The 141,908-nt window shown below is 48.7% G+C and overlaps 4 protein-coding genes and 1 pseudogene across 13 annotated transcripts; 2 read left to right on the top strand and 3 right to left on the bottom strand.

Annotated features, from left to right (window-relative positions):
- Positions 1-63,091: 63,091 nt before the first annotated feature.
- Fam53a (family with sequence similarity 53 member A) lies at positions 63,092-98,625 on the bottom strand. Of its 3 annotated transcripts, none has more exons than XM_060365508.1 (6): positions 98,187-98,625; positions 97,706-97,835; positions 80,075-80,307; positions 74,795-74,849; positions 71,739-72,484; positions 63,092-63,612 (listed from the first exon to the last, which is right to left on the bottom strand). In XM_060365508.1, exons 3-6 carry the CDS (start codon positions 80,150-80,152, stop codon positions 63,301-63,303), a joined length of 1,191 nt encoding a protein of 396 aa, XP_060221491.1. In that variant the 5' UTR covers positions 80,153-80,307; positions 97,706-97,835; positions 98,187-98,625; the 3' UTR covers positions 63,092-63,300. The 3 variants fall into 3 exon arrangements, with proteins under 3 accessions (XP_060221491.1, XP_021507355.1, XP_021507381.1); XM_021651680.2 differs by having other exon boundaries at positions 97,710-97,835; XM_021651706.2 differs by having other exon boundaries at positions 97,612-98,625.
- Positions 91,853-92,653, top strand: LOC110557372 (large ribosomal subunit protein eL8-like; annotated as a pseudogene).
- Positions 98,626-104,631: 6,006 nt separating the features above from the next.
- Positions 104,632-119,389, bottom strand: Slbp (stem-loop histone mRNA binding protein). Of its 3 annotated transcripts, none has more exons than XM_021651660.2 (8): positions 118,993-119,389; positions 118,787-118,903; positions 115,815-115,919; positions 111,218-111,277; positions 110,702-110,839; positions 108,765-108,914; positions 106,996-107,077; positions 104,632-105,514 (listed from the first exon to the last, which is right to left on the bottom strand). In XM_021651660.2, the coding sequence occupies exons 1-8, from the start codon at positions 119,049-119,051 to the stop codon at positions 105,398-105,400; spliced, it is 828 nt and encodes a 275-aa protein (XP_021507335.1). In that variant the 5' UTR covers positions 119,052-119,389; the 3' UTR covers positions 104,632-105,397. The 3 variants fall into 3 exon arrangements, with proteins under 3 accessions (XP_021507335.1, XP_060221490.1, XP_021507341.1); XM_021651666.2 differs by lacking the exon at positions 104,632-105,514 and adding an exon at positions 105,532-105,690 and having other exon boundaries at positions 118,993-119,187; XM_060365507.1 differs by lacking the exon at positions 115,815-115,919 and having other exon boundaries at positions 118,993-119,187.
- An 899-nt stretch (positions 119,390-120,288) lies between these two features.
- Tmem129 (transmembrane protein 129, E3 ubiquitin ligase) lies at positions 120,289-124,925 on the bottom strand. 5 transcript variants are annotated; one of them, XM_021651640.2, is made up of 4 exons: positions 124,596-124,917; positions 122,298-122,772; positions 121,713-121,872; positions 120,289-121,608 (listed from the first exon to the last, which is right to left on the bottom strand). In XM_021651640.2, the coding sequence occupies exons 1-4, from the start codon at positions 124,798-124,800 to the stop codon at positions 121,360-121,362; spliced, it is 1,089 nt and encodes a 362-aa protein (XP_021507315.1). In that variant the 5' UTR covers positions 124,801-124,917; the 3' UTR covers positions 120,289-121,359. The 5 variants fall into 5 exon arrangements, with proteins under 5 accessions (XP_021507315.1, XP_021507323.1, XP_060221486.1 ...); XM_021651648.2 differs by having other exon boundaries at positions 124,535-124,673; XM_060365503.1 differs by lacking the exon at positions 124,596-124,917 and adding an exon at positions 124,457-124,568.
- Positions 124,926-125,051: 126 nt separating this feature from the next.
- Tacc3 (transforming acidic coiled-coil containing protein 3) lies at positions 125,052-138,780 on the top strand. Of its 2 annotated transcripts, none has more exons than XM_060365502.1 (15): positions 125,052-125,657; positions 127,653-127,815; positions 127,938-128,080; positions 131,425-131,503; positions 132,406-132,532; positions 133,600-133,652; positions 133,951-134,054; positions 134,847-134,934; positions 135,014-135,115; positions 135,532-135,608; positions 135,685-135,728; positions 136,529-136,689; positions 138,087-138,193; positions 138,286-138,406; positions 138,577-138,780. In XM_060365502.1, the coding sequence occupies exons 2-15, from the start codon at positions 127,654-127,656 to the stop codon at positions 138,640-138,642; spliced, it is 1,434 nt and encodes a 477-aa protein (XP_060221485.1). In that variant the 5' UTR covers positions 125,052-125,657; position 127,653; the 3' UTR covers positions 138,643-138,780. The 2 variants fall into 2 exon arrangements, with proteins under 2 accessions (XP_060221485.1, XP_021508131.1); XM_021652456.2 differs by having other exon boundaries at positions 131,728-132,532.
- Positions 138,781-141,908: the final 3,128 nt, after the last annotated feature.

Raw genomic sequence — 141,908 nt, 5'->3', positions numbered from 1 at the left:
AGATCCCATTTAATCTCGCGCCTATCTATCACACGGCCGCCTTCATCCTCTTTGTGCCTGGGTAATATGTGCTCATTACGAAAGCAAAACAGATCTGGCATGAATAAACGCGGGATGAAGTGCTCACTCGGAACGTGACAGCATGATCAGTGGCGGCAGTAATCGCAGAGAATCGAGGGCTAAATTATTCCATAACCGTGATTTGAGGGGACAGCCCAGAGCACCCCCAGAGCTGCCTGGCGGCACCACGACGCGTCCTGATAAAACATCCTTCCCAATTTACGGGGCCGCGCTTGACTAATCTGCCGCGGCGCGCACACTGTCTAATCATGCCATCAGCACTCGAAGGGGCTCAATTGGGACTCAAGTGGAAGGAGGTTGGAGAGCCGCCCTCAATTGAAATTACATTTGTAAATGAGGCAGAGTTTTCTGCTCAGAGTGTGAATGTTACGGTAAATCTGTGGCTGAGGCCTTAGGCTGCTAGGGGACTGCGGGGGTGGGGAGACGCGGCAGAGGTGGGGGTTGCCGCTACTGGGTACCCAGGGCGCGGGCGCAGAGGAGGGCTAGGGAGGGACCGTGCTCCTGAGAGACGATGCCACGGTGGTAGCAGGGATGGAGGCCAGGTCTGGTGTGCTAAAACAGAACCAGCCCCGTCAGGACTCCAGAGTTGGCAGTAGGGTAGGATGAGCGAGTGCCATGCTTTCCCTGCCTTCCAAGGGAGGCCCAGCCAGCCTCTTTCTGAGTCTCGGTCCTGGCGATCCTCTTCAAACGCTCTGTTGGCCACACGCCTCTTGGTCCCTGTGACTAAGGTAGGGGCCCATCTGCTCTTACCGTCTGGGCAGCGGTAAGAGCTGCTGGAATTGGAGTCAGGACAGCCCAAGGACATGGTTCAGATCAGCACAGTGGGCCACGTGCTCCAGGACCTTGGCATCTACCTAGGTCCAGGCAAACTCCCTCGATACTCAATGAGAAGGTAAAAGGGAGGAAAAGGAGCCAGGCTCGGTGCAGGCCTGTAACCCCAGGGAGGCAGAAGTGGTCGGTTCTCTGTGAGTTCAAGTCCAGCCTAATCTACAAAGTGAGTCCAGGACAGCCAAGGCTACACAGAGAAACCCTGTCTCAAAAAAATAAAAATAATAAAAAAAAGAGGAGGGGCAGCCTCAGCCCTCCAAGAAGCCAAGCCCAGAGTGTGAAGGCCCCAGGGGCATAGCCTCCTACTCACAGGATAGTGGCGAAACTTATACGGTAGATGGGAGACCCCGTTCGCCAGACAAGGTGTTGTGTGACAAAACTTTTCCCAAGAAGACGCAAACACAGGTCTGCTCTCCCCAGACAGGGAACCCATGACAGGCCAAAGTGTGAATGCCACCAGGCTTCTATTTGGTGAACCAATGAGTTTTATTGGGGTTATTTACAGGAATATGGGTGAAAGGTTACAGGAGCAGAAATGACACAAAGATAACTAGGTCACCAAAGCCAACTTCCCACAAAGCTGGGAATCTGGAGCATGCTGCACAGCCCACAGGCAGCTCAACAGGTTGGAGAGTGCCCTTTCCAGGTGCCTCAGTTGGTCTAAACCTCTTTCGGGTAGCTTGGCTGCTTCTTCCTGGCAGCCGGTCTTCTTTACAGTTTTCTTTACAGCTCAGCTTTCTTCCCTCTGAGGGGACAAGGCTTAGCTTTTATTGTTTACTCTGACAGGGATGGGCCTAGTGAATTTGGTCAGCTTCAGGGACTTCCTGGAGCTGTTTAAAGCTGTTTAGCTTCCTGTTTAAAGAGCTTCTGGCAGGATGGACTGGAGGAGACGTTACACAGCACACGGTCCGGGCTCAGGAGCAGATACTGGGCTCATGAGTTTGCTCTGGTGTGTAGTCATATGTCCTTCTAGCTGATGGTGGCCTGGAGGTCTACCATGCCAACTCTGGCTATGCCACCACATGGCCTGTAGGGGGCTCCCACTGCCTTGCCTGGTTGCCTTCAAGGCTGACCAGAGAGGCAACCACAGCCAGCCAGGTAAGGTGGCTCAGGCCTCCTCACAGGCCTTTATGTAAATCAAGGCCTAATTAGCCCATCCGGCATTGGTGCAGAATATCATTTTTTAATTACCGGCCCTGGGCAGGTTTGGCTGCTGCCTGTTGTGGGTCCAATTACCATAAATCCCCCGGTAACAATTAACAATGCTGGAGCCGGGGCGCGTAGCCAGTGTTATAATTGTGCTCGCTCTTGTTAATTGGCCTATCTGACTCTTTACTTTTTATGCCGCTCATCTGCTCATTACCGCAGCCATTTAATTCAATTAGCACCTTAATTAGAGGAACAGCCTTGTCCAATGTCGGGGCCTTGTCAGGGAGCCGGCCTGATGAGCAGACACAAACACACCAGGCAGCACAGGGAGGCAGCACAGGGGACTGGGGGGCTGAAGGCTGCCCAAGGGGGTACAGCTAGCCCCCCCTTAGTCATTCTGCAGTACTAGAGGGCACCTAGGCATTCCTACTCCTACCCCCATGAACATGGCTCCATCCCCCAGCAGGCCCCACCCACCCAGGACACTCTACCTCACCGTGACCTTCAGGCACCCACAGATCTGCCCTTCCCCTCCAACATCCCTAAAGCCACCAAGCCCCTGGATGCCGCCCCCAACGGGAAGGGTCCCAGTGGTTTTGTTTTGTGCCAGTCTGTTGAAGCCGCCATCGCCTGCCTATTAATTCTCCTAATTAGAATTAAATGAAGCATGCTAAATTGCTAGATTAACCAATAATTAAGCAGCCAACACACTAAAACTGCACACCCATGTGGCCGGCACCCCTATGTCTCCCATGCCAGGGCCAGGGGTGGAGGATGGGGGTCAGGTGGTCTTCTGAGGAGGGCCGCTCCTGTGAGTGTGTGTGCACCGGTGTGATGGAGTGTGTGTGGACCTGTGTAGAAGGGAGCCCAGTGTAGAAGTCCCACAGAAGCATGCGGGGCAGGAGGCAGGGTCCCGAGGCAATGTCTGGAGACCTGTTTGGGGGCACATAGGCTCTAGAGACACATAGACAGGGGCTCTAGGAGGAGGGGTGGTGGTTTGGGGCAGACCAGGGCCATCCTGTTGCCAGGTGGCACTGCCACAGACCTGCCAGGCCCTGGTTGCAGTGCCTTCAAAGCTCAGACACAGCAGAGAACATGCCAGGTCCCCAGCGTAGCTCCAGGAAAGGAAGGACAAGAGAAAAAGAGAGGGGGGCAACTGTGAGACACAGGGTGTCCCTCAAGGAAATGCTAGCCCTAGCCCAGGAGCTTCTGTCCTCATGAGCGTTCTACCTCACCCAGCCCCAGCTGCTTTGCCTGCCTCTGCCCCGCCGCCCTGCCCTGTGCCGCCCTGCCTTGCGTGCCCACCAAGATTCCTCATCGCCGTCTGCAGCCCTGAGAGCTGCTCACGCAGCGCCACGACTGTAGGGCGCCCCCTGGTGGCCAACCTGGGCCCTGCTCAGCACCACACGTGCCCTTGAGGAGGGCACCCAAAGACCGCTGTGTGACCTTCCAGGAGCCAAGCACCACTCCCCAAGCACATTCAGGGCAAGAGATCTGAGCTCCATACAGCGCCTCAGCCAGCACAGAGGAGCACAGTTCACACCCTTCGGCCTGCACAGCGCGGTGCTCTCCACACTGCTCAGCCGGTATCGAGGAAGGTAGTCTGGACCCATGAGCCAGGGTTCAAGGATGCAGCTCAGGCTCCATTCCAAACTGAAATTTCCCAGCCGTGTGCCGTCTTTGAGACCATTGCTGATCGCCCAACCTTGGATCACCTCAGTTTCCCACACCTTATAAAGGGTTCTCAGAGTCACTGTGAGGATTGTTATGACACAGGTGGCCAAATACATGGCTGGGGATAGACTGAATGTACAACACACAAGAGTAATTTCCTCCCAGCCCCAGGATGCCTCCTGTTTCCAAGGCTTTCCCAGTGTTTCTAGACAGAAGTATGCATGTAGACTAGGTGGGGTGTGGGGAGGGGGTCAGGGCTGGGGGGACTCAGGAACTCACTGTGCCCCCAGATCATGCCTCTACTGGCACCTATGATTAGATGGGGGGGGGCATTGAGGGATCATCCAAGGAAGAGCCTTGGAATCCTGCAAGGGCCTGGCCCCCACCCTGTGTAGCCGGGCAATCCATCCCCACAGCCCATCACATCAGGGCCTCAAGGCTGTAAACTTCCTCATAACAGCCGCTCCTGCAGCTGCAAGATATTGACTCTGAGGAGAAACAATGGCACGAATAAAATAAAAATAAAAAAGTTAATTATCCTTTGTGTTTGTAATTTAATTAAAGATGCAGTAAAGTTTTACTGTTTTTCCAGGTGATGATGTTTAGAGCCCCGAAAAGCTATTTGTGCTGGTGAGATTAAAGTGCATTTTAAAATGTTCCTCGAGTACTTTCACATTTGTTGATAGATTTTTAAATTAAACTTTAAATTGTAATCTAAATTACCTCCAACAATTCATGGCCCCTGTAATGAACTCCCACTGTTCCTGCTGTCATCCTTCGATGATGGAGTGTGAATGGGGCTCCAGCTGCCTGCGCCTGAGGAACTGAAGCCAAATCAAACCCTTGGAGGCCACAAGCCAGACCGGGCAAGAGGGCAGTCACCCTGACAAGGACCTCTGGGGCACAGCTATCACTTCTGGGACTGAGGAGACATCTGTGCCAGCTCTGAGGGCCCCAGCCCTACAGCCACACGCAAGGGCCTGAGCAGGGAGGGCATGCCTCTACTGGGGATCTCGGGAGCCAGAGGAGGACCACAAGGCTGAGAAGGCAGCTCAGAGAAGAACTGTGACCAGTGTGACAGCGTGACAGCACATCCCTGTGGGGCAGACACCAACGCCTATGCCCCACGGCCTTCGCCCAGAGCAGGGTCAGCACAGCAGTGCTCAGTCCAGACTGTGACCGCCCTACTCCTCCCCAAGAGAAGCGGAAGGAAATGACCAAAATAAAGTAGAAGTGTTGAGTTTTCTCCAAACATTTTGCCGATTTTCTTTTTCCGCTCCAGTCTGCTGTTTGAGTTTTGTTCTAGTCCTATGCATTGTTGTTGTGACCAACCAAGATAGGTTGAGGGCACCCAGGGAAGAGTAGTTCAGCCTCCTCGGCCAGCCACGGAAAGGAGAAAGGGGCAAGAAGGCAGCTGCACACTGCCGTGTGAACCTATATTGTCACTGCAGCAGCCTACTCTGTGAGCCCATGAGGCAGAAGAGAAGGCACCACGACACAGGCTTACAGCCGTCACGTCCTGGGAGCCCGTGGCATGGTATTCATCACACAGGGTGGAGAAGTCAGAATTTGCAGAGCTAGTACTATCGCCAAGCTGCAGCCATGCAGATCACCACAACTCAAATAGCAGGCTGCAGGAAGAGGCACCTTCACCACAGCCAAACAGGTGAGCGGGAAAGACACACACATGCACTGCCCAGATGGCTTCTGTGATGCGTGGCCGTAAAGAATGGAAGTTGTGCCCTGGCAGACACCCCTTTTGGAAGCTGGCGTTGGCTTCAGAGAGCAACCTCACCCAGGATTGTGGTCTAAGAATAGCCAGTCACATCTGATAACAAGTGTGTGGGCACAGAAAGGCAGTAACCGGTGGGGTCATCTGTGGAGTCACCCAGGCCAGGACCTCATGCCAACCTGAGCTTTGTCAGGACCCCTCACAGCCCAGCTCCTCCTACCCTTGCTCTCCGACAGGCGGCTGTCAATTCAGAGCAACATCCAAAACCCCATCCCCATCTTGGTCTGCTTCTCAGAACCCAGACTGGTGACAGGAGAAGCCATGGCAAAGATGAACGCCTCAGGAATGGCATGGCTGTTGGAACCCCACCCATACTTCAGAAAGACTAGGACATTTTGTCCATAACACACGTGGGAGCAAATCCGAAACCGGGGCGAACTGAGGGGCCGGCTACCACTGCCGAGACACCCCAGATAAGCAGGCCAAACACATATGGCATCCCCAGGGGCTGCCAAGGATGGTGCTTCATCTGCACTACCAGAACAAGCCAAGAGTGGGTGGCCTGGAGGCCAAGGCTGCTGCCCAGCTCTAGGCCACGGTCAAATGCAGGCTAAAGGCTAAGGGCTGTGGACTGCAGGGAGGCTTGGCTCGGAGGTGTTTTCATTGCTTTTCTCATCGCTGAGAGGGTGTTCCTGACAGAGGTAAGCCAAGGGAGGAAGGATTCACCTCAGGTTGCAGTTTCTAGGATGTGGTCCACTGAGGCCAGGGATGGTGGCTGGAGTGGCTTTGTCTGTGGCAGTGGAATGTAACGGTGGCTTCCTACGTGAAAAATGACCAGGAAGCAGAGCTCAGGCCAGAATCACAGGTAGACAGTACCTTCAAAGCCCATCCCTAACGACCCACTTCCTCCAGCTAGACTCCCTCTACCAAAAAGTCTCCACAACTTTCAAGCTGCAGCCCCAGCTGGGGGCCGCATGTTCACACACACACACGAGCCTGTGGGAGACAGTTTAAACCCAAACCGCCACGAGAAGACTTCTATGGCCTCATTCCATTCCTTCACCAAAGGATCTCTGCCTCGCTCAGCAAACCGCACCCTGGGGGAGGGGCAAACACTTCAAAGACCAAGAGACAAAAGGTCCAGGTGATAGATCCTGACCACATTTAGGTCCAGGTGATACGCAGGTCTGGCTTGGGTAGAAGCCGGGATCTGTAATCCCTCTCTCTGGGGACCCTGCCTTTCGGTGCTGGAATGTGGTGACATTGACACCCACATTCATGGGAGTGGGGTGCCTGCCCTTCAAAGGCAGCTTGTCCTTGCTGAGTAGGTCACTACAGCGGCCTACTCTATGAGGCCACGAGGCAGAAGAGAAGGCACCACGACACATCCTACAGGCAGGAGAGAGAACAGCAACATTCCAGTAGATTCCAGCCCAGACTCCGCCTCTCTCCCACCCTGTGTTGGACAGAGCCCCCCCACCCCCTCAATGATGGACACCTGCCGAGCATTCCATCATCTCAGTGGTTCTTCAGCTAAGCAACGCTTGGCCAGTGTGGTGGAGCTCTTGCAGAAGATGTCAGACCTGCCTTGTCTGCACTCGTCAAAGGATCAGTGGGGTGTCTTGAGATAGTCTTTGAACATAAAGGACAAAAGTCATGCCTGATGTCTCTTTAAGATGGAAGCACAGTGCCAGGTGAGGGCAGCCCGGGCCAGCCTGGGGATGTGGCTCTGACTTGGGACCCCTGACATTAAATGTTGCAGCTTTAACTTGGAATGCGGGAGCCTGGACTTCCCCCGTGTCTCCTCAGAGTGTCTTTCGGCACACACAAAACTAAGGGGCTCTCAACCAGGCCAACTGTTTCAGTGATGACAGAGATGGAGAGACCATGGTAGGACCATCTGGGTCTATAGCATGGCCCTCTGTGGCATGGCCCTGATAAGAACCAGGCCCACCATTTGGGGGTGCTGCCATCTAGGGAGAGGCATGTAGATGGGGACACATGCCACAGCCAGTTCATGAGCAAGGACATGTCCTGTGTCCTCTGTGACAAGATCTTCCATGTCCTCACCTGCCAAAAGCCGTGTAAAGAAGTCACTGTGAGTGTGCGCTGAGCGAGGAGGAGGCTGGATAGCCTCCACCCAACTGCCACCAAGCCCCTCGGCTCCCTGGTCACAGAGCCAGCAGAGAGGGGCTGAGGGACCACCACAGGGAGAAAGAAAGGCTTATTCCCTGAGTGCTGGGATGCTCTGCAGTGGGCGCCCCAGTGACCATTCAAAGGGGGCACAAATATCTTCATCATCTCTGTCTATTCCGGGAGGTTCCAGCAGGTTCCAGCACACAGCTCTTTATCATACTTTCATACTTTTTTTTTCCTTTTCTTTTCTTTTTTTTTTTTTTTTTTTTTTTTTTTTTTTTTTTTTTTTTGAAGCAGGGTCTCTCTACATAGCCCTGGCAGACCTAGAACTCACTATGTAGACCAGGCTGGCCTTGAACTCAGGCTGGCCAGAGCTGCCTGCTTCTGCCTCCGGAGTCCTGGAATCAAAGGCGTGTGCCACCACGTCTGGCTCCTACCACACTGTCTTGTCACCAGTCTGCCGATCAGGCTCAGTCCAAACGCTCAGCCATTAACCCAGCATGAGCAACTGCCTCAGAGTTGGGGCTCCTCCTGCTTGTGCAGGGACTGTTGCAGAGTGAACACCCCAAAGCACTGTTGCCGGCTCTTCTTTCCCCACTGTCCATCAAGTCAGTCTTGGAGCCGAGAGGGAAGGGCAGGAGCTGCTTTTGCCCGCAGGGCCAGACCTCAGCTTACAGCTCCTAATCCAAGGCTGCACAGCGAAAGCAATGACACACAGCTGCACTTTCTCAGCCTCTGGACTTAACCTTCAAGCAAAAACCCATCAGTGTGCAAGATCTGCTGTTCCCTTAGGAGCTCAGACAAAGCTGGAGTCGTGTGCTCTTGGAGCTGCTCTGGAGCCAGGAGGCTGGGGTATGTGTTCTGTGTAGACCCGGGACCATGGGGATCACGGAGAAGGCCTGCAGGAACTCCTCAGTGGGCATGGGATAGTCAGAGAAGTGCGGGAAGCAGGGAGCCTGACCTTATGAAGGAGAAGAGTAAAGGCAGGAGTTGAACAGAGAGCCTAGATGCAGTGTGGTTCTGAAGGTGGGCCTCAAGGCCAAAGTAGCCAGAGCTTGCCGTGCGCCCAGATCCGTGAAGGCAGTGGCAGCCTCGGTGCCCTGATTAAAGCCCACCTCTGCCGACCCAGGCATGAGCTCCTGCTGCAGCCTGAGTTCAGCCTCCCAAGTTCACGGTGCCAGCGTGGGCCTCTCTTGAACATGTTTGGAGCATCACTGAAGCCACGGCCAGCAGTCAACTCCGTGTCCCCAACTCAAACACTAATGCCACCACACTAGCGTCCTGGATATTTCTCCAGGCCACTTCCGGTGTGTTACTCATGTGGGTCCCGCTTGGCTCTGAACTCCCGCCATTCCCTTGCCCTCAACCATGCTTACTTCATCTCCTCCCCGCATCTGTGGGCTCAGAGAGGAAACCCAGAGAAGGAAGCTAGCTGCCATTACTGCTGGCTTTTCAGTTAGCCACCAGGGTGACTTTGCACAGAGCATCCCCAGGGGCTGGACAGCCTCTCTGTCCTGCATCTTGGAACTGTACAGTTTTCTTGTTTTTGCTCATCTGACATTTGCAAGAGCCTATCTCCTTCCTCAGTTCGGGACCTCTGACCACCAGAGATGTCAAGAGGTCCATGCCACTTGGCTATTGGGGTTCTCCTGGGGAGGCACCAGTTCACGGCCTCTGCCCGTTTTTCTTTCGGGAGCCTTGTCATTCTCAACGTGATTGGTGGTAGGTTCTAGTGTATTCTATCAATCCCTCGTGGGCGTCAGATGTTGTGAATACCATCTGTTAGCCCACTGCCCATTTGTTAACATGGTCTATTGAATTCTTTATCGAGCAGAATCCTTCATTTTGATACCATCAAATCCATCCATTCTTCACCTTATGATTTGTTCTCTTGGGTCTTGTTTGAGGAATCTTTTCTTCCAAGGTCACAAAGAAATTTTCCAGCACCTTGTCCTCCCATCCTGCAGTTTCACTACTACTCAGTGTTCATGTCTCTGACTTCTACATTTGGGCTTCCCTTTGTGTCTGGCCTGAGATAGGGGTCCTGCCTTCTCTTTCTTGGGATATAAGCATGTTGTCTGGTGTTGTCTGTTGGAGTTTCCATGACTGTGTAACAAATAATCTCTGCTCCCAAGCTAGCATCTTCATAGGCTTCTGGGTCTGAGCACCAGGACTTTCAGGAGGACCCAGAAATGGAACCCCTCTCTCAGGGAGCGAGAACATCTGGCTCTGGGAGCAGCCACAGGTTAGTCAGCTTCCCAGAGTCTCCAGGGTACGTTGGTCACATAGCCATGGCCAATACTCAGGTCAGGTACCCAGCTGGGCTGTGGCACAAATCCCTGCATGTGTAGCCAGTCTAGAGGGCGGGCTTGAGCTCTTCAGACTTCTTACCTCAGACCTAGCTATAGCCCGAGCCACAGACTGGAGAAAATCAAGCAGAAGTACATGCTGTAGCTGTGGCATCTAACACCACTCAACCTGGTAGGAACCAGCACGTCCCTAAGGCCTGTCCTCATTCAAAGAGAGCAGACGTAGGCCTGCTTACTTTTTCAATTTTTTAAGTTCATTACTTTTATGGTTGGCAAGATGGTTCATCAGATGTCTTAGGATTTCTATTGCTGTGAAGAAACACCATGACCATGGCACCATTCTTTTTAAGTTAACTTTTTATTGATTCTTTGTGGATTTCACATCATCCCCCTTCCCTTCATTACCACCCTCTGCCCTTGCTGTCCCCTCCAAAAGAGACAGAGAAGAATCTCATTGTGGAAGCTGTAGTGTGTCGCAGTATGTCACACAGTATACTCTTTTGCACACACATCTTTACTTGCAAATGTTCGTTGCAATGAGTCATTGGTCTGGTTCGAAGTCTCTGGCTTTTGCAGCACTATCAATACTAAATCCTCACCTAGACTCCTCCCAGATACCCTGTGGTTGCCCTGTGTCATGGAGATCCTGCAGCCTTGGATCTGCAGGACTTGCCCCTTCACATGCTGCTCCAGCAGTTGATAGGTGGGGTAGATGTTGAGGTGGGCCAACTCAAAGCCCTGGATCTGGGTCTGGGTAGCAGCTGAGTTGGCCAGCCCACCAACTCTCCTGCACCCACACCACCAGGGCAGGCTCCAGCCCTGCTCCGGCTAGCTCATCCAATGCTGCAGCCAATGAGGGGCAGGGTCAGCTCTCCTGCTCTCATGCCATATGCAGAATTTTTCTTTGTAAGTTGTGTAGTGGGGTGGGAGCTGGAGAGATGGCTCAGTGATTGAAAGCATTGGCTGCTCTTCCAAAGGACCTAGGTTCAATTCCCAGCACCCACATGCCTCACAAGTGTCTGTAACTCCAGTTTGAGAGGAAATGATGCCCTCTCTCACACACACAATCAGGACAAACACCAATGCACATTAAATAAAAATAAACATTTAAAAACCGTGTAGTGTTCCAGTGCGTGTATACTACATTTTTGTCCATTTATATTAATAGGCATTTAGGGTGATTTTATACCCTGGATGTTGTGGACAGCCCTGTAACACGTATGGAAGTGCAGGAGTCACTTTATCATACTGACTGCATTCCATCTGGACATAAGACCTAGCAGTGAGCTGGCTGGGTCATGTGGCCTTTATTTTTATTTCTCAAAGTACATTGGGTTTTCAAGGCGGCCCCATAAACTCACGTATTGACTACTTGATCCCCAATTGGTGGAACTGTTTGGGAAGGTTTAGGAGGTGTAGCCTTGTGGAAGGATGTATGCCACTGGAGATGGGCTTTGAGGTTCCAAAAGTTCAGGCCACTCCCACTTAGCTCTCTCTCTCTCTGCTTCCTGCCTATGCAAGAATGTAAGCTCTCACCTAATGCTCTAGGCCATGATCCCTGCCATGACAATGGTGCATTTACTCTCTGAAACGTGAGTCCCCATCAAATGCTTACTCCTAAAAGTTGCCTTGGTCATGGTGCTTTGTCACAGCAGTAGACAAGCAACTAAGACACAAGGGAAACTCTATACCTTTTGCATAGTGGCTGTACCAATTTTATTAACTCCAGCTTTTTTCATACAGGTCATTCTAAGAGTGGAAGATCATCCTTGCTGTTTCAATCTGCAGCTTCCTGATGGTGAGGAATTTTGAGGACTTACCGTACACCCGCTTGCTATTAATGAATCTTATTTTGAGAAATGTATGTCCAGATCCTTTACACATTTAACCATCTCTTTGGTATTTGTTTCTTTATCTGCACAATGTACATATGTGTGTGGGCATGCATGTGCCATGGTCATGTGGAGATCAGAGCACAGCTTGCTAAAGTTGGTGCTCTCCTTATACAGCGTGGGTCCTGGGGATCAAAGCCAGGTTGTCAGGCTCAGTGGCAAGTGTCTTTATCTACTGAGTTAGCATGCTGGTCCCCCAGTACACACTTTAAAATCACATTATTCTCTTCTTTCTCCTGGGTGGTTTTCTTCATATATGTTAGATAACAGTTTGCTGATGCTTTTTGTTGTGACATGGTCTCGCTATATAGCACAGGGTGGCCTGGAACTCTTGACTCTCCAGTCTCAGTCTTTCAGGCGCTGGACTCATGTATGCGTAGCAGCCGACCGGCTTCACAGGCCTGCTTGTAGAAAATAATAAGTGTGGGACTGGAGAGACAGCCAGGTGGCTAAAAGCCTGTACTGCTCTTGCAGAGGGCGCCAGTGCCCACATCAGGCCACTCCCCCTCCCACCCCCAGAACTCCATCTCCAGGGGGTGCTAGGCCCTCTTCTGGCCCTCTGCCATACTCCTACCACATGGCACTGCCAGCTGCCACACCTTCCCTGTCATGGCTTGTATCTCCTGGAACAGTGAGCCAAGTAAGCCTACCCTCTTTCTCTCTCATCCTTAGCCCATAGGAGCCCTAATTTGCCTTTGTGAATCTTTCGAGTTTTTAAATTGTTTTTGAAGATTTCTTTGTGTGTATGTATGTTTTCCCTGAACATAGCCATGTGCACACACGCACGGCTGGTGCCCACAGAGGATAGCGAAAACATCTGAGTTATGGATGGTTGTAAGCCAACCACCAGGTCGGTGCTAGCAACCAAACACAGGTCCTCTGCAAGAGGATCAGATGCCCGTAACCACTGGGCCATCTCTCCAGCCACCTCTGGCTTTTAATATTTTTATAGTTACAGATATTGGTTAGGTAAACCCTACAATTCTAGCACAAAGTGCTTTACATACTTCATAATAATTTTCTTGTGATTTTTCTCCTAACCCAAGAGTTATTTATTTAATGCTTAGGATTTTTTCCTCCCCTGACATCTGGATTTTTCACAATCTTTTGTATTTCACTGCGTGATCATCGCGGTATTATGTTAATTCTTTGAAAATCATTATATTGTCCTTTGTGGCTATGTGGCTCTCTGCTTTTTATATTCTGGTATTTGGCTGCAGACAGCTTCATTCTCTCTTCAGTCCCGCCACTTCCTCCCTGCCCTTCTCACAGACTTTGATTAAGCTCACCCAGCGCTCTCTAGGAGTGTATGCAAAGTGTCATCAGCCCCCACACCTGAACTGGCTGTGGGCTCAGCAGACCTCCTTTGCTGGTGACTGAACAGTGGCCTAGGGTGGAGCCCGTTTTCGTGAATAATAACTTCATAAATCTGTATTCTCTTGGGTTGTACCAGGTGACAGAAATAGCTATAATTTGACTAATTTACTATAGACTTCAATTCCAAGTGGCTCTACAAATTGTTACTCGTTTTATAAGAAATTGTGGAAGGTCCCAAATACACAATTTTCTTTCAGTAATAACTGGACATATTTAGGACTATGCTTTTTAAGGCATCTATATGATTGTATTCTTTTCGTTTATTTATTGCATGTGTGAGCACACATACATGTGTATACATGCCCTGGCACACGCGTGAAGGTCAGAGGACAACTTTCAGGAATCACTTTCTTTCTACTGTGCAGATCTTAAGAGGCCGACTCAGCAGGTCAGACCTGACAGCAAGCCTCTCACTGTAGCACCTTCATCTTTTATTCTTTGAGCCAGGTTTAAGAGTCTCCTTTGACTCTTGGGCTTTGTTTTCTTTTTAGTTGTTAGTCCATTTGGCCTGAGGTAAGGAGTGCTTCCCTGAGTTCCTCTGGTTCTTGTTTGCCTGCTACGTCCTTTCCCATCTCTTGCTTCTTGTCTCTCTGTGTCCTTCCCTTCAAGTCTTCTGGGAACAGCAAGCAGCAGCGTCAGTCAGCGGCACGGTGCCCACGTGACAGCACTCAGTTATCATGATTCGTCTTTGCCTCCTCTTCTGTGTTTTCTAATTTCAATGCAGTCAGTTATTTTTTTCCCTTTTTCCCCCTTTTTCTCCTTCTCTAGAGCTGCGAAGATCCCGCCTCTCTTCAGCCACAGAGCAGCTGAACAGCCTGCCTTGCATCAGTGTCTCCCAAGCTCTGACTCTCTCAGCAGCTCTGCACCCCAGGAATTTTTATGCACCTAGTGAAGCCAGGTTCCTGGCCTTGTTGGAGGTAAGACAAACTCACAGTCCCTATTTTCTTGCAGTGGTTGTCACCATGCTACTCTGACCTCCATGGGACAAGATGGTGCTCAGCTTCGGCACCTTCAACCCCCTGCAGCACCTTCAACCCCCTGCAGCACCTCATCTGTGCTACTGAAACTGACGGAATGAATGAGCAGGTACTGTTTGTTGTGGCTACGTGGCCCAGCCTGAGGCTCATTCTCGCTCTCCTGCTACTTCTTCCAGGTGTGGGCTCAGGAGCACGTCAGGCCTAAGAGTCCCTGGAGCAAGAGGTGACCAGCAATGGAAGGAAACCCCTGAGCTGAAGTTTCTACCAGAGAACCAGAAGCCTACCCTAGGGCCTTGACTACCAGTGGGGAGCTCCTGGCTCCACAGCCTCAAGTCCTAGCTGCTAGCAAGAGACTAACAGCCTCTGTTTCAGAGGGACAGGACAGAAAGGGAGGTAGGAGACCCACAGGTAACAGGGAGGCAGGCAGGCTTGGGCCCAAGCAGCTGACCAGCCGTCCCAGACCTCAGCCAGAGCCCAGCACCATTGGCGGAATGATAAATGGACACTATTTTTAACGAGAGACGCCACAAAGACCATTTCTATTTGTTTTTGTGGTTCAGCAGTGCCGTTGGGCCTGCGTATTAATGCACTCTGAAGGAGATAAACTGGGAAAGCTGAGCTCTGAGTCCACCTGATACCATCAGGCTCCATGGGGAAAAATGCCTCGTAATAATCTCGTGAAGGTTTTCTAAATTAAGACCAAACAGATGACCTGCGGTGTATCGCCCCATCAGCCGCGCCCGCCTCTGTGCTCCCATCCATCTGCAGACAGAGTGACAGCCACTGGGCAGCGGGAGGAGGAGGCGGCCTGTGGCAGCGATGTGGCTGTAGGGATGTGGCTCCCCATGGGGTGGCTCTCTAAGGACCCTGGAGATCACTCACGGTCTGCCAAGGAACAGGGTCCAGCCCCGCATCCTGAGCACTGCTAGGCTGGAGGAAGCAAGCAGGGGGACTTGAGGTGGCTTGCCGTGGTCTCCTCCCACCCACTCATACATGTATCCTCTGAAGGCCATTAAGAAGTCACCAGTGCCCCCAAGCCCAGTGTCTCCTGCCTCACACCCTCCAAGCTACTCCTGCAGGGTTCTAGGTGCCTCCTGCTCTACCCATTCCCTATTTTCTGGACCATGGGGTGAGACCTCTTTTCAAAGAGGGAACACAGCCACCAAGGGCAGGGGTCCAGGGACCTGCCGGAGGCTTTGTTGTGCATCGTGAAAGCCCTCGGACAGGAATGGCTGTTGTGAGACTGGCACTCTGAGATCGCACCCAAGTGCCCTGGCCCACAGCTGAGGTCCCAGCTTTTCTCCAGGTCCATTGGCCTTGTGTTCAGCCCAAAGAACCTAACGGCAGACAGAACAGGTCGAAGGCAATGCTGAGAAGATTGCCATAGGTTCCAGCTCCAGGGTCTATGGATCTCCCGGGTACCTGGATCAGCTGCCCTTTGCGTGGTGAAGCAGCTGTGTGGGGGTGACCTTTTTAAGCTGGGGGAACCTGTGGGATGGTCCCAGCTTTGCTGAAAAGGGATGATCTTCTCACGGACATACAGGCCCTGGCGTTGAGTTGTCTATTTTCTTGTGGCCACAGTAGCCCAGAGGATACAGGCCCAGATCCCCTGCATGGAGGCTATTCTCCACTAACCCCAAAAGGAGCCTCGATTGCACGCCATCTCATTTTCTGCCTGTAGAAGCATTCACCCTAGGCAGCTCCATCCCCAGACCTTGAAAGTGTCAACCTCCTTAGTTAGCTGACGAAAACATGTAGGTGCTGTTCCTACCTCTATTTTATTTTGCTTTCTTAAGCCTCTACCTCCCTCTCAACCCCCCAACCTTAGGTAGGAGAGAAAGAAGGTTAGAAAGGAAAGGGGACCTCTTTAGACTTAGTTCCAGCTGGTTGGGGTCATCAGTTCTTTGGGGGCAATACCAATCTCAGTTGTCAGGATAGCCAACAGTCCAGGTAACCAGGAACCTTCTTCTTTCTCCGTGTCCTCAAAGCTTCTCTCTGTCCATCTCCTTTAAGCCCTCGCCCTTTCTCTCTCTGGACCCTGGTTATACCTTCTCTGAATCCTCAGAATTAAACTCTTAAGCTGGCAAAGATCACACACCTCTCCAAGCCCACACAAGGCTGTTACCAGCTGGCAAAGACCACGCCCCTCTCTGAGCCACACAAGGCAATTATCAGCTGTGGACAAACTAAAAGCAACTAACTCCATATCCCACACTTGGGACCAAAACAAATACCTGTTTACATAACATAACTGAGTTATGTAAAGAAGTCAAAACTTCCATCACAACCACCAGGAGGCTCTGGTGCTCAAGGAAGAATGGGCACAATCTCCCTTCCACACTAAAGCTAAAGGGCAGGTGGCCATGAACAGGAATCCTGGGCCAGGGGTCAGTGACATCCAAGGCCCTTCTGCCTGCAGCCTGCTCCACCCTGGGTTCAGCAGCCTCCAAGGCCTGACTGAGGCCAGCCCTCCATACCCCTTTCTGGACAGGAGAAGGGAAGTCCACTTAGGAATAGTGACCAGGCCCAGGGAGGCACTTGCAGCCATGCCCTGCACTGGCCAGAGGTCAGCCTGGGAGTTCCACAGCCACTCTCAGGTGCTCCGAGGTGTGGGGCAAGCTCAGGCTCCCGGGTCAGCCCCAAAGCTGTCCTGGAAACCCTGTCCCATGCCCCCCCCCCCTCCTCAGCAGATCAATAGCTTTGGATTCTGAAAAGAACCCAAACAAAGAAGTGGGCTTGTAAGTATCCAGCTTGTATCAGCTGATAAATGGTCCCCTCTTTAAGGGACTTATCTCTTTAGGACTTGCGGGATGAGGGATGGCGTCATTTGTCCTGTTGGCTCGTCTGGACCAGCCGAGCCGGATCTATTTAAAAGATAGTGTGATACTGTCGACAGCAATAGACAGGGTAATTGCAGAGCGACTGCCGGGGTATAAATTACAGGGCTCTAAGTGGTGGAGTGGCCGCTGGCGAGCGGGGGACTCCTGACAATTTACTTGTCCCTCTGCCCCGCCGCCTGCTTATCACGGGCCAGCAGAAGAAACGCGTTCTGGGTGAAAAAATTAAGTATTGATCAAATTAACAGTTTTTACTGATCTTTTTAAGGTAGAAAAGGAGTGCAACAATTAAATTTAGAACACAAAAGACGCAGTGGGATAACTCTTGACCCCGAGTGGCAGAGTCAGTGACACCAACAAGCAGGAAATACAGCATGGGCAGGCAGCCGACCTCCGAGATTTACCCAGCCCGCGTTTGCAGGGCTGAGGCTGGAGTGGGAAAGTCTGGCCTTGGACAGGGAGGAGTGTCTGGGACCCCTCATCGCTAAGTCAGCCAATGGCAGCCAGGCTCACTGAGGACAACCCCCTATAGTAAGCCACCAGGGCTGGCCCCCTCAAGTTGCAGGCCTTGGTGATAAGCAAGAGACTCAGAAGCACCCTGGGCACTGTGGCCCAAGGACATGGGTGAGCCTTGGATGGTTCTATAATGTGCTAGTTGTGGAAGGAATGGGCAGAAGCTGACCTGACCATTCTTGGCCTCAGTTTCCCCTGTGGAGAGCATGGTCTCCCAGCGGTGCACAGGAATCGTGGAGAAACCCAGGGAAGAAGTCATCACTGCCCTTGCTATCTGGGGGCTTTTTCTCTCCCTCCTCAGACAGCATGGTAATGGACACAGCAGTCCGGAAAGGTGTGGAAGACCCGGAAGTTCACACTCCTGCCAAAACATGCACTGGGCATCCGAGTGGGCCCTGAGGCTAAAGAAAGGCCCCCTCGTGCCATAATCAGCTTCCTGAACTCCCGCACATGCCCATTGGATGTTGTCCTGTTGAGCTGGGTGCCCAGCTGCCTTCCCTGAAGGGAGGGAGAACAGGTTCGTTCACAGGTGGTCTCCTGAGGCTTAGCATGGAGTGCAGCCCAGCAAGCTTGCAGAGGGACCAAGAGTACCAGCACCCAACTAGTATCAGAGGGCAGCCCTGGCATGGGACCCTTGAGCCTAGAGGCTTGTGAAGGCACTTGTAAAACATGGTCCCTCTGACCCCACACTTTGTCCTCTCTACAAAGCAAAAGGCTGTGCAGCTGGAGTCCCGAGGGCCACTCTCTCTCAGGAGGCTAGGGCCCTGGGTGACCATTAGATAGTGGCCATGGAAAGCAGGACACCCAGGCTGGGATGGGGAGGACCATGTGTTGAAAATGGAGAAAACGGAACTGAGAGCCATACCCACTGGGCACCAGTGAGGGGACAAGCAAGCTCGTACCTGGAGCCACCCCACTTAAGCATGGAGGTACTAAGGCACCTGAGGCTGGGAACAGGTTCCAGAGTTAGAGGGGCCAGGGCAGGCAGGAGTCCTAAGAACCAGCACTGGTGGGAAATAGTGGCTTTGGTGGACACAGCCTCAGGGCAGAGCAGACCCCAGCCCGGTTGGAGTCATTGGTTCCTTACCTAGTCTCATCTGGGCAGGGAAAAAGCCTGGCGGTCAGACCTCTATCCAGACTCTCGTTACGCCATGCTGAGAAACCTCAGCTGGGCTTAACTATGCTGTGCTTGGCCCTTTGTTTCCTCCTCTCCCTCACACGGCTGGAGAAGGGACAGCCCAGCACCCAGGCTGTTGCTCTTGGCTGCCCAGCCTCTGGGTGGGACCCCACAGACCAGGTATGACCCAGGCTTCTGTTGGCTGAGCTCCACAGGGCACCCTGCGCCCCTGTCCCAACAGGGGACTTCTGTGGCCTGACCCTGCCGATGTGGCAGGTGGAGTGGCTGTAGGCTGGAAGTGAGTGGAGTGAGAGAGTAGGGGACAGAAGGCTACCCAAGCCGTGCCCCAGGACTAACCCAGGTCACATCCCCCAGCCACTCTGTAAAGGCCATAACCACCGCCAGCCGCCAGCCGGCGGCCACCCCACTCTCTCAGGACAGACTTGAGCCGCCTCTTCATGCACTCTCTGCGGGGGTCTCCCCCCTTCTGAGTCCAGGCTGCTTACATACCGCACTAACAGAAGATGCGCCCAGCATCTGGGAGGGAAGGCCTCGCTGAAGCTTGCTAAATAAATGGTGGCTGCAGCATCTGCATGTCCCCACCCCCTGCGGCCCACACAGCCCCACATACACCAGGGAGGCAGACAGCATCAGAGCGAGCCAGAGAAGAGGCCGGGCGTCCACAGGCACTGATCCATCAGAGCTAGCAGGCCCAGCCAGACCATGGCGTACACCCCCGAAGCTGCTTTTTCTCCCTGGGGCTGCCCTTGCACATCACCTAGAGGTGCCCAGCACTCCTGGTCTGGCCTGGGCCAAGGCTAACTTGGGGCTCTCAGGATGTACATGTGAGATGTGGGTATGGGTACGCCTACAGATGGAGCCGTGTTCCCCATACAAGATCCTACCATTAGGACTTGTGACACCGTTTCTGATTAAACTTTGCATTTGAAGAAATTGTAGATTCACAGGTTTGGGGAAACAATATGAAGATCTAACATGCCTGTCTTCTGGTCTTCCCCAGGGGACATTTGCAGGCCACCAGAGACACCACAGCCAGGACATTGGTACTATTTGGTCCAGACACAAGGTTCCTCCACCATGAGGCGCCTTCCACATCCTCACAGCACCACTGTCCTCTTCTCTGGTATGAATCCAACACCAGTGCTATGATTCCCTCATTCCAGGGGCCTGACAGTGGCTTGGCAATTAAGAGCATTGGGTGCTCTTCCAGAGGACCTGGGTTCAATTCCCAGCACCCATATGGTGGCTCACACCCACCAGTCCCAGGGGATCCTATGTCCTCTTCTGGCTTCCACAGGTACCACACATGTATGGTACAGAGGCAGGCATGCATGCTGGCAAAACACCCAGACATATAAAATAAATAAATGACAAATTGTTGGTGGTGTTGTTGTTGTTGTTTTACGAGACAGAGTCTCACTATGTAGCAAAGCCCTGGCTGTTCTGGAACTCACTCTGTAGGCCAGATTAGCCTGGAACCCACAAAGATCCTCCTGCCTCTGCCTCCCAAGTGCTGGGATTTAAAGACATGCACCGCCGCCTAGTTTAAACAAACAAAGAAGCAAAACCTTAAAAAAAAAAAAAATCCTAGAGCTGGGAGGTGGCTCAGTTGGTAGAGTGCTTGCCTAGCGTATGCAAACTCCAAATACATGCGAACAAATAAACGCTTCAAAAATATTCTAGAGCTGACAAGGTGCGCCAGCAGGTAAAGGCTCTTGCTGCCAAACTTAATGCCCTGGCTTCAAGCCCTACAACTCACCCGGTGGAATGAGAGAACAGACGGCCAAAAGTTGTCCCCTAACCTCAGCCAGCATGCACACTACGATTGTATGTGTGACTGCACGTGTGCACTCACACGCGTACACACAGAACTAAATGCGTAAACATAAAAGCTAAATTAAACTTGCATTGTAGACAAGAATCTATATAAAGGCAGCCTCTGGGGTCTCCCTGCCAGACACGGCTCCCTGGAGTGTGGTCACCTCTCCCTTTCTGCCGCTGTGTACTATTCCATGATGGATGCCATGGCTGGTTTATTCATCTGTCAGAGTCATCTTGGTTTCTAGAATGAAGCCTCATCACAAGACAGGTTGACAGAACAGAGAAATGGGAATTGGAGCAAGGACAGAGCCTCTTCTAGAGCAGTATGTGTGGGGCTCACAGACAGAGATCTCCATGGGAACTCTGTCCAGCAAGCAACCCCAGCCCGAGGCCCCCAGCCCGAAGCCCCCAGCCCTCAACAATGCTCTACCCCAATTAGACACCCACAGCAAGGCCCAGGCCACTCTTGCTAGGATCACAGGCTTCCGTGTCCCTCCCTGCCTTCCCAGGCTCCAAGTCCAGTGGACCCAGCCTGTCTGACACAGCTGACTGAATGGAGCCAAGCTGAGGGTTACTGGACCCCTGCCAGCCCTATCCTGGAACCCTCTTACCTGCCCACCACAAACACTTGCCCGTGAATCCCCCAAGCTCAGGCAGAAATTGGCAGAATCTCTGAACACAGGGCCTGGGCTAACCCCAGGTACTGAATCAACAGAGGCATAGCAGGCTCTGCCCCAGCTGCCCAAGATGACCCAACCCAACCTGAGCAAGCATCCTTAGGTGGCCCTGAACCTTTGCAAATCCCTAACTGTGAGGTCGCTGCTTACTCAGAAGCCACACCCAGCATGAGTGTTCCCACTGTCCGTCCCTGGGTGGCATCAGAGGTGATGGGGGAAGTTGGTGGAATTTTGTCCTAGGCCAAGTGTTGAGTGTCACAGCCCTAGGTATCCGGAAGGTACACCCCAAACCCCACCATAGAGCAAACACAAGGCTCCTACCTCTCCCCTACCCCATGCTGAGGAACCGAGAGCAAAAGTGGGGCCAGAGCCCAGTATGCATGCCTGCACACGTGCTGCCGTGAGATGGAAGATAATGGAGGGATCGTATCTTAAGGGCCCAGGCTGTGACCCCCTCAACCTGAGGGCAGGAACACTAGAGCAAAGAATTGTTTGTGGTGAGAAAGACTGAGGCAGACATACACAGGCATGTACACATGACTGTTTCCTTACTTAAAGGGCTGCAGATGGGAGCCGAGACCCCCGTTCCTGACTGATTGAAATCCGTTTTCCCAGAGCAGAGACTATCCAGACCCCCTCCCCCCAAAAAAACAATGAGATTGAAAAGAAAATGAGAAAAACAGGGGGAGAGAGAGAAGGAGAGAGAGAGAATTAAAAAAAAGAAAGTCCTCACCGGCAGCACGTCCCTCAGAAGACAATTTTTAAGCATGAAGAATTGCTGCTGCAGATCCTTCTGGAAGGCCCCCCTCCTGCGTTTGATGCCTTTTCTCTGCATAGTAATGTGTCTTTAAAAGAGAGAGAGAGAAAAAAAAAGAGCTACTGATATATGTTACAAGAAGTGTATCTCTTTCACCAAGACAGAACATTTTAATTCCCCGACACCTTTTAGTGATTGCTTCAATTTCCGAAGATTTTGATAAAATCATGTGGTTTAGGAGTCACGGGATGGAGCTAGTGCGGGCAGAGCGTAATGAAACACTCCTGTTTCACAGCTTTCATTTGACACAGCCCAGCTCGGGGGCTAATAAACGCAGTGTGATGAATGCCTGAGCCACGATTGTAAAAATATACTTGTAATTGGGTTAATATGCCTTAAAATACGGCCCATCAGTTATCTTTCCTTCTCGCAGCAGCATGCATGTGCAGGGGTGCATGTGGGCTTCCTGCCTCTCCTCCCCACCCGAGCCGCTGCCTCCATCCCCCTCTGGGCCATGGGCTGTTTACAAACCTGTCTAGACCATCCCAAGGCTGGGACTGAACAACTGCAGCAAATTTGCCTGGCACTGGGCAGGAGCAGAGACAGACACACAGGGATGGGTGTCCTTCCATGCGGAGGTGGGGTGGGTGGGCTCCAGCTAACCCCAAGATATTCTTTCCCTTTGGGGGTCTTGAGAGGAGGCCTGGGGGAAGCATCTCACTGGGCTCACCTATCCCCAGAGGGTATCCATAACAAGGAGGCAGGAGCCTGGGGTGAGAAGGCTTCAGAACAGTAGGGAATGAAGCAAAGAAAGTTATCAGGGAGAGTGAGGCTCTGCCCCAGAGCAGCATGAGAGCAAATACACCAAGACTAAATTAAGGGCTTCCTCACCTGAGCCCCCATAAGCACATGGTTGTAGTCTCCAGTCACAGTCTTGTTGCTTTACATTATGCTGTCACCTGCACACAGAAGTGGGTATCCACTGTGACACTGGAATAAAGCCCTTTTGGCATCTCCAAGACCATAACCTAATCTCACCAGTGTCTTGCAGATGTTTGTGGATAGATGGGTGAATGGGCGGGTGGATAAATGGGTAGGTGGAAAGATACATAGATGTGGATGGATGGGGGAATCGGTCCATAGGTAGATGGCTGGTTATATGCTGTGGATGGGTGGGTAGATGGATGGATGGATCACTGGATTAAGGAGTGGATGGATGAATGAGGTGGTGAGTAGATGGATGGGTCGGTGGGTGAGTGGACAGATGGATGGATGGGTGGATGGATGAATGGATGGATGGATGGATGGATGGATGGATGGATGGGGTAGATGGATGGGTAGTGGATAGATGGGTGGGTTGATTGTTAGATAATGAGTAGGTAGATAGATGAGTGAGTGGATAGATGGATAGGTAGATGAGATGATTGGATAGATCGTGGTTGCAGAGATTGGTGAATGGGTAGATAGATAAATGGATGATGGATGGATGAGTAGATGAATAAGTAGATACTTACTCTGATTACTTACTCTAAAAAAAAACTTAGGGTCTACCTCAAGCAGAAGTCTTGAGAGCTACTATACAGGTATGTAAAAGGCTGCGGTAGCCTTTGATGGATATCAGGAAGCCTCCCCTTTCTTCTAGGGCAGATGCCTTCTTCCTGTGTGTTCCTTCTCCTCCTGAGGAGCCTTAGCCACCCAGGCCCCATCCTTCCTGAATACTGTCTGCCTCCATTTAGCCCTGATTTGATCATGCAGTCTCTCCCTCCAGTTCTGTGAGTGTCAGATCTTAGGCCCCCTGCAAGGTTGAGAGTATCCAGTGGATTAGAAGTAAACATGTGAGTGCCAGTCAAGGTAGAGCCTGGTAGTACCCAGGAAGAGGCCAGAGACCTGTAGAGAAGGACCCCTGGGCCAGCGGAGGGAGTCAGGACCACACAACAGACTCAAGTGTGCTGAGCATCCTTGAGCACCATCTAGGGACCAGAGTGTTCTAGAATTGTCTCCCCATGGGGATGGGCCAGCCAACCAAGAGCCCACTAAGGAAGGCATTTAATGCTTGGCCCCTCCCATAAAAGGACCAGAAAGACATCCTAAGCATTTCACTGGCCAGATGAAGTGCAAAGTGACTGATCTCAGGCTCTACTGCCTTGGGAAGTGTAGGAAATGAAAGGGGCCAGGCTGGGGGTGTCTGGCTGGGCAGGCTAGATTGGGTGCCAGGCAATCAGCACATGTGGTCTGAATCAAGAAGATTTGTACAGTGGCCCCATGATTGAAAGAAGGACCCCTCTACTTCACCTCTGCCTTGGCCCAACTTCCTTCCCACATGACATACGACTACACAAATGCCATGTCAACACACACACTAGAGAGCGAGGGAGCCATTGGCCTCTGTACACATCCTTCCTGGAGCCAATGGCTGATCCTTAGGAGTAAGGGCCTGAAGAGCAAAGGGTGTTTGGTGGGGTGGTGGTTCTTCTTTCCAGATACAGCTGACCCCCAATCCATGCCTTCCTTCCACATGTCCTTGCCCCTCTCTCTTAATTTAGCATCTGGCTCCTTCACATACTTTCTTCCACTGTGCATGCATACACCCTGTTCTCACTCAGGCCATAGCCGACTCTGTCCTCGCCTGGAGGCTGGCCCTGCAGGTGGGTGGGCAATAAGCTGTTTCCTAACACAGGGACTGTGAATAAGTCCTCTTCAGAGTCTGAGCAGGCCCAGAGTGGGTGTGATGGGCACATAATCTCAGAAAGGGTTAGTGCTAGAGTGTTCTGGGCAGGAGGGATCATGTGCTCCTAGCCCACCCTCCTGGGACACCCAGGGGTGGCCCTGGAATCAGCCGACCTATAGGTAACCAAGACACCCTCTCCAAATACAGCCAGAAGCAATCCTTGAAACATTTGTCCTCTCCAGACCTTGGGATCCACAAGTATAGTCAGGAAGCGCACACCTATCCATCCAGTGAGATTTGGACATGAATCAGTCATGCTGGCATGGCATGTGTGCCACTGAGCCATCTGGCCCACCGATGTAACCAAGAGAACCGTCCTGTCTGGCTAGGACCACAGTGGGCCCAGGCTACTGGCCCTATGGCCCACCACCCTGCCCACTTCCTGAACTGTTGCATTTTTCTATCTGTGACAACACATACACTATGCTAGGTGCTCTCTAGGTGCAAGGTAAGCACAAACTCACGTTCAGGGCCCCAGCTGCTCTTGGCACAACTATCTGGAAGGATGGAAGATATATATATATCCATATACCAGTATCAAACCCAGAACCAGCTGGGCAAAGCAGCCCAGCTGCCCTCTGTACCCTTCTTGTCAATGGGGGCTGAGATTCCACCAGGTCCTGCACCAGCCACTAAAATGCAAGGAAGGATTGGGCCCAGCTGCACAGAAGGGCCTAAGTCTCCAAGTCCCTGGCCTGCGTGAACTAAGGCATGAGGGATGGTAGGATACAGAGACCTCCTGAAGGTGTCCCAGAATTAGCAGCTCTGCTAATGGGGTCTGGCCTGCAGACCATCTGCCCAAAATACCCAATGGAGAGAAATGTGTGTCAGGAGGGGTAAGTTGGCCCGTGAGTGAGAGGCCGGGATGTTGTGAGGGTATGGCTCCATGCCAGGACCAGACAGGGAATAGGGAGTGGAAAGTCGCATCCTGGCCATAGTGGTTGAGCCCAGCCATGCAGGGTAATCGTAATTAGATAATTCCATCCTAAAAGGTGGCGACAGGGGAGCCTGCAGGAGCTGAGTCCCGAGCCCCACCTCTCAAAGGCCACAACAGAAACCCCTTAATTGGCTGTGGGGCAAGTCAGGATGAAATGCTGTCAATCCTGGGCCGGGAAAGAGGTGACGGGGGTTCTCTGGCCCAGCGAAGGCTGTGGAGATGAAATGGTATTTGCCTGCTTATGGGAAGAATGATGAAACTCTGAATGAGTGGCTGACCTTCTGGAATGACAGGTGACCCGCTAGATAGCTGTGGTGGGCAGCGGCAGCCGCCTCGAAAATTGCTGCCGCTGCCCGAAAATAAACAATAAGAGAGCAAATGTGGTTTGAAAAATTGACTCGTTTCAACACTGGGGGAGAAAAGTGAATTATCTCAGGCCACCGGTCCGAGTCGTCAGCCTGCACCTCCCCTTGTAGCTGCGATGGCGAGGCCAGGCTGAGCAAGGAGACCCCCTTGTAGGGCACCGAGGAGTGGATGTGGGGCACCCCAAAGGTCTCAAGCTCACCCTTAGCGGTAGAAGGGGCTCTACAGGACTAGCTATGCCCAGGAAGGGTGAGGAGGCAGGAATGGGATTCAGTGGGCAGTGCGCAGAGCAACGCCCTAGACACCTGAAGACACCCAGTCTGACCTCACCCCTTCCCAGGGTCCCTGGCTCAGCTCGACAGGACCCCACCACCACCAGGCAGCCATCTGACAGACGCACAGACCCTGAAGGCTCCCTGGGCTGCTGAAGTTGCTTCCCGAGGCAACTGGTTTCCCGTGGTTTTTCCTCCGGCCGGCCATTCTGCATCCACTTCTGTCACCCCCCCCCTTCCCCAGGGAAACCCCAGCACGCAGGGACAGATGTAGAATATCCTCCCCCAGGCTCATGTGTTTGTACACTTGGTCTCCAGGGCATGGTGCATGGACTAGGGACATTATGGAACTTAGAATAGGGCGTTGCTGGAGGAATTAGACTGCTTGGGGGAGGGGGTGGACCTTATGGAGGCTACCCCAGTCTGGCCCTAGCTTTCTGCATCCTGGTCTGCAGAGGAGACTTATCACATACTCTCCCATGAGCCCCACCACCTTGCCCGGCCATGACAGGCTAGACCCTCTCAGTGCACCCACACAAATCCTCCCTCCTTTAACTTGCTTCTCTGTTTATTTGATAACAGCAACAAGAAAAGGAACTATGTGGTAGAAGGTCTGACGGCCCAGAGGGAAACAGATAAGAGGGATGGTAGGTAGGATACAGAGACCTGAAGCCATCTTCCCCTCTCTCTGACTCCTAGAAAGTACCAGCTTCCATCTACTGGCACCCACTCATCAGCCACCCAAGGGCAGGCCGGCCCAAGGCCATAGCCTCAGCCTATGGGGCCAACGGCTTTTGCCTGCTCCCCACACTAACAAGTGAAAGCCTGGGGTGTCTGGCGCTCACAGAACTCCACCCCAGTGAGCAGAGCATCCTCTCAGACAGACTCTTGAGAGAGTCCCCATGCCCACTGGCCAGTACGCATGTCTTTGGAAGCCTTGAGGGAAGGGAGCCACATAGAAAATGTTCCTTATCCTAAAGGCCAGACTTGAGAAAGCATGGGGTCATTTTGAAGCAATTCTTGGAATACTTTCTGGATGCGTTAAGACATATCCCAGAGACAAACCCCAAAGAAGAGACCAAAAGTAAATTAAAAATAATAATAATAATAAAGAGGCACCCTAAAATGTGACCCAGGAAGCTGAGGGTGGAGGCCCAAATCAACCATGGCTGGGAGCACCAACCTCAGGCCATGGCAGGACCATTGCTCCTATTGACTTTAGCCTTCCTGGACAGATGGGTAAGGAGCAAGAAAAGACCCAGACAACAGGGTCCATCAACTGCCTAGTGACCAGCACACAGCCCATGCCCCTTCCATGCTAAAGCCAAGTTAGACTTCTAGAGCTACCAAGTGATTCAGAGAAGGGTTCTTGTGTCCCACCACCACACTCCAGGTATTGGGGTGTCAATAGCAGCACTAGAGACGAGAACCCCAGCTGTTAGAGACCTGGGGTGGCTGCTGCTTGAACAGTTAGAGTGCTCAGGAGCTGTACTAGCCATAAGACACCTAGGTCCCATGAAGCGCTGGTCTACACACTACACTGGAGCCAGAGGGGAAGCCTGCAGGTACCAAAGACTTAGGGGAGCTGTGGTCGGCTCTGCCATCCAAGCTTACCAGTTGCAAGCTCCCCTATGCTCTCATCTCCAGGACATCCCATCATTCCAAGCTGAGACCCCGCCTCCACAGAGACCAGCTCCTCTTCCCCACTGTAACCCCAGCACTTACATCTTTATGGCTCTGTATGCTCGATGGCGCTCCTCTCGGTGGGCTCCAGAACTCCTCTGTTGTCCACCTGTCACCCTCAGCACAATGTTGTGGCAGGTGGCAGGTGGCAGGATGCCCTCCATTTTTAAAGCCGAGAAGCAAGCGTGCAGTGTGTATAGACAAAAGTCCCTTGGCTTTCGGATGGGCTATACCCAGGGAAACTCATAATGTGGAAAATGTCACAAGGTGGTTGGCTGGCCCTAACCCCATCCTGGACTGGCTGGCCTTGAACTTGCTCAGAGTGTGTGCCTGGGAGAACTCATTTGACACAAAGCCTATTTTACAAGAAATTGTTGTCACTTACTGAAAACTACTAAAGATGGGAAGCAGGAGAAGCTGGGGGTTTATGTGGTCTGCATCCACACTATCTCAGACTGAGAGAGCTTCGAACTGGCAGCATGCTTAAGAGGCCTCCTCAGAGGGTCTTCTGGAGAGCCAACTGTCAGGGGAAACCACAGGAAGGGCCAAGCCCAGTGACTCCAGTAGAAGACAGGGAAGGGGCTCCTGACAGAGCAAGGAGGGCCTGTGGGTGGGAGGGGCTTGGTGAGGGGCCCCATTAGGGGAACGCTGCATGTATTCAATGGAGAAAGCAGGACCAAGAGGCCCAGGAGTTGCCAGCTCTCCATGCAACTCTGCTCTTGCCATTTTTTTCTTCTACAAAATGCTCAGATCATTCAGCTCACACCCACTGGACTATGCAGGAGTGCCTTCACAGAGAACCCTCTCCGTGGGACACCCAGGACCTCTGTCTCCCCACTTACTGACCTCCAACCAGACAAGTCCATTCCAGCAAGCACAAAAGGATGCCCTAGAAGTCCATCCCAGAAGGAAACCCAGAGCCCTTCACCCCTCATCCTGATACCCTCATTGCTCAGTGGCTCATAAGCAAGCTCTTGGCCTCTCCCAGGAAGCCGGTGAAGAGACCCTGGCACCACATATCAGGCTCACGGTAAACAGCCTGTCAACTAAGGTCTAGCTGGGGTAGTTGGGGCACCTCAGTGTCCTTCTTGCAGACCCTGTAGACTGGAAAGAAAAAGACCACTCTTTCCCATTCATCAACTGGGCAAACACAAGGCACCCAATTGCTCCCTACTCCACAAATGAGGGTAGAGCAGCAAACACCATCTTAGCCCTCCACAGCCAGGTGTTAGGCCTTCTGATAGAAAGCGCTCCCCCTCCCCAGGAGACTTGTAAACTCCTAGACTTGACAATTTATAAAAAATACAGCCACACTGGCTTCCAAAGGTCTCCTTCCCTCGGGGATGAGAAAACACCATCCTGGTTCCACAGATCCATCTCAAACCTTCATCAGGACAGCCCAGAGGGGCCTTCTTTGCAACAGGGGTATGTATGAAACAGGCCACCAACAGGCCACATAGAGATTCTGCCAGAAATACTCTCAAAGGTTTTTCAGTTTCCTGATGCTTTCTGGATCTCATCATTGGATGGAAGCCACATGACAAGCCCTTCAAGATAAAGTCTTTTCTGTCTCCTGCTCTATATGGGATCATCATGACATCAGGACAATACCCTTTAGGTTCTGAGAGCCATGATAACCACAAAGAGGACCTATGGCATCTTTAAGCCACAGAGCTCATGATACCTGCTGGCAACAGATGGCCCAACATTTCACCCATCAGAGCAAGGACACTCTTCCTGCTTCTCCACACCCACAGCCTCTCTCATCACTCAGAACTCAGGGCAGCCCTCACACCAGACCACATGTCCCCCTCACCGTGCCAAACCCTGACCTGCCAAGGTTCACCACGAAAAGCAGAATCTCTGGGATGACAGCTGGGCTTACCAAGTGCCCTGGGAGCTATTCTCATAGTTGACGAAGTCTGTCTTAACTACACTTGGTAGGAGTCAGCATAGGGAGGAGAGGAGGCCGACAGATAGGGTGGCCATGAGGAGAAGAACAGGCTGTAAAGAGGAGGGGGGTGGGAAATGGAGAGTGAGAAGAGCTGAAACCACATCTGCCCCTGCTCCTCTAGGCCCCAAAATCTTGCAGAAAAAAGTGGCACCTGTTCCTGAGGAATGGCCTTTGCTGGTCCAGGATTTGGAAGAACCTATACACCAGCACAATTGCCCATCTCCAGGACATCCCATCATTCCAAGCTGAGACCCCACCTCCACAGAGACCAGCTCCTCTTCCCCACTGTAACCCCAGCACTTACATCTTTATGGCTCTGTATGGTCGATGGCGCTCCTCTCGGTGGGCTCCAGAACTCCTCTGTTGACCGCCTGTCGCCCTCAGCACAATGTTGTGGCAGGTGTGAAGCTAGGGGTTTACGTGGGTCTGCATCCACACTATCTCAGACTGAGAGAGCTTCGAACTGGATGCACTAGCGTCGAGCCGGCTCTACCGTGCTCCGCTAGCCCTCCATTTGCCCCTGAACGCAGGCTCTGCCACCTCTCAGGGACCGTGGAAATGCACTATGGAGACGGGTGCATGTGCGTCTCTTCACATACTCTGTTCTTAGGTCCGGAGAGCTGAGGAGCCACAGCGCTGTGTTCCCTGCCCACCCGCTGTGGCGTTCCACCGGCCCAGCAACACCCAATGGAGTTCCAACCATCTGTCCTCCTCCCCAGCTCTTGTTTTCTGGGCTTTTGATAATAATGATTACATTGTTACAATTTTCTGAGCCTTGTTGCAGAAATGCTCACACACACATGAGAGCAGAGGGACCCGGGGTTTGGAGCCCTGACACTGGGCAGTCAGTGGCCCAGGACTACCTCTGTCCCTACTCCAGATTATCTAGTGAGCTCCCCACATTGCTCTCTTCTGTTCTCTGACCCAGGGTATATATTCTGAGGCAAGGAGAAGCATCACTTACTTGAATGCTCACAAGGTCAGCAGCCAGGCTACTCCAGGAGGTGTCTTCCCTGGATGTCTTCTTATCTCTACAGAATTAGTGTGCACAGATCAGGGCCTGGGCCAGATGTGCATACCTCAGTTCCAGTGCCTCCTATGCCACCTGCTTGGAGCTCTATTGTCCCCTGATCTTTCTTATACCCCTAATTGGTACTTCCACGTGCCCCTGCCCCTGGCCCTTGCTCAATCTCAGATGCAAATGTGGAAGTTCCCAATGGATTTGTCTCCTCCTTTCCTCCCCAGGTACCCATGGCCTATTAGCCAGCTCCTCTCCGTCCGGGCATCAGTGTGGTAAGGGTTTTAGTTCTCTTTGTGTGTGCCAGGACCCTGCCCTAGGACTCATAGGGGGCTTATTAAGCAGTGGTAGACTCATTTCCTCAGAGGAAGCAGCCGGTGGGAAGGCCAGATCGAGCAAGCTGTTGTCTCACTATGAGACAGAGAGGGCTCAGGCACATCCTGAGGGAGGTGGGGAGCATGTGTTCCTCAAAAGAATAACAGGACTGATGGCCAGATGGGCGCTTGACCTCCCTGGTTCCTTAGAGGAAGTAAGGAGTGGGACAGGTATGGAGGGCCACAGGAAACACTTGGGCCCCATGAGAACAGACTCGAGCGGCCAATGGGCCACTCAGCCAAGCTTGAGCCTGAGCCTGTCCTCAACTCCCACGCCTAGGAGGCTACAGAAGTCTCTGCTGGGCTGGCAGCTCCACTCACACCCACCTCCCAGGCCCCTTGGCACTCTGGGCAGGTAGGAAGGCCATGGGAAGGCGGGGGTTAGGGGGAGAAGTACCTGCTTGCCCACCAGCACCCGGTGGCCTCATCCCCATTCATCACCCTCCGTCCTTCACCGCCCCCTGCTCCTTGCCTGAGGGAGAGCCATTCGGATCTGCCCAAGCTGAACAATACAATATTTCTATTGAGCTGCGGATTTGATTAATAATTTGGAAATGAAATCAATATGGGCTCTGCTTTTCATTCCTGGAGGGTCCTTGTGCACCCTGGGCTGGCTGGGGAAGCAGCAGGCTTAGGACACAGGGACAAGGCACCAGGGGCTGGCATCGCTCGGCCTGGGAGAAACAGGGTGTGGTAGCCACCCCCTGCTGGAGAAGTGTGCTAAAGCAGAAGCACTGTGGGACTCAAACCTCCCGCTTCAAGCCTCTCTGGTCTCAGGGAAGTGATGCTGTGCCCATGCCTGGCACTGCCCTCCTAGATGGAGAACCCAGAGCCTAGACTCCCACACAGCTTATTGGCCCTTCCTTGTCCTTACGTTCCGACAAGGCAGGTAGCTTAGGCACACCCACGGTGGCTTCTCTGGGCCTGTGGTAGGTCACCCATGACGCCCAGATCTTTGGTACTGAGCTTCCCACCAGCTTTCCTAACCATGGCTCTGGGGCCTGAAATCCCAGTCTCAGGGTGACACCACCCCCACACTGCCCCCCCAAATCTCCCTGGTCAGACGTTGGGGCATCCCTGTAGGTCCAGTCATATTTCCTCTTCCCAGCCAAGGAGCTGCTGCCAGCTCACATCAGGAAAAAGCGGTCAGCTGAAGAAAGAGGTAACCCCGGTGGCTTTGGGACCACAGGCCTGAAGCTGGGAGCACTTCCCAGGTCATCATCCTGCCAGCACAGCCTACATGGCAATCCACCCCGGCCTGCCCGTGGCAGTGCTAAGTGGACCACCCTGCCCAACACCGTGGCTCATTGGGCCTGCCACCACTGCCTCTATCCCAGACTCCAGATGCCCTCCCACCTTCTTTGCCCTGAAGCAGCATCAGGGAAGTGGAGGGAACAGGCCAGATGTCCTACATTCAGGCTTCTAAGACGTAAGGATCCTACCTTGCTTCAGGATACTGAGGAGGAAGTGGCCTCAAGCAGATCAGTGTAGGAGGAGCCTGCGACTGCTTCCTTATCACTTCATGATGCCCACGGGGATAGCCTAGTTCCTTCCAGCTGCAGGAAAAAAAAAAATGCCTGACTACATGACCTTGACCGTGGGCACATTCCCGGGGCCTCGTCTGTGGTTACAGAATGGAGTCCACAAACTATCCTAATAATCTGCCTTGATCCCTCAGCCCCAGAAAGAATACATACACTTGCACAAGCACAGAGTAGGTTCACAGCCTCGTGCACACACCTTACCTGTCACAGACCAGGAATATAGACAATGACCTCCTCCCTTCTCGAGAGTGTGAACCTGTCCCAGCCTTGCCATGGCCCAGCTTCTCATGTTCAGCTTATCTGGGGAACTGAGGAGTGGAGAGTCCTGATCTCTGGACACTTAGAGTGAAGGAAACCAACTACGCCAGTTTGACACTTTGGCCTTCAGCGATCAGTCTGCCCCCAGCCCAGGAGGTTCCAGGTTCGGCAGCCGAGAGCACTTTAACCTATCTATTCCATAAATGTGTGCTCATGGGACAGCCACAGAGGTAGTCAGCCCTGGTCCCAAAGCCCTACCTATACTAGCCCTCAGGGCAGGGATCACAGCTGGTTATAACCAGAGAAACCAACAGGACCTCCCCTAGGTCACCCCTGGCACATATGAAGACAGGACACTTATCTCTCAAGTCCCTCACTGGGTCCTGAGACACGGATGGGTCGGAGGCTCAAGAGAAATCTCCTGCGCCTATCAGCCCCTGGACGGGACAGGGCTACAGCAGGGACCAGGTCCCAGTCTCAGGGTCTCCGGACAACAAATCAACAGGAGAGATGAGCCCCCTTTCCCCCAGCCAAGATTCTCACGCAAGCCTGGACGCATCTCCCCTGTTGGTGAGCAGCATGTGAAGCCCTGGAGCCGCTCCCTGGGAGCCAAAGTTCCTTGACCCGCGTGAGGGGGGTGGGGGGGCGGGGGCGGTTTTATAGGAGCCATTGACCGGCAGCATTGATCCCCAAGAATGTATCGCACAAATCATTTTGCACTAAACTGCGGAATCGATGGAGAAATCTCCCGGAAAATTTATATTAAAAGTCTCTGTTTGCCTAAATGAGTTCCCTGTGCCCATATTGAATATTTGGCTGATGAATTGAATGGGTTTAAATTTGAACATTGCAGACCCATTAAAGAATGAATTCTTAAATCAAACCCTGCCATTTATGATTGAAATGAGATTTCCTCCGCGATGGACCAGCCACTATATAAATCAGCTGCGCATTTTATACCAAACCATAAACAAGATATAATTCTTCTAAATACACAACAGGTGCCTTAAATCTTTTGATGCATCTTGTATTTATCTGAAGTGTGGATTGCTGTATTTACACCAGGTCGCACAGGCCTCTGATGGCCCTGGCCGATGAAGGTTAAATTCAGAGGCCACTGGCGCCTAAGCACACGGAGCCTGCTGAGGAGCACATGGATAGGGCAATGCTACTGAGTTCAGGCTCCTGCTAGCACCCCCAGCCAGGGTCCCCCAGACCCTGGTGAACTCCGAGTCCCCTCTGATACACACACATGCACACACCTACACACGGACATAAAGCTGCACACACATTCTCACAGGTACACAGAGGGAGCCACAAACTCACACATGTACACATTTTCACTGATGTGCATTCACAAGCACATGTACAAGCAAGCCCATACAATGCCCATGTGCACACATAGAACACATGCCCAGCACATACGTGGGAGTTGACCAGACAGGCATGTGTACATCTCTGCAAAAAATGTACCAGCAGACTGGGCACGGTGACCCAAGCCTGTGACCTCAACCCTTGGGAGTCTGAGGTAGTGAGTTCAAAAATGACCTGGGCTACCCAGCAAATCTTTCCAAAAAGCTAAAATGCAGCAATGCAAGAATAAACATACGAGGAGTTGAAAAGATGGCTCAGTGGTTAGGACTGTTTACTGCTTTTGCAGAGGCCCTGGGTTCAGTTCCCAGCACCCACACTGTAATGCCTGGCTATCTACAGTTAAAGTACTGCTTCTCTACCTAAGGTCCTGTTGGCTGCCAATCTCTGACCATGTCAGGTGGAGCCTGCTGGGTGTGGTTTCACAGAAATGCTGGCACAAGGAGCATTTGCAGTATAAGCCCTACTGTAGGGGAAAGGCCACAGAGAGTTCTGCCCTCTCAAGTGGTGTGAGCGCCTTAGGAGGACATATGAGGAAACTGAGGCTGGAGAGGAGTGGCTGGAACTAAGAGTCAGGACAAGAATCTAGAGGTGGGGCCCCCCTCTCCACTTCCCTCCTCTGAATATATGGCTTCCCTTCCCTGTGCTCTGCAGGGCCCTTTGTCTTGTCCTTTACTCCATATCCTCTGTGCTGGCTCTCCTCTTTAGAAAATCAAAATCCTGAATTCTCAGAACCCACACAGGATGCTTCTCCACCCTGGACTTCTTCAAAGATACAGACCACAGAAGACCATGCCTCTTGGAGACCACTATTTTTTAGGGCAATGGGGCTTTGAGACACAGTTTCTCTGTGTATCCCTGGCTGTCCTAGTACTCACTCTGTGGACCAGGTTGGCCTCAAACTCAGAGATCCACCTACCTAGGTTTCCTGAGTGCTGGAATTAAAGGTGCCTGCCACTACCATTCCAGAAGAGACCACTTTTTTACAAGGAGCGCCAAGGCAGTCCTGACAAGCTCTAGGCTCATGTTCAGCAGCCAAAAGCCTGTCCACATGTAGGCAGTGGCCACCATCCACAGAGCCTGAGAGACCCAAACTCTCCTAAGTTCCCAGACCTGAGCCCCTCCTTCCATAACACCTCAAAGTCCATCCTTACCTAAGTCCATGATCACAATGTAACCCCCAAACTGGGGAAGATGAAACAGGAGGATTCTAGGTCTGAATCCCATCTGGGATGAATAGGAAAACTTTGTCCCCCAAAATAAAAAGGAGTGACTATAAAGGTGGATTTGTGCGATGCTCATATTACTGCAATTTAAAGAGTGCATAATGAAAACCCATTTTCATTTTCATCTCACGGGTTTTTCACGTCCCTTCTGCTGTCTCCCATTCCAAGTCACTGAAATGGCCTCCTCTCTGCTTGCCATCTGCCCTTGCTGATGTCACCTCAGGCTGTTCTAAGCTGGCAGCCAGACCCTTAAATGATCTCTGTTCTGCCTCCAGAGTGCCCCAGTAAGACCCTTCCTGCCACACCACCAGAACATCCCATCTACACCCAAGAGCACCCTAGATTTCACTTCCAGAACCCTCCAGGCCTCACTTCCAGAACTGAATCTGAATTTGCCAGTACTCAGATCTAGAACCCATCCAGCCTTATACCCAGACCCCGACCCCACCATAGCCAAACGCTGTTTTCCTTAAAACAGAACTTCCTTCTGGGAGTTGTTTCTCTCCTTCCACTATGTGAGTCCTAGGGATAAAACTCAGGTTGCCAGGGGCTTTACCTGATAAGCCATCTCTCCACCTATTTCTTATTCTTCTCTCAGTCACCATAGTTGCCTCAATATGGGCCCTTTTCACCCTCTCTGTCACAGCCCTCACCTCAGGACAGATGTCTCTCATGTGTGTTTCAGTCTTCTGTCAGTTCAGAAAACACTGCCTGGCAGTTCTCCAAAAAGCAGATGTTGGCCTGTAGAAGGAATCTCTTGTGTATTGTATGGATTCAGCACCGCTCAATTTAAAAACCTTTGTCCTATAGCTGAGATAGGAAATAGAAAGTGGGACAGTCAGCAGGCAGAAAGGATTCTGGGATAGAGCCAGGGGTAGGAGATTCACCCAGCAAGTTGTGAGGACAGACACATGATACCTGAGCACAGGTAACCAGCCATGTGGCAAAATGTACATTAGTAAAATGGGTTATTTTAAGTTATGAGCTAGCTAGTCAGAGATGAGCCTAGCTGTGTGGTCTAGGTATTTGTATAATATTTTGAGTCTCATGAGTCAATATTACGGGAGCTTGGGGATGAGAGGAAAAACCACCCCCAGCATTGGCCATGCCTATCTTGCAGGGGAGACAGGATGACCCTTATCTCAGCCTTTGTTGCTATCACTAAATACCACAGCTAGGCAAGTAAAAACTAATTGTCATACATTCTTCATTGTTCTAAAATCTGGCACTGGCATGCTCCTTGCCTGATGAGGACCACACTGTGTCCATGACACTGATTGCTGCCCTCACATGGTAGAGGAGAACCCACTCTTTCAAGTCCTTCTGTGCAGTCCTCCTTCCTGAGGACAGATCCTGTGACTGTAGATTAAGTTTCAATGTCACTTCCTTCCAGCCAGTCATAGATATGATGTCAAAGCACACATACAGCACATGTAACTACACTCAGCTGTGACATGCATACAGACACATGTATGAAGAAGTGTGCACACATTCTCGTGTGTCTGGCTCTGTGTGTATATCACAGAACTTTTCTCCTCCTCCTCCTTCTTTTGAGACAGGGTGTCTCTGTGTATCCCTGGATTTTCTGGAACTCTCTCTGTAGACCAGGCTGCCTCAAACTCATAGAGATTCCCTGCCTGTGCCTCCCGAGTGCTGGGATTAAAGGTGTGGGCCATCACCACCACCAGGCTCACAGACTTCCTTCTTTTAAAGTACTGTGTATATTTATTAATTTGTGAGTGTATGGGTTTGGGTGCACATGCCACATGGAGGTCAGAGGGAAACCTGTGGAAGTCTGTTCTCTCCTTCCACCATGTGGGTTCTAGGGCCATCTTGCTGGCCCCTTTTTCTCTTTTTTGAGGAAACCAGCTAGTTTCCATTTTTCTTTCTTTTTAAAACTTATTTATTTTTATTTTATGTGTGTGAGTGTTTCACCTGCATATATGTCTGTGCACCGTGGGGGGGGGATGGAGTGTGTGTGTGCAATGCCTGAAGAGGCCAGAAGAGACTGTTGGTTTTTGTTGTTGTTGTTGTTTTCAAGCCAGTGTTTTTCTACTCAGTCTTGGCTGTCCTAGTACTCACTCTATAGACCAGGCTGACCTGAACTCAAGAGCTCTGCCTGCCTCTGCTCTCGAGCGCTGGGATTAAAGGAGTGCACCACAACCACACAACTAGTGTTGGATTCTTTAGAATTGGAGCTATAGACAGTTGTGGGCCACCATGTGCATCCTGGGTATGCTGGTGCTTTTATGTCAACTCAAATCAAGCTAAGGTCATTAGAGATGAAAGAGCCTCAGTTGATGTTTCCTTAAGATGCAACTGTAAGGGGGCTGGAGAGATGGCTTAGCACGGGCTGCTCTTCAGAGATCCCGAGTTCTATTCCAAGCAACCACATGGTGGCTCATAACCATCTGTAATGAGATCCTGTGCACTCTTCTGGTGTGCATCTCTACATGCAGGCAGAACATGTGTATGTTTTTTAGAAAGAAAGAAAGAAAGAAAGAAAGAAAGAAAGAAAGAAAGGAAGGAAGGAAAGAAGGAATCCAGCTGCAAGGCATTTTCTTAAATTAGTGATTGATAGGTGAGGGCCCAGCCCATTGTGGGTGGTGTCATCCCAGAGCTGGTGGTCCTGCACTCTATAAAGAAAGCAGGCTGAATAAGCCATGTGAAGCAAGCCATTAAGCAGCACTGTTGGTATAATGTTCTTTTGAAATGCATACTACCTTGCCCTTGTTCATTCAAATGCTGATTTCTCCCCACACACACACTTTCTGGTTTCAATCTGGATATTGCATTGTGATACTTTTTCTAAGCATCCTGTCTCAACTTTGTGTAAACAGGCCAAAATAAAGCAACTAGCCACAATGTTGAGCAATGGGAGAAACCAGAGGACAGGAAAGAGGGGAGGAGCCAGAGGGCAGGAAATGAGTGGGAGGAGAAAGAGGAGGAGAGAGGAGAGCCAAGCTAGGAGGATCTTGGAACTACACGGAGAATGAACCAGACCTAAGATTTCACAAAAAGCAAGTATAATGGGTAAAATTTAAATGTTAAGAAACTATGAGGGCTTGGAAGTTTAAGAGCAAGTAACTATTGCCCAGCATTGTGTTCTAGGTTAACTAAATAAACCCAGTCTCTGTGTGGTGATTTGGTTATACAGCTGTTTAAGATTAACAGCAGCATGAACAAAAGATAAACCAATAGTAAATATTAATCACCACCTACAACACAGCACATTTGCATGGCCTCTGCTTTTTGGTCATGGTATTTTGTTGCAGCAATAGAAACCCAGGTAAATTAACCCAGGTCCTCTGGGAGAATAGCTGACTTTGCTGTCTTGGAACTTGCTCTGTAGACCAGGCTGGCCTCTAACTCAGAGGTCTGCCTGCCTCTTTCCCCCAAGTGCTGGGATTAAAGGCATGCACCACCACTGCCTGGTACATAGGAGTTTCTTTTTCTTTTCCTTCCCTTTTTCTTTTTGGTCGTGGTATTTCATTGCAGCAATAGAAACCCTAACTAAGACACCAGGAAATTAACCCAGGTCCTCTGGGAGAGTAGCAAACTTGGTTATCCTGGAACTTGCTCTGTAGACCAGGCTGGCCTCTAACTCAGAGATCTGCCTGCCTCTGCCTCCCAAGTGCTGAGAGTAAAGGCCTGTGACACCACAACCCAGCATTCAGCAGGCGCTTGTAACTGTTGAATCCCCTGATTTCCAATTTTTAGCCCTCCTGCCTCAGCATCTGAGGCTGGGATTACAGGTATGTTTCACCATATCTGAAGATGTATATATTTTAAACGAGATGCTGCTAACTGTATCCAATGGAGTATTTTAAGTGACACCTCCCGACAGCTTTGGTCGGATACTCTCAGAGGTCTCCACGCCAAAAAACATGCCATCCAAAAGTGCAAAAGTGACAGTTAAGAGTCTAGAGGGAAAAAAACAAAAAACAAAAAACAACTCTGCCGTTGTCTCAAAACATGCTTCATGATGTTTAATATTGGGTGTGTGTGTTTTGTGTTTGAATATACGTGTGATAACATATTTGGGTGAGTGGAAGGGGATGAAGCTGATGACAGTTGTCTTCTTCAGTTACCCTCCACCTTATTCACTGAGGCAGGGTCTCTGAAGCCAGAGCTCACCAGTTCTTCCTACTCTACCTAGCTAGCTTGACCCCAGAATCCCCTGTCTTTGCCTCTCAGTTGTAGGTGGCCACCGCACCTGTCTGACTTTCACGTGGATTCTAGTGATCTGGACTCTGGCCTTCACTGTTACTCAACAACCTCTTCATCCACTGAGCCATCTCTCCAGACATTGATATCTTTTTAATAATTTTTTCTTTTACTTTTTAATGTATGAGTGCTCTCTCTGTATGTACACCTGCATGCCAGAGGAGGGCATCACATCTCTTTATGGATGGTTGTGAATCATGTGGTTGCTGGGAATTGAACTCAGGACCCTCTGGAAGAGCAGCCAAGGTTCTTGACCACTCACCAGCCCCCGATATAGATAGACATAGATATGGATATAGTTATAGATATAGATACACACACACACACACACACACACACATAAAACTGAATTGGATTATGCAGCCGGCATTTGCTACTTTGTAGTTTCTTTTATCCTCCATCCTTCTCCACCTCTTTTCTCCTTCCCTTTCAACCCCCAAACACTAGATATGATAGAAAAAAGGATAGAGAGGAAAGGAAAGAGATCCCTGAATAAAGTCAGGGTAGGAAGATGGGTGACGTTATCATTGGACTACTTCCTGCTGAATAGGGGTGTTGAGTTCCTTGAGACAAGTTTGGTCTTCACCGTCAGGATATCTAATCTCTGTTTGTTGTTTCTTCTTTGTGCAGGACTACTTAAACCGTGACCAATAGCGACCAACAACCAACCAACAACCCAACCTGCCTCTGGGGCCCTAGCATTTACACAACCTCTGAAAAGTCCCCAGAATTCCAAATGTTACACAATTGTAGAAACCGTCTGCAGCTGGCAAAACCACACCCCCTCCAGAGCAGGAGGCAAATCGTAGTCAGCTGCTGTGAAACGCCCCACATCCCCACACCTGGGATTAAAATGAAAATATACCCTTATAATAGTTCTGTGCTTTTTAAAGGAACCAAAGTTCCAAAATGCTCACTACAGGATTATTACTTGGAGAAAAATATATAGCTGCATCCTTGCTCAGTCCAGTGCTAATGTATATAGGGAGAGCACATCAGAAAGTTGGGGAAATTGATGGGGTTGGGACGTAACACAGTGGGTAGACTGCTGGCCTGGCATGTCTAAAACCCCAGGTTCCACCTGAGCACTGCCTAAAACCAGGCACAGTGGCACACACTGGTAATCTCCGCATACAGGAGGTGGAGGCAGGAGGATTAGCAGTTTGAGGTTATCCTTCAAGTCTCAGTGTCCAGGAAAAGGACCAGCAAGAGGGCTCAGTGAGTAAACCCACCTGCTGTGCAAGCCTGACCCCCAAGTTCAGTCCCTGTGTCCAACAGTAGGCAGAGAGAATTCTGAAAATTTTTCTTTGACCTCTGAAATGTGCACCATGGCATGCATATACCAGCACTCAGCCATGTACTTGTACACACCAGCACGTGCGCACACACATGCACACATACAAACACATACATCCACTCCTACCACAACTATCAAAAATAACAACAACAATAAATAAATAATGAGACCCACAGACAAACAATAGGCTGAGCTTGGGGAACCCCTCACAAGAGGGGCAGAAAGGATTGTAGGAATCAGAGGGTTGATGACACTGTGAGAACACGGCCCACAGAATTAACTAAGCAGGGCTCAGAGGAACTCAAAAAAACTGAATCAACAATCACAGAGCCTATATGGGGTCTGAGCTAGATCTTCTTGTATATATGTTGTGGGTTGTTTTTTTTTATTATTATTATCATTTATTATGTATACAATGTTCTGCCTGCATGACTGCCTATGCACCAGAAGAGGGCACCAGATCTCATTGTAGAGGTTGGGAGCCACCATGTGGTTGCTGGGAATTGAACTCAGAACCTCTAGAGGAGCAGTCAGTGGCTGCTTAACCTCTGAGCCACCTCTCCAGCCCCCATATGTTGTAGGTTGTGCAGTTTGGTGTTCTTGTAGGACTCCTAATAGTGAGAGTCTGAGAGCGTCTGACTCCTTTGCCTGCTCCTGGGACTCTTTTTCCTCCTACTGGGTTGATATGCAGGTTTGTGCCTAGTCTTACTGTAACCTGTTATGCTGTTTGCCTGATGTCCCTGGGGTGGGGGCTGCTCTTTTCTGAAGGGAAACAGAGAAAGAGTGGCTTTGGGGACAAGAGGGAAATTGGGAGGAAAGGACAGAGGGGAAACCTGGTTCAAGATGTGATGTATGAGAGAATAAGTTAAAAAAAAAGGCGGGGGGAGTCAGAAAAATCTCGAGAGAGCTACTGGGTCACTCGCTGGTGAAAGGTCTCCCACAACAGGAAATAGATGTGAACCTGACACACAGCCCTCAAGAGAACAGACACCAGGGCTCACATCCTGCCTGAGGCTGGCAGGCGCAGGAAGCCCAGGCCATCTGGATGCAGGCAGCCTTGGAAGCAGGCTGTGGCTCAGGGAGGTCTGTGTCTGTGGGCCCTCAGGTTCCAAAATCCTACTGTGGAGCCCATGTGGCCAAGGGGACCTTTGCAGGGACCCCAGTGTTCACTATTGGGAAAGGATGGGGAAACCCACGCTGCCTAGACCACCCAATGGGGCTCATCAGAAGAGCTGGGTGGGCAGGTGTTCAGGACCTGCCCACAGTCGCACCATAGCTTAAGACCCACAGTGGATGGTCACTGACGAAGATGCTTCTGTTGTAGACATCTGTGGATGCTGTCCTGCATGTTCCGAGCCACTCCTTGGCTTATGGGGTCAGGTGCTCACTGACCTCCGGGTCACATCTCATCCCCAGATAACCCCTTGCTCTGCTTGGCTCTTTGAAGCACAGATGGAATGCAAACTGCTGGCTAGTTAACACTGGGTCCACAGCAGCCAGCCAACAGCACATTACACATTTGAACAAAACTTCTGTAATGCCCAAGTTTCCACTAAGTACTAGGTAGCTGCCTGAACGGGAGCACTAGACAGCAAAGAACAACAGCAACAAAAGTGACACAAACAAACTCTAATATGACCTTTGTCACTCATGGGAGGGTGGCCGGCTCACCTCCCCTGGGACTCTAGTGATTATGTTTGTCTGTAAATGACCACAAAGTACAGAAGGCATTGATTTGGGGGTCCCGATATGCTCTTAACAGGAAGGCAAATTCACTAATTCAGAATCATACAAAGAGCACATTCTCCAAAATCCACACATAGGACATCTGTGCCAACATGGTTCAGGGAAGGCTGGTGGGGAGCAGAGAGAGTGGGCACAGGTAGCTGGGGTCTAGGGACATTTGTTTGACTATAGGCACAAAAGCCCACTGACTGTGACTCAGGTGTCCCTGCTCTGCAAGCCCCAGGCATGTGTTGGGTTGGGTGAGTGTAGCTGAGCCAGGCTGAAGGGGCAGCTGGGGTAGAGAGGAATGGATATAGGAGATGACCAATGGCCAAGTGTGTAAGGACAAGAGGCCTGAGGGAAAAGTGTTAGAGAGAGTGTGAGGTGACAGGCACTCACGTGGATGGACGTGGGAAGGTGTGTGTGTATGTGTGTGTGTGTGTGTGTGTGTGTGTGTGCCTGTGAGTTCTGTGTCTGCAGATTCCATTAGCTTCGGATCAAAGCTATATTTAGATTCTGTCTATACTAAATGAATACATGACTCTATTGCGTGAACAGGTCAGTGTGCCAACTGCTTACGTAGCATCCACCTTCTTGTAGAGACCGTAGGCAATCTGGAATGACTGAGACACGTGCAGGCTCTATACAAACAAAATGTCCTTTTATTGAAGGATTTGAGCACCTTCGGGCTTTGGTGTCTGCAAGAATGCTGGAACAGGGGCTCTGGGGCTCTGAGGGACACACGGGCTCTCCTATATATTCAAGAATGGAGAAGTATAGATGGACACACCATAGACACAGGCCCTGTCCACCCACCCTGCTGCTCAGAGCTCTTCTTCCTGCCCTTGCTGCTGGCCCTGAGGTTATTTCCCTCATGAAAGCCCAGATCACACCTTGTCCTTTGCACCTAGGGCCTCTGCCCTGCCCTGTTCTACCCAGCAAGCCCACTGTTGACTCTTATTTCTGACACCCTCTCCTTCTCCACCCTCTTGCCATCCCCAGGGCCACTGCCCCTACTCGCTCCATCCACACAATGCCACTTCCTTGGGTTTTGTACTTGCAGAGGACTCTTCAGACAAGGTCTGGATCCCACCCGTAGCCGGACCACAGCTGATGACCTTGAGTTACAGCCCTGTTTTGTTAAGCTCCATACTGTCATCGATCTTTGGACACAACATAGTCAACAGTTAATGTTTTAAGCAAGTAAGTTTGGAGAAGTAGCAAGATGGCTCAGCAGGTAAAGGCATTTGCTGCCAAGGACCCGAGTTCCCTGGAACCCACATGTTGGAAGGAGAGAACTGCTTCTTGCATGTTATCCTCTGATGTCCATGTGAACATCATGACATGCATACCCACACACAGATACAAATAAATAAATTATAATAAAATTTGTTTAAAAAATAAGTTTTAGGGGAGGGGCTAGGGAATCCATAATATACCCACTAGAACTAATGAATTCGTGAGACTATAGAGATAAGTTCAGTAGACAAAATTCAACTCTCTTCTATAAACCAGCAGAAAACAATCAGAAAAAATGGGGGGGAAATGTCCTAGTTATGATCAAAAAGAAAGACACATGAAAATAAAGTGAACGATTGCGTGAAGAGTGCTGTGGTGATAATTGAGAGAAACTAAAGGAGACAGAGAAGTAGGGCAAAGGCCATGGAAAACTCAATAGTGTTAAGATGTAAATTATCCTCTAAGTTGGTATATAGATCAAACATGATACCAATCAAAATACCGATGACCTCTCCGTAAAACTTGCCGAGCTATGCAGAAAGTCTAGCATGACCTGAAATTTTCGTAAGAAGAGCTAACATTTCCTACAGTTAAGGCCCTCTCTTATGCTTTAGATGTGAAATGTCCCCCACGGGGTCACATGCTACAAAGCCCAGGTCCTCAGCTGCTGCTGAGGCAGTTTTGGAAAGTTCTCGAAACTTCAGGAGGTGGAACTAGTCAGATGAACCTTGTCTCTGGCCCCTTCCCCCCCTCTCTGCTTTCTGCCTGGTGATGTGAGCTGCCCTGTCTTGGCTTCCCCATCACGATGGAAGGAATAAACCTTCCCTTGCTTGCATCATGCAGGTCTAGTGCCTGGGTCACGTTGACCCGAGAGGTGGGGCTGTTCTCCTAATAACCCTGACCACATGTTCTTCAGCCTTTGGAACTGGTTTGCGGGAGGGATGTGGCACAGTTTGGTGTGTGGGATGGAGACGCCAGAGAAGCAGAGCTCAGTGGGTGATGCTGATGGGAGCTCAGAACAGGACGCCGGCAGTAGAGGCCAGTGAAGACTGCATTCCCGCCCCAGGCTTCTTCTGACAGGAACAAGAGCACTGCGAGGAAACTCCTGCTGTACTCTGCCAAAGTTGTCCACATGTCACCCGTGTCCTGCCATCTCCAGGACACACTGTCACACGGGGCTACAAGGAAGTGTTTTCCCCAAGTTTAGTCATCCAGGTTCCTAGCTGGATCAGGCATCACTGAAGCTATGGGGTCTAGGGGGGCCCAAGTAATGTTCAGGCTGACAGCAGACCCTGACATCACTCCCATCATGCTGGGTCTGTGTCCATGCAGACTGTAAAGGCCACAGGGTCACAGAGGTAATCATGACAGTAGAATCCAGACATGTCTACAGAGCACAGGAGCAAGAACAGAGGACATGGAGACGTATGCAGTCTGCATGTACAGTCAATTATATGTGATAAGACATTAAAGCTCGCCGGGCGCAGTGGCACTGTAATCCCAGCACTCAGGGAGGCAGAGGCAGGTGGATCTCTGAGTTTGAGGCCAGCCTGTCTTGAAAAAGAAAAGAGAGTGAGGAAGGACTCTCCCCAAGCCAGTTCTGCAACCATCAGTTAAGGGTCTGCAGAGGATGAACAACAGTGTCTTTCCACTGTAACCAGATAGGAACTCAGACCCCACTCCAAAAGCTGATATTGTGACTCTTCTAGAAAATTCTCAAGATGACGTCATCTAACATGGTAGATGTCTTGCGTCTATGGTGCTCTGCAGGCTGCTGCTGTCTGTAGCTGCTTACATAAGCCACGCACCACAGCTCTCTGCTGCCACTGTCGTGCCACTGACTGAAGTGTGGAAATGTCCTTTTGTCAATGTCCCTTTGCCTGGCCCACTCAGTGCAGCTGTCTCAGCCTCTGCCAGGAGTTATGGGAAGCCACACCTGATTTTTGCCTCAAGGCCCACACAGACCAGATTGTCCCCAAAGATGAAGAGGCCAGAGCTCTCACCAGTTATCAGCTGCTCTCTCTATAGCCCGATCTTATTCCTCTTCTCATTCTCACTTCTTTCCAGGGGCATCATTAGCATCATTAGCCACTCTTCTAGAGTGGGCTGCCAGTGATCAACTCTTGGCTTCCTGTTACCTGGGACCATCTTGATAGGCTGAAAGATGGCATCATGGGATTTGACATCCTGCAGGCATACCCTTCCTTCAGCATTAGAAACAGCAGCTCTTTGGGCTGAAGTGTCTGCATCAGTGGAAACCCATGTGTCAGGAAAGCTCTCTGCACACAGACCGTGTCACCTTGCCATGGGAAGGCCACACCCTCAGCAGAAACTGACTCAGGAAGCATCTGCTTGGCATGGGTTGGGCCGGAGAGCAGGCCGACATGGCACTGGGAAGTCCAGCAGGAGGACACTTGGAAAAATTGTCACATGTGGTCCTTGGAAAGATGAGGGCAAGTAAAGTCCTGAGGGTGAGGGTAGGGGACAGAAGTGGAGCAGGTGCCACATATGAGTGACAAACAGGGAGACTGAAACCCTAGTAAGGAGTTACCTCGCACTGAGCCAGGGCCCCAAAGTGCTGATGTCGAGTGAGTAGACATGGAAGATGGACATCCTAACGTGGACTGGTGGCAAAGAACTGCCAAGCTCTGAGGAAACCATTCTAGGGAAGTCCTGTGCCCTGAATGCCTGTGAGGGGAGAGTAAGACCCGATACCCTGGCCATAGAACGCAGGGTCCCTGCTGCCTTGCTTGGTGTGGGTTCTGGGCTGGGACTGTACAGTAATGGTGGTACTCTGAGCCACACCCTGGGACAGGAGGAAAGACCCCTGGCCAGCCAGAGTGGGCAGACGTTAACCTCTGAGCAATGGCTATCGGCTAGATTATGATCATGGGACCCTAGCGTGACCATGGCTGTGGAGCTGTAGAATGGAAGGACTGACCGGCAGCTGGACAGCAGCTCCTCTCCGAGCTGGCCTGAGCCCCTTGGACTTCACCCACACTGGCGACCCCTGAGCAACATGGCTCTAAAACAGATACCATGAAGACATGGAGACATCCGTGAAACACCAGGCATCCAGACGAGAGCAGAAAGCAAGAAGAGAACTGAGCACTGGGAGGCACTCAGACAGACCAGGGTCCCACCGGGCAGCAGGACTGGACACTCTTGCGCACTTACTTCCAGCACCTCCTGCGGCAAGGAGCACATTAACATTAAGCGCCTGCAGCTGCCAATATTGGCAAACGATCACCATTCCACCCTGTTGTGGGTCAGGGCAGGGGCACGAGTCCTGTAGGGATGTGCAGGGGGAAGAGGGCGGGACCCAGGGCTCCATGGGATCAGCCCACATCAATGGCCTAACCTCTTTCCTTTTTTGTCCAGCCAGGAACCCTGGGACAGAGGCTGGGGCATGGACCCAGGGTCCTAAGCAAGACAAATTCAGGCAGGTCTGAGAAGAATTCACGTAGGGGCCTAGAGGAATGAAACCTCCACACAAACGATGGCTCCTGGGTTAGCTTCATCCCCTCTGTCCCATGACCATCTTGGCTCTACGGCTCCAAGCTAATGTTTTATTGAGTGCCATCTTGTTTCCAGAACAAATCTTTTCTGAGTGTGTTCAATAGCTGGTATTGAATGAAATGACTCTCCTTCTTTAAGATATCCCCAGGGTCTGCCTCAGGCCGCCCCTCCCACCTCCTAGACGTGGGTCTCAGAGCTGTTTTCCTCAGGGAGTGGAGCCTCCTTGGTTACTGCCATCCTTGGCACTGTACAGCTCACACACGACCAGCAACAGTTCATGTATGACCACCACCAACGAACCATCACAACACACCAACATCCTCACCAATAACAAAACCGTAATAACAACGCACCTCCATCAGTAATGCACACCACCAACACCGATATCACTAACGGTCAAAACATCCTGCCATCAACATCACCGACAAGACAGCAGCGATCCCTCAACAACAGCGAAACAACGCTAACAGAAAACAGCCCCAGTGCTATCCGCAATACCCTAAACACCAGCCATTGAGCATGCCAGCAGGGCCTGCAGATGCCCTCAGTCGTGGACATCTTGTGAATAACTACATCACTGCAGGCAACACCGCTCCTCAGGCGTCCCCACCATGGGAACTGCCTCCAAACCCTGACAGGTGCCTTCACCCCTGAACATACAAACCTTGTACCCGTCACTGAGATGCTGAGACAGCCGACTCTGATGACAGGTAGCAACTAGAGGGTGGCACATGGACTGTGATGTGGTAGGCAGAGGGGGGTGTCTCATTGAGGGTCAGAGGGCACAGGACTGTGCAAGATCCCATCATGCCACTAGGGCCGGGTCCCAGTTTGAATTGGTGTTTCTGGTGTAATATTTTTGGGCGGCAGGCAAATCTCAGCTGTCACATCCTGCTTGGATTGGTCCTGGAAACCTGACTGAGGTGCTGCAGGAATGGAGAATGCACAGGCACACAGACACATGTACAGAAAAACTGGGCTCTGGTGGGATGTGTGCCCTCTGATGGAGACACACCATCAACAGCTGTAGCAACTCAGAAACTCGGAGTTCGTGTTATACGTGGGCACAGAGGAGGCGGGCTTACTGGGCATGGCTGCACAGGAGGCAGGTTTAGCGAATCCATCACATCCCTGTGATGGAGCAGTCTCCGGCTGCAGTCATCCCAGAGAAGGAAGCTGCTGCGGTTGGTCATTACTGCACACACCGTCAGCATTCCGGCTCAGACAAGAGGAAGGCTTCGGAGTCCCTCTGGGCCTCAACCAGGAAGGCTTGGTGCTCCCGTGGGCCTGAGACATTGGGGCTCTTGGCATGACCTTGGCATGACCTTGCCTGTGTCAAACAGTGCACATTCACTTGAAACCTCATCTACCCACCACGCTCAGGGAACTGAGACCAGGCAAAGCCAAGCAGAGGACGGATGACAGACTACAAGTCCCTGCTAGACCCTGCTACCTCCCTGCCCAGCTCCGTCAGCAGATCAGCCCGTGTTCCAGAGTTCTTCGTTCTTATGGGAAGGAGGCAGAGACAAGGACAAAGGGCTTCCACCTCGGAGCAACTACATCTACAACTGGACTGGGCAGACCCATCTCCACTGGCCAGTGTCCCCTCTGGTGACCAGGCATTAGGGGCAGGAGGGGCTGAGTGCGCACAGCACGAGCTGGATGCTCTGCCCAGCCACCATTTATCCTCATCTTAAACCAAGCAGCAGACCTCACACCCACAGCCGTGCAGGCACACGGCAGAGCGCAGGGCTGCGTGTCTATACTCTGCCATCAGTCCCCATGCTGGACAATAGGAAGGAAGCTGTTCCAGCTGCCCCCCTACCCCCGTGTGACAGGACCGGAGCATCTTCCTTAGGACATGACAGTGGCTACAGATGTCACGTGTGCCTTGGGGGGCAGCTCTCCTGGTGACAGCCGGGCTTTCCTGGTGTTGTGACCTGTGCTCTCCACGGGAGAGGCTGCACTGAATGAACGGCAGCCATGAGGCTCTCAAGCCTGGAGCTCAACTGTGCTTTAGCAGGACAGGGGCATAGGGCTAGGCAGTTTTGGGGGTCTGCCTGGCTGCCTATCCTGGGACTGGCCATCTCCCCTAGAGGCCTGGCCCGTTCCTCTAGTGTGGTGGCGGCTGCACGGTGACCTTGTAGTAACCCAAGTGCCATCCGTCAGCAGCCGGCCGCCAGCCTCTGGAACGCCGCTGCAGCTCATCTGAATTCAAATTACCCTGGGAGCTGCATGCTGGTGCCAGCCATAACTCAGCACGAGGAGGAGCGTGGCCGCCCCTGGATTGGACATCACCATACATTCCTGGGGCGTCGGACAGGGCTACTAATGAAAATATCAATCAAAAAACTCGGCTGACTTAATGGTCAATTTAAATTAATTAATTGGGGAGGAGAAAAAAAAGTTGAGGAGGACAGCTCTGCAGGCCTCTGTCTCCCGTGGTAGTGAGCAGCACTGTAAATGGATGAGCACTGTCCCCAAGCAGGACAGACGCCCCATCCCAAGGGATCCACAAGGCATGTCCAAGGGCCCAGGTGAGAGCACTGCTCAGGAAGGCATTCAGAGCCCAGACTTCCTGTCTCCGGGTTCCTGGCCAGCTGTTCCAGCCCGCACCACTGCTGGGCTCTGCTGTTTGCAGGCATAGCTGGCGGCCTCCTGCCAGGTCCCCTAAATCACTGAAGAACAGAAAAGCTCGTGCCCAGCACTGGGGCAAGGCTGGCATCGTGAGCACTGGACAAGTGCCTCTGGCTCAGGCCTTCTCCTGATGCCTGGTCAGTCCTCGGGCCTTGTCCCTTCATCTGGGAGAAGATGCCACATCCACTGCCAGGACATTGCTGGCTGAGAGTTCGCCAGCCACTCTCAGTTACTCAGTAAACATTCTTCTACATATGAGAGAAGATAAATATCCGAAAGAGTGGTCCACGGTGGCAAAGCAGCGTTCCCGTGGGGAGATGCTTCCACATGCCCAGAGCTTTAAGGATGACTAGTGTCCAAACATGGCCACTCCCAGAGGAGCTGAGCAAGCCAGCCATCCAGGAAACCCCCATGGGAAGTTCACCCAGACATGCTGGAACATTAGGCACCCCCAAAAGCAAACATGTTTGCATGTTCCCCATGAGCTGACACAGCTACCAGGAAAGCTGCTGGAATCTGTGCTAGCCATTCACAGTGGGTGACAGCGGGGACTTGACTCAGGCACTTGGAATTGAGGGATTCTTGCCACTGGTTGCAAAGCACCATCGCCCACCTTAGCTGCAAAGCAAGGTCAGGCCGAGGCAGAACAAGAAAGGCTTTATCTGGGTGGAGAATGCATGAAAGGGCTCAGGACTGTGGGGGCAGGACTTCTGAGGTCCACAAAGATGACTGAGGCCAGGACTCACCAAGTGTCACCACAAAGATGACTGAGGGACCCACCCACTTGTGGCTTCCCACTGTATCCCAGCCTAAGTAGCCCTCTATCCCCATGGCCAGCTAAGACCTGGATATCCTGGTCTTCTGTCCACCCTGAGGCTGGTCCTACTCTCAGCACTTAGGCCAAATCCTTGGGGCCAAAGGCAGGGACTACATGGGAAGAATGGCCCAGAGCACATCCAAGGCGAGCCAGATGGAAGGGGGTCATGGAGGAAGCCCAGGGCCAAAGAGGTCTAGGTCATATACCGACCTTCTCCCCATAGCCACCACATCTTTCTCCCTCCCCTGCTGTCCCACCAGCAGCCACCAGTCAGCAAACTAGCTCCTAGGAAATGCAGCGTATCAGGGGACCTGGACTTGAACCTCGAGGCTCCTCACCACGGCGAAATGACTCCAACAAACAGCCCAGTTCTGCTTGTGTGCCATAGCATCAGGCAAGTGTCTCCTCATCCCTCTGCTCAGAGTCCAGAGCACCAAGCTGTGAGGAGTGAGGATTCCACAGGTCCCGGGCTTATACCTGGTGCTACACACAAGCCCCGTCCCCCCACCCCCACTACTGAATTTATGACCAATCCTTGATGCCTTAGTTTCCATGGGGCATGGGCCGGGGTCTCCTTCCTATCCATAGCTCTGTAGGATGCCCAGTGCTCTCTTCTGGGGGCAGTATTGATGCCCCCAGGGTGATCCACAGGCTAAGCCGACCTCAGCATGCCAAAAACACAGCCGCTGCCAGGGCTGATCTCTGCTGCCACCCAGTGGCTGCTGAGGGCAGAGGACTGGCCAAAGGAGGCAGACCCTCAGCCCTCAGGGTGGCTCGAGGCCAGTCCTGGGCCTCTCGGGGGAGGAGTGGGAAGCTGCGGTGGTCAGACTGATTTCTGGGCATGGTCCATCCATCTATATGGCGATCTTTCTGCTCTCAGAATCAGGTGACCTAATGTTCAGCTGCCATAGTTTCAACTTCTCAATGGATGACATTTAAGTGTGGCTCGGACCCCACAGACAATGAGGCCAGGCTGCAATGCCCAGGCTCTTAGTCCCTGAATTGTCAGTCTCAGAATGGCATCCGGCTGGGCCACCACAAGAAGGGCCAGGCCTGTCCTTACTATGTCCTCAGGTGAGAGGTGGCTTCTCCATGGCTCTGGCCACTCATGCTTCAACCTTGTCCCATTGAGCAGTTCACACTGGAGCTCAAACTGCCTCCAGTACCACCATTTCCATTAAGGGCCAGCCTCCCCCGATGACCCCAGGATTCCTTTGTCTCAAGAACAGCATTGTCATTCGAGGCCCTGAATACCTCAAACGCCCAAAATCCCCTTGGCCATACGCTCAGTGCCCAGTAGGTCTCATCTACATCCGGAACATACTGCTCCAGTGCTTGACTCCCACAACACAGCTCCAGCAAGGACCCAGCACGTCTCAGGCCTGAAAGCCACTTTAAAAACGCTGTGTGGGGACCAATGAGGTGGCTCAGTGGGTAGAGGCATGTGCTGCCAAGCCTGCTGACCTGAATTCAATACCGGGGGCCCACGTGGTAGGAGTGCGCGAGGGCGCACAAACACACACACACACACACACACACACACACACACACACACACACACACGCTCGTGTAGATAAATAAGTAAATGTAAATAAAACACCAGCACGGAGTCAGTGAGATGCTCAGTGAGTAAAGTCTCTGCCATTGAAGCCTGATGGCATGAGTTCAATCCCAGGAACCCATGGGCAGGCGGGAGGACAGAACGGCAGTCCACAAAGTTGTTCTCTGACCGTCTCGCTCATGCCACAGGAGAGGTGGGCACATACTCAGGAAGACAAAAAAAAAATTAGACAAAAGAAACCCAAAACTACAAATGTGTGCAAGCCGAAAAAAAATCATTTCGAGGAAGAGTCCAGATGGAAGGGCTGGAGTGAGGCATTCCAGGGGGGCTTGATTTTAGGGTGTTTAGGGCAAAATGTCTTAGAACTAAGAAAAGTAGTGTCTTCACAGGCTTATAAATGTACCAAATGCTACTGAATTGGGCACTTTAAAATGGTTAATTTTCTGTTATAGGGTTTTTACTTTAAACTCTTAAGAAGATGGGTTGTTTACATATATAGTAATATATAAAATTAACATCCCAAATCTGTGACTTTCATACCTATTAGCAAAAGGATACTCCTAGTAACCATCTTGAGATAATATTTGTGCTGGGGGAACATGCACTTGACCCTCAACCTCAGTTCCACCTCTCCCAGCATTCACGATGAATTCCACCTAGGAAGCAGCTGAGATGGTGGGATGAAGCTGCTTGAGCCTCGGGAACTGCAGAGCACAGCTCTGCGCAGGCCCCAAGCTCTGCTGTGCACAGCAAGGGCCAGGGCAGCTGAGAGAGGCATCCCTGGGGGACAGTGCCTGGGTCTCCTCTCTCACACGTCCCTGTGGCTCTTGGCTCTGTGAGCATGTTCTGGTGCCTTTGTGCTCCTGAAGGGGAGGGCCACGTCTATGAACAGGATCAGCAGGTGTGACAGGTCCCTGGGGGAGCAGGTGGCAAAGACTGGTTCCTACCTTTGCCACTTGCTTGTGAACTATGCTGCCCTTGCTGAGCGGCCAGGAGCTGAGGGCGGCTGACCCTGGGCAAATCATCTATAATGCAAAGGGCAAACAGGAGCTTGTCCAAAGCAGGAAGCCCCTGAAAGTGGTTAGCTCACAGAACTGAGAGAACACACATGGAAGTCCAGGCCTCACAGGGCAGCTGAGAGGCAAGTGAATAGATGGACAAAGTCTCGGCGCTGTCGGGAAGGAAGGCAAGAATACTAGAGCACAGGCCCTGAGAAGGTGAGGCCCTTGGAGGTTCTAGGGAAAGGCTGGAGCTCACCTTGTCGAGATGGAAGGCCCATAACAAGGCTACAGAAATTACAAACATGAAACCGGTCAGGTGGGATGAGGAAGCTCTCTGCTCCTAAAGGCCCGGCTCCTGAGGCTGAGAGATCTGACTGCCCCAGCTAAAGAATGCATGCTGCAGCTTCTGCCCCGGGCTGGAGCCCAGAGGACAGCAAGGCCAGTTCGCTGTGGGATCAAGGGATGTCTTGGGGAGCAAGTTCTGGGGGAAAAGAGCTCCTAGCTGCAGAGCACACCTAGCAGGGAGACAGCAGGCATGGGGAATGAACCAGGCTTGGCTAGCAGCATGATCTACAAGTCCAAAGAAGAGGAGTTGTCTGGCCAAATCCACAGCCAAAGTCACTCCCACAGCAACGCAGGGAGCCCCCCACAGGGGCTCAGTGAGAAGGACTCCAAGGACAGCTAAGAAGCATGAAGCATGAGGACAAGCAGTAGGAAGCCCCTGTCAGAGACCCTCACACAGAAAGTTGCAGTGGTGAGAATTAGCTTATAACTTACCAAAACTCTGCAAGCCTATACAATGGGAACGTGTCTTAGAATCACAGAAAGGGGGCCAGATGCGGCGGTGCACACCTTTAATCCCAGCGCTCGGGAGGCAGAGGCAGGCAGGTCTCTGTGAGTTCAAGGCCAGCCTGGTCTACAAAGTGAATCCAAGACAGCCAAGGCTACACAGAGAAACCCTGTCTTGAAAAAGAAAACAGTCAAAAAAGAATCATAGAAAGGGGTCTTCTGACAGCTGCATTCAGTCCTCAGGACCACAGGGTAGAAGGGTAGAACAGACGCCCACAAGCTGTTCTCTTGTGTCCATCTGTGTGCTATGGCATACATGGGCTCCCCAAAACATAATAAATATGTGTAATTTTTTAAGCTCATAAAGAGACAAGCTCTGTGTAGCAAACAACCTTCAAAAAATGAGGCAAACAAAGGCATTTTCAGATCAGTGAAGAGCTGAGCTGTCAGAAATAAGCACAGTACATTCAAAGAAAGTGACCAAGGCTGAAGAGAAATGAATGCAGAGAGGAGCTGGGCTACTGGGGAGAGTGAGAAGCAGAAGAATGATAAGCATGTGCCAGGAAGGCTTACCACAGGGAAGGTGGTGAGCTGCATTAACCTCTTGCAAAACAGAATTTAGATTAAAAAAATAATAATAAATATATATATATATATATATACACACACACATATATTAGGAGAAAAAGTCAACTTAAGGTTCCAATCCATAAAAATTTATAATTCTAAACTTCTATGTCCCAACAAAACTGCGGGAAGGAATAGATAAGTCAGCCAGTGCAGAATCTAACTCAGCAATCAATAACTAATACAGCAGGAGGTAGGCATGCATATAAAACAACAGTTGAAGGCAAGAATGAGCTACACAGAGAGATCCGTGAAGATCCAGGTATGGTGGCACACGCCTTTAGACCCAGCAGAAGCAGAGGCAGAGGCAGGGGATCTCTGTGAGTTGCAGGCCAGCCTGGTCTACAGACCTTTTCAGAAATAAAAAAGTTCCCTAAAAAGTAGGGATATAGATTCGTACAATATTAACTATTACAGATGTGCACAGCATGTCTGTGAGATGTTTTCTTGTTTGCTGACTTATGTGAGCAGACTCTGGTGGTCAAGGGAGGTATAAGAAAGTTAGCTGAATGTGAGCCTGGGAGCCACGATCCTCCTCCATCTGCTTGAGTTCCTGCCTCGGCTTCCATCAGTGATGAACCGTAAACCAAATAAACCCTTTACTCCCCCAAGTTCCTTTGGCTCGTGACGTTTATCACAGCAACAGAAAGCAAACTAGGACACTGAGCACATGCAGAATGTCCACAGAAATTGCCACATAAAGTTGGAATCAATTTGCTGCTGTAATAAAAGTAAGCTAGGTATCAGCAAATCTTCACAGGCCATGTATGCGAGCCTAAGGATGGCAAATAGAACAAAACAAAGACAGAGCCCATTAAGTGTAGGGAGGACGTGAATAGGCCGGAGCCCTCGCGTTCAGTGGTGGCATACACCGTGGTCCAGACACCACGGAAAACAGCTGCGGCCTCAGAAACTAAAAAGTGTGATTACTGACGCAGCTTTCCTTTTTTTTTTTTTTTTTTTTTTTTTTCCACACTGTGACAAAATACTTGCCAAAAGCAACTTAAAGAAAGGTTTATTTTGGCTCACAGTTGGAAGTGACTGCTCCATCACGGAGGAGGAAGCATAAACAACAGGAGCATGGCCGCCGGTCACACATTCTGCAGTCAGGGAGCAGGGAGATGAATTCCAGAACTCTGCTTGCTTTCTCTCGTTATTCAGTCCAGGGTCCCAATCCATGAGATGACGTCACTGACATTCAGGGTAGGTCTCCTTTCCTCAGTTAAACCTTCCCAGAAACACCTTCATGGACACACCAGATGTGCCTGCATGGTTGTTCCAAATCCAGTTGCGAAAACTTTCTCCTGGGGTGGGGTGACTGGGCAGCACTTACCCCCAGGCCCTTCCGCAGTTCCAATGACGAACCAAAGCTCAATTCTGTCGGTGCTCCCTCTGGGGAAGCAGTGCATTTTTTAGGCTACTTCAGAGCAGAGGTGAGGGGTGGGCCACTGACAGGAACAAGTGCGACCTTAACCAGCCATGCTACACTTTTCCATACCCAGCTTGGACAACTCTCTTGTGGCTGTGTAGATGGATCCGCTGCAGTCCTCCCCAGGCTGTATACTGGATTGCTTCCACAAGACAGCCAGGCGCGATTCGGGCAGAATTGCACACAACTGGCTAGGGGGAGTGGCTAAATCATCAGAAGAGGGTACAAATACCCTCCATGCTCCCTCCTCCTCTCAGGAAATGTCAGCAAGTCACAAGCCTGTCTGTGATGGCCATTCTTAGGCAGGTCTTGTAAAGATGGTGACTCTGCTCAGAGGGCAGCTCTGTACAGCACATGAGGCCGTCGGTGACTTAACCATCACACGTGACCCAGCGATTCTACTTCCAGGTACAGATGGAAAAGAATGGAGCAAGGTCTCAAGAAGATACACAGGCACCACTATTTCTAGATGTATTATTCACAATAACCCAAAAGAAGGTCAGCCCAAGGATCTACCAACAGTTGGTAAGAAACCTGTGTTGATGGGATAGTACTCCGCTTCAAAAAGGAATGAAACTCAGACACCTCCACAACCTGTATAACCCCTGAGCCATTAGGTGAAATGAAATGGACCAGTCGCGAGAATGACAAATACACGAGCGATATAGAGTGGGGTGGTAAAATGGGGTGCCAACGGCCAGGAAACAGGGAGCCAGTCTTTAATGGGCACAGACTCATCTTGGGAAGCTGGAAAAAATGATGGCCATGGCTGCACAAGTTGTACTTGTCACCACTGAACTGTACACTGAAGAGTGGTTAAAATGATGAGGCGGTGGAGGTGCACACCTTTAATCCAGCTCTCAGGAGACAGACGACAAATGAAATCCCAGCTCCAGGCACACTTTTAATTAGCAAACTCAGGCGAGACTGAACTGCTGTATTTGAAACCTCCCAGGGCCCTCCACAGAGCTCTGTGGCGTAATCACGTGAGGCCCGTGCAGGGCTGGAGGAAGGGCCCAGGTCCTGGGACAAGCCCACATTCTTTGCAGGAGACCCCACTTTCCTCAGTGGTCCCTTCAGGGCGGTCCCAGTGACACGGTCAAAGGAGTCTGTCCTCCACTCTGATTTTAGAGATTTCAGGTAGTCCTATCCTCGCCCTGGATCACCATAGCGCCCCTGAGCCTGGGACACGCGTCATGAGCGCAGACACAGACTCCAGCTCCCCCCTGGGAAGGCCAGTTGTCAGGCCATCCCGGATGACGCATGGGTTTCACCAGAGACCCTGAATCAAGAGAACGAAGCTGGAGTGAGCCCTCTCACACATGTCCTTGACCGAGCAGCTATTATGTGTGCAGATCCTAGTGCCCACAGATGGCATGTTCACCCAAAGCCACAGTTGATTCAGCATGTATGCACACACATAAGCTTGGATATGGATGCAGCCTGTGCCTGAGGATGTACACAGCTACAGAGTCACACAGAAGCACATAGTGTTTGGTATACACAGAAACACACACGGGTACATAGACACACATATCTGTGCGCACATGCACACACAAATAAGTACATATGAGTTTGTAGCCCGCACACAGACAGAGGCAAGCACACACAGCCATCATCTAGGCACGTGTTCATGGTTATGTGTGTAGAGCAGCTGTATGATATATGTACATGCATGTGCACAGAAGCACAATGTGCACATGATGTATGCATGTACATATGTGTATGAGGCCTGCCTCCGGGCACACACACAGCTCTCTACAGACAGCATTATTTAAACCAATGCAAGAAACCTACCTAAAAATTCCAAAGAAGGTCTAAAAGCTAACGCCAGATGGTCTGGAAATTCGGAGATGCTCTCCTAAATTATTCCTAAGCCAGAGAGTTAATAAAATTCGGGTGACAGGAGATTTTACAATTATACCGAAAGAGCAACTGCACGTTCACGGAGCAGCTTCAGGGAGTTGGCAGAGAATTCACAACCTTAAATGTTTTTATTACTGAGCAAGAGCGACTGAAAATAAATGAACTAAACATTCGACACAAGGAGGGAAAAACAGAACAATAAAGTAAATCCACAGGAGGCAGGAGGGGGTGAAGATAAAGGCGGATTAATGAATTGGAAACAAGAAAAATGGGAGTGCCTGTCAGTAAATCCAAGAGCTGGTTCCTCTAAATAAATAAATAAAATAAACAAACCTCTGGCCAGTCTAATCAGCAAAGAAAGACGCACACAGAGGCCCGCAAGGATGTGGAGAGGGAGGTCAGAACAGCAAAGGCGAGATTGAAAGTGACAAGTTAATACAGTCGATATTCTTGACAAAATTGACAATTTTAAGATAATATAAATTACCAAAATTAACTTAAAAGATTTAAAAAAAAAAAAAAAGCACAAGTCCACACTGCAGAACGACAGGAAAAGGTGTGTTGTGAGGCTCCAGCTGGAGGACTTCCGTCTGGCACAGCCCAGGGGCAGGAGCCCACCCTTCAGAGAGACCTCTGTAGGTCCTAGTACACTTCCAGGGGCAAACCCCCAGCTGGGGACCAGAGAGAGGTTCTCTGGCAGTGGAGGGGTGAATGGCTGACGGAACCAGCTCAACGCCCCCTTCTAGGGCCACTGATTGGTGGCTGCTGTGAGGGATGGGGCTTCTTCCTGGCTGTGTAGAGGGCTGGGCTGGAGGCTAAGGGCCAGAGGCCATGGTGGCACCACCTGCCCGTGGCCTTGATATTGGGGGATGATGGGAAGGACCTGAGTTTCTTTGTACAACCAGAAGCCTTGTTCAGGTGTTGGGAAGAGAGCAAGATGGAGAGGGTCACTCATCCCCAGGACCAGCTGAGGCTCTAGCTATCGTCTAAGCTCTATCCACATCCCCGCTGGACTTGAGTATGGGGCCATGAGTGGCCTCACACCATCCAGCTATACACGGAGTACAACAATGAGAGAGGACCAGCCCTCTGACTCAGCTCACAGATTCTGTCTGGTTTCACATGGAGATCACATACGCTTTGTGCTTTGCTTTGGGAGGATCTTCTTTTTCTCTGATCCCAGAAACTAAACTGACAGTTGTGAACCACCATCTTAGCTGAGCTGGGTGATGCATGCCCGGAATCCCAGCACTTTGGAGGAAGAGATTAGGAATGCAAGGTCATCCTCGGCTATAAGTCAAGTTCGAGGCCAGCCTGGGTTTCATGAGACCCTGTCTCAAAAAGAGAAATTGTGAATGATCAAACTTTCCTTGTTTTGAAGACCTGGCCCATAAAAATCACCCAGAGCAGGGTGGGTGAGATGGCTGAGCAGAAAAAGGTGTTAGCCACCAGCCTGACAGCCTAAGCGATTTGATACCCTCTTCTGACTTACAGCTGTACGTGAAGAGAAAGCACTCCTGTAAATAAGACAGCTTTTCTCTGTGTAGCCTTGGCAGTCCTGGATGTGCTCTGTAGACTGGTCTGGCATTATAAACTCATAATGATCTGCCTGCCTCTGCCTCTCTGAGTGCTGGGATGAAAGGTGTGTACCACCACACCCAGCTAAGTAAATCTTTTTAAAAAATAAGGAAAAAAGTTTTTCCATGTTGTTTGTATGGGTGTTTTGCCTACAGGCATGCACCATTTGTGTAAGGTACCCACAGAGGCCAGAAGAGGGATCTGGATCTTTTGGAACTGGAGTTATAGACAGTTGTGAGCTGCTCTGTGGGTGCTGATAACCAAAGGCTCAGAAATTAAGAGTCTTCCAGAGGTCCTGAGTTCAATTCCCAGAAACCACATGGTGGCTCACAACCATCTGTAATGAGATCTGGTGCCCTCTTCTGGCATGCAGGTGTGCACGCAGGCAGAACATTGTCTACATAATAAAATCTTTTTTTTTAAAAAGAGAAGCTCTTAACCACCTACCTTGCCACCTCTCTAGCTCTTTCTCTTTTCAATATTTATTTGTTCTTTCTCATTAAGCAAATGACTACATCGAGCTAAATGTCTCCTAGGTACAGACCAGGAGCTAAGAACAGGACATTTTTGTTGTTGTCGTTACTTTTCTAAAGTGAGTTCTTACTGTGTAGCCCAAGCTGACCTGGAACTCCTCGCGCAGTGAACTGCTGACAAACCTGTTCACTCCTGAGGGCTAGAATTACAAGCAGGAGCGACAATGACAACAACAAAAAACTCTACACATCTCAAGGGTTCTGGTGTATAGCCTCTCCTCCAGCACCTAGTCTTAAAGATTTTGGGGGGATTTGGGTGAGTGGGGGGTTGTTTTAACTTGGGGGGTTCTTGTTTGTTAGTTTCGGTGCTAGGAATGAACCTAGAGCCTCACACATGCCAGGAAAACGCTCTGCTGCTAAGCCACACTGCTCAGTCTAGCCAGGACTCCGTCCCCATGCCACACCTCCCCGTCTCTCACATGCCATCTGCCTCTTACTGGTAGATTACAGGTCAAAACTTTACTGTCAAGCAATGCCCTGGACCTTCACTGGAGGAGTCTAGGCAAGAGCTGTCATGGAGCCATACTTGCAATTAGTCCTAAATGCCTTTTCTAATTCTTATTTCTTTTTTGACCTATGAATTACATAAATACTCTTCTTGTGAATTTTTAGATTTTATGTGTGTGCATACACACCTATGTATGGCACTTGTGTGGGTGCCTGTGGAGGCCAGAAAAAGGTGTTGGATGCCTAGGAGCCAGAATTACAGGTAGTTGAAAGCCACGTATTTTGCTGGGATTGAACTCAGCAACAAATGGTCTTCATGGCCGACCCATCTCTCCAGTCTTCTCACCAAAAAAATTTTTTTTACAATCAAGTTGTTTGTAAAAAGAAAATTCTTTGGTTTTATCTGTTGTTGTTGTTGCTGTAACAAAGTTATAATCAGATAGCAATTCCTTGACATGTGTTGATATATCCTCCTGACCTACTGATGATCACACTCTGACAGATTCCCTGTGCCTGAAATTCTTTGACTTCCCATTGTGAGGAGTTTCACCAGGGGATTCATATGAGCTCAGTCTTTCTTACCGCTGACCAGAATACCCGCTGGGATAGGAGATTGGTGATTTTTTTCCTGTGGTCTGTCCAGTTTTCTCATGGCATGCAGCTTCTGAGAACAGCTACATTTGCAGTTTCTTCCTACCCACAGGATACTTTAGTCTATTTTCACTTATGTGTTTTTGAACCAATTTGTACACTGCTGTGCCCCATTCTGTTCTCTCCTTTGAAGTTGCTTATTAACCAGCACCCCATGCTTGTCCCTGCCCCAGGGCCTTTGCACTAGCATCTTTTCTCCCTGAGCAGAACATGCCTCTCCTCAGATGCCTCTCCACAAGTCATGAGCAGCACCCAGTCCCCTAGGGTCCAGCCAGGTAATAGCACAGGGTATATGGACACCTGAGACCAGGTTTTCTGATGAGCCCAGAGGTGTCTGTGCCTGCCAAGCCAGGGTGAGTATCAGGCCACAGGGCCACATTGTTTGGGATCCATGAGCAGGACCTACTCCACCTGAGCCCCACAGGGAAAGGCAGGAGTGCTGGCCCCAGGAGAGGATGCACATGGCTTTTCAAAATGGCACTCAAAAGGTAGGAGCTCTCAGCAGAAGCTGAGAGCCTGAACAGGCTGTCAGGGTCCACAGCAGGCTGGACAGAGCAGCTGGCAGGGTATATTTCTACCCCTCACAGCAATAAGAGCCTTGCAGCTCTGAGTACCTGGTAGTAACGGAAACTCATCAGCCCAATCATCAATGCTGACCAACTAACTAGTTGTAGAATTATGAAATTACATTGAACAATCCTTGTCCTGAATGAGACCTTTGAGTAACACACTGTGATGAGGGCCTCTAAACAGAGCAGGCTGTTCTAGAAAACACTACAAGCTTTGGTGTGGCCATAAGAAAGGTTGGGCCATCGCTTGCCTCATGGGGCTTTTCAGATGCAGTCCAGGTTCCAACAACAACAAAACCTATGGGACATCAATGGAAAGGAAAGCTTTAAGGTCATGCCACAGCTACACAAGGAATGTGTCAGTCAAGGACCACTGAACACAGACTCACATGGGTGCCACTGTCTGCTAATGGGTGTGTGGGTAGGGGCTGCTGGAGTGCCATTGGTTCCCAGTCACAGGAAAAGGAATAACACCCTGAAAGCCAATCCCCACTCAACTTGGTGTATGCTCCAGGCCATCTGAGAAGGAAGCAGGACTAATGTCAATCATCTTTCATAAATTTTCTTCGAAGAGAAGAAAAAATAAGGCAATTTTCTCCAGAGATGATCATTACCTGTGTTATCACAAAGCCCTTCCTCATAATGGTGCTCCCTTAATGGTCATCACTTATGGGGACTGGTATGGCCACTTCATGTCCCAGAAGCCCGAAGCCACTGGACTACAGAAAAGCAGCCTCAAGAGACTAAGCCCAACCCAGCCAGCACCGCACCATCAGAAAGCCGGCAGTTTGCCAACCACAGATATCAAAGGCCAAGGAAGTAGATCACCCCAAGCTCTCAGGCTGTGATCCCTCCTGATGGGAGCCTGCAGACCATCAGCCCCAAGGCTGCCAAGCAAATCACACTCGCTTTTCACAGCAGGGTCCTTACAAAAAGCACAGAACTGGCCAGAATCTAGGCAGAATCACGTTTAATAGAAGGCCCTCTGAAAACCCATTTCAAAATAGAGAAGCTCTCCCGAACTGTAGAAGCCATAAAAATGCAAAATACTTCTTTAGGAAAAACTGAATCAAAATTACGCCTCAATTTTCAAAATAACACACAAGTTATCTCCACCGGTCAGGCACCAAGGTGACAAACAGCAAGCACTGCTCGTCGAAAGTCAGTTGCTCTCAATCTGCTCCAGGTCTAGGTCGCCGTGGTCCAGTGGGAAGATGCCCTCCTCTCCTGCACTGTCCCAGTCACTGGGGTCCCCACTGCTCCCACCCTCGCCTGTGCCGGCCTCTGGCTCCCCTGAAGCCCAGGCACTAGGGCTGGTGGGGCCAGGCCTGGCAATCCTTGGGCTAGAGCCAGGTGTGATGATGCCCACAAGACCCTGGGAGTTACACGGGGAGGACACAACAGTCTTCGCCTGGGTGTCGTCCTCATCATCTTCATAGTCCAGGGAGCAAAGGCTCTTCGAGTTTTTCAGAGTCTGCAATAGAAAAGACATGGCTTAAGGCATTTCTGGTGGATGTTGTACAAGACAACATTCTGTCTGCCTATGAGGGTGTCTAGCCTATTCTCCAGTCACCAAGCACCAGTCACAGCCCTTGGGCTGCTTCCTGGACTGATTATCCCATCCCTGGCCTCATCAGAAACCAGGGCCACAGAGTTCCCATAGTGCCTGCTAGGCTGTTTCTCAGAAGCCCAGCATGGACCCACCCAAACCAAAGAAACCAGGTATGTGAGTGCTTAATACCTGGGAAGCTCCAGATGCCAGAGACCTCAAAGAGGACTGCGTCCCAGAGCCTGTCTTGCTCTCAGCAGACAGACTATCCACGAAGGTCCCCATGTACCCCATCTCCAACAACACCTAATTGTTCAAAAAAGGCCTCAGGCAAGGTAAGCCAGTTGGCACTCATCAGATCCCCCCACACACATGGTTCATTCCTCAACTCCTAACTGCCTCAGTCCTGCTTCCCACCTTCCTCTCTCTCATATTCTAAAGGCTGACTTTCCTCAAACACAACACGTGGAGAGCTTTTTCACCCTAAAACATCTAAGACAAAAGCACACATACACACCGAAGGGGCCTCTGACTACCCCTGTCCAGGCACGCACTCTGAACCCTGCCAGCATCTTAGGCTGCCTCCAGGACACTTCCCAAGGCGTATCCAGGGCACAGAGCCATAAGGGCCGGCTGAGAGGCTATGCTCTCTGCGTGTCCTCTGTGAATTCAATTACCAGCTCTGCCCCAAACCAAAGCTCTCCCAGTTTCGAAAGTCCTTGCTTACCCAGAGGTAAGCATATTTCTCTTGGAATTCACCTATGTCCTGAGAAACACATGTGTTATGGCTACACATACCAACTGCCTTTGACATGGCTAGGCCTTGTTTCTCTACCACTTTTCCTGGTTTGACCTTGCATTTCCTTCCTGCAATGTTCAGTCCCTTTTACACGCCCTGTCCATGTCTTTAACACAATCTCCACCAAGCTTCTTTAAACTGGCCTCTTACATGTAGCAGTACAGAGGTGAGTACTCTAGAAGGTATGTGAATACCAGGACAGCAACACAGATGACAAGACACACACCATACAAGCAACACTGACCTTTAGAACATGAGCTTACCAATGCTACAAAACAACAGAAAAAGCCACCCTAAAACTTCTCTGCACTGAGACAGAGCAGCCCAGGGTGGCTTTAAACTCGCTATGTAGCTGAGAACAGCCTTTGGATTCTCCTGCTTCCACTTTCTGAATGCTGGAGTTCCAGACATGTGCTACCACTCTTGACCAAAAATCTACTTTTTGACTAAAAGATCCCTAGAAACAGGCCTGTCACAAACATAGACACATAAGCCCAAAGGGAGAACAGAGCTTCTTCTCAGAGCTGTGCTTTTACGAGAATCAGTTGTCTCCACAAGACATACTGCGATGTGTTTGTTTTTATTGTTCAACTATAAAAAGGTGACTCTCTGCTAGGCATATGGCACTTGGCTATGCACACAACTGTCATCCTAGTGCTCAGGAAGATCTCACTTTCTAGGCTACTGGGAGGGTACACAGAAACGGTTTCAAACAAAACAAAACAAAAACAGTGAACCAATTTGAGAAGTAATATTCCAAAAAGCAAACCCTTAAAGCTATAATAAGCAGCTAGATTCTGGTCACAAAATGAAAAGAAATAGTTTTGTTTTGCTTTTTATTCACATCAAGATAAATTGACCATCCATGTCCCTGTACCAGCTTAAGGACTCTGTGGCATCTTATTTCCTGTGGAGCTGCTAGATAGTGGAAACATCCAGATGCAGGACAGCAGGCCCTGGGCTCGCACCAGCAGCCCCAACAACAGACAGCCTGGGACTGCAGTCAGAAGCCTCAGGACTTCCACCCCCGTCTGACTCGTGTGAGAAAACCCTGCTAGACTGCACTGCCTCTGGGTCAGCACAACAGGAAGCAGCACTCTGATGCTCCTTTATCCACAGAGAAGTAACTGCCACTCAACAAAGAACCTGACACAAAAACACCATCACTGTGAAACCAAGCATCAGAATGTGGGTCACAGCCCACACCTATGCTGACTTGAACTGACACCACCCCCAAAGGATGTCCCCAAGGGAAGTTTCAGCACCTACTGCCACTCAATGATGATCTGCATCTGGGCAGACAAACCCACAGGATTGTTTTTTTAAAGGGGGGCGATGCTGTAACATGCCAGGAACCTTGTTTTTAAAGTATGCATACTTCTTTATTAAAAATACAGTGTTCTGCCTACAATATGCCTGCATGCCAGAAGAGGGCACCAGATCTCTTTATAGTTGGTTATGAACCACCATGTGGTTGTTGGAATTGAACTCAGGACCTTTGGAAGAAGAGCCAGTGCTCTTATTTATCTGAGCCATTGCTCCAGCCCAGCCAGGAATCTTTTGAATTGGGAGAAACTGCCATAGTCTGTTGTATCCAGTTACCACCACAAGTCTCCTCAGCCGTGTCCAAGCCAGGGGGAACACGCTCCTACAACTATCTTGACACTGCTGCCACACGCATCTAAGAGTTTTCCTCTCTCCACATGCTGAGGAAGCATGGCAGATGGAGATACCCAAACCTCCCGCCAGCAAAGCTGCTCCACAGCCCAAGGTGGAGCCAGAGTCTTAGCTGAGTGCAGCAAGCAATGCCTAGAGCCTAGCCACATGTGTGTCTGTGCCAGGCCAAGACCGCAGTAATGTCCAAGGAACATCCATAGCCAACACGTATCCAGGAGGGCCTTTCGCAGGTGTCAGGAAGGGAAAAACCTGCCTGTCCCAAGTTAAAGAGGCCTCGGGTGATACACAGAGCATCTCTGCCTTGGCAGACAAAGGTATCCAGAACCCACAGTGTCTGCCCCCGGCTCTGCCCAAGAAGAGAGGTCTACTCTCAGGGAAGAGTGAATTTAAAAAACGGATAAGGGTTTTAAGAACAGTGGGGATAAGGGAACTGAAAACCCCTGTGCCTCAAATGGAGAGCCCCAGGCCCCCAGAGAGCCCCACTCTTCCCCAGTCTTCCCAGGGACTCCAACTCTGAAGTAGCTGTAAGGGGGGCTCAGAGAGGCCCCAGCACCTTGGCCCCACTGAAGAAATCAGAGATAGTGAGGTGCACTTGTCACAAAGTCAGGATGGAACAGAGCCAACAGACTAGAAACCCAGAAGTGGAAGCTCAGGCAGCAGGCAAATGTTACAGAAATATAAGGTGGGTCAAGGTCCCAGGAAGATGGAAGAGTGGCCTTAAGGGGATGTAAGTACTCTACACTAGGTATACAGAAAAACTCCCCGCCCAGAACACAATGATCCACAATGCCCCACTACGACCTGGGGAGAAGGCAAGGCTGGTGCCCTACCACAGCCACACCCCACAGAGCACAAGGAAGGACAAATGATGGGACAGGACTTTCCTCAGTGGAACAGCTGTTTCAGAACAATGTAATAGCATCCAGGAGACCAGCATCCAAGAGCAAAAAAGGACAGGGAAAGAGGTGGATCCTTGGGTACGGCAAATAACATGCCACGTCTGTCCTGCAATGAGCTGCTGCTTCATAAACCCAACACACTGGTGCCATGGTGTCATGGGCAGAAACCTTACTCTGCAAAATGGGAAATATGTGTTATAACTGATCCCCCCCCCGCTTGGTTTTTTGAGGCAGAGTCTCCTACATAACCCTGGCTGTCCTGGAACTCAGAGATCCCCCTGCCTCTGCCTCCCAAGTGCTGGGATTAAAGATGCTTAACATCACTGCACAGTTTAAACAATCTTAAACTGTGAAGCAGAAAAACAATCCTGAAGTCAACAACAGCAGACAAGGATGGGGAGGTAGGAACCCCCATCTGACAGGGACAGAGATGGGAACAGGCGGAGGACGGGGCAAGGAGTAACGCGGAGGCGGCTGATGATGAGGCAGCTAACAAACAGGTAAGGGAAGTACGGTAAACGGGCCTGGTCACCCTGACATGAGCGGCAGGGTCTGAACATACTGTCTGCCTGCTGGACCTTTTGCCTGTCAGTCTGCATGCAATCCTACTTTGAGGGAAAGCAAGCCCTGCTCTTAATGTTGACCCCGAGGGCCTATAACATTAATAGTGCTACAGACAGAGAGCAGGGATGACTAATCAAGGGCCTATGGTACTCTATGGCTGTCAAAGATGCCCAGACTATATGACCCGAGCTACGGGCAGGGTCTGGCCCTGTGAGGTGCCAGTGCCACTCTGTTCATTACAAAGGCAACTAAAGAAAGCACTGTAAGGCGTTACTCATTTACCCCTGGGGAGGGAGGCACAATCATCATTACATTGCTTTTTAGTAGTCTCAGATGCTAATTATTTTAACTGGAGAGATTATGATAGTAAGATTAAGAGGATGGAAGCTTCAACAATACAAACACACAGGCCTGCACCTCTCCTCTGCTGGCTACCCTGTCAAGAGTCTACCGCTGAGAATGTGCTCAGAAATAGCAGAAGTGTGCACATGTGCCTGTCGGGCAGAGAGCAGAGTCTCAGCCCTAACCAGCAGGGTACTGACTCCACCACAAGAAATCTTAACTGATCAAAATCTAGGGAAAAGGTTTAAAGTCTCTGTGAGGGAGGCACTTAAAAAAGAATGTTTGGGGGCTGGGAAGACGTCTCAGTCAGTAAGGCGCTTGCCACACAAGTATGAGGACCTGGGTCTGACCTCCAGCACCTACATAAAAAGCCAAGTATGCTGCTACATGCTTATCACCCCAGCACTGGGAACACAGAGACAAGGGAGTCCTTGGGCCTCTGGTCAGTTGGCCTAGCCAAGCTGGTGAGCCCAAGTCCCAAATTATGTTTCAATTATGAAAAACAAACAAAAATGTGGTAGCCGGGCATGGTGGCATACATCTTTAATCCCAGCACTCAGGAGGCAGAGACAAGCGGATCTCTGTGAGTTTGAGGCCAGCCTGGTCTACAAAGAGAGTCTAGAACAGCCAAGGCTACACAGAGAAACCCTGTCTCAAAGAACAAAAAACAAAGAGATTATTACACTAACATAATCCCTAACTTCATCATAAATATTTGCCCTTATAATCACAAATAAATGTTGTCCTCACCCCTCATCTAAGAATGTCCCTACAACAGATGGAAAACCACAACCAATCAAAAATACAGAGTTGTGGAGCCCAGCCCAATGGACACATTTACAAAATAACTCCCTCGCCTAAGGCTTAGGAACATAGTGGAAGATGGAGCAGAAAGATTGTAAGAGCCAAAGGATAAAGGAGTTTGTTATGAGACTGTGTTTCCTACTTACGTCGTCAGAAGCCACGAAGTCTCACCAACAAGGACAACATGCCAAAGTGGATCAAGGAAAGACCATGAGGCCTCATGCCTTCACAAAGAACTCTAGAAATAAATATGCATGTGCATGTATGCACATAAAATTAATTAAAGAGGCCATGAATTTGAAAGAGAACAAGAAGAGGTACATGGGAGGCTTTGGAGGGAGGAAAGAGAATGGGAAAAATGATGTAATTATAATCTCAAAAATAAAAATAAATTAAAAAATAAAGTGGGTGACATTACCAAGGTTAACCTCTCGATTCCATATGCACTGCTCACATGAACACACACTCTCACATAAATACACACAAATAAAAACAAAAAGCAAAACCCACAATGCTATTCTCACCTGGCCTCCTATACCACTCACCCTGTCCCTACAACACCATCTGTCTGCACAGTTCTGGGTTTTAGCCAGTGCCTGCTCAGCACCAAGGGCTTAGCACAGTCACTGCAAATGGTCTGCGCCAGTTCTTTAAGCAGGTGCACCACAGTGCATATGTACTACATGGAACTCAGAGAAACTAGGTCCCACGAGACACTGCAGTTTGTCTCCTTGTCACCGCTTCAGATCATCCACTCAGGAAAGACTAAGAACATCAATGTATCCTACAAAAGCCAATGATCAAGAGCCACAGGAGGGAGCGGGGAAGCAGGTTAGCAGCTAAGTATGACCGGAACCTTCCTGCTAAGCTTCCTGTTCAATACCCTGAAGGGATAGAGAGGCAACACAGCTCAGATGCCTCCAGCTGAACCAGGCTCACCTGTTAGTCAGCAACCGCTAACTATACAGTGATCCTGACCTTTGAGTTTAAGTCACAATGGGATGTGGGGACTAAGTGGAGGTTGACAAGAATAGTGTCAGGAACAGAGGACATCTGAATCCTCAGGCAAACTGGGGTAGGGAAGGAGAAGGAAAGGACCAGAGAACACCCAGGTGACAGCCACTGCTCAGGAGGACTGAACAGTGGAGCAGAGCTGAGGTGGGGCCCATCAGGCACCTTCCTCCACAATGAGCCCATCTATAATGTCCCAGCACCAGCACCACCCTAACCAGTTACTTTCCTCCACCTCCTAAGGAGCCCAGAGTGTTCACACTATCTCAAGAACAGAACTATCCCTTGGTCATCCATCCATCTTTGCTACAAGCTACCTTCCTCCCCAAAAGGCAATGGGTCAAGGACTCCTCTGCTGGAAGCCTCATCCTATGCTGTTGTCCTCCTGGCAGACATAAAGTGATGCCACATACCACACCCACAGCACTGGCTAGTATGGAAAGTTTGGATGCCCAGGACTTTGCTGCCAACTTTCTAAAAGTCAACACCACACTAAAATGACCACCACTTCCCTTCTATCAGCACTCTATAATCACACCAGGTATGTGGGCTTTCAACCCTCATTGCTACCAGGAAGAAGTTTCTGGAAAACCTGTCAGACAGTCAACAATAACATCAGCAGGATGCAGAATAAGCATCAACAGGACCTGGGCTACCTGCCATAAGACTGGGACTGCCAGAAAGGCTTCTCCCAAACCTTGTGGCAGTGGCTGTCCTATCTGCACCATCCCCAATATGGGTTCAACAGATGCTAAAGCAGCTCCATTCAGGACAGCCCTGGCACCTACAACACCCAGAGTTTGACATGCATCCACAGTGATGCCTACAGGAGGCAAGTCAGGCCTGAAGCCCTGGGATAGGAATGGGCAATAGAGTCAGGAAACTGCCAATGCCAGTCACCAAGAGAAGAGAGACACCACCCTGCCTCCTCCCAACACTCTCAAGTCCTGGTTCCTACATGAAGAATCAGGGAACCATGCCTTTAACCTGAACATTCAGGAGGCAGAGGCAGGCAAATCTCTATGATTTCAAGGCCAGGCTGGTCTTGTCTACATGAGTTGCAAACCAGTCAAGGCTCCACAATGAGGCACTGGCTGGGGGAGGGAGGGGGATTTGGAAACAACAGGAGTCTATTATTTCTGCTCCTCCCTAACAGCCCAGAGTGGAAGCAGAGCTGCTGGGCTCCATTCCAGCTCTCACAGAGTGGCTAAGAAACCCTAAGGTCCCAGATGCATCCAAGGGAACATGTTCTCCTAGGCACAGTGAGGACCCATTCTCTCTGTTCTCCTTCTCCCCATGGCCAGCAGTTAGCACCTCTCTGGGATCCACATGAATGCAGGCGGTGGTATTGCCAGACACAACGGTCTACCACACTAGATAAAATGTTCCCTCAAAACCAAACACCTCCAGAATGTGCCAGGGATGTCAGGGCGTGAAAGCACAACACATCCAGGTACATGCTGGTCTCTGTGGCACAGCCAAGGCACCAGCTCTGGCTCCCGTAGTCATCACAAGCCAAGGGACTGGCTTTTCAGTGGTGCCAAGCTCTGCCTCTGCCTCCAGGAATGGCTTCTCACTTTATAAACAACTGCAACCCCAAAATGTAGATAGGGCTCCCAAGAAATAGGGATGCCCCAAACACAACAGCTTAGCTGAAAATCCATTCAATCCCTTCTTGCCTCCTCAGAGCCCAGGCAGAGCTCAGATCCACATGTGGGGGCTCTGCATGTGAGGTATGACTGAGGTTTTGGGAGGTCAGCCGGGAAAGACCATCCTCCCACCAACCCAAGCTATGCCATGTTCCCTGACAAGCTGGCCTTACACAGCATGTAGGCTCAAAAGACCCTAGGTAAGTAAGACTACGAGATTGCTGGCCACAACCAATCTCACTCCAAAACCAATATAAGGCAAAACATAGGCTTCCTAAGCACCCCAGAATAAAAGTGTGGCCTCACCCGTGTCATTTTCAGAAAGTCCAAGGATGGGCGCGTCCACCTGGCATCCTCCTCCCGTCTCCGCTTGCGCCGGACCCTCCTCCCATCCAATACACAAGGCTGTGAGCGGCACCGGAGCAGGCCATGGTGCCGGCCTAGCTCAGGTGTGGATGTGGGGGTGCTGCTGGCTGAAGGCAGGCAAACGCTTGCATCTACAAGGTGCTCTTGTGAGAGGGACAGTCGGCGCCTGGAGGAAAATGCGCAGGGTCCTGTAGAAAGCCAGGATGGACCTGAGCTTGTACTGCCCTCACTGCTGTCCACAAAGCCACTGCTGGCTGAAGCTGGCCGGGGCGTCAGCGGCGACACAGGGCTCCTGGGTAGGCCCGGACCTAGACTTCCCTGCAGGGTAGGGTTCCCAAAGCCACTGCAGCACTGCAGGGTAGCACTCCCACCACTGTTGCATCTCCTTTTAGAGATGGGAGTCCACACCTTGGAGCTACCAGGGCGCCATGGGGAACGACATCGAGCCAGCTCTTCTGGTTCAGACAGGGACCGGCAGTGTCTCTTGGTTGGTGGTGCTGCAGGTGGCCCTGTGCTCTCATGGAGGTCCAAGAAGCTGCCCACAGCCATGGGCCCTGGGGATTCCAGCTGCCACTTGAGACCTTCGGTCTGAGACACACCATGTGGGCCCAGTGGAAAGCGGCCTGAGACTGCCTGGCTTCCAATGGGCCATCCTCCATGTAAGGCCTTCCAGGGACTTTTGTCCACTAAGGAAACACAAAGGTGTGGGGAAAAGGCAGATGAGCAATAGGGAGCCACCGTGCTGCCTCCCTTCCCAGGCTCATGGACATACATAAACAAAAACACTCCTGCTTTCATGTTAGTACTACTTCAGGAGCCCCTGGCATCTGAATAACCAGCTAGCACTTGTTCCATTTTTATTTTGTTTCTGGGTTTTGTGTGTGTGTGTTTTTCAGGCCAGAGGCTCTCTATGTAACCCTGATTGTCCTGGAACTCACTAGATAGACCTCAAAGTCACAGATTCACCTGCCTCTGCTTCCTGAGTTCTGGGATTAAAGGCATGCGCCATCATAGCTGCCTTCGGCTAGTCTTAAGGAATTATCTCTCCACCTGTGCTTCCTGAAAATAATCTGGTTCTGATCTTACCCCCATTTTACTAGTACACCATGTCATCAAAATACTTTACCCCTGTCCCTGGCCAGCCTCTAAAGGCAGACCTCTCACAGCCAGGAGCCAAATAAAGCTACTTCTTGGAAATAGCCTCATTTCTTAATGACCCAAGTGGACAGCTAGTCTCAAATCTTCTTACAGATAAGAGGCTTCAGTTGAAGCAGGGTATAGTGGCTCACTCCTGTGATCCCAGTACCTGTGAGGCAAATGCAGGACTGATGAGCATTTGGGTTTTACTTTGTGTCTGGGATACACAGTGAATCTCTGTCTCAAACAAAATAAGACTTGGCCTGGACATCTGGACAGTGGACTGGGACAAGGACTTCCGTGACATCCTCAAGGCACCATTTCTTCACCCCTAGAGCAGGTGCTGGCAATAACCCCTTGGTGGCTGGTCATCCTGTAACACCATGTGCCCAAGACATCACAGGTAAGTGTAGCATAAGGGCACTTCTTTTGCCCCTTCTATCAAACCCACTGAGGAGGACTTAGGAGTCCTTAAAACATCTGAGCCCAGATTGTAGCTCATAAGACTAAGCACCCCAGGATCTAATCTACTTTTCCCAGGCATAGGCCCACATAACAGATCTCCACATACATGTCCAGCCTAGTCCAGCTCCCCTCTGCTCAGCTCATACACTCAGTACAATTTGGCACCCAGACCCTGGATAAGTTTCTCAGAGCTAGCATGGCCCTAGCTCCTGTTCCTCCTGTTGGATGTAAAGGGCAGGCACCTGCTCCAGCCCTCCCTCACAGAAGCAAAGTCAGGTATGTGAGTGTCTTCAAATGGAATCAGTCCAGCTATAAAGCCCAAATATCCAAAAACCTGACCAGGGGATGCTCTGGACACTCTTAATGGGAGGGCATCCAACAGGTCACTTGGTTTCTCCCTGCTGCTTCCAAATACTGTCAAGCTAAGATAATACTGGAGTAGAGGCCACAGAGATCAACACGACACAGCCAGGGTCACCTCTGAGGAAAGATACATCAAGGACTCACAGCCAGGATACATCAAGGACTCTGGAGTGACCTGTCACCTGGGGTGACAGCAAGGAGGTAAGATGGGGGCTAAGGGGAGGAGAGAAGAAAGGAATGTATTAGAGGCCCTCAGAAATTCTGAGCAGAGACTGAGGTAGTTAACATGGTCCCATATGCAGGATAGACTGGAAGAGCCAAAGTCAAGTGGGAGTGACACAAGCTAGGTGAGATGGGGATAAATCGAGACTTCACGTCCCACTTCCAACTGTTCGTGAAAAGGCTGGTCGATACTTCTACTTTAGTAATCTGGTGGTCAAGGGGAACTGGACATGGTTCTACCATGTAAGGTGTTCCAACTGTCAAGGTCAACAGAGCGATTCCAAACCCAGAGTCTTTACTTAAATTTATCAGAAAGGTTCCCCACACTATTCTAAAGAGCAATGTTCTAGGAAGTGAGACAGGAGACAGGTCCAGGAATACTCATTCAGCCAGTGTGTACCACAGCAGAATGGTACCCAAAACTACATACCACCTGATTATCCTTTTCCCGATAGCTGAAGGAAGCCACAAAGTGGGCTTGTGTCTTGCATAAAAGGTAAAGCAGTCCCTAGCTTCCTCCCACATCATCACCAGCAGCAAAAACAGAGGCTTTGCTGAGCCTTGACCCTGGCCCACCCTGCTTAGAGACCAATTCTGACTCCTGGCCCATGAGCAGGGAGGGTGGTGGTTCATGATCTTCCTGTCCCACGCGGAGGTCACACAAAGGTCTCCCTGGGCCTTGCTGTGAATATCTGACTCAGTCCAGCATCAAGACCCCTCCTGGCTCAAGGCCCAATGCCACCTTGCTCCATTATCACCTACTTCACTCAGCCTTAGGAAGACCCTACCTGGGCTTCTGAGACACTTACCGCCAATCTCCAAAGGGAACAAATGGCCACTTTTGTTCAGTTTCTCAGCAGAATACTAAAAGTGACAAAAGAGAAGTCTCAGTACTCATGTGAAAACTCAAGAGTTCACTACAGTAACCCTATTTGTCCCGCTGCTGTTTTAAAATAAAATGTACTGACCTCTGAAAAATACCTTTTTCTTAATAAAAAGGGTTGAGATTTAAAAGAACAAAACAAAACACTTATTTTGTGAGGGGCGGTATAGAGGGGTGGGTTGTGTGTGTGCGTGAGAAACAACATATGAAAAATCGGTTATTACCTTCTACCATGTCAGTACAAGTTTTTTACAAGTTTTTTTTTAAACCTAACAAAATCTAGCTGAACAAATGGACATCATCCTGAGCCATTACAGGTTTCCTCATATTGCTCCTTCTGGTCTTTTCCTTTTGGATGGTCTCTGCTAATGGTCTTTCAAACCTCACCACATAGTTACTTTTCAGAAAGACCTGAGGGGCTAGAGAGATAGTTCCATTAAGAGCATTGGCTGCTCTTTCAGAACACCCCAGTTCAATTTCCAGCACCCACACAGAAGCTCACAACCACCTTCAATTCCAAAGAATCTGATGCAGTCTTCTGACCTGTTCGAGCCCTACATAGAGACATGGTGTACATACATTCAGGCAAAATACTCACACACAGAAAATAAAAATAAATCTTAAAAAAGGACTGAGCCAAGACATAAGACATCAGGGCCCTTTACTGTTCATGACAGTCCAAATAAGATCCAAGCCCTAGCCTGATTGTCCCGTCCTGAGAAAGGTTCAGAGCGCAGGGTGAACCCCATCCATGAAGGCAGATAAGCTACCGGCAATCTCAGAGATTGGCAGGAAATGCCACAGCAACTGCATCAGAACTTTTGGGGAACTGTGTTGCTTCACATAAAGAGAAAGCCAGGTGACTGATATACCTTTATGATTTCAACATTCAGGAAGGCCAAAGCAAGAGGAATACTCCAAGTTTCAGATCAGCTTGAGCTACTTAACAAGACCCTGTTCAATCAACCCATTAAATCAACCAGCCCATCAATAAACAAGACACGCACAGTGGCATATGCCTATAATCCCTTACTTGGGACTCCATAGAGGTGAAAACAAAGCATCAGGAGTTTGGCTACATAACAAGTTCAAAGCCTAGGTAAAACTCCATTTTCAAAAAAATAAAGCTAAAAGGAGTAAGTTAAAAGTTAGGGTTGAGATTCAGAAAAGGTACCTTCAACAATAGGTAGCCTGTCTTCAGATAGGACAGGTCTTCCTCTGCAGTGGATTATGTTTTCCTTAATACAGCTGAATGGGGGTGGTGAACACCTGGGTTCTGTGGGCACTGGACAACCTCAGGCTCAAGTGGAAAGAGAAAGCTGCTTTATAGATACTGCCCTTCCACCACTGTGCATAATTAGTAAGCTGCCCACACCTTTTCAATAGCTACAAATGCCCCAGCATATTGGTTTCCCTTTCCACCTGGCTGGCAGCCACTCCCACAGCCAGCAGTCCTCCTGCTGAAGTCCAACGTTTCCCAAGAGCAAGTAACTGCACTGTTATCATAGCCCTGCTTCCCTAGGTCTGCATGCCCATGTGCATAATACACCCACCATAAGAACCCAATAGACTCCACGAAAGACAGGCTTTTCTTAGCCAACAGAAATGGTTCCTGGGTTAGTTGAGGAGCTGTGGGCCTGTACCTAACCAGATGTACTCAGTGCACATTCAAAGATTGGTGCAGCATAGCCAGACACTTCACAGCAGGTATCTACAAGACTTTGGCTGTGTGAGAGATGGGATGAATAGGTGAACAGCCCAAGGACACAGGTGCAGACACTCAGGACAGTGGGTCTAATTCAAGAGAGCAGAGGGCTGAGTGCATCCATTTGCAGGGATCAGTCTCTATACCATACCACATCCCAGGGCCTTGTTAAGTGGGCAACTGCTGAGCTTCCTCAGGAGATACTCAAGAAAGTAGATTTGTTGAGACAGCAGAGTCCTACTGGGCCAACCCAAGCCTGGATCTGCCCAACTGGACATGGCTGGGGAACACACACAGGGCACCAGCCACCCATACTAAATTCATCTAAATCAGTAGCATGATGTTCCATACTTCTTGTTCCGAGCTTATCCACATAACACTCTCCTCCCTCCTTTTCCCCTGACACCTAGCTCACAGCCTTTTAATCTAGCTCTAATATACCTATCCTGGACTAACACTAATGTTGGTGGTCTTGGCTGGCCTTTCTCTCTCTCTGCTTACCCTGGCATCATTACCCTCTCGCCCATCACTAGAGGGTACTGCTATCCTGATCTGAATCATGGTCCTTCTGCTTCACACCTTTAATCCCAGCACTCATGGAGGCAGAGGCAGGTGGATTGCTTTGAGTTCAAGGACAGCCTGGTCTACAAAGCAAATCCAGGACAGCCAAGACTACACAAAGAAACCCTGTCTCGAAAAACCAAAAAAGACTTTGGTACCTAAAAGTCAAATCCCAGGACCAAGGCATGTCTTAGTTAGGTTTTCGTTGCCGTGATAAAACACCATGACTAAAAGCAACCTGGGAAGAAAGGACTTTCTGGCTTACATATCCTGAGTACAGTCCGCTGAGAGAAACCACAGCAAGAACGCAAGCAGAGCAGAAACCTAGAGACAGGAACTAGAGCAGAAGCCATGGAGGAATGATGGTTTACCGGCTTGCTCCCCACAGCTCACTCAGCCGGCTTTCTTATTCTATACAGGGCCAATGTCCTAGGGATGGTACCATCCTTATTGAGCTGCGCCCTTCCCACCAATCCTTAGTTAAGAAGATGCCTATAATCATATTTCCTCATTTAAGACATTTTCTTCCAAGATATATCTACGTTGTGTAACGCTGAGAAAAACCAACAAGCACAGTATATGATCCCTGCTGCCACCAAGCCCTCAACCAGGAAAGCTCATTGTCTACTTCCTCCTGCGACACTGGCTCCTTAGCTCCCTGCCTCTCTAGAAGTCCAGCTCTGCATCACAAGCCTCAATGCACAACTGAAACGCACATGTAAAATTTAAGTCCCAGGCGTTGGAGAGATGGCTTAGAGATTAAGAGCACTGACTACTCTTTTGGAGGTCCAGAGTTTAATTCCCAGCACCCACACAGTGGCTCACAACCATCTATGGTGTGATCTGGTGTCCTCTTCTGCCTTGCAGGTGTACATGCAGACAAAGCACTCATATACATAAATAAATCTTAAAAATTAAAAAAAAAAAAAGGTCCCAATGTCCCTTCCTGTCTGAGAATACTCTAAACCTAAACACATGTAATGGCTGGGCCCAACTACCTGTCAATTGCTTCTTCCTTGTTGCTCCCCCCCCCAAGTCCCTCACTTTCCCTGCCAACAAAACACTCGTCCATTTTCAATGTACACCCCAGATCTTCATTGTTGCTCTGGCTGACCAGCAACACACGAGGCCACTGCCTTCAACAATCTTCCACCTATGGTCACAAACTATCTGCACCTCTCCTCCCTTAAGGTAGCAATGAGTCAGGTATAATCACTCATTTTTCTTTCTATAACAGCTGACTCTTCAATATCCTCCAAGTACAAAAAAGCAAAGTAGAAAAAACCTGGGTATGTCTCAGGTACAGGGTATAGAAATTGGGAAAAGAGGTGCCTATCAGACCAAATAAAGTGAACAGACAGGCAGAGATGGGAGGAGCCAGTCCTGCTGAGTCAGGGGAGGACTGGAGTACCCTGGCTTTAGAGGCCCAGAGGTACAGGACCAGGACACACTGTGAGTCCATAATGACAAAGTCTATGGTGGCGGACAGCCACTACCATCCCCAATAGAGCCCCAAGCCTGGTGAAGTCTCTTGCTTTCTCCTCCAGCTCTGCTGCCCTTGGGATTCAAAAGCTTAATCAATCTGGTGGCCCACGTGCCAGAACTGTGTCCACCCCCACATGGGGGTCCCCACCCCCACATGGGGGTCTCAAACAGGTAGAACAAACAACCCACACTAGCATCAAAGCCACAGCAATAGAGGCACTGAATGTTTAATGACTTTAATTTTTATTAAAATTTTACTTTTAAAAAACTGATACTCAGTTTTGTTACCAGAAAACTGTCACTGGGTGGTGGTAACGCACACCTTTAATCTCAGCGCTCAGGAGGCATGAGCAGTTGAGTTCAAGGCCAGCCTGCTCTACAGATCGAGTTTTAGGTCAGCCAAGGCGGCATAAAAAAACACTGTCTCCAAAAAGCCAAGAAAAGAAAGTTCTTAATTGTTTAGGATAGCTTGAATAGGTGAATCTACTTTTCCAAGAATAAATTTTATGAAAAATATATTGGGAAGAATAAACACCCTGTAGGCATCCAAACTTAGAAAGACTTCTGCCTATGGTCTCGGCATGAACACTGGCCAACTTGGGCAACATAATCATACAAGACCTCAGGAAAAGAGTGCAAGCTGTCTGTGCGCTTTCTCTGCTTTGTGTGTCTGGAATCCCTAGCCGTGCTCAGAGTGTATCTGTGTTAGCTTCAAGTTTCACGGCACCAAAAGCCAAAGACAAAACATTAAAGTGCACCTGGAAATCAGATGGTAAGTCATAAGTTACAAACATTAAAAATAAATAATCAGCCAGGCATAGTAGTGCACACCTTTAATCCCAGCACTTGGGAGGCAGAGGCAGACAAATCTCTGAGTTTGAGGCCAGCCTGGTCTACAAAGTAAGTTCCAGGACAGCCAAGGGCTACACAGAGAAACCCAGTTTAGAAAAATCTAAATAAATAAATAACCACCAGATGTAATGGCATACACCTGTAATCCCAGGACTCAGGAGGCAGAGGCAAGTGGATCTCTGTGAATTTAAGGCAACCCTGGTCTACACAGCTAGTTCTAGGCCAGCCATGGATACATAATGAAACCCTGTCTCAAAAAAAAAAAAAAAAAATACCACACACACACACAAACCCACCATACCTAATAAAAAAACAACCCACCCACTAAGCTAAAGCAGGTGAATGAATCTCTACTGATAAATCTGAGGCAGGCTCCTGGAAAGGGGTAGTAGCAGGGTCACAGGATCACTTACCCTGGCAGATCTGGTAAGCAGGCCACAGAATTCTATGTAGGTCCGCTATGCATTAGAAGTTGATTTGGTTTGTAGTGATGGTCATGACACACACTAGCCCCTGTCCATGCCCCCACTCAGCTCTGCCTCCACCCTACAGTGTGCTGTCTCCAGTGGACTGTGCCCACCTCTGACCCCCACGCTGACTCACCGGGCCAGCCTCACAGGCCCTGCGGGTAAGGTCATCCAAACTCTGGTTCTGCAGCTTCTCCGTGATGAGAGTGACCATGGTCGGGGCTCTTCCTTAGTCCACATCTATGGGCTATGGATTTCCAAAACACTGGACATCAGCAGGCTCAAGCCATCAGGTCTGAGCTGAAACTCAGGGTAAGAGCTCTGATTTAGAGATGCTGACCCATTTCCAGACTTTTCAGTGCTGTGTCTCTGTAAGAGAAATCACCACATGACCATATGCTTCAGTCTATATTTCTGTTATATACAAAGCATTCCTGTGTTCACAAAATGTTCCTAGCATCCCTCTTTGACAAATATCTTCCCAATTACAAAATAAAAACAAGATTGTTCCTTCCTGAAACCTCTAGTAACATCTTCTAGACAAGCATTCTCAAACTGTGTGTCATGACCCCTTTGGGTTAAAAACCCTTTCACAGGGGTTGCCTAAGACCATCAGAAAACACAGATATTTATGTTACTAATCATAACAGTAGCAAAATTAATTATGAAGTAGCAATGAAAATTTTATGGTTGGGGGTCACCACAACATGAAGAACTATAAAAAGTCACACCCATTAGGGACGCTGAGAACCACTGTTCAGGCGCCAAGGCCTCTCCTGAAGCAGCAAGAAAACCCATGGCAGGCTCTGTCCCCAAAGGGCAATGAACACACGAGAAGAGACAACAGCAGCCACATCCAGTGAGAAGTAAGTTGCTGGGCCCCATACCACAGAGGCATGCTAGCTCTGCAGTTGGCCAACACTGGCCTCCAACTCCAGTCCTTGAAGCTGGGGAAGGAGGGGAATGGGTCTCTTCACAAAAGATGAAGGGTGGGGTACCAAAGGCAAGCTCAGAGCTCTCCAACAGGTCTAGCCTAAGGCAAGGAACCAGGATGACCGTGGTAATGATGAAAAGAGTGTGTGTGGGGGGGGGGGAGTCATGGGCTCTCAGCTTTCCAGAAGCAAGCATCTAAGAACATACAAGAGGCCCTGAACCCTTTGCAGATGTCATCCCACTGCACCCATACAGCTCTAATTCTTCAGTTGCTCACTGCGGACTTGAGCAGGCGCGTCAGTCAGGGGCTACCAAAACCTAAGTAACCAAAACAGAAGGTGGGGAAACATGGCAAACTAGGATAATCAACAAGTAGAGCTGGGAGTTGAGCTCAACAGTGAATACTTGCTTACAGTGCATAAAGACATGGGTTCTATCACAGCACTGAAAAAAAAAAGTATCAAGGTGAACTATCCTGGTAGTCAGCCTTGCCCTCAGCACAATCTGTCATGCAATTGATCAAAACAAGCACATTACTCAAAAAGAGGAATGCAGAAAAAAAGAGAGTAGAGCTCCTAGAAGTTGAGTTAGCCCAACAGAACCACTTCAGGGCCTCTGCAGTGTGTATCTACAAACAACAAAGCACCCTCGGGCTCAGACTACCTCCTTCCACCCAGTAAGGTGGAACAACCTTTGGGAGTGTCTGACCCAAGATCCTTGGGTATGAGTCACAGGATCCACACCTGCAGGAAGAAACATCACAGCCAGGTGGGAATCACTTTGGCAAAACGATGCACCCAAGCCCAAGACTGTCAATAGAAGGAGAAAATCATATGAACATTCTTAAAGATATCAGAAACATCTCAAACAAGATCAAACACCTACTTTCCATTCTTGAAAATATATGTACAATCTGTCAACAGAAACAGCAAATACTTCCTCTATGACTTTGAAATATGAGGCTCAAAAGCCAGCATGTGACTAAACAGGGCAAGATTGGCATGTAGCAAGCACAGGGATAAGAGGATCAGGGCTACATGTCACCATCACCACACTGAGCACACATTGGCTAGCCTAGAGCCTGCCATGAGTTTCCATTAGTGGATGCAGAAAGCAGGTAGCCCAGCTCAGGCCTATCTGTGAGCTCAATTCAATAAAGGTGCCATCAACACGTGGGGCTGGTCTCCGCCAGGGTTGTTTTTACCGCAGCATTCACATGCCACTCCTGTTAGTCTGACGTGAAATTCCATCCACCATGCCTAAAAGCACAGCATTTGGTATACTCAGCCCCAGCAGGGTGACCACCACCTCCAACTTATACCACAGAGGAGCAGCAGCCAGGGCAGGGCCAGTCTGTCTGTCTGTCTTTCTTTCAAATAAAGAAACCTAAATCTGGACCAGCTATGTTCTCCACATGCTCCATGACAGAAGCAGTACTGGTACTCCATAAGCTTTTCAGAGCCAGCAGGGACACAGGGCCATGGGCAGCCTGGCTTTACTGATCAGCTAAACTGAAAGCTCCCACATCCCCAACTTCTGAGCCATGCCCTAACAAGACAAAGGCTTTGCAGTGTCTTCCCTCAAGAATGATGACAAATGGCCGCTCCTGGCCCATGTGCCACCAGAAGGCCTCTCACACACCTTGCTGTGTTTTACTTATTTTTACTTTGTAGAGAGAGACAGACAGATGTAGATATTTTGCCTGTGTACTACACACATGTGGCTTCCATTGAGGCCAAAAAGTGTCAGATGCCCCGGACTTGGAGTTGCAAACTCAGATGCCATGAGTACTGGGAATTGAATGCATTCCTCTGGAAGAGTTCCTCTGCTCTGAGACAGGGTTTCTCTGTCTGTCCTCGAACGCCATCTGTAGACCAGGGCAGCTTTGAACTCAGAGATTCACCGGTCTCTACCTTCTGAGAGCTGGGATTAAAGGTGTGCATGGCCACCACATCACCCAGCTGCAGCCACTGCTCTTAACCGAAGCCTTCTCTGCAGCCTTCACACACCTGCTGTAACCTCATCGCACAAAGAACACACATCAACCTAGAAAGGGTACAGTGCAACTTAAAACAAACAAACAAACAAACAAAAAAACCAACCCTAGGATTTTATATTTTAAAATAAGCCATACAAGTCATTTGAGAAACGGCTGGTTCCAGAGCTGGAGCTCTGAGAGTTTAGGAGGCAATGTATGACTCCAAGGAGGATGAAGGTCTTCTAATGCAACAGGCACAGGAACAATCCAATCCACAGAATGAAGTAGGAGTCCCAAATCTACATGAATGAGTCAGTATCTGTGAAAAATCAGCCAACAAAAGTGAAAGTTCTTCCCTGTAGCACAGTGAAAACTACTAACAGGGTTAGAACAACAGAAAAGCTAAAAGTCCCATTTTACAAATAGCCTAACCGCCTCCTGCAAGGATCACCTGTGAATTCCAAAGGTGAATAGCACATGTGAGTCTCCAAGTACTTTCTCACAAGACACTTTACAAAGAAAAAAATAGCAAAAACTGGCCTGAACCACAGGATCAAAGTGACCACAGCCAGTGACAGGACATACCGATACCTGAGGGGACACTAAGGAGGTCACAGCCCACTGTGGGACTCCACACAAAAACAAAGAACCTCAATTTACTCAGGAGGAAATGTCAGGGGAACTCAGTGAGGCAAACAACAAAATAACTGACAGATCCTTTAAAAGCAGTGAGTTCAGCAGTTCAGAGCACTAGCTGCTCTTCCACAGGCCCCTGATATATGCCTAGCACTCACACAGCAGCTCACACCTTCTGTAACTCTGGTCCCAGGGGATCTGATGGCTTTTTTTGGCCTCCACAAGCAATGCACACACATGTGCACAGACATATGCAGGCAACACACCCTATACACAAAATAAAAATAAAAATCCCCCCCGAAAAAAAATTATAATAAATGCTGGGTCATGAAAGAGCAGAACAAGACCTCACCCAGGCTGAAGGGCACCAAATGCAATAATGATCCTCAAAGGGACAGCATCCAAAGTCTGACTAATTGCTGTTTGATGACAACACATTACTGGCATTATTTTCCTAATTTTATCTGTGTCCTGTGTGAGACAAGGTGTGGATATTTGGAGGGTCTGCATGCTGCTAAATAGGGGAATGGATAAATAAGTATGAAACTGTCACCCTGTCATAGTCACAGATGTTTAAAACATGGAACAAAGAAGCTTCTGGAAACTGCTGAGGGAGGTGTGTACAGCACAGTTCACAAGGACTGGCAACTCAAAAGCAGGTCCTGGGATCAGGGTGTAGCTCAAAGGTAGCAGCTGTCCCTAGGTGCTCAAGGCTCTGAGCTCTGTCCCCAGCACTGCAAAACAAACAAAGCAGTATAAGTGTGTAATGGACTAGCCAGATGCTGAAAAAAGCCTTTCCTAAAAAGACCCAATTTCCAGATAAGGTCACTTCACAGATCCTGAAGTTACAGCTTGAATATAGCTTTGCAGGGGGGATGCATGCAATTCAACCTACAATGCCAAGTGAATCTACCCTTACAGAAACCTGAATGCACAAAATAAGACATAGCTCAAAGTCCTATTTAGAGGGGCAATAAGAGAAACCTCTCTGAAGGATGACACTGGTGCTAAGCAAGACTGACAGCTGAGCAAGAGAAAAAGGGGACAAAGGCCAAGACTGATACCAAGGTAGACATAGGGAAGATACAGTCAAATCAGAGAAACCTGGCTCAGATGATGGAACTGGCCAGTGCTGACCAGAGGGCTGCTCACAAACCAGGGACAGGTGCTCTGATGAGAGCTAAGAAAAGACTGTAAGCGCTGGCTCTCAGTGATACATAGGGAGTCCCACATCCACCCCTCCTAAATGTCAACTCCCCCTGTGGAGTGAACATGCCACAATGGACAGGCTATAGTCAGCTTACTTCCTCTCCCTCTACAATTCAGTCACCAAAACGATTTTGCAAGTAGGCCAGTAGCTTGGATGACCCTCTAACTGGCTCCCTGCCATTCTACCCTACTCAGCCACACCTTCAGGGCCTGAGGACTGACTCCTAAGACAGTTCTTTGACCCATGAGGCAAACCTAGTCTTGGCCTCTACAGGTTATAGAAGTCACACTTCTAGGGCTTCAGGATACAGAACAAAATCCTCACTCCAGCCCAACATCTTCTTCTCCAATACTATGGCCATGACAGTACCTCAAGAGTGGCACACCCTGAACAGGTACCCACAAAGGCAGGACAGGAGCTCCAACGATGGCAATGGTAGTTCCTCACTACCTGGGGAACTACCCTCAAAAAACGCATCAAAGTAGGTTCTGTAGGTTTTGGTTGGTTAATTCAGTCTATCACATGGAGTTGCCTGGATAGTGCATGACAACACAACCAGCGACCTTTGGTTGCAGGAACAGAGTCTCACCTTTGTTGAACCATCCCTCCCCAGGCCCTGTGAACGTGTTCATGACTCTGGCTCACGACCTCTATGGCCCACATCTGTGTCCAACATCCCACTCTGTACAACACTTGGGATTAGAGACCATCCCACTCCAGCATGGTTTCACTAACCACATGTAAAATGACCTGACCCTATTTCCAAATTTAGCTCACAATTCTGAGGTCTTGGGGTTAAGACTTTCACATACAATTTGGGGATACTCCATTTAACCCGCAACAAGTCCTATTTTACCTTACCATGGCAAGGCAGATCACAAATTCAAAGCCCATGCAACTGTGTGTGTCTGAACCTGAAAAGGACTCACCCACCAGCCTCTCTTCAGATACAGTGCATCCCTCAGCTCTGGACCTGGGACTGAGGCCATCAGCAAAGCTACACTGACTCCTGGGAGCCTCACTTTATACCAGCAGTCCCACCACTCCCTACATCCGCAACTGTACTTCTTACACTAGCCACCAGCTCCCTTGTGCCAGCCCATGCTTCACTTTCTGAGGGCTTAGTGAACTTTATTAATTTGTTTGTGCACACATCTATTCACTTATTTTTGAGGCAGGATCTCACTGTGTACCCCTGACTGGCCTGAAGCTTTCTCTGTAGACCACCAGACTGGTCTTGAACTCATAAAGATCCATCTGCTTCTGCCTCTTGAGTGTTGGGATTAAAGGCATGTGCCAGCATGCCTGGCTATGAACAATTAAGATTTCTTTATTTGGGGGCTGGAGAGATGGTTTATCAGTTAAGAGCACTTGCTACTCTTGCAGAGGACCTGGGTTCAGTCACATAGCAGCTTACAACCATCTGTAACTCCAGTTCTGGGGAATTGACGTCCTTTTCTGGCTTCCTCAGACCCTTTTCTATTCTCTTCATGAATAGTTGTGCATACTTGTGAACACATGCATGCACACACATGCACACACACATATACACACACCACTCACACACACATTAAATAAAGGGTTTTTGAGACAGGGTTTCTGTGTGTGTAGCTTTGCGGTACTGGAACTCACTATGTAGACCAGGCTGCCCTCAAACACACAGAGATCCACCTACCTCTGCTTCCTGAGTGGTGGCATTAAAGGCATATACCACTACCACCCGGGAAAATAAAGTGTTAATGGATTTATTTCATATGTGTGAACATCACATGTGTGCACATCACATGTAGAGATTGATCAGAAAACAGCTTGCAAGAATTGGTTCTTTCCACTGTGGGTGCTGGTGCTTGAACTCAGGTCATCAAGCTCAAAGGTATCTTTACCTACTGAGCCTTCTTTGCAGACTCCTCTGAACATTTCCAATAAACTATTCTCAACACCACAATGCCTATAAAAAATGGACCAAGCTGGGCGTGGTTGCTGGGAGGTGGAGGCAAGCAGACCTGCTGTGAGTTTTAGGCCAGCCTGATCTAGAAAGCGAATCCAGGACAGCCAAGGCCATGTGTGCCGAGAATCCCTGTTGAAAGAGAGAGAAAGGAGAGGGAGAGAGAGAGGAAAGAAAAAAAGGAAGGAAGGAAGGAAGGAAGGAAGGAAGGAAGGAAGGAAGGAAGGAAAGAAGGAAGAAAAGAAAAGAAAAGAAAAGAAAAGAAAAGAAAAGAAAAGAAAAGAAAAGAAAAGAAAATTGGTCCAAATAAGTTCCACATTGAGATCTACCTCTAAGTCCTTTTCCCCTTCCCCCCACCCCAAATACAATATCTCTGCCTAGTAAAGTTCTCTCCTAAAAGTCTCCTGCAAGATTATAAAACTCTTACGGTGAGTTTTGCTGGCTCATAGATGTCACCTATGTTGTCTTGGGAAGCAATACTTTCCTACCCACTGTGACTGACCTCATCTTGCAGCTTCCTAGGAATGGTGATCCTAGGAATGGTGATCCTGAAACACACAATTTTGCTTTCCTGCTGCTTGCAGGAAGCCTACACTTCTGGCTCCTGTCTGGCTTCAGCATCTTCTCCCTCCAGTGTTAGAATAATGAGCAAGAACCTCAGGTATCTCCCAGGTCCCTTGGGGCCTTAGATACTTGGAAGCTACTGAATGTCCTCAACAAGTCTCTGGAAATGGTCCCAGACTCCTATTCAGAATCCATCTCTTGTCTCTCCTGTCACCTCTCCAATCTTTGGGACTGCCACTATTCTACTTTCTAAAGGCTACCTTCAGCTTCCTCCTCTAAGTTTTCTAGTGATTGATGACATATGCACCCAGTATGCCTGGCCTCCACAGTGCTTCCTCGTCTCTGCTGCTTTGGTATCTCTCCTCTCTCAGCCTACACATCACCTAACCTTTCACACTAATACTACTCTGTTCCCATTCTACACACTTCGGGATTCCTGGTCTCCTTGGCTTTCAGGCAGGAATTTCCTCTGATGCTTGTCATTATGAAACGGAGGCCACCACTGCCACCATCCTCAGAGGGTCCCAGGCTTACAGGGTTACAATCCCTTTGACTGGGGAGAACTCATCCTGGCACCCTCACAGGCAGGCCGCCTGACATAGGATTTAATAAGGATTTGCAGCACACCGGGATTTGTGAACAACCAGACTCTGAAACCTGAAAATAGCAAGGGCTGGTGGAAGTCACCTTTGAGCAGCAGGTTCAGAGCAGGTACCCAGCTACCAAAGACACCGACACCAAGTTCAAATCTAAGCTTGATAAGCTGCTTCATCTCCTCCCCTCCGACTCCTAACATACTACACAGGAAGAAAAACTTTCAAGTCCTGCTTAAAGAGCTTGCCTTTAAGCACAAAACCTGGCCAGCAGAGAATTGGTAGCTGTGTTGCTCCCACTCACAGACAAAAGTATGAGATAGTTCTAACAGAAAGAGATAACAGAGGAGCCCACCAATCAATTCTGTTAAGCCAAAGTCATCCCAAATTCAAAAAGCAATGGGCAGCTAACACATGGGCACACAACGCCTGGTTTTCTGTTTCTTTTTTATTTAGTTTTCACTCGAAAAAGATCTGAAAGCTAAGCACAAACTTGTAATTCTCAACTATTCAAGAGGCTGAGGTAGGAAAAGTATCAAGTCTAGTGACTGGAAACTAGCCTGGGCAACAAGACAGAGAGACAGCCAGACAGCCAGGTAGGTGGGAGAGAGAGAGAGGGAGAGAGGTGGGGGAGGAAGGGGGAAGGGAGGGAGGGAGAGAGAGAAGGAGGGAGGGAAGGAAGGAAGGAGGGAGAGACGCACAGGACTGGAGAGATGGCTCAGCAGTTAAGAGCATTTGCTGATCTTCCAAAGGACCTATTACCTATTACCCACATGGCAGTTCACACAGCCATCTGTAACTCTAGTTCCAGAAGAACCAACACCCTCTCCTGACCTCTGCAAGGCACAAGTATGCAGTTGGTGCACATACAGACATGCAGACAAAATGCTCTCACACATAAAATAAAAATAAATGTTTAAAACTAAAATGCAGGAGGGCCAGCAAGATGGCTCAGTGAGTAAAAGGCTTATCTGTCTCTAAACCTGACAACCTGAGCTTGAGTCCCTAGAACAGAAATAGAGAACTGACTCCTACAAACTCACATACTCAATAATAATAATTTTAATGTAGAGCACTTGAAAAATAACTAATAATCTGACTCCACATCAGTTATAACCTGTCAAGTCGTGAGCAGAGGCTTTAGAAAACACCTGAGAGACAACTCTCAGAAAAAGCATCTACTACCATTTTGACAGTGGACAGAAGCTAGGCAGTACAGACTAAAGTGAAAAGGGTACTTCACCTGCCAGGTTCTTTAGGGACATATCTCGAAGGCAGCAACCAAAAGACGTGTGACACTGACCTAGGTAACCCCTGTATGTATGTGGGATCCAGCCAGGCCCACCTGATCAACCTGCCTGAGATCCTACACATGGGCTAACCCACTGAGCTGCTGTAGAATTCCACACCCAGCAACCATAGACAAAAATCAACTATTACTATTTCCAGCTACCAACTGTGGAGGTAATTTGTTATGCTGCCATAGCAGCCCAAACAATGACACTTAATCCAAAGAATGGAGCCAAATACCCTGTTCCTCTCCTGGGGCCAGTCACCACTCCTGCAGGAAACTAGGGAGGATGGAAGGCTAGACTCCCATGAGCTACACAAGCCGAGCACGTGAGACCAGTGCAGAATACCAGCATAGAATGCTGTCCTTCTTTGGTAGTCACTGATCAGCTGGGGCTCAACCCTTTTTTGAAAATGTTACATCTAGATACACTGATTCCCAGAGAGACTGGAATAGCCTTATTTAGGTGTCATCCTTTTAAAAGGCCACACATAAATGTTATACTGATTCTGGAAAGCCTGGAACAAAGACTTGTTTGGGTGCCACGAAGTTGGTATTACTGATAACTGTAAAAGTTTTTTGTTTGTTTTTTTTTTTAATCTTTTTTAAAACAAAATGAGAAAAGGACAATGTAGTGGAAAGTGTTGGTGTCTTTAAAAACTCACCCATGTTATGTAAACATGTTTTTGTCTTAATCCCAGGTGTGAGATATGGGGCTGATTCAGTTTGTCCATAGCAGCAGGCTATTTGCCTCTGCAGGCTCTGAGAGGGTCCCTTCCCCAGCTGCATAGAGTTTAAATCTGAGGACTCTGGAGAGGGGAAAAAACGCTGGAGCCTGGAAAAAAGGCTCTAAGAAGTGTTCTGAGAAAAGAAGGCTGCTGCTCCCCCCGCCCCCCCGCTACTCCTGGTTGCTGTTGATGTAGTTTGATAAGAAGTTGGAGATATCCTGAAACTAAGATTGGACTTGCCCCAAGGACCCTGAGGACCCTAACCAGCAGAAAGTAGCTGAAGAGAACTCTGCTTCCTCTCCCCACTGACCTTCTTTCTTTCCTATCTGGTATTTGAGTGCTGAAAGGGATTGGCGTGGAGAAGGGAGAAAGAGGCATAAGAAACGTAAATAAAACACTTTGGGGTTTTTTATTTGTTTGTTCTGGTTTTTCAAGACAGGGTTTCTCTGTGTAGCTTTGGCTGTCCTAGACTTGCTTACTAGACCAGGCTGACCTCAAATTCACAGAGCTCTGCCTGCCTCTGCCTCCCAGGTGCTGGGATTACAGGCGTGCACCACCATACCCGGCTTTTATAAAATAGTTTTTAAAAAGTATGCGAACAGGACAAAAATTCCCTGACTTAACAACCAACATCCTGATAGTACTAAAACCCATAACTAGCTGATTTGGACAGTAAGATGTTTAGTTAAAACAGAAGTAAAAATCACTTCATGCAATCCATCACACTAACAGGCTAAAAAAGAAAAAAGAAAACACATTTTGGGATCCAGAGATGCCAAAAAGCATTTGACAAAATGCAACAACCTATTTGTGATAAACACACAGACACACACATACAAAAGCAGGAACGGCTGGTGGTGGTGGTGGTGGTGATGGTGGTGATGGTCATGGTGGTGGTGGTGGTGGTGGTGGTGGTGGTGGTGGTGGTGGTGGTGATGGTCGTAATGGTGGTGGTGGTGGTGGTGGTGGTGGTGGTGGTATTGGTGATGGTGATGATGGTGATGGTGGTGGTGGTGGTGGTGGTGGTGGTGATGGTCGTAATGGTGGTGGTGGTGGTGGTGGTGGTGGTGATGGTGGTGGTGGTGGTGGTGATGGTCGTAATGGTGGTGGTGGTGGTGGTGATGGTGGTGGTGGTATTGGTGATGGTGATGATGGTGATGGTGGTGGTGGTGGTGAGGGTGGTGGTGGTGATGGTGGTGGTGGTGGTGATGGTGGTGGTGATGGTGATGGTGGTGGTGGTGATGGTGGTGGTGGTGGTGGTGATGGTGGTGGTGATGGTGGTGGTGCACTCCTTTGATCCCAGGAAGTCAGAAAGCAGAGGCAGTTCCATCTCTGAGTTTGAGGCAGCCTGGTCTAGTGAGTGAGTTCTAAGACAGCCAGAACTACACAGAGAAACCCCATTTTGAAAAAAACAAAACAAACAAACAAACAAAAAACCCACAGGAACAGAAGATGAACTAGGGATAGGTCCATGGCAAAACACCTATCTAACACACGCAAGGATCTGGGTTCCACTCCCGAGTACCAGGAGGGAAAAAAGAGGGGAAAAAAAGGGTGTTACTGTCTAGATGTTCCATCATGAGACCTCTTCCCTAATGAAATGAAAGAGAAGGCTTCTACAGCTCACTCTTTCCAGTACATGAAGAAACATCTCTCTTGGGCCTCGGAAGACCACAGCATTTCCCTTCCTCCTAATACATGAGGACTGAACCTCTTTCTACAGCCTGCCTTCCTTCCCATCCTACAAGAACATGCTTTCTCCCTCCCTTCCACCACAAGAAGACACAGCCTTCCCTTCTACCCTATAAGAATAAGGTCATCCTTCTTGCACTTGAAGCTCTTACAGAGGATCCGGGCTCAGTTCCTATCACCAACATAATGGTTTACAACCATCCCTACACTCCCAGTTTCAGATCTGTTCCCCCTTCTGACCTCTGCAGGCACAGACATGCACGTAGGTAAAACACTCATATAAAATAAAATGAATATGTCTAATAAAAATTTAAAAATAGCTCTCTCTCCTCCATCCCAACAAGATGCCAAAAGGAAAGAAAGCCAAGGGGAAGAAGGTGGCCCCAGCCCCCTCTGTCGTGAAGAAACAGGAGGCCAAAAAGGTGGTCAATCCTTTGTTTGAGAAAAGGCCCAAGAACTTCAGCATTGCACAGGATATCCTGCCCAAAAGACAGCTCACACGCTTGGTCAAATGGCCCCACTACATTAGGCTGCAGCGGCAAAGGGCCATCCTCTATAAGTGGCTCAAAGTACCTCCTGCCATTAACCAGTTCACCCAGGCCCTGGACCAGCAAACAGCTACACAGTTGCTTAAGCTTGCCAGCAAGTACAGGCCAGAGACAAAGCAGGAGAAGCAGCAGAGGCTACTGGCCCGCGCTGAGAAGAAAGCTGCTGGGAAAGGGGACGTCCCAACTAAGAGAGCGCCTGTCCTTCGAGCAGGGGTCAGTACAGTCACCACCTTGGCGGAGAACAAGAAGGCTCAGCTGGTAGTGACTGCCATGATGTAGACCCCATTGAGCTGGTGGTTTTCCTACCTGACCTGGGTTGAAGGATGGTGGTCCCCTACTGGCATCATCAAGGGAAAGGCCAGGCTGGGGCGGTGGCCCATAGGAAGACTTGCATCACTGTTGCCTTCACACAGGCTAACTCGGAAGATAAGGGTGCTCTGGCTAAGCTGGTGAAGGCTATTAGGACGGATTACAACGACAGATATGATGAGATCTGGCACCACTGGGGAGGCCACGTCCTGGGTCCTAAATCTGTGGTTCATATTGCCAAGCTGGAAAAGGCAAAGGCTAAAGAACTCGCCACTAAACTGGGTTAAATGTACACTGATAAGTTTTCTGTGCATAAAATACAATTACAAAATTAAAAAAATTAAAAATAAAACCATTAATTAAAGCAATACCACAGGGGCCTGGAGAGATGACTCAGTAATTAAGAGCACTGGCTGTTCTTCTGGAGGACCTGAGTTCAATTTCCAGAACCACATGACAGCTTATAACTATCTGTAACTCTAGTCCCAGGAGATTTGACACCTTCCTCTGGCCTCCTTGGGCACTGCATATATGTGGTTCACAGACACACATAGGCAAAACACCCACACAGATAAAATAGTATTTTTTAAAGAGAATACCATAGTCCAGGTGGCTTATTAAAAAAAAAAAATCTTATTTTTTACAGTTCTAGAGGCTAGGAAAAAAATCTAGACTCAAGACCTGATACCCTTGACAAAAAGTAACTCAAAAGGATCATAGACCTAAGTGTGAAATATAAAACTATAAAACACGGTGTGGGAGCAATGGCTCAGAGGTTGAGAGCACTGGCTGCTCTTCTAGAGGACCTGGGCTCGAACCCAGCACCCACAGGGCAGCAACCGTCCCTAAGTTATAGACAGTTGGCCTCCAAGGACACTGCACTTAAGTGATGCACAAACATAATTACGGGAAGCAAAACACCCACACGAAAAATAATTTTTAAAACTCGTAAAGTCTGTAAAATCCCTAGCCCAGTGGTTCTCACCCTTCCTGATGCTGTGACCCTTTAATACAGTTCCTCATGTTGTGGTGACCCCCAACCACAAAATTATTTTCGTTGCTACTTCTTAGCTATAATGTTGCTACTGCTATGAATCACGATGTAAATACCTGATATGCAGAATATCTGATATGCAATCCCAGTGAAAGTCCCCCAAAGAAGTCAAAACCAACAGGTTGAGAACTGAATGGTTGTCCTAAATAATATTTATGTCCTTAACTTTGGCAATAACTTCAAATAGGTACAATGAACAAAGCACGGTGGTACATGCCTTTAATCCTGCACTGGGGAATCAGAGGCAGACAGACTGATGAGAGTTCAAGGCCAGTCTGATCTACATAGTAAGTTCCAGGCCAGCCAGAGCTATATAATGAGACCCTACTTCAATGCAGATAGATAGATAGATAGATAGATAGATAGATAGATAGATAGATAGATAGATAGGGATAGCCAAAATGCTCTTCAGTATGTAACACTGGGGACTGGACAAGAGGCTCAGCAGTTAGGAACATGTCTCCCAGAGCAGTGACACAAGCCTGTAATCTCAGCACTTGGGGAGGCAGAGGCAGGCAGATGCTATGAGTTCGAGGCCAGCCTGTTCTACAAAGCTTGCTAAAAAGCAAGCAAGCAAATAAGCAAACAAACATGTCTTAGTTAGGGTTTTTCTACTGCTGTGATAAAACACCATAAACAAAAGCAACTTAGGGATGAAAGAGTTTATTTCAGCTTACAATTCTATGCCACAGTCCATCAAGAAAGGAAGCTGGGGCAGAAACTGAAACCATGGAGGAACTCCGCTTTCTGGCTTGCTCCTCATGGCTTGGTAAGTCTGCTTGCTTCCTTTCCTTTCTTTCTTTCTTTCTTTTTTTTTTTCCCAAGACAGGGTTTCTCTGTGTAGCCTTGGCTGTCCTGGACTTGCTTTGTAGACCAGGCTGGCCTCAAACTCACAGAGACCCGCCTGCCCCTGCCTGAGTGCTGGGATCACAGGCGTGCATAAGTCTGCTTTCTCATAGCACCCAGGACTGCTAGCACCAGGGGTGGCAATTCTCACATCAATCAACTGAGAAAATGCCCGAGGGGGCTGGAGAGATGGTTCATCGGGTCAGAGCACTGTCTGCTCCTCCAGAGGGCCTGAGTTCAATCCCCAGCAACTACATGGTGGCTTACAGCCATCTATACTAGAACCTGATGCCTTCTTCTAACATGCAGGCACACATGCAGGTAGAACACTCATAGATAAAATAAATAAAAGCTTAAAAAAAAAGAGAGAGAAAGAAGGAAGGAGGGAAGAAAGAAGGAATGAAAGAAAGAAAATGCCTAACAGGATTGCCCATAGGCCAATCTAATGGGGGCATTTTTTCAAGTGAGGGTCCCTCTTTCCAAATAACTCTAGCATTATGTCAAGTTGACACAAAACTAAGCACCATACAGTTTATACCTCCCTGCAGAGAATCTTAATTCAGTTTCCAGCACTCACACTGGATGGCTCACAATCACATCTAGTTCCAGCTCCAGGTGATCCAACACCCTCTTCTGGACTCCTCCAGCACCTGTGCTTACACGTGTACATTCACACACAATACACATAATTAAAATAAACATTTAAAGAGTGAGGTATCATGCTAGTAAATCAGTAGAAGGAACTTAAACCTCATATTACTAAGTGAAAGAAGCCAATACGAAAAGACTGCCAAATGTATGACATCCTAGAATAGGCAAAACGATAGAGAAAGTAAAAAGAATAAGTGGTGGCTGGGGCAGTGGTAGCACAAACTTTTAACCCCTGCAAGTGGGAGGCAGAGGCAGGCGAATCTCTCAGTTCAAGGCCAGCTTGGTCTACACAGTGAGTTCCAGGACAGCCAGGGCTACATAGAGAAACCCTGTCTCGGAAAGAAAAGAACAATAACAACCGAAAAAAAAAAAAAGGATGAGTGGTGATCAGTAGCTAAGAGAAGGAGGGATGAACAGGTAAAACAAAGAGCCATTATTAGGAAATTAAAAGTACTCTGCTTATAATGGTTAAATCCATAACATTATACATTTGTCAAAACTCGAAACAGCCCAGCATCCGGGCTAGAGATATGGCACTCACACAGGAGCAGAGTTCAACTTCCAGCACCCAGACAGAGGCTCCCAACCATCCACAACTCCAATTCCTGAGGACCTGACGGCCCCTTCTGACTTCAGGAGGCCCCAGGCACAGACATGCACAGCAAAACACTCAAAAACATAAAAATGCAATAGATATATCTTTTTTCTTAAGAGATTTAAAAAAATAAAAGTCCAGTTATCAACAACTGTAACAAATACGACACTCTAATAGGGATATTGATAACAGCATAGACTAAGTAAAGTAGGAAAGAGAAGAGTTCAATTTCCTGTGAACCTAAAACTGCTCCCCCCAAAAAATATTACCAGACATGGTAGCACACATCTATAATTCCAGCACTGAAAGACAGAGAAAGGAGGTTTACAATTTTCAGGCCAACCTGTGCTACACAGAGATACCCTGTCTCAAAAACAGTAAAGTTTGTGTTTTGTTTTGCTCTGTTTTTAGAGATAGGGTTTCTCTGTGTAGCCCTGGCTATCCGGGAACTCACTCATTCACTCACTCTATACACCAGGCTGACCTCAAACTCACAGAGATCTGCCTGCCTCTGCCTCCCAAGAGCTAGGATTAAAGGCACTGACACCCCAGAAATAAATAAAGTTTTCCATGATTTAAGAAAAAGTTTTTTCAGTGTTTCCAAAGCATCAGTGGAGATACCTAAGGATTTTCTTGACCTTGTCTATACCAGTAAAATCATGTTCTCTCTCCTAGATATTACTGGATTCTGAGTATACACAAAATTTCTGTAACAAGAAGTTGGAAATACAGCTAGTTAAAAAAAAAAAAAAGGAAGTCAGACAGTGGTGGTACACACCTTTAATCCCAGCACTCCAGGGGCAGACAGATCTCAGAGAAACCATATTTCAAAAAAAAAATTAAAAAAAAATAGAAAAAGAAACAAACAAACAAAGAAGAGGATTGTTTGCATTAGAGGGCTAGACAGCTCAGTGGTTAGGAGCAGGGGCTGCTCTTGCAGAGGACCTACGTTAGACTCCCTAGCAACAGCATGATGTCCCACAACCACCTGCAGCTCCAGCTCATGTAGAACCAAAACCCTCTTTTCACCTCCAAAGGCACCAAGCATGGGCGTGATACTGACAATCAGGCAAAACACACTGCCATACACACGAAATCCATTTTGTAATAAAAAAAAAAAAAAAAAAAAAAAGCCTAGTGCTGTGGTGCACACCTGTATATTCCAACACTCAGGGAGGCAGAGGCAGATCTCTGTGAGTTCAAGGCCAGCCTAGTCTACAAAGTGAGTCCAGGCTAGCCAAGGCTACACAGAGAAACCCTGTCTCGAAAAGCCAAAAAGCAAACAACAAAAGAACAACACAAAAAGATTGTTTGGCATTTTCTCTGTCTCAGAGTAGCAAGTAAAACTGTCTCTTTTATGGTTGTCAAATCCAACCTAAGTGAAGAAAAACTGAAAGGCCATGTATGTAACTCATTATGGCTCCAGTCCAAGTCACAAGCTCTCAAACCGGAGGAGAAAGTTCCAGAACCAAGATCTAAGCCCCAGGGACAGCCAGCAGAATCACTTAGGAAGCCGCGGGAAGGGGCCAGGTTTGCTATGCCCAGTCCACAAAGGGGAGTATGGAAGAGAGAATCACCTGAAATAACTGCCACAGGCAGCCCAGCGCTAACCAAACCCATGTAAAGAAGATCCACTGTTTCTAGACAATTTCAATTTCCATTCTGGGAGTAATATTTAGAATTTGGCAAGAAAACCATCCTCAGTCCTGCCTTCTGAGTGATATGCTCAACTTCCTTTCTAAGACCTACTTTCATCAGAGACACAAGAGTGACCAAATATGAATTTGAAACAGCATCATTAAGCACATCAAATTTCTTAATGTAAAAACTAAAGTACATTCTTGAACTACTCCTTTAAAATTCTCAGAGTTGAGACATTATTATAAAGTAAGTAATGGGGCTGGAGGTGTAGATATGCCAGACCCATGAAGAGAGTCCCAACACCAGAAAGAAAAAAATTATGGAAGTTCACAATCATACTTAAAGATATAGCTAATGATGAAATACTTAGAAGTGCAGAAAATTCAACCGTGATTTTAATTTGAAGTGATGTATTTCAGGTAAGTACTTAAGACTAAGGGAAAGCAAAATCCAACGTACAAAGTAAGGCAATAGCCAATCAGGAGCGGTAAAATACACTGTGTACATCGCACATTCCATCCTCCAACTCACAGGAAGTCTTAAAGGGACTTACACACCCTTCAGTCTACGAAGAAAAGTGGCTTCGGAATACACTTCCAAGTCACCTTCCACAGGTCGTTGGGTAGGATCTGTCCTTGGGATTCCCTTAAGGGACCATCATATCTCGTCAAACTTCCTGCTTCCTGAGTACAAAATAACAATCACTGAGTCTCAGAAACAGCGGGCTCCCGGGCTCAGCATGGCGACAACAGGTCTCAAAGTCGACACGAAAGTGATTCAACAAGTGGCAGCGCGCCCCAGGCGCTGCGGGCAGGCCTTACCGCCCGGCGTGCAGGAGCGCGCACAACAGGAGTGCTTAGGGCCTGGTCAGCTTGGAGGAGTCCCGGGACTCGGGACGAGATCGGGGAGCAGGGGGCCCACGGGGCTCTGGGAAGCTGGGGCCCAGGGGTCTCTGAGGTGTTGGGCCCCTGGGGTCTTAGGGCGTAGGGGACACGGAACACGAGGACGGTGCTGGGCCCGGGGCGCGCGGGGACCTTAAGGTGCTGAGGCGCCGGCTGGCCGGAGGGGCTCGGCGCGCTGCGGCGATGCACCCGGCTCTCGACGTGCGGCTGCGCGGCGCCGGCCGACGTGCGGAGACTCCGGGCTGACAGCGCAAGGACGCGGCGTTCCGGCGGCCGGAGTTCGTGGCGGGGCGCATGCGAACGACGACCCGGGGCACTCTCCAGCCGGCGGGCGAGCGCCCGGCACCGTACCTGGGGCGGGGCGCCGGCCGCGCAGGCCGCGCTCCGCGCATGGGGACGGTGCGCCTCAGGCACCGCGGAACAAAACCGCAGCCGACGCCCCGCCCCCTCCGGCCGCCCTCATTGGCCGCCGCGCTGCGGCCGCCGCTCCGAGCCCTCAGCCGTCCGCTCGCGTACCCGCGCGCGGAAGCCGCCGCTGGCAGACCACCCTCAGCCGCGCCGCCGGGCGAGCCGACGTCACCGCCTGCCCTGTGGGCGTGGCCTCGCGGCGCCCCGCCCTCCGCTTCTCTCACTTCCCTCTCACCGGCAGTGTGCGCTGCTGCTGGTCCCGCCCCCGCCAGGAGTACCGCCCCCTTGTGTGAGCTGGCGCGCACCGGCTGTGACGTTAAGGACAGCTGGCGACCTGAGCCTCCGGGTAGGCTCCCTGATTCCAAAGCCTGATGTGGCCACCTTCATCTCCCCATCTCCATGCCTTTTTTTAATTTAATTTTCTTACCTGAATCCTCTGGAAGAGCAATAAGTACTCTGAACTGCTGAGCCAACTCTCCAGCCCTTTTGGTAATTTGTTTTTGGTTTTTTTGTTTGTTTCTTTGTTTTTCAAGACAGGGTTTCTCTGTGTAACTTTGGCTGTCCTGGACTCGCTCTGTACACCAGGCTGGCCTCAAACTCACAGAGATCTGCCTTGCCTCTTCCTCCTGAGTGCTGGGATTAAAGGCGTGCCGGCCTCCCTTTGGTAACTTATACTGGTTATTGGGTTTAGGGATCGTTTGAGTAGCTCAGTCCTCTCAATCTCCTTAACTACATTGCAGAATCCCTTTCCCCAAACACTGTATGAATCAAAAACAAACAAACAAAAAAAAAACAACCAGTCCCCACAGGCTTGTTAACCATGTGGTCCCCATCTGGTGGTGCTATTTTGGGAGGCGGTCGAACCTTTGGAACGTGCGGCCCAGCTGGAGGATATAAGCAGTATTTGAAGGACATACAGCCCAGGTTCTGGCCTACTGTCTGCTGCATGATCTGCAGAGATGAACAAGCTGTGCAAGCTCAAACTGACAAGGACAGAAGCTGAACCAGCCACCATTCTTATCCTGTCGAGAGAGACAACCCTCTGAAACGGTTGAGTCAAGAGAAATCTCTTGGCTTTTGTTTTTAAAAACTACGCACTTTCTGGGACTACAGTTGTGATGGCTATTCTTGACTATATAGGGAATTAACTAAAACCCAAGGAGCTGGTACAGCTGCGAGGGATTTTTTTTTTTTTAACTAAATCATTTGAAGTGGGAAGACCACTTCCAATCCAGGTCTTTAAAGGTGACCCACCAAATTAATCTGGCTCACACCTTCTGCTGGCAGCCTGTGTAAAGGACTTGTAAGAAGGAAGCTTGCTTTGCCTGCTTGCTCTAGATGTTCACCGGCATGTGAGCCTACTTCTTCAAGATTCTGGTGTACACTGAAGACCAACTGAGACATCCAGCCTAGTGGACTGAACAAGTACTGAATTTTTGGACCTTTAATTGATAAACAACCATTTTTGAACTAGCTAGGCCAAAGCTTGTAAGCCATTCTAATAAATCCTCTATAGATAGATGGATGGATAGATAGATAGTCATACTACTATCAGTTTTGTTCCTCAACAGAACCTTGACTAATACAACAGTTATAAACACTTGCGAGCTGCCTAGTGGGTGCTGGGAATTGAACTACAGTCCTCTTCAAGAGTAGCCAGTGTTCTGAATGTTGAGCCATCTCTCCAGCCCAAACCTCTCTTTTAAATTGGTTATCAGGTCATAGTGACCAGAGAAGTAACACACCAAATAAGGACTTAAGTCACAAGAATCAAGAGACTTTGGGATACCTTTTAGCATGTAACTAAAATTCTGGATATCCAAAAAAACCTAGGAGATAGGTCAGAGGTTAGAAAGGTAGGTCTAGGGGATAAATAAAGCCCTAAAAGTCAGAATAGTCCACAGAGCACTTTTTCTTTTATTTGAGACAGGATTTCTCTGTGTAGCCTTGGCTGTCCTGGACTCACTTTGTAGACCAGGCTGGCCTCGAACTCACAGAGATCCACCAGCCTCTGCCACCCAGGGTGCTGAGATTACAAGCGTGCACCACCACACCCAGCTTCACATAACGTTTTCAACGGCAGGAGATACCACAGGGGGAGAGCGGCTCTGTCTCAGCTTCCTGTAACTGTCCGCTCAAAAGGGACCCGATGAAAAGCAACTACCAGGCTGAGGTGAGACACCACCTCCACAGGAGGCCATGCCTAACCTTTCATCCCTCCCCCTTTGATATGCATTCCAGGAGTCTACACCATTCAGGGACAAAAAAAAAAAAAAAAAAAAACAAAAAAAAACAGACACTGATACAGTCCCCAGGTTCAGGAGGATAGAGTGTAGCACAGACCCAGATTATCCAGGATAGTTATCATAGATATGTCTGGTTCTTAAGATGAAGAGAAAAAAAGTTTAAATGTGGCTGAGCGATGATGGTGCTTGCCTTTAATCACTCGAGAAGCAGGGCTATACAGAGAAAACCTGTCTCAACCACCCGGGAGTAGGGAGGAACACTGAAACATGACCATTGAAATGTTTTGAGATAAGAGTCTCACCGTGTATCCCTGGCTGGCCTGGAACTTCTAGGTAAACCTGACTGGCTTCAGACTCAGATCCAGCTGCCTTAGCTTCCCTGTCTTGGTCATTTTCGATTTCTGCATGTATACGTGTGCACTACATGCTTGGTGCTCACAGTGGTCAGCAGAGGACAACAGACGCCCCCAGGATTGGAGTTAAGATGGTTGTGAGCCCTCATGAGCTGGTTTTCTTCAAGAACCTGGAGATAGGCGGTGGTGGCACATGAGCGACCACTTACACAGTGGAAGCACGTTTACTGCTATCGGTTCACATGTTACCTCAGACTGCATAGCGAGTGTCAAGACCACTGAGGTCTCTGTGAGGAAGAGGCACATGAAGAGTGCAGACTCATCTGAGGAGAGCTGCCAGCTACTCACACTACTTTACAATTCAGTGTTGTGACTTGAGCTTCAGAGGCACCAATGTAGCCCTTCTGGCCATTATCACCCCGTTGCATTGCATTCATTTTCCCACTCTCATCACACTGAAAGCTTCCTTGTAGGACAGGCCCAGAACAGACACTCATTACAGAGCACAGCCTGTGTTAGACGTTAGCCATCAAATCCCTAGGATCCATATTGGAAGCTTTGCTTCCTTTACTGTTACCTAGAGGCTTTTTTTTCCTTTTGAAAATCTCAAGGCATCTTTGTTGTTTTACTGACACTGTCTAATGAATCTGAAACTGACCTAGACCTCCTGATCTTCCTCTACGTCCCAAGTCCTGCAATTACAGACATATACCAATATGCTCAGCCCTCTTATGCATCTGAGATATGACTTTTATAAAGTGGCATATATCTGAAGTCTATACATTAAAAATCAAACAGTGGGGGCAGGAAAGGCGGCTCAACAGTTAAGAGCACTGGCTGCTCTTACAAAAGAACCCAAGTTTAGTTTCCAGCACCCACATGGCAGTGCACACACAGCCATCTCTATCTCCTGATGCCCTCTTCTGGCCTTCAAATGTGCTGAATTCACACGGTACACAGACATACATGCAAACAAAAGACCCATACACATCAAGTAATAAAGTTTAAAACGTGTATGAATGTTCTGTTCGCATGCATGTCTGTGTACCGTGCGAATCAATAAAGTTTAAAACTGAGCATGGTGCAGTGGCACACGCCTGTAACCCCAGCACTCAGGGAAGCAGAGGTGGGTGGATCTCTGCGGGTTTGAGGCAGCCTGGTCTACAAAGCAAGTCCAAGACACCCAAGGCTCCACAGAGAAACCCTGTCTCAGAAAAAAAAAAAAAAAAAAAAAAAAAGTTTAAAACAAAGAAACCCTCAACATTCTTAAATATACTGAGTTATGCAGGGTGCCCCATTGTGGACTCAAAGTAGACAAGCCCACATGCCAATTTACAAGAGATGTTATTTGCCCAGTTATAATATGATTGCCCCATAGACTAGTAATATCATCCCATGACCCTGGGCCTCATGAGTTCATCAGATGAGCTGCCCAGAGCTCAGAAATGCCTTAGGTTTAGACAGAGGGTTGATGACTCACCTGGGAGTCTCCACTGACAGCCTCCCACCAGAGACAAAGAAGTTAACAATTCAACAGCAGAACTAAGACAGGACCCTGACAGCAGCCAGAAACAAGGACAGTGTTACAACAAAGAGCACCAGCCAGAAGCTGTGGGATGACAGCCCTGATAAGCTGACCCATCCACCCTGAGACACGCAGGAAGATGAGATAGCAATCAGCCTGGGATTTCAAAGAATTAATCATGCTGGGACCAACTTAATTTAGTTCTGACACTTCGTGGCTCTATGTCGAAGAGTCAAGACAAACTAGGGCTAGGGAGAAAACTAGGGTGGGTAAAAGCACTTGCTGCTCAGGCCTGATGACCTGAGCTCAATCCCCGAAGTGCAGAGCGGAAGGAGACAACCAACCCTTGAAAGGTTTTCTCTGGCCTCCACATGGACACAATGGCACCTATTTCCAGAGTATATATACACAAACACAAACACATTAAAAAAAATAAATAACCCAGTCCCAAGCTTACTGGTTATTCAAATACAAAATACTAGATTATATTACCAGCAGTGAGAGGCAAGGCCTGCAGTCTGCAGATTGATTCTTCCTGCTGTGTAAGAACATTTGAAGAATGCAGGGTCAGGTGTAACGCCCTTTAAAGTGGTTGAGTTTGAAGTCACCCTACACAGTGAGATCGAGGCCAGCCAGAGCCGTCTAGGGAGACTTGAAAAACAAAAGCATTTCTAAAACTCACGGCAAGGTTTAGTAGCCTCAGGCAGTGCTAAACCTGAGTCTTCCCTGGCTGTGCATCCAACTCTGCTTTGCTCTCTAGGTCAACACTCAAAATTACTTTGTCCACGTTGAATATTATGTGTGCCACTGGATTCTTGAGCCTACTTCCTGTTTAGAAGATTCCAAGGGCCTCAAAAGCCAGTTTCACTTTCATTGCCTATTCCTGTCAGCCCAGCCTGTAATGTTTCTGCCAAACTTTAAAAAAACGAAGTTTTTTAACCTTCGTGTGTTTATGTATGTGCTCTTGAAGACCTTTTTTTCCGGCTCTTGAAGACCTTTTTTTCCGGCTTCTGCTGGGGAATAGGTTTGTAAGATCAGCAGCACTTTGGTTTAGAGAGTTCTCAATATTCTAAATCTTAACTTTAATAATAATAAAAAAAAAATCTGTTTTTTGAAAGGCATTTAATTTTAGCAGTTTGCCATTAGGAGAGGAAAATTCCACTCGGGGCTCAACAGGTCTGCCTTGAACATATCAAGGCATGCTGTCCAGAGCAAAGCCAGGAGGTACTGGCCGTGCACAACGCAGACAGCTCCTTAGCTGGCTACCCAGTGTTACCCCACACAAGGGCAGCGGGTGCAAAGGCAGCTTTCCCAGTTTCTTCTAGCTTTCACTACCTGGTCCTATCCTCCCAGCCTTCACACTTTAGGTTCAATATAGTCAACTTATCCACACCCCTACCTCAGGGCCTTTGTACTTGCTGCCTTTCACGGCATGACTCAAATGTCACCTATCAGGAATCTCTAGACTCCCTGAAAAAGTGGCAATTTCCATGTTCCCTGCCTCACCCTATTCACTTATCACAACCCGACCAGATGGTCTCAAATCTGCTTAAAAAAAAAAAAAAAAAGACAGCCTTCAGGGACATCTACTATGGCTGTCATAGAACCCACAGGTAGACACAAAGGCCCTTTGGAAACTCCTTGAAGGAAGCTGCCTTTGCTATCCAGCTCTTGTCTGTAGCAAGTCCATCACTTCCAATGAATCCTTACAACAAATGGCCTACCCAGGGCCTGACATGGTTGTACAAGAGTAAGTGCAAATGAGTAAGAACTGAACATAGGTCAGACAGCATGCTGGCTTGTGTTTCGTTATGCTTAGGCACATGAGGATGCTGGGCTCTACACTGACATGTTACCAGGGTCCATCATACTTATCAAGGTCTCCTTATAGATGGGATGGGTGAGAACTTAGCAGGTCAATAGTCTGTACTTGGCTGTACCCAACAGATCTCACAAAAGGGAGCTGCCATTCCCTTATGCCAGGCAAGTGCTTCAGGTGGGAAAAGAACAGCTTGCCCTGATCGTCCACATAGTACAGAGCAATGTTACGAATCAGTTAAAGCATCTTTATTTTTGCAATTATCATTCCATACAAAAGCAATAGAAATGCAAATATTGACAAGTTTACAATTGAATACATGAACAGAGTATCTGTACACATTATCATTTACAGCAATATTACATGGTAAATTAACTGATCATTTTAAAAAATGTTTCTAAATTCCTCTTCTGCCTCAACTCTCAGAGCATGTGCTAAGATCCTACCTCACACTAACACTATTCCAAGTTCCAAAAATTAAGATTATATAACTTACATAAAAGCCCATTAATATAACAGCTTGACATCTTTGTTCAGAGCTTTGTATGAGGAAAAACTACATTCACATTGATAAAAGACCAGAAAATAAGTTTTTACAAAGCCATTGCAGCTGCCTGACTGAGAATACTTTTATCAGTTACCTGTAAAGACGGCTGACTCTAGATTGGTCCTCTAAACACATGGTTAAAATCCACTGCCAACCCATCTGAAGAGTGGCAACTGAAGTCTCAAGTTCTTGTGGAAAGCCACAAGTATCCTGTTGTCTAATTTGGTGGGCAGAAAGATAATAGGGTTCAATCTTCACTGGACTTAGCTTCATTTACAATTTAAAACATGCGTAACACACTCACCATACATAAAAATAAGGCAAGAAAAACAATTTATCATGAGAAAATAAACTCTTTACAGAGAAAAAAAATACAAATGCACAGCAGCTCATGCCTTCCAGATGGCAGAGCCAAGTGTTTCCCAGAGTAACCACCAGGTGGCAGTTAACTCATGGAAGAGAAGTCTTTCAATGGTTCAGTTAAACAAGCTTCCAAATCAAACTCATCCTCCACTCGGCAGTCCACATGTCTGACTTTGGTGGGTGTGCCAGCATACACATCCTAGAAAACAGAGGCAGTCACACCTACATCAATCGATCACACAAGCTTCCTCTTAGTTACCCTGAGCACAAGCGGATTTGCTCAGCAGCAAGACAAAGCCAAGAAGACTAACATCATCTTGCCATTTCTGTAGTGTACATTCATGTAAAGTCCGGTTGTCACAACCACATTGTATGCTGTGAAAAAGATCAATAAACCTGAGTACACCTGGGGTCACACAGATGGGAAAATAAGGCAATGCATATTTGTTTACATATTCAAATATGGCTTGAGAACAGATCATAATTGCTTTGTGTTTAGCCACTTCAGATGCTGGGCATTATATGAAAACAGTGGAAGGTCTCATTCACAAAAATAAAGGGATCTTTTTTATTGTAAATTGTATAAATGTACACATATGAACAAATGGTCATTAACTACTAAATCACTGATAAGGCAATTCTGTATAGCTCAGTTTCCTGGGGGTGACGGAAACCCTCACTATGTATGTAGCCCTAGCCACCTGGCAGGCCTGGAATTGCCACACAGACAGGCTAGCCTGGAACTTAAGAGATCTATATGCCTCTGCTTTGTAAGTGCTGGGACTGAAATACTCCAACCACTCAAAACCCATGGTTACTTAGTGTTGAATCTCTAATCTTCCTGCCTCCACATTACAAGTGCTGAGGTTACAGGCATGGATCACCACACCTGTCTTTAAAACTACTCCCTGGGCCAGGCAAATCCCAGCACGACAGGCAGCAGCAGGAGGACCTCAGTGAGCTCAGAGTTGAACGGGTTTACATACTGAGCTTCAGCACAGCTAGGACTATAAAGAGAACAGCTAGACTATATACAGTCTGCCCCCCCAACAAACAACAACAACAATAACAAAACACAATTATTCAAGCCAGGCAGTGGCAGAGCACACCTTTAATCTCAGCACTTGGGAGGCAAAGGCAGCTGGATCTAGGAGTTTGAGGCCAGCCTGGTCTACAAAGCCAGTTCCAGGACAGGCAATGTTACTACACAGAGAAACCCTGTCTTCAAAAACCATTTAAAATGCTGGGAGGTGGTGGCGCACACCTTTAATCCCAGCCCTTGGTAGGCAGAGGCAGGCAGATCTCTGAGGTCAGCCTAGTCTACATATTGTGTTCCAGTACTGCCTATGCCACACAGTGAAATACTGTCTTGAAAAATCAAAAACCAAAAACAAAACAAAACAAAAAGACCAATTATTCCCTTAAGAAGCATTCAGGAGATGTTCCCTAGACTAGCAGTTCACCACTAAAAGTGACTAACGGTAGAATGAATCAAAAGCCCAAATTGAGGCCAACTGCTCAGAACCCAATCTGTAGCCTGTGCTCAATTTGGTATTTATTAGTGGAGTACATACACATTTATAATTAAACTTCAGTTCTAACATCAGTTATGTGAAGTGGTATATATTCTCAAGTGACTTAAAACACCCAAGCTGAGAGAGACCCAAAATAAACACTTACAAAGTTATCCTGTGAACTTGTCTGGGACTCAGAGCTGCTTTCTGTGAATTCTGTCTCCATTTCCCCAAGATCTACAGGTTCTCTGAGAAATGAAATAAAACAAACATGTCAGTCACCTGCTACAATCAGAAAATGAGAATTCTAAGTTTATTCAACCACCCAAAACACAGTACATGTATGCTGTCCCCCAAGGTCAGTTCTGTCAGTTGTCAAATTTAATTCCTGACCAATCTACTCAATACAGAAAGCTCATGGCAACTACAAGTGATAGACCTGCCCAACTCACAGAGGATACGAACCTGACAATCACTCATACACACCTGTAAATATCCTTTTAAAAAATTTCATGTTAGGCTGGAGAGATGGCTCAGAGATTAAGAACACTGGCTGTTCTTCCAGAGGTCTGAGTTCAATCCCCAGCAACCACATGGTGGCTCACAACCATCTATAATGATACAGTGCCCTCTGCTGCCCTGTAGGCAGAATACAGTATAAATAATAAATCTAAAAAAGAAAATTTTCTTGTGTATTGGTATTTTGCCTCCATGCATGTCCCTGTGAGGGTTGACAGATTCTTTGGAACTGGAATTACAGAAAAGTTGTGACCTGCCATGTGGGGGCTGGGAATTGAACCTGGGTTCTCTGGAGCCAGTGCTCTTAACCGCTGAGCCATATCTCCAGCCAAAGTTTTTGTATGTAGTTCTGGCTGTCCTGGGACTTAATCCTGGTCCTATAAAGATTCTTAAAAAGCAGTAGCAAGACCAATTTACCTCTAAAGTGAGGGACTGACAGTGCCTTAATACCTTCTAAGACAGAACTTCAAGTTGAGCCTGTGTGCTAGAATTAAGACTCTAATCAAAACACCAAAATATAGCTAGGGATGTGACTCAGTCTGAAGAGTTCTTGCCCAGCATACACGAGGCCCTGGGACACCCAAAAACCTTTCAGAGTGTTAACTTTAAAAAATCAAATGGGGGGAGCTGGAGAGATGGCTCAGAGGTTAAGAGTACTCGCTGCTCTTCCAGGTGTTCTGAGTTCAATTCCCAGCCACCACATGGTGGTTGACAACCATCTACAATGAGATCTGGTGCCCTCTTCTGTTGTGTAGGCAAGCAGGCAGAACACTGAATACATAATAAATTTAAAAGAGAAAGAAGAGAGAGAGAAAGAAAAGAAAGAAGGAAAGAAAGAGAAAGAAAGAAAAGAAACAAAGAAAGAAACAAAAGAAACCTATCAAATGGGGTGTATGATGCTGGCGATGGCTTGGTGGCTAAGAGCACTAACTGTTCTTCCAGAATTTCTGAGTTCAATTCCTAACTCACAGCCATCTAATGGGATCCAGTGTCTTCTGGTGTGCAGGTGTACATGCAGACAAAGCATTCATAGGTATGGGGAGGTTATTCAGGGGGAAAGTGAACCTGATGTCACATAGGCATAAGGTCCTAATTTTGGAATCCCAGAATCCACGTCAAAGAAAGCTCGAAGGCCACCTGGCCCACACAGCAACAAACATTACAAATATGAAACCCTGTCTCATACAAGGTAGAAAGTAAGAACTAATACCCAAGGCTGTCTCCAACCTGTGCACACAGCCAGTTGTCCTAGACTGAACTGTTTTATAGCTCCCAAAGACTAAATCAAGCTTTGCCACCCTGCCACCCACAACCCTGGGCAGTAAAACAAGCCAGAAGGCTAGTGTCTCTGTTCTCTTGACCATGTCCAGGGTAATCTTGTCACTGTGGCAGATAAAGAAAGCAACAAAGACATACATTTCTTGCAAATCACATCCTTCTTCAGCGGGAGGATCCCAAAAATGCAGTGCCACCTTCCAGAGTTTAATCTGTTGGTCCCATGACCTCCGGCTATACTTCTTAAATTTGTTGGGGGTCCTGGGATGAATTCCAGGTTGTCGCAGGTGTCTGCAGGACATAAGATCACCTCAGCACAGGCCATTCACACCTGCACAGTAGCTAAAAGACTAAGCACACTTTGAGGTTAACATTTAACAAATAACTCAAGATTCTTTTTTCTTTTTATTTCTTTTTGGCCTTTTAGAGACAGGATCTCTCTATATGGGCCTGGTATTGACTAGGTAGACCAGGCCGGTCTCAACTCAGAGTTCCTCCTGTCTCTGTCTCCTGAGTGCTGAGCTGAGATTAAAGGCATGCACCACCACACCCAATAACTGAGATTCTATAAAGTGACCAAAGAAATGCATTAAAAGCAGGCATGAACCTGTACTCCCAACAGGTGAGTGGCTGGAGCAGGAAAATGGTAAATGAGGGCAACCAAGGGCTGGATGTACGGGCACAAGCCTTTAATCCCAGTACTCAGGAGACAGAGAAAGGCAGGTCTCTGTGAGTTCGAGGCCAGCCTGGTCTATAAAGCAATTCCAGGACAGCCAAAGTTACACAGAAAAACCCTGTCTCGAAGAAGGGGGAAAAAAAAGGGGGTTGTTATATAGACCCTTTCTTTAAAATCTTACTATTTCTTTGGAACCCTTCTAGAAACATGTTTTAATCCTAATTCTGCCCAAAACACACACACAACGACAAAAAACAACAACAAAAAAGCCCAACTCTTCTTGTATCCTTCTGTGTATCTGTTCAAGAAGACAATAAAGCTGCTGTTAGCATGCCTATAATCCCAACATTAGGGAGGCAGAGAAAGGTGGATCTCTGAGTTTGAGGCCAGCCTTATCTACAGAGTGAGTTCCAGGACAGCCAAAGCTACACAGAAAAACTCTGTCTTAAAAAAAAAGAGAGAAAATAATAAAAGAATGTGTTGTTTATAAGCAAGGTAATGGCATTTTTTTTCTCTATATTCTGAAAGAGATGGCTCAGCGGTTAAGGCCACTTGTTACTCCTCCAGAAGACCCTCTCAGTATCCACATAGTGGCTCAAAACCATCTGTACTATAGCTCTAAAAGATCTGAAACCCTCATCTGGCTTCTAGAGATACCAAGCATGCACATGGTATACTATAAATAAATGCAGGAAAAAAAAAACATTCATTCATACACATAATCTTTTTGTTTGTTTGTTTCAAGATAGGGTTTCTCTATGTAGCCTTAGCTGTAAGGCAAACACAGAAAAAACCCAGGCTGGCCTTGAACTCATAGAGAGCCATCTGTCTCTGCCTCCTTTAATTTCAGCAAGTTAAAGGCATGTGCCACTACATGCTTTATACACATAATATTAAAGGAAAAAAAAAAAAGGATACAATACCATGCCCAGCTCTCCAATTAGATACTTACATTCTTTAACTTGACTTTTACTTTTCTATTGTGTATTTTAATAACTACATATTTTATAAAACTGTAACTTTCTAAGTCCTGAGGATAAAATGCTATCTAACATTGAAAAGTTGTTAATCTTCATGATCCTGGCTCTTCAGATGCTAATCTATTCTTAGTTTGCACTTAAATTCTTATGATTCCCTAATAAACATTTCCTTGCCAGGTAGTGGTGGTACACACCTTTAATCCCAGCACGTGGGAGGCAGAAGCAGACAGGTCTGAGTTTGAAGCCAATATTGGTCTACAAAGCAAGTCTCAGGACAGCCAGGGCTACACAATGAAGCCCTGTCTCAAAAAACAAAACAAGATAAACAAATACTTCCTAGCAGGTGTGTCTAACATAAGCAACTCCTTAACAGGCACAAGGTTGTGGAGTAGAACTAAGACAGGACTATGTGATAAGACTACCTGGGGACCTCTTTAATGTATCGATCATAGGCAATAGTGTTCTTCCCATAATTGATCTGCTTCTGTCTTCTCATCAAGACACTTTCATCTGTCTCCACATCCGCTGGCACTGAAGACATAGACTCCTTTGAATCAGAACTGAAAAGAACGAAAAATTAAACAAGCCTTAGATTTAAGATCACTATGTGCCAAGAAAACACCAAAACAGTCACCCATCTCAACTTTAAATGATTTACAAAATCCAGAATCTTGGCTGAGAAGTGGTGCCACACACCTTTAGTCCCAGCACTCAGGAGGCAGAGGCAGGGGGATCTCTGAGTTCAGGACCAGCCTGGTCTACAGAGAAAATTCCAGAATAGTCATAGCTACACAGAGAAACCCTCTAGAAAAAAAAAAATCCAAAATCTGTACTACAGGAATTCCAGTACACAACAAAGAACAAACGACCAATAAATGCTACTAGAATAAGCCCCTTACAATTTCCATTAGCAAATTAGAAATGTTTCTAATTTGTACCTTCCTGATGATGATTTTCTCTCTCTTCCAAAGTCATTTATGAGTAGTTTTCTTTTGTATCTGAGAACAAAATAAAATACTGCTGTTTTTAAAAGTATAAGCAAAACATACAAAAAAAATACTGTTTCAAAATCAAGAATGAAGACTATTTTAATTTCTAAAAACATTTTTTTGGGGGAGGGGGCTGGAGACAATGCATAGCTTGGCAGTTAAGGATCACTTGTCCTTAGATCACAGGTTCTACTGCCAGCACACACATGGTGGCTAACACCAGTTCAAGGGAGATCTGATGTCCTCCTCTGGCTTCTATGAACACCAGGCATACATGGGGGGAGGGGACACACGCGCGCACACACACACACACACACACACGCACGCAAACATTCATATACAAAAATTTTGAGTTACCCCGTGGGTATTAGAAATCAAACCTGGAACATCTACAAGAGCAGTGAGTACTCTCAACCACTGAGCCATCACTTCAGCCCTATAAAATTATTAAAAAAGACTGCATGCATGTCACAGCAGATGGGCAGAGATCAGAGGACAACTGTTGAGAGCCAGCTCTTCCCTTTCATTATGTGAGTTCTGGGGGTCAAACTCAGGTCACTAAAGGCTTGGACACAAATTTTACCTACTGAATCATCTCATTGGCCCAGCATTATTTAAGTCTATTCCTTTACAATTTATGCTCCAGATAAATGTTAATCCTTACATTCAAAAAACTGTTCCAAACATTTGTCTTTGCATTCCTGTGTTTAAGTGCATGTTCATGTGTGAACATGCTTGTGGAGGTCATGAAAACTTCAGGTATCAGCCAGCCCATATTGTCTCTGGAACAGATTCCCACTGGCCCAGGGTTTGCCAATCCAGCTAGACTGGCTGGCTCGCTGGCAACTCCCCTATCTCTGCCTCCCCAGTACTGGGATTACAAGCATACTCCACCTCACATGGCTTCTCTACATAATTCTAGGGACCTAACTCATGTCCTATGTGCAAAGCAACACTTTATGAAGCTCTAGCTTAAGTTAGCTCTGCCTTTTCTTCCTTCCTTTCTTTTAAAGGTAGATCTAAGTTGCCTAGGCTGGCTTGATGCCAGTTGGTCTATTTTCAACATCTCTCAGTAACATCATTTCAGAAGAGAAAGATTTGTCAAGAGCCTTAGTCTGTTGCTTAAAACAACCCAAATGAGAAAACATTGTTCTTATGCCCTCAGGCACATCACCTTACACAGAGGTGTGCCCTAAGGAATCTGGACAAGGTAACCAGCAAAATCCAAATACCACTTACTGCCAAGATGGAGATAAGAAACTTGGTTGTCATTAGCCCACATATCTTCCTCAGAATCAGCTAACAAACCCTATCTGTATCTAGCTACTTCTTGGTTTAAATCCTGTGTTCCAACAGCATATTTCAACTAATCAAAAATCATGACCTTGAGATATACAGGCTATACATTTCAAAGAGAAAGTCCAAAACAAATAAAACATAATAGAATCAAGGAAAATTAGAAGTGCCCCCAAAGTTTGAGACCAACCTAGTTTACATAATAAAAACTTGTCTCAAAAAAAAAAAATCTTTTTAACTGGCAGATGTAGCTCAGTTGTAAAGTACTTGCTTAACATCTACAAAGCCTTGAATTTCATTTCCTAGCTCCACATAAACAGGGCATTGACATGTGACTGAAATTCCAGCACTCAGGAGGAGGAGGAAGGAAGATCTGGGGTTCAAAGTCAAACCTTGTTCCTTGTCCTAAAAAACGTAAGCACACACCCATGTGTGTACACATAAACACGAAATTGTAATTAAGGCTTATGTGAGAAGCTTCAGTAGGTTCTCACTCTTCCAGATATTTTCCAAAGTTTCTTTTTCTTTTCTTTCTTTTTTTTTTGGAAACAGAACTTCTAGGAATAGCCCTAGAACTTACTATGTAGACCAAGATGGCTTTGAACTCTGAAATCCACCTGCCTTCCCAGTGCTGGAATAAAGATACATGCAACTACAACTAGCTATTTTCTGGAAATCTTATAAGCAGAGGACTACGTCACAGTGTACCAGCTGTCTGTCAAGGGCACTATTTTACTGAAGCAAGGTCTCTCCGTGAACCCAGAGTTCAGCTAGTCTACTAAAATTTTGTGTTTGTGTGTTGGCTCTTATGTGCCATCACACATTTATAGAGGTCAGAAGGACAACTTGTAGAAGCTGGCTCCTAGGAATTGAACTCAGGTCATTACACAGCAAGTGCCTTTTCCTGTGGAGCCATTTGCTGGCCTTGGTTTGGTTAGTCTAGCCCGTTTATGACTAGGAATTCCATTTCTGGTTCCCAAGGGTTCTGGAATTAAAGGCAAGCCACCAAATCTACCCAGCTTTGAAGCAGGCACTGAAGAAGCCAACTCCAGGCCCATTCTTGTGAAGTAAGCACTACATCCACTGAACCATCTCCCCTGCCCGATCCAGCTTCACACTATTAATTGAATTTCTGTCAGGAACTACCCTATGATCTTTTTAAATTCCTTAGCAATCCTTTGAAAATAATTCCAGGTCACCAAAATCCTATATATAACTACCATAAAGACAACAAACTAGGATTCCTTTGAAAAGCCCATATCCAAACTCTGGAGTATTCTACTTTCTTCCCCAGCATTTCTTTCTAGTAACCTCTGTGCTTAAGATCTACGTTAGGAATGTCTTTTAATAATCTCCAACTTTGCTTCATACTGGCTTACCTTGAAATTCTTTTCTCTGGCAAAGCCAAGGCTTTACCTGAGCAGTAGTCCCTAAAAGATAAGCAACTCCTCAGGCTGCTGCAGGTGAAAAATGCAGGCTGATTTCTTTATGCCAACCAAGTAAATAAGCACACTTGCTAGAGAACATATCCAAGGATACCCTAGCATACCAAGACCCTGGGTTCAACTTTCAGCATTGACAAAAAGACAAAATAAAAAGCTTCTAAAGTTGGGCAGATAAATCCATGAATAAACTTTTGGTTTTTGATTTTTTTTTTCCACACAAATATAAAGAACAGAATTTGGATCTATACCACCTACTTAAAAACCTGGTTGGAGAGGCCAGGTGTAGTGCCATGCACCTGTAATCCCAGCACTCAGGAGGCAGACGCTGATAGATAGGAGTTTGACGATAGCCTGTCTACAAATCAAATACCAGGACAGCTAGAGCTGCCCAAACTGTCCCAAAAACAAAACAAACAACAACAATGAAAACCCAGTAGGGGGCTAAACAGTTGGTCCAGTAGTTAAGAGCACTTGTTCTTGCAAAGGACCCAGGTTTGATTCCTAGAACCCATAGGGAGGCTCCTCACTTGCTCAGGCACCAGGCATACATGTGGTACACAGACATACACACAGGCAAACACTCCTATGAATAAGATATAAATATATATAAATCTGGTGGGTGTGGTAGTCACCGGTAATTTTAGTGCTTGAGAGGCAGATATATGGAATCCCATGGCTAAACTGGCTAGATAGAATATCCAAATTAGCATGCTCTAAGTTCAGTAAATTAGCCCTGCCATAGAGAGCAATCTGAGAGACACCTGACAGCAACCTCTGGTCTTGATACACAGCTGCACATATGTGTTGGTATAATGTTCTTTTAAAATGTATATGCCTTACCCTTGTTAATTCAAATGCTGATTTCCCCACCCCCAACTCTCTGGTTTCAATTTGGATATTGCATTGTGATATTCACTATAAGCATCCTGTCTCAACTCTTGTGTAAACAGGACACAAATAAAGCAACTAGATACAATGTTATGCAATGGGAGGAGCCAGAGAACAGGAAGGGGGGAGGGGGGAGGAGGAGGAGGGGGGGGAGGAGGAGGAGGAGGGGGGGGGAGGAGGAGGGGGGGGGAGGAGGAGGAGGAGGAGGAGGAGGAGGAGGAGGAGGAGGAGGAGGAGGAGCTGCTCGAGGAGAGGGTGCTGGAGGAGAGCAGGGGAGGAGGAGCTTGGAGCATAAACCAGACCTAAGATTTCACAAAAAGCAAGTATAATGTGGGAAATCTAAATGTTAGGAAATTGAGGGCATGGAGGTTTAGGAGGGAGTAAATATTGCCCAGCATTGTGATCTAGGTTAACTAAAAACCCAGTCTCTGTGTAGTGATTTGGTTTTACAGCTGCTGAGGATTAACAGCAGCAATACCAGAAGTTAAACCCATAGTAAATATTAATAACTATTTACAACACATATGCATGCATGCAGATACACTAAGATGAAAAAAGAAAGCATTGCCTCACCTATTACCGTCAAGACACTGGCTCTCAAACTAGGAAGCACTCACTTTAAAGGGGCTTCTTACAAAATACCTGGGCCCTACCCATCAGAAGCTCAAGGAGCCTGCAAATGTGCATTTCCAACAAATTTCCAAGGGATGCTGATGTTCCTAAGGACTAAATGTCTCCCCCTTTTTTTGTTGTGCAGGGATCAATAAACTCAGGGATTGCTAGGCAAACTTATTACCATTGAGCAACAATCCCAATCTCCTAAAGAACAGATTTTTGAGAACCATATTCGAAGACATCCTAAGAATATAGTTAGTAATGGAGAAACACACACACAAAAAAAATTACAAAATATGTACCTTGCAATCTCTTTGTTAACTCTGGTCCTCATTTCATCCTCTTCAACTGCACTTGCCCAGTCAGAACATCTAGAACGAGGCTTAGGGCCTTCAGGAGTTGTAAAGCTACAATAGAGTGAAAAGCATTTAAACCATGAGTGCTTTATCTCAGTTTTTTTTTTTTTAGGGAAGACTATGACATGAAACAGGTGTTTCGATAATCTCTCAAAGCCTAGCTGAACATCATTAGACAACTTCTACCTACTGTGAATCAGTGCTAGATTACGGGAACAGTCTACTACTGAGAAGGCAAAAGAGGCAAAAACCAGCCAAATATTGTCAGTGCCACAAAGAGCACCTACTATGGAACTTGGCTTTATGTTCTAAATCAGAGTCTCAAAACAGTCTTGAAAACTCTCATGCCTCAGCTACTTGGTAAGTGCTGGGAATACAGGTGTTAGCCACTATACCTGGCTTCAATGGGCTCATTTAGCCACAAAACAAGATATGATAGGATTTTAAAGACTCCAGACAACAAAAATGCAGTGCTAAACACTGACCAACCCACATAGAGAATCCAATAAAACAGATGAGGTTTACCTTTTAAATGCACAAGACTCATAACAAAATAGGTACAATTACAATGTGGAAAAAAAATGAGGATATGAGTCTTGTGGATCTGAAGTTTTTTTGTTTTTGAAATAAGATCTATATAAACCAGGCTGGCCTTGAACTCAAAATGTGTTTGCCTCTGCCTCCTGAGTGCTGGAATTAAAGGCATAAAAGCACCATGCCTGACAGCTTTAACTTTTGTTATACTAAGAATTAGTCTACCTTAAAAGTATATCCCCAATACTTCAGTTAAATCTAACATCAAAGGGTTTAGTTTCATCTCAAGTAAATCTTTGGACAAGCTAATTTTGTGAATAATGATACACACATGTCTGTAATCCTAGAACTTGAGAGGCAGAAACAGGAGAATCTCTCTGAGTTCAAGGCCAGCCTGGGGACCTATATAATGAATTAAAGGTCTGCCAGGGCTATAAAACGAGACCCAGTTTAAAAAAAAAAAAAAGAGGAAAAGAAAGTACAAAGGCCAATGCACACAAGCATTCCTGTCATTGGCAAAATTAAGTGGCTACGTGGTAACCTATGAGGCAGAGGAGTCCAGACACCAGACCTAGAGAATTTAAGAATCTAACACTGGGGACTGAAGAGATGTCTCGGTAATTAAAACGCTTGCTGTTCTTACAGAGGATATGGACTCAGTCCTAGCACCCACACAGAAGCTCACAATCACTCATGTCACTCATGAATACAGATTCAAGGGATCCAATGTTCTCTTCTCATCTCCACAGGCACCAGGCACACAATGTGGTACGCTTTTATACAGACAAAACACTCATACACATAAAAGTAAACTAATCTAGCCAGACACACTGGCGTACCCCTTTAATCCCCTGGGGGCGGGGGGCACTAATGAACCTCTGAGATCAAGGCCAGCCTGATCTACCTAATGAGTTCTAGGACAGCGAAGGTCAGATAACGAAACCTTGTCTTCAAACAGGGTGGACTTGGTGGAACACACTTGTAATCCCAGAGGCAGGTGGATCTCTGTGAGTTCAGGCCGGCAAGTCCAGGACAGCCAGACTACACTGAGAAACCCTGTCTCAACAAAACAAAACAAACAATAAAACATACAACATTTTATCTTCAGGTAACTGAGACTATGAAGGGTTCAAGGTTTTATTTCAATAAGGTTTTTTTTTTGTTTGTTTGGTTTGGTTTTGTTTTCATTGAGAAAAGATGGTGTGGTCTCAAACTTACTTTGGAGTAAAGAATGGCCTTGAACTTCTGATTCTCTTGCCTCTAACTCCTGAGCACCACTGGGACTGCTGATACATACACTATCACCTTCCCTTTTATCTATCTTAGAGCTGTCTCTGGCTTCCCCGATAATCCCTAACTAGTCCAAAACCTTAAAATATGTACTGGCAACTCACATTTGCACATGATAGCCTCCCCAAGCTTAACAAGATTCCCTCCCAAGAAAAATCTGTCCACCATGGTAGCTGCTGCGACCATAGGGAATGACAGTACTCAACAGAGTCAAGGGTTTGAGTCAGTCTGACTTTCCTGTCTTCAATCAGTACTGCCTGTGTATTCAGAAGCCTGCATTCCCCAACACCTTCACTGCCTGGCAGAGTTAAGTCACCAAGACCCTTCACCGGCCTTAGTTGCCCTGTCTTCATCTTCTCTTCTAGTCAGCTGTCTAGCGAGCCACGTAGCCCTACAGGAAGGCATGATCAAAAACCCTGAGATTACCTTCCCCTTCTTCAATCACTACACAAAGGTCCCCCGAAGAGAGCACTTCTCAGTGCAGACCACAGCACCAGCTGACTCTTCAGGCACTCCTGGTCTCTCTGATTTCCTATTTCACTAGCTGGCCCGCCTCTATCAGGCTGCCAAGAGACCTAATTTTTTTTTTCCAGCTCAATGCCTCATCTAAAAAGATAAAAATAAAAAAGATTTCATCTAAACACTGTGACAAAAGCTTATCAGTAGGAAAGGACCTAGGACCATCAGGGAGGATGAGTGACCTGGGGATTCAATTTTGGTTTGCATCTGCCTTTCACGCAACTAATAAAACCCAATTTCTCTCTCACCCTCACTAACACACACACACACACACACACACACACCCCTCCGGGCGTGAGGGTGTTCCGAAACCTTTTAACAGTTTTCAAAACAGTAGTCCCTGAAATTATACGCGAATACAAAACGCTGACCCACTCCGGATAAAACCAGTTTTGCTGCATTCTATCAGTCACTGGTAATAATGCTTCTAATACTGAGCAGAACGGAAGGGAACCTCCAGAGTAACCGAATTTACGCCAGCAGCTCCTAAAAAACAAGTGCATGGACCGAGGGTTCCTCGGCCCACCTCCAGAGCCCCCGGGCGACCAGCACGCTCCCACTGAGCCAGGGCCCACCTTTCAGGTCGAGGGTCCGCAGTCTGGCGCTCGCCCTCCTCGAAGTCCTCGGGCTTCCGGTCTCTCCCGTCCGCTCTGCGCTTCCGTCCGAGGCTCCATCTCGCAGGGGACCGCGGGCTGAGGACGCAGACCGCGGTCAGTGGGCGGGGACCCTCCCTCACAAACGACCGGACCCCGGAGCCCCGCACGGCGCACGGCCCGCTTACCTTGCGCCGCCGTCGCGGCGGCTCCCGTACCGGGGTGGGCTTCTAGGTCTGCTGGACATGGCGGCGGAGGGCTGAAGGGCGGCTCACCGGCGGGACGCTCGCTCGCTCGCTCGCTCGGCGACGGCGCTGACGAGGTCTGCGCTCGCCTTCCCAACCGCCCTTAAGTGCGCAGTGGCCCCGCCCCTCAGCAGCTCCCGCGCGCGCGCTCGCGGGGCCGGGCGAGACCATCCGGCACGCACCTGCAGGGGAGCCCTCCTGGGCTCTGCGCGCCCCGCTGGCGGGCCCGGTTCGAGCCTACACGTCGGAACCGCAGGCGGTCGCCAAGCCCCAACGCCTGGTGCAGCCGCCCAGAAGGACGGGGAAAATGAAATAGCCCAACTAGGACGAAAAGGAACTGGCGACCCCCAACCCCCAGCGCCCGGCGGCCTTCCAAGAGACTGGCGCTGTGGCGGCTGGCTCTCTGATTGGTGGCCCCTTCGCGGGCCCACGGGGTATTGGCGGGAGATTGGGCAGCGCGCGCCACTGTCACTCAAAGCAGGTAGGCGTGGCCACGCCGCTGGTGCCGGCCGGAACACCGGGTGCAGTCTAAGTTCTGGACTGGCCCCTCCCACCCAGCACCGCAGTACTCTCCGAGGGTTCGCCTGTACTTTAAATCCATCCTCAAGCAGTGCGAGGGGTCCCTTAGCAGACAACGCAGTTGGTGGCCTTTTTCCTGCAAGGCTCTCCGCCTTGTCTCTGGTGCTGTCCTCTGCTTGAGTGACGACATGAAGGCAGGACCCCTTGCAGACCTCCACCTGTCCTAGTCCGCACTCCCGTTAAGGGTAGATGTGGACTAGAGCAGGAGAGGTGGAATGGCAGCAGCGGGAGCGGCAGTTAACTGTGTGGACCCATCTAAGGGCGTGTCCTGAACACCCTAAGCACTGACACTAGTTTTTCCTTCTTTGTTTTCAAAACAGGCCTGCCTCTGCCTCAAGTGCTGGGATTACAGGCATGCGCCACTGCGCCCAGCTGCCACGAGTTTATAGTATAGCTTAGTCTGCGACCATACTCATCTGACCTAACCAGCATCCTCCAGCAAAAATATCGCAAAAGTTTGGTTTATACAGCCGGCAGTGGTGGCGTATGCCTGCCTATAAATCCCAGCACTCGGGGAGGCAGAGGCAAGCAAGATCTCTGTGAGTTCGAGGCCAGCCTGGTCTACAAAGAGAGTCCAGGACTACACAGAGAAACCCTATCTCGAAAAACCAAATATAAGTTTGTTTTTACCACCAGGTTAAACAAAATGAAGTACATCACTTGGAAAGTAACACTTTATTAAATACTGTCATTTACACTTATCTGTATAAAATTAACTCCTCTGTGGTTAATAAAAATAACCTCAAACTATTTGGCCTCTGCTAGGCAGGCAGCCCTTGAAACTGGCTGACTCCTGACCATACTTCAAGGACAGGCAGAGCTGGGCATACTCTGCTAGCAAATCCCTGGGGTTAGGTGCAGTGATGGCTGGGTAAGGGGTAAGTTTGGTCACTACTGCTTTCAACAGCCAAATGTAGGTGCTTCAGGGCCACAAGTTAAAGGAGAGGTCCTCCCCCCCCCCCCATCAGCTACACTTGTGTCAGAGATAAGATCAACAGGCAGCCTCCCATCTGCACCATAGATAAGTATGTCCGTCCTCCTCATCCAGGGAACCCGCAAGGGCCATGGCTAACCCTGTATTGCATCCTTGATGGGTTTCTTTCTAGATAGTGCTGTGGCTCTCTGGTCCTTGGCTCCCTAAAACCGTTCCCTAGGGCCAGAAGTCGACTTGCCCCTACCTCCCAGAGAAGCAAGACAAGACACCAAAAGCACTGTGGGACATATGCAACTCTCATGAGTAGCTTGGGAGAGCACTCTGGCCTGGCCCTAGGTTGTGGCACCTGGCTCCCTACCCAGAAGTGGTCCTTGGCTGGCTGCAGCCACCAGGATACCCTAGAAAAGGACTTCACATTAGTGTCACCCTGGTGACTCTCTCAACTGTCAGTGTCCACCCAACACCATAGGGCCTGGACAGATGTAGGTCTGGCTTGGAACTGAGGGACAAGTATGCTCTGTAATAGAATTAAGGCAAACTGGCCATACGAAGGCTCTTAGGCCAAACATCAATATCCTGGGGCTTTGGAGCATTCTATGTGGAAGATGTGGAAGGTCCAGGGATAGGGCATTTCCATAAGAATTTCTTCCAAATCAAATTCCTCAACTGACCACAGACTCAAGGCAGAGAGTGGCTATAGATAAGTGTGTGCTTTAACTAGAACCTTTTGCAGAGGTCAAGGAGCTTTAGCCGCTCCCCGTAACTGGCTAGTAGAGACACAGAATATGCTATGATGCTCAGCGTACACAACACACATCCAGGATGCAGAAGCGGGCACGGCAAGTGGGGCAGGGCACACGGCTGGCCAGCCAAGTGTCAGGGTGCTGGGGATCCTGGCGGCTGGCAAACCACTTCCCCATGCAAGTGAGACACCACATGGGTCGGCAGTAACACTGTTGGCACTCGCCCACCGCTGGATCCTGGCAGGTCTTCACCAGCTTCACACTGGCCCGTGTCTGCATGCAGCCTATACAGGCCTCGAGCTCCTATAGACAAGTAGTTGAAACAAAGGGGGTTACAAAAAGGCCTAAAAGATGGTCCCGGGAGGAGGAGGAGTACCACCCACTCTCACACTTGGGCTAGCCCCCACCTGGTTGCTGGGCACTGAATAGGCTGGGTTGACCTCCACCAGGGAGGCAAATGTTTCTAAGAAGAGGTCACCCAGGCTCTGGCGGATGACCACGTTGGCTGCACTTCGGATTGGGGCATGGAGCTTCTCACACAGTTCACCATATTCCGCTGAGTTCAGCCTGCAAGAGGCATGGCTTGATGAGCTAAGCCAATCTGCCCGTGGGTCCACAACCTAAAGACACCCAGAACCAAAAGCAGGCATGGCCAGGTAAAATAAACCACCTCAGTGAAGTAGCCACTAAAGATGGCCATGAAGGCAAAGTCCACAGACTCAGTGTTCACTCATCCCCAGAAGAGAGGATAGGAAGAGCCTGGAGCTAAGGTGCCACCAAACTACATTCCTACGCCATCCCAAGAAAATGAGCGTACAATGATAGAGCAGAAGGAGCAACAAAGAGAGAGCAGAAGGCAAGAGGGGTCTTGAAGGAAGATGACACTAAAGGGGTGAATTGACTAATGTTGTATAGGCCCTAGGAGTGCCTCAGACCTCTACCCTCAGCACCTTCTAACCGTCTTCTGCCCTCCATAACCCCCGTGCACTTACTGAATCTCAAAGGCCTGTGTAGCGGGGCTGGTGCTTGCTACACGAATGGTGAGAAGCTGCACAGGTAGGTTTGAGTCTGGTGAGAGATCATGCTGCCGAGACTCTGTCACAGTCAAGTGAACATCCTGTTGCTGAGCCACATGCACACGGTATGTGGTCACCTTCATTACCCATGTGTCTGTCACAATCACTCTGGCACCAGGCGCCCCTGTAGCAAACTTGTCAATCCGCCGGAACTCTGTGTTGATGGAAGAGGCAACTGCCTGCCAGCCCGACTGTGGAAGGGCATAGAGGGCCAGGGTTTGGGCCAGTGGGTGTCGAGTCCACTTATCCCAGGACCAGTAGTAGATCAGAGTACAGGAGACAAGGGGAAGGGTCACAGCCAGGAGAAGGAAAAGTTGCCAGGCCTCTGAGGCCTGACTAGGGGAGTAGAGCTGCTTTTCTGAAGCTGCAAAGCACATCCCCATGTAGTAGCCTGCAGAAGAAAAGACATCTCAGGGCAAATCCAGACTCCTGGGGCTATCTTTCTCCCATGGTGACCCATATAAAGAGCACAATGCTACCCCTGTGCTGGGGAAAGAGAGGAGCTACTTCCTTTTTATCTTTTTATTAGCAGCCCCGAGCCTTGCCCTGGTCACCTCAGGCAGTCAGCTCCCAGGACAGGCTGCTCTTATTCCTGCACCTCCACAGCAGGCCTGTCTCAGCCCTTAGCCACAGCAGGGGTACCAAAAACTAGAGGAAATGTTTTCAGTTTACTACCAACTTCACAGAAATAGCCAAGTAGAAAAAAATTCAAGTTTCCAGGCGGTGGTGGCACACCCATTTAATCCCAGTGCTCAGGAGGCAAAGGCAGGTGGATCGGAAGCCAGCCTGGACTACAGAGCTAGTTCTAGGAGACCCAAGGCTACACAAAAACAAGTCCTAGAAAACAACAACAAAAAAAAAATGTCCTAGAAAAACAAAAGGAAGCACAATGACTTTGCATAGAACTGACCACTGGCCTACCTGAGACAGTTCCTTGGGCTATATCTTGGTCTCAATTTTGCCTCTAACATAGCCCAACAGAGCTGGGGCACTGTACAAGAAAGCACTCAATGATAGGGCATGTTGCAAGGACAATGAAACCAATTTTAGGGCCCTGTTGGCCCAACAAGGAACAACCTGGACATGAAAATATTCTATAAACTAGACAGCAAGGTAGTATTTGGGCACATGCCAATCTGCAAAAGCCAATAGTAAATGTTTTCTTTTAGCCAACTCATCCGTGTTTAAAACAAAAAACAAAACAAAACAAAACAAAAAAAAAAAACAAAAAACCTTGTTATGGTTATACCTACTCTCTATATGACTTCCCTGAGCGGGTTGTGCTTAGCAACTTTGGGATCCTTGTTCAGGCATGGGAGTGCTGATGAAATGAGTACAGCTAAGGGGGTTTTAAAACCAACCAGACGGCCCTTGGTCAGTGAGTCCTGCCTCAGAGCTCCACTTTCTTTATCTACCTTGCAACCAAACAACTGCTCACGCCAGCTCCAGCTCCAGTTCGCCAATAGACTCTCAACACACCTTCTCAAAACAGACCTGAGTGTTTCTCTCACCACATCTACCTCCAATCTCTCTGGACCCTAGGCTGCTACGTCCTCACATGGACCAATCATTGCTGTGCCCAAAGGTGCAAACATGACAGGCCATCAGACATCTGTTCCCTCACACCTGTCTTTCCCTGTCCCTGTATCCTCCAAAGGTCTCCTTCATCGGGTTCCTAGACTTCAATCACTGGTAGACCACAGCAGCTCCCCGAACCTATCCTCCGAAGAGACTGACAAATGGGCCTCTTAGATGTCCCACTAGCCCATGGGGTACCACGTACCGCTGCATAGGACAGGGCCATAGACCTAGCCTGGCAAAAAAGACTCAACCTTGAACGTATTCAACCTCTGCCTGCTCTCCCCACACCCACCTTCCCCAGATAGACCCCCAGCTCCTGTTGCAATGAGTCAACAGGAGCCCTTTCCTAGAAATCGTCCAACATGGTAAACATGCCGAACGATTCTGCACACTGTAGCCCGGCCCCAGCCGAGCATCATTCGCAGGCCAGTGCCTGGGCCGCCGCCTCTCAACGGGGAAGCGCATAGGCTGCCTTAGAGCGCTCAGCTTACAACCTGGGCTGCAGAGATCCCGCTCGCTTGCACCTGCTCTTGACCGGCTTCTGCACCGGTTCTGTCGGGGAGCCTCCTCACCCTTGGAGTCTCCAAGAGCCCATTTAAGCGCCAACTACCGTCCCGAGCGCAGGAGGCTCACCCAACGGCAGCAGTGAGTGGCACAGTAGTGTGGCGGAAGTACGACGAAGGTGGTAGGGCACGAAGGCGGCGTCCTCACTGCCCAGCCAGCCCGACAACAGGTTCTGAACCGTGAGCCCGGCCGAATAGAACTCGTTGGGCGTGAACACGAAGCACACTGCGAAGACCAGGTAGGCCAGAGTGAAGGTCACCTCAGGGCTGTCCATCGCGCCTCAGCGGCGGGCAGAGACACCGGCGCCCAGTCCTGGACAGTTGGTAGCTTGTCGCAGCTGCCACCGAAATGCTCGCGAAGCACCCTGGGAGACGGAGTCCTCGTCAGGCTGCTCGCGGGGCATTCTGGGAGACGGAAAGCCCACCCTAGCCAAGACACCCGCAAAGCATTCTAGGAGATGGAGTCCCTCCTCAGTCTGCCCGCGGGGCACTGGGGGAGACCATTTCCCGGTCAGATGACCCGAAGGGCACTCTGGGAGACAGAGTCTCGTGAGGCTGCCCCGGCATTCTTGGGGGAGGGGGACTCTCGGAACTCCGCGCTGACCCAAAAGCTGTGAGCCGCCCAGACGCCCCCGCATGGGGACAGCGTCTCCCTTACAAACAGTTCGGAGGAGACACTGCAGCTGGTCCCATTTAACAACAGAAAAGCCGAGCCAGGGCGAACTACTCTCCGACCGCATTCGCGACCAGCCCTGAGATAGTCTGGGTGACGGTGGACTCGGCCTGCGATGCTAGCCTACGGTTCCCACACGCCCCGACGCTCCCACTGTGCCCTCAATCCCGGAAACGGAACTGCCTGCGCGTGAGGGCGGGACCAGTGTGGCCTGCGGCTGGCCGCCGGCGGCTGGGCGGGCCTTTCCTGCGGGCGCTGATTGGCTGCGCCAAGCCAACTCTCGTTATTTGAATCTGGGGCGGGCGCAGCGGACGACGGTCGCGTCCTGCGAGAGCGGAGCTTGTTGGAGTTCCTTCGGCCCGGCTTCTTCCAGCTCGTATTTCTAGCACGGGGAAGGCGCGGCGCTCCTCCCTTGCGGTGGGCGTCGACGCGGGTCCGGGGCCTGGCCACAGTACACAGGTAAAACGGCGTTTTCAAGTTCCCGGGGGTTGGGGGATCAGCCCCGCGGATCCGGATTCCTATAGGCTTGGTTGCCGCTCTTTTTCCCGTCGGCAGCTTTGCTCTCCCCCTTTGTTGAAGACCCACCCCTAGCTCCGGGGTCCTTTTTTCTGAGCTAAGGGATCCACGAAGCCTCCCAGGCGGCACTGGCGCCCGCGGGCTGCATTCCGGGCAGGGCCTTGCTGCCCGGTCTAACCCAGCTGATGTCCTCCAAAGAGGCCGCGCGTGACTGTTTACTCCCCAGGTTCCTGTTCCTGTCGAGTGTGTCGTGTACGAGACTCGTGTCTCAGAGCCAGGACATCGTTCGCCCCATGTCTGTTCTTTCCACCTTTTTTGAAGAACTGTCATTTGTTCTCCTGAACCCATTGTCCCAGGGCACAGTTTTTTGTCTCTGGGCCGGTGCCTCTAAGTCGTTCTTCTATACAGCCTGGCCACACAACCTCAGAATAAACGGCTTCTCTTGGAAACTCTTTCTTCCCCACCACAGATGGTCCTGCCAGATGGGTTCCCATTCTCTCTATAGCATCCTTCCCTGAACAGGGCCCTTCAAGGCTTAGACCTTTTTCCTCTAGCTACCAGAACGACCTCATGTCTATACCTATACAATTGGATTTGTTTGATTTTCCACACCTCCCAACTCACTGTACCAGGTGGGAGATATCTCATCCTTCTCCTCCCACCCCCAGTACTCCACCTGGGAGACCATCAACTTCAGGTGTATCGTCTCCCACAGGCGCATTGACTCCATTGTGAATCTCATAGGAACAGGTGCAGCAGCAACATCAAAAGCTTCTACATGCTCCCTCTCCCACCCCACAGTCACTCCTGCACCAGGAATGCATCAGAACCCAAACCTGCCTTGTCAAGTTTTGTACCCAAGACCTCTGTCCAGAGTCTGGAGACATGGCTCAGTCAGTAACATGCTTGTCGAACAAGCACCAGACCCTAAGTTCAGGTCTTCAGCACCCACCTAAAGACTGTGTGGCATGGCTGCACCTGCCTGTAATTCTAGCACTGGGCAAGCAGGCCGGAGGATCCCTGGAGCTCGCTGGCCAGCTAGTCTTGCCGAATTAGTGAGCTCCAGGTTCAGGCAGAGAAGCTAATAAGGTGGAGAACAATTGAAGAAAACACCTCATGTCAACCTTTGGCCTCCCCTTCATATGCGCTCCCCCACCCCCAAAAAATCCCATCCTAAACAAAAAGCTGAACCAGCTGTGTTTACACCTTGTTGCCAGAAAGACTTCACCCTAGGCCATACAGTCCAAAGGCCTATGCTCGTGAGCGCCACAGCCATTCCAGTGCCCTTTCCCCATGCTTTCTCATAGCCAGTGCTTCAGGCCAAAAATCCCAACCATTGTTACTGATTTTTTTTTTCCTTACCCAAAACCTGTGTGGCTCGCTGAGCAACCCAGCATACCTCTCTGGCTACAAGAACCTCTGGTTCTGTCCCTTCCCTCTTTCCTCAAGGGCTCCTAAAGCAGAGTCAGCAATAGCTTCTTCATCAGTTCCTCTTACTCTTCAACCAGAGCTCCCAAGGTCTCATGCCTGAGAACCCATGGTCCTCTGCCCCTGCCTCTCCCTCTCCGAGTGTTGGGACCACAGGTGTGCTCCACTACCACCCTGCTTCTTTGGTTCTCTTAAAGCCAGTATCAGAGTCCCTAGCTCTTGCCCTACAGTATAATACATTAATGGGAATCCTTCCAAATACCTGGTTCTCTTTCTCTACCTGGCCCCTTTTAGCAATTGGCTCAGGATGTGGCAGTATACCTGATGCAAGTCAAGGGACTCTGAGCTCTGACAGGTGACACCTACTTGAAGTAACTATACCTGTGAAGGGTACTGGCTACCCCTCTTCAGGAAGAGCACATCTCCCTGCTGTACTTGTGGGGCATTCCTGCACAGGGCCTGCAGCATCCTTGACCCTCCTAGTGACTAAAACATAGTCTGTCTTTCCAGAATGAGTCTGCATATCTTAAATGACGAAAATGTCCCCAGTGAAAAGAATTCAGAAAGCTGTGACTTCCTGTTTTCACAACCAGAGCTTACCGGAAGATCCTCTGTTCTTTGTCTGTCACAGAAAGAAAATGTACCACCCAAGAACCAGGCTAAAGCAGCCAAGGTATGTGTGCACTCATGGGCACTTGTGGGATTGGCTTTATTAGAACCTTAAGCTGTAGCACTTTGGCTTGCTTGTGAGGGTTTGTGTTATGGAGCATGTGCACTTTCCTCGTCTTTCACTAGGTGACTTTTCAGACACCTCTTCGGGATCCACAGACACACAGGATCTTAAGTCCTAAAATGACCAGCAAACTTGAGACTCCTTTTGCTTTGGATGACAATATCGGATTAGAAAACGCTCACTGTGTCTTTTTACAGAAAGAGAAGTAAGTGTCGATGACATTTGATTCTATCCTTTCTGAGGCTTGTTGCAAAAGTCTTCAATCCGGTCATATCTGGAGGTTTTTTTTTTCCCTGACACTGTCCTTAAGCGCAGTATCTGGTACAGTTGTCAGTGGAGAGGTATCATCAGGTAATTGGATTGTTTTAATAACATCCTTCACTCTTGCTGTGCCTCTATTACCCAGTCTTTATTTCTCTAACTTGATGGGATAATGAGATCTTATTTCCAGAAAAATTATCTATTGTTTCCTTCCTATTGAGTTCTGCTCATCTCTTCCTTCTGCTTGAAATTAGCACTTGCCTCCTTCCCATGCTCAGCACTTGGAGAGAGCAGACAGAACTCATAGGCAGAGAAATTATCATACAACCAATTAATCGGGGCTTGGGAGATGGCTCCCTTGGTACAGTTTGCTATACCAGCATGAGGACCTGAGTTCAGTCCTCAGTACCTACATTAAAAAAGCCCAGAACAGCAGTGTACACCTTTAATTCTAGTCCTAGTGAGGTAGGGATAGGAGAATCTTTGGGCTTTATGGCCAAATCAGTGAGATCCAAGATATGAAGTAAAGAATGTTTGAGGAAATATATCAGGTGTTGCCTTCTGGCTTCCTATACATTCACACACACACAGTGTACATAATACCTTGCATGCACTCTGCATGTGCAGCCACAGATCTATATGCAAAACACACACAAAAGAGGAACTAGTGAGAACAAGTGTGGGGTTGGAGAGATGGCTCAGTGGTAAGAACACTGGCTGCTCTTCCAGTTCCCAGCACCCACACAGCAGCTCACAACTGTCTGTAACTCCAGTGCCAGGGGTTTTGACACCCTAACACTGACAAATTTGCAAGCAAAACACCAATGCATATGAAATAAAAATACATTAAAAAAAAAACAAAAACATGTAGCTAAAAAGATGAAGAGAAGCTTCATCCATAGCTACATTAGCATTTCTCTGGCAGGAATCTTACTAAAACGACAAGCAGATGCTAACATTCTACCTAGAAAGGGGGTCCTTGGAATTAGCACTCACCAGTCTGGTACCAAGAATACATCTTTAGGACTGGAGACATGGCTGCTCTTCCAGAGGACTTGGGTTCAATTCCCAGCACCCACATGGCAGCTCACAAGTGTCTGTAACTCCACTTTAAGGGAATCTGACACCCTCACACAGATATGCATGCAGGCAGAACACCAATGCATGTAAAGTAAAAGTCAATTACATAAAAAACAAGAAGTACATCTTTATCCAGAGCAGAAGGGGACTCTATTATGATTTTGTTCTGGTTTTACTCATTCAGCTGTTGAAGCTTTTTTTCTAATGTTTTATTTTACATATAGAGAAAAGCATAAGGAATAAAACATCATTCCTGTTCTCTTGACTTTAATATCATGACATCTCTTTGGGCTGTGTGCCATCTCTCTCCTATCAAAGCATCCCTAAACCTGTCTTTTCTGTTATCCTTGTTACTTTACAACTTCATTTTGTGCTTTCTGAAATTCAATGCGATTGATGTTTAAGTCCAACACTAAGATTACTTATTTATTTTATATATATTTTATATATATGAGTGCTCTATCTGCATGCCAGAAGAGGGCACCAGATCCCAGTATTGATGGTTGTGAGCCACCATGTGGTTGCTGGGAACTGAACTCGGCACCCTTGGAAGAGTAGACAGTGCTCTTAAAGTACTCTGATGAGCCTATATACTAAGGACAGGATGCCCAGGTGGTAACTCCTGGAGCCTGTTTGGGGAAGAGCAGTGATTGGCTAGGTATTTGATTTTTCAGGGTGTATCTCTAGTTAGTATTTCCAAAGTACAGCAAGGAGGTAGGGTAGCAGTCTTGCAGCTCTTATCTTATGAAAGAATGAATTCAATCAAGGGAGATATAGGCAGTTTAAGTAGGAGTCTATTTAGCACAGAACCAGTTTAGTTAGTAAAGCTAAACATAACACCTCAGACCTGATGCATGAGGCCTCAGCCTGCCCCAAGATTATAGACACTCTTGAGACAGCAGCAGGCACCCTGACCCTTTTCCGTTTGTGTTCATCTAGTTGTAAGAACTCAATCCCAACTGGCCCTTTTTAGGCAGATGGGGCCACAGAACTCAGTGCTCAAGAAGAAGCCACTGGCCTAATGGTTATCCATTCAAGTCGTGACTCCATAGTCTAGAATTTGACTTCTGATGATACTACCAACACAAAGGTATCTTCACCAAGGAGACTGGCAAAGAGACTTGGCCTCCAGCCTCTCCTGAGAAAATCAGAGGCCAGCCAGAAGCAGGTCCCCAAAGAAGCAGAAGAAAAAGATGGGACCAGAGAGAGAGAGAGAGATGTCCCCAGCCTCCTTCCTGGGGCTCTTACCATCTTACCTGGGAGAAGTTGGATGACCCAAACTAATCCTTTTGGAGGTAACTCCAAATATAATGGTAAAAAGGCTAGGCTAAGCTCCCAGAAAGCCCCAGGAACAGATTGGCCTTGCCTATGTCTGAATAGCAGAGTGCTGGGCCTACAGACATGGAGAACTCTCCAAGCCAGTAAATAGGAAAGGGGAACATTGTCATTGTCAGGAGCAGCTTCTTAATGGTGTTTGTGATATGGGGCCTAATTCCAGAAATGCCACTTCTTTATGTAGCCAGCATACTACTTCCCTTCATAGTTCAAGACAACAGGTCTCATGTTTGTCCAAAACTAAAGAGGCACAACTTCAGAGTCCCTATTCCAAGACCATGGGAGAGGTGTTCCGAGATTCTTACTTGAAGCACAACAGCATATGCACAGCTTAACTAACAACAAAAACAGTACAGGTAGTTTTACCTCTAACCCTAACACTGTGGCCGAGGAAGTCAGATCGAGTTTGAAGCCAGATTTGTCTGTAGTAAGACCCCCCCACACTTAATAATTTATTTATGTGTATGTGCATTGGTGTTTCCCCTGGAACTGGAGTTGACAGTTGTGAGCTGCCATGTGGGTACTGGGAATTGAACCTGAGTCTTCTGGAAGAGGAGCCAGTGCCCTCAACCTCTGAGCCATCTCTCCAGCCCCCGACACTGGGATGGGGGAAGAGCATCGGCTACCACTCAGGTGAAAGCCAGTTGGTACCACAGCAAGCAGCTGTCCTTAGGTATTCCAGGAAGCAGCTGTTAACTGAAATTAGGTGCTGTCATTCTAGGAGCCAAAAAGTCTGTTACCTCCAGAGAAACTGTCTCATAACTTTCATGTACCTTTTAGCATGAGCTACTGCTCAAGTGAAACAACATAAGAGGGAGGTAAATAATAGAGGGAACATGGGAAGACCCACTTCTGATGACTTTGTCTTTCTAGTCAGCCACCTCTAGCCCCAGTGGATGACACACCTGTTGAGTTGGCAGCTGAGATCCTAAGAGCAGAAGGCGAACTACAGGTATGTTTGTGTATATGGATAGACGCTGTCACCATTAGTATATACTTTATAGAAAAAGAAAAATAATATGGCAGAAGCCAGCAGCTGTCAGGTGACAGGGTAGGAGACAACACTCCTATTTCTTCCCTAGAGCTGCCTCCTTATCTGGGTTTATTTTAAGGAGAGTGGGTGGGGCTCTGCATCACCTAGAACCTCACTGCATGCTGATACTGACTTTCCTCTAGGAGGGAATCTTGAATTCCTCAAGCACCTCAGTTTCTACAAGTTTCCTGAATGCTGAGCTGGTGGCCCCTCCCACTGAGCCAGTACTGGAGCCTTCCCATCAAGAACCAGAGCCTATCTTAGACAGTGAGCTGGTGGCCCCTCCCACTGAGCCAGTACTGGAGCCTTCCCATCAAGAACCAGAGCCTATCTTAGACAGTGAGCTGATGGTCCCTTCCACTGAGCCTTTGCTGGAGTCTTCCCATGGAGGACCAGAGCCTAATTTGAATGGTGAGCTGATGGCCCCTCCCATTGAGCCAGTGCTGGAGCCTTCCCATCAGGAACCAGAGCCTATCTTGGACAGTGGGCTGATGGCCTCTCCCATTGAGCCAGTGCTGGAGCCTTCCCATCAGGAACCAGAGTCTATCTTGGACAGTGGGCTGATGGCCCCTCCCATTGAGCCAGTGCTGGAGCCTTCCCATCAGGAACCAGAGCCTATCTTGGACAGTAAGCTGGTGGCCTCTCCCATTGAGCCAGTGCTGGAGCCTTCCCATCAGGGACCAGAGTCTATCTTGAATGCTGAGCTGATAACCCCTTCTATTGAGCCAGTGCTGGAACCATCCCATCAGGGACCAGAGCCTATCTTGGACAATGAGCTGATGGTCCCTTCTATTGAGCCAGTGCTGGAACCTTCCCATCAGGAACCAGAGCCTATCTTGAATGCTGAGCAGATGGCTTGTCCTGCTGAGCCAGTGCTGGAACCTTCCCATCAGGGACCAGAGCCTATCTTAGACCCAAAGGAAGAGACCTTCAGAGACCCAGCAGAAGGTATGTGACCCTAAGGTGTCAATATAGGTTTCCCCGAAAGTCCCCAGTACATGCTTATGTACCTGCAGGTTGCGGTAATTATTCCACAGGCTGTTCCTTGGCTAATTCACATATAAATTTTTGGTCCCAGCTAGGCATGGTGGTGCACACCTTTAATCACAGCACTTAGGGAGGTAGGAGAAATAGGAGGATCTCCTTGAGTTTGAGTCTTGCCAGGGCTGTCACACAGAGAAACCCTGTCTTAAGAAGGATGGATAAATAAATACAAACCTTTTGGTCCTTAAAAGATGGGGTATTGTCTTAGTTATGGTTACTATTGCTGTGATGAAACACCTTGACCAGCCTGGTATGGTGGCATAGGCCCTTAATCCCAGCAGAGCCAGGCAGATCTGAGTTCAGCCTGGTCTATAGCTCGAGTTTTAGGACAGCCAGGGCTGCACAGAGACCCTGTATTTAAAAAAAAAAAAAAACCACAACATTTTTTCAGGGTCCTCTTGGGCTACATAGGGAGTTCAGTTCAAGGCCAGCTTGGAGTAGAGAGCCAATCTCCAGGAATAAAAGTAACAGTTGGATCTCTGTGGATTTCACATCTTCACATTCAATCAGCCTTGGATAGAAATTTTATATATATACATATATGTATATATATAATTTATTTTTTATTTTTTATTTTATGTACATTGGTGTTCTGCCCGAATGTATGTCTGTGTGAGGGTGTCAGATGCCCTGGAACTGGAGTTACAGACAGTTGTGAGCTGCCATATGGGTGCTGGGAATTGAACCGAGGTCCTCTGGAAGAACAGCCAGTGCTCTTAACCACTGAGCCATTTCTCCAGTTCCTTGGGTAGAATTTTTTTAAGTGTCGTTACTGACTATGAAGTCAGAAAGAAAGGACTGCTCTTCCTGTCCAGAACTAGGGCCTTAGCTGGGCCTTACAAAAGCAGGGAAGCTGCTAGTTTGGCTGCTGGAAACAATCTCTAAATTTATTTCAAAGAACACTTGGTATACAACCCTCGGGGCCTACAGTATTTGAGGTAGATGGCTCCTATTATTATTCACTGTTTCAGTTCTAGGTACTGGCCTGGAATTTGATTATCTGGAGCAGTTTGGAACCTCCTCGGTAAGTCCTTAGACCTTTATGGCAACTAATATGTAACCCAGTCAGCCCGGGCCATTTATCTTTGGAGCATCCTGCAGTTCCTGTATTGTGGCTGGTCATGTCTGAGTCTAAGAGCCCCTGTTTTGCAACAGAATCCTCACCCAGGTGCCCCTCACTCCCAGATAATCCTGGACCCATCAAGGTGTTGTGGTCTCCCAGCCCCCTTTGTTCAACCAGATTACCCTGGCTCCTGGGGATGTATCTGTTAAAGCAGTGGTGAATCCTGATGACTTTCCTTGTCCATCTCTCCAACTCTCAGTTTAAGGAGTCAGCCTGGAGGAAGCAGTCTTTGTACTTGAAATTTGACCCCCTCCTGAAAGAGAGCCCTTTGCGGCCAATGCCAGTGGTCCCGGTGACAAATAGGTATGTCGCTCCCTTCTTTAAAGCTGTTAGCATGAACCAAAGAGTCTAGTGGCTGTTACTAAGTGTACTAACTCAAAACTTCTAGAAAAGGGCTAATCACAACTAGACTAAATGGTGGTAGACAAACAGGACAGTGAGCCTAGAGCCAGCCTCATATCAGGTAGTCCGTGTTTTACTAAGGAGCTCTGCCATGCTCTGTTCACACAGGCCACCCAGAAGATACAAGCAGTAAGTGCACAATTAGGGGTTTCAGGCTGGCCCAGGTCAGACAGTCTGGGGTTGGGTTTGGTTTGGTTTAGACAGTCTGTTTTTCTGAGTGGAATTCTAGTTTCACAGTAATGCCTGTTTCTTAATGACAGCTTGTACAGATCTGAATAGTTGTGACAGAAGCCATAGAGCCTTCAAATCTGATGTTTGTGAGAAAACTACTACTTTGAAAGAAAATGTAGTCACATAATATTGAGAATTACTTGCTAAATCTAATGCAAAGCTCTTAAAACCAAGGAAGGAAGGATTTGCCCCCTCTAACTAGGTATTTTCCCCTGTGCACTCTGAGGACACCTAGTAAGGTGTCTGCCATGTCTGCACAGCCTGCTATGCATCAGGCATGGCTCACAGGGATGGGGAGGGAAAGGGGTCTGAGACAGACAGTAACTGCCAGGCCCTGGTCTACAACTCTAAGCCTATTTGTTTTTAGACTAAGACCAAATACAAAGTAAACAACACAACTGACTTTTATGCCCTATTCAATACTCAGAGCATGAGGTAATCTTGCTGCTTGTTTGGTTTTAGTACACAGGATACAAATGAGTCTGGCTCGGGAAATCCGATGGAAGGCAAGCTTGTGGATTTAGATTTCGTGGGCACTCTGGATGTTCCTGTAAGCATTTAAATATCTTTGGAGCATTTTTAGTTGTCTAAAGAGATGAGATCTTAAGAGCCTATGTTTTACCACACAGGTGTCAGGCCCACCCCTGTGTGTCCTTGAACCTAGAGGTCTGCTTCCTGCTGAGCCTATTGTAGACGTGCTGCAGTACAGCCAGAAAGACCTGGACGCAGCGGTGAGAACAGGCCTGTAGCTGCTTTGTGAAACTTGGCCCACAGGCTGCCAACAGGCATTTCCCACATCCTCCTGTCTCAGAGGTCAATGACCAGCACTGGGAGAGCCCTGATCTTGGGCCTGTGGTACTTGCTTATATCCAGCCAACTGGAATGGATTTGGGGAGCCCCCTTGTGGCTATAGATTCACACATTAAGAGAGAATCCCTGGGTGGGGAGGAGGAGCTTCCACCGAAGCAGCTCTCCTCATGAGCATGGCCAGCAGCCCCACGTGGCTTACTGACTGGAGTCCCTGTAACTCAGTATCATGTCTGCAGACACCTTGGATGTGACTGAAACAACCCCTAGTAGGAAAGATACCCCAAAGCCTGTGATTGTGGCCCACCTGCCAAGCCAGGGGTGTGTGGTTTTTTTGTAGGTGAGTGCAGCACAACAGGAGAACCTAGAGCTGAAAAGCAAGTATGAGGACCTCAACGCAAAGTACTTGGAAATGGGGTAAGACAGGTACCAATGCTGACCTAGGTCTGCTTGCATGATGAGCCACGGATACTCACCTTCTCTCCTTCTATAGGAAGATCGTGGATGGGTTTGAGAAGATCGTTTACAAGTCAATGGGTGAGTACCAGCTGCATCCCTCCTCTTATGTTTGAGGTAACAGTGTACTGTCCATTTCTTCTAAGCCATGCTCCGCAGCCACTGAAGGTGTGAGGGTTAGTGGAGTGTGAGGTACCCATGTGACTGATGTTCACTGAACAGCTAATGGCCAAAACTCTAATGAGGGACAGATGCCATGCAGCTTGTCACACTGTGCCCTGTCCTGCCTTCCGTTGCCAGAGATAATTTAAGTATCAGAGTGGAAATACAGGTGTCCCTATAGGGTTCTATCTTGCCAACAGTGGTGGAGAGGTCACTCAGCAGTTAAGAGCACTGGCTGCTCTTCCAGAGGTCCTGAGTTCAATTCCCAGCATCCACATGGTGGCTCTCAACCATCTATAATGGGATCTGATGCTGTGATCTGTCATGCACGTGTACATGCAGATAATGCTCTCATATACATACATACATACATACATACATACATACATACATACATACATAAATGTATTTAAAAAGAAGAAAAGTCTTCCACTGGTACTTGCTTCTTTCAGGTCTTGCTGGTGTTACTGAGCATCTCACTGCTGGGTCCTAGGCCAACTTCGTTATGAGGCTGACATGGGAGAAGCAACTGTGTTCTGGGCCTGTGTTACATTGAGTGGGGTTAGGGGCTTGTGTTACAGGTCACTAGTGTCCATACCTAATGCACCTGTTCCTGGTTACCCATCTCTCCTGCTGCTCTGTCTAACCCCTTGTTTTAGTGCTATTTCTGGTCCATGGAAGTGGTTGCTTCCTAACCCCAGGTTCTTAACTTTTTTAAGAGGAGGCTGAGAAACAGAAGGAACTGGCTGAAGACAAAATCCAGAAGGTCCTAAAGGAGAGAGACCAGCTCACCGCAGACCTGAGCTCTATGGAGAAATCCTTCTCTGACCTTTTCAAGCGCTTTGAGAAGCAGAAGGAAGTGATTGAAGGCTACCGGAAGGTGTGTTATATCCCCTTTAAGGGTGCTTGTTTTGTTTGTGTGCTTTAAATTTTATTTATTTATTATGCAATGTTCTGTCTGCATGTGTGCCTGCAGGCTAGAAGAGGGCATCAGATCTCATTACAAATGGCTGTGAGCCACCATGTGGTTGCTGGGAATTGAACTCAGGACCTCTGGAAGAGCAGCCAGTGCTCTAACTTCTGAGCCATCTCTCCAGCCCAAGGGTCCTTGTTTTATGGGTCATAGTCCATGCTGTGCAGCCATGAGCCGTGTTATGTGTACGTGGGTCCTTGACTGTACTTTTCCTTGGCACCAGGCTGTGTGATATCCTAGCAACAAGACAAGCTGCACCCAGTAGATTCTGGTGGAAGAGCGCAGCCAGCTCTGGGAGACATAGGTTTCCGAGGCTTGTGGGAGGAGACAGGGTTTCCCCACTCAGTGGTAGTATGTCTGGCATACATGAGGCCCTTGGCTCAATCTCCATTAACCATCACCGCCCCCGCAAAAAAAAAAAAAACCTGGCAGAGAGTGGTGCTCTTGAGAGGTGGAATTTGGAGTACAGTTGATGATTGGCTCAGGGACACCTTGCAAGAAAGGGAAAACTGGGAAAGTCTGGACTTTCCCCATGTTGTCTAGTATAGAAAACGCGTCATTTCAGAAGCCAGCTACTGAACTCTAGTACCCTTGCTACATGACCCTCCACAGTCAAACTGTGAGTCTGAGAGGCCCAAAGAATGCTGTGGGGGAGCATATATCCCTCAGGATTGTGCTGCCACCAGCTCATAGTGAGTGGTTCTCTTCATGTCTTGTACTCTCGAGCAGTAGCGGATGCCTGGTGATATAGGGTCTGGGCATCAGGCCCAGCTCCCAAAGGTGGAATTCCAGAAGCTCTGCACTTGAAGGTGGGATAGACTATAATTGGATATCAAGAGGCTTTTTCCTTTTTTTTTTTAAGATTTATTTATTTAATATACATGAGAGTGCTCTATCTGCATGTACACCTGCATGCCAGAAGAGGACATCAGTCACATTATAATGGTGGCTCGGGGGAATTGAACTCAGGATCTCTGGAAGAACAGCCAGTGCTCTTAACGGCTGAGCCCTCTCTCCAGTTCTCTTTTTGGGTTTTTGAGACAGAGTTTCTCTGTGTAAAGTAGACCAGGTTGGCTTTGAACTCACAGGGATGCCTCCTGGGCTCAAACGTGTGTGCCACCACACCCAATTGAAAAGGCTTTTTCTAAAGGAAAAATGCCAGGTTCTTATCACTAATGTCCCCAAAGCCTTAAGTGTCCAGTCTGCACCCTGACTCTGAGAGTCCCCATATGCCAAGCCTGGACAGGGCTCTGGCTTTGTTGGAACAATGTGCCTTTAATGTTTCCTATCTGTTCTTTCTCAAGAATGAAGAGTCCCTGAAGAAGTGTGTTGAAGAATATATAGTGAAGATTGGAAAGGAAGGCCAGAGGTATCAGGCGCTGAAGGCCCATGCAGAAGAAAAGCTCAATCTGTAAGTACCAGATACCCATCCTGGGAGGGAGTGTGGGCTGGCTAGCTTGTTCCTGGCCTAGGCCTAGCCTGTGTCTATTTCTCCCCATCAAGCGCAAATGAGGAGATCGCCCAAGTACGCAGCAAGGCCCAAGCAGAGGCACTGGCTTTCCAGGCAAGCCTGAGGAAGGCACAGATGCAGATCCAGTCACTGGAGAAGACTGTGGAGCAGAAGGTAGGGCAAGGCCTTTGTCTGGAACTGGCTTTGATATAGAGATTGCCTGGCTGTCTCTCTCAGGAAGTCCAGGGCCAGCCTTTTCCTTTCTGGTCTCCTTTCCTAATTGAGATGGGTGGGACCCTCCTAGCCAGTTACCACTCCCTACAGCCTCATCTTTTCTCCTTCAGACAAAAGAAAATGATGAGCTGACCAGGATCTGTGACGACCTCATCTCTAAGATGGAGAAGATCTAAGCAAAGCCTATCACCAGCCCTCATCTGTCTGTCTGTCTGTCCTTGTCTTTGTCTGTGTTCTCTCTTTTGTGTTGTCTTTTAACCCCTATTTCTAAGTCACATTATTTTGAAAAGACTAAAGTTTAATTTCAAACTCAAGTTAACCCAGGTCCTGTCATTTAGATCAAGTTCACTTGCGTCTGTTTTCCCAGTTAGTTCAGCTTGTTTGAAAGTGCCTCTCTGCAGTCCCTATGTAACAGTGGTTCTCACCCTTCCTAATACTGCGCCCCAGTAATATGGTTCCTCGGGTTGTACTGACCCTCAACAATAAGATTATTTTCGTTGTTATTTCATAACTGTCATTTTCCTGCTGTTAAGAACATGATGTAAGGGGCTGGAGAAATGGCTCAGAGGTTAAGAGCACTGGTTGTTCTTCCAAAGGTACTGAGTTCAATTCCCAGCAACCACATGGTGGCTCACAACCATCTACAATGAGATCTGGTGCCCTCTTCTTGCCTGCAGTCACACATGCAGGCAGAATTCTGTATAAATAATAAAAAGTATATGTTTAAAAAAAAAAAGAACATGATGTAAATATCTGTGCTTTCCTATATTAGGGAATCCTCTGACCCCAAAGGGTTTGCACCCAGAGGTTGAGAAGGCCGTTATATAACTTTGAAAGGGAGGCAGGGTCTAGAGAATCTGGTTAGTTTGAGACCTCCTGAAGCTATTGAGTTATTTACTTAGCTTAAGGAGGTTCCCTGCAGAAAGTAATGTTTCGCCCTTTTAGAACATCCTGTATATTTTTTTTCATCTGTAGATTTTTTTCAAAGATTTATTTATTATTTATACAGCATTCTATCTGCATGTGAGGCAGCAGGCCAGAAGAGGGCACCAGATCTCATTATAGATGGTTATGAGCCACCATGTGGTTGCTGGGGACCTCTGGAAGAGCAGACAATGCTCTTAACCTCTGAGTCATCTCTCTAGCCGAACATCCTGTATCTTAAGGAGCTTCTGTCCGATATGGAAAGTTATCTCTTGGAAGAACTAGCTACACAAAGCCCAGCACTGGCCTGAGGCTAAAGAAAGACATTACCACTAGGCCTATCAGCCATCCTTTCGCCTTGGCTGTAGCAGCACCTCATGAACCCGCTTAGCTCTTCCCCCTAGAGAATGAGCACATAGGAGATAGTGGGCCTTGATAGTCCTACCCAGTTTTCAGCCATCTACTCAGCCATATAGCTTGGGGTGAGAGGCACCCTATCCCTGAGACCTTCAGACTATAAAATCAAAAGCTAAATAAGCTTTTAAGCTTCTACTTAAAACCAAAAGCTAAGTAGCCAGGGTTTGATGAGTTTGGTCCTGGCCTGACAGCTCGTCTTCCAGGTACTAGAGTACCACAAGGGTATAGAAGGGTATACATCTCTGGCTGCTAAGGCAAACAGTTTATGGAATGGAGACTCCATGTAGCAGAACCCCAAACACACTTCACTGAGAAAGAAGTACTGTCTCAAGCTGGCAGCTCCTGCTGGTTTCCAGCTTCCACTGCCCTGCTGATAATGAAGGCATCTGTGGACTATGGAACACACACCAGCAGACAATAAAAGCTCAGTGTATAACTGAGGTTAAGTAGACCATCTCAAGTCAAGCTGCAATCAGGGTTAGTGCCTCACAAGAAGAAAACCATTATATGCTAGCCTGGCCCTATAGTACAAAAAAAATAAAAAAAAAATACTGTTGCTGTTGCGGCTGGAGCTCAGCATGTGGGCACAGATGCCTAGGCCTGTAGCTGAACTTGAAGCAGTGTTTCAATAGGGAGTGAGTGTAGGTCCCAACCAGAGAGAGACCCAGGCTAAGTCCCCACTCCAGAAGTAAGCAGCCCTTAACCAGGCCACAGTCACAGGGCCTGCTTTGGAGACTACATGCTAGTCTACAGCATGAGTTTGAAGGTCCTCAGTTACAGCAGGAGTTAAAGCCAGTCATGGACCACGGTACATGGACAAGAAGGATGATGCTGTGCAGGGTAGGTAGAATTGAGGCCAGGAATATGGGGGAGCTACATAGAGGTAAGTGAGGGCCTTGGGAGGACAGGCTCAGAAGCCCAGAGGAGGCCTGTGTTGAACATATTTGGAGAATAGTGTCTTGCTAAGACAGAAGGCCAGCCAGTAGAGTTGGGTAAGGCACTACTGGGACAGATACCTGACCCGCCTTTTGGGGCCAGGTAGACCTGAGCTTTAGGCCGCCTCAGTCCAAGTCCCCCAGACTCACTACCACATTCTTCCATATCCATGGGACCTCCTGACTGGTCTCTTGGGACCATGCCACTACTCCTTTGCCAAAGACCCACCCCACATCAGCCCTACATAGAGGTGGGGCAGGTACACTTCCATCCAGAGGGTTCTTAATTGCTGAGCATGGCAGAGCCAACCAGGCTCACTTGACAGACCAGGCTCATTGAAGTCGCACTGCCTGGGAAGGGCTAGCTAGATGCAGTACATGGCAGCACTTCTCTCACCTGGGTCTAAGGGCCCGGCAGTGTCTGAATCCTTTGCGCTCACTCACAAGCGAGGCAGCAATATGGTTGCAAGGGTTTCTTGTTGCTTGGGGCCACTGTTAGGGAGGCCTTGGGAGGTAGAGGTCTGTAGCCAGGCCTCCTTACTGTCTCTCTGCCTGGCTTCTCCAGTCCTTCCCAGAACTGCCCTATCCCCTGCTGGGGCCTCTTCCAGCCAAGCCAAAGTCGATCCAGAGAAAGTCCTGTAGGGCAGCTGGATGCATTAGGATAGCCAGCCTGGCCTGGGGCCATGCTGAGGACACCAGCAGCCCAGCAGCAGCCTGGGCCGAGCCACTCTAGGACAAAGGAGCCTTGTATGGCTGAATGGGCATTTATCCTGGGGGCTGAAGGAGGCCCTGGTGCTGGTCCTCCGTGAGTAAACATGACCCTTGCTGGGCACATAGCATCAGAGACAGACTTCCGTAGCCCTGTGTCCCTTGACATTAACACAGTGGGTGCTTATGGGCCTCCTGCCAGGGCAGAACATGGGAACAGGAAAAGCCCTGAGGCAACTGGAAGAAAGGAGTTATCACAGTGCACAGAAGTGAAGCATCACCGAGGCCATTCCCACCAAGCCACAGCTCCCCCAGCTAGCTCTCAAACTCTGCTGTTGAAGGTAAAAGGAGTCTCCTTAAAAATGTATGTGCTGAAGCCCAGCAGGGTGGTATGAGGAGGGGAGACCTTAGTAATTGGTGCCGGGGTCTTGAGAGTAAGAGTCGGCCAGGCGTGGCAC

This window comes from Meriones unguiculatus, chromosome 12 (assembly GCF_030254825.1).
Source record: "Meriones unguiculatus strain TT.TT164.6M chromosome 12, Bangor_MerUng_6.1, whole genome shotgun sequence".
In the NCBI taxonomy this organism is placed as follows: Eukaryota; Metazoa; Chordata; class Mammalia; order Rodentia; family Muridae; genus Meriones; species Meriones unguiculatus.
This window is presented reverse-complemented; position numbering and strand designations above follow the sequence as displayed.

What these genes read in the sequence shown, in the direction of transcription:
- Fam53a (XM_021651706.2), bottom strand. Translation starts at nt 80,152, where the DNA reads ATGGTCACTCTCATCACGGAGAAGCTGCAGAACCAGAGTTTGGATGAC. An exon ending in GTTCCCTTTGGAGATTGGCG is followed by an intron (nt 72,485 to 74,794) that starts GTAAGTGTCTCA and finishes GTGTTTCCTTAG; the next exon opens with TGGACAAAAGTCCCTGGAAG. An exon ending in ACTTTCTGAAAATGACACGG is followed by an intron (nt 63,613 to 71,738) that starts GTGAGGCCACAC and finishes TTTCTATTGCAG; the next exon opens with ACTCTGAAAAACTCGAAGAG.
- Slbp (XM_021651660.2), bottom strand. Translation starts at nt 119,051, where the DNA reads ATGTCCAGCAGACCTAGAAGCCCACCCCGGTACGGGAGCCGCCGCGAC. An exon ending in GCGGACCCTCGACCTGAAAG is followed by an intron (nt 115,920 to 118,786) that starts GTGGGCCCTGGC and finishes ACTCTATTGTAG; the next exon opens with CTTTACAACTCCTGAAGGCC. An exon ending in TACATTAAAGAGGTCCCCAG is followed by an intron (nt 108,915 to 110,701) that starts GTAGTCTTATCA and finishes TATGTCCTGCAG; the next exon opens with ACACCTGCGACAACCTGGAA.
- Tmem129 (XM_021651640.2), bottom strand. Translation starts at nt 124,800, where the DNA reads ATGGACAGCCCTGAGGTGACCTTCACTCTGGCCTACCTGGTCTTCGCA. An exon ending in CCACTCACTGCTGCCGTTGG is followed by an intron (nt 122,773 to 124,595) that starts GTGAGCCTCCTG and finishes TTTCTTCTGCAG; the next exon opens with GCTACTACATGGGGATGTGC. An exon ending in ACACAGGCCTTTGAGATTCA is followed by an intron (nt 121,873 to 122,297) that starts GTAAGTGCACGG and finishes TGCCTCTTGCAG; the next exon opens with GCTGAACTCAGCGGAATATG.
- Tacc3 (XM_021652456.2), top strand. Translation starts at nt 127,654, where the DNA reads ATGAGTCTGCATATCTTAAATGACGAAAATGTCCCCAGTGAAAAGAAT. An exon ending in AGAAAGACCTGGACGCAGCG is followed by an intron (nt 135,116 to 135,531) that starts GTGAGAACAGGC and finishes GTTTTTTTGTAG; the next exon opens with GTGAGTGCAGCACAACAGGA. An exon ending in TGATTGAAGGCTACCGGAAG is followed by an intron (nt 136,690 to 138,086) that starts GTGTGTTATATC and finishes TTCTTTCTCAAG; the next exon opens with AATGAAGAGTCCCTGAAGAA.